Here is a 115,164-nt window from a genome sequence, read left to right as displayed (position 1 = left end):
CAGCTAGCTGAAGTTAAGTGCGGTGTGCCACAAGGCTCAGTATTAGGACCTCTGCTATTTATACTAATGACAAACGATCTACCATCCTACATAAATACTCACTCCGTTCTCTATGCAGATGATACCACTTTTTTCGATATCAGCTCAGACATTGATATGCTCCAAACTGTGGCAAACGACACAATATCACAGGCATCAGTCTGGTTCCGAGCTAATGGGTTCCTGCTTAATGAGAGTAAAACTCAAAAGATTGTATTTAGTTTGAGAGATCCACCAGCAGAAGACTTCAAGAATAGTGTTAAGTTCTTAGGTATTGTTATAGATACTAAACTGACTTGGGAGCCACATATTAAATACATTAGTGCAAGGCTGTCTAGAGTGGTGTATTTGTTAAAGAATTTAATAAATCATGTACCTGCGGCCTATGTAAGATCAGCCTACTTTGCTTTTTTTCAAAGTATTATATCTTATGGGCTTTTAATATGGGGCAATAGCTCACACCTTCAGGACATTTTGGTACTTCAGAAGAAAGTAATTCGAATTATCACAAACAGTGATAAACTGGCCCACTGCAAACCACTGTTTATCAACTTAAAAATATTAACTGTGATAAACATGTATATTTATACTGCCCTACTGCATATAAAGAGCAACTTATCAGAATACCAGTGTAGAAGAGATGTACACTCTCATGGAACCAGAAATAGTAGCAATCTTGACATACCTTACTACAGATTATCCAAGTCATTGAACAGCTACGAAGTGGTGGGTATGAAGATGTTTAATAATTTGCCACTAGAATGGGTAGAAGCTCCATTTGATTTATTTAAAGACAAATTGTTCAGTTGGTTAGCTGCAAATCCATACTACTCACTTCAGGAATTTTACGACTGTAAAATATCATAGTGGTACCGATTTGGAGAGTGCAGCATAATTTCTTTAACTGAATCAGTTATGATGCAATGCTTTCATATTATTTCATTTTAAATATTGTATTTTATGTAAAACCTATGTCACATATTGATCTTTAACCCATGTATATATGCTGTATAACTTGTATATATGTAACTTGACTTTGTCAATTGCTGTAATAGCTAAACGACAATAAAATTTCATTCATTCATTCATTCACACCTAGCAAAGTAATATTTGATCTTCTTCATTCATATATGTCTTCAAATAGATATCGTTGTACTTATATTACAAAGACACAACTCACAGTTAACCATTATTTGTTAAGTTCAATGGTCAAAATTCCGTTTAAATTTTTATGTCTTCTTTAGCTATAAATCTGGATCTGGCGCCATAGGTCTAATCAGCAGGCCAGTTCATACTATCCGTCACGTCACGGCACCGTCACGTCAAGGTGTATTCATACTGTCCGTCACGTCAAGACCCTCAAGTCCACTCAGGTCATATGATCTCAACTCACTGTCTTTAGCTGTTGTTTTCACCGGAATTGTGATCTTCGGGAGATAATATTCAACTGCTTTTATGCGGGCAGTGCACGTACAGGACGGGTTAACTTATGTGCATGGATATTGGAGTCCACATTCGTACGAAAATGAACGCATTGGCCTAACATAGATTGCAGCTTGCAGGGTTAACTTGTATATGAGTGAAGAGAGACAGAAGTGTAAAGGAGCAAAAGACAGTGTGGGGTCTGAAAAAATGTCATTTCGTGGCACAGAAGGTGAATTTCACACATTATACAAGCAACTCGAGAAGAGGATTCTCCATTTTCTATTTTGAAGAGTGGAAGCATCAGTTTTTCATTTGTTACATCGAACAACATCCAGAACTACTAAAAAGAACACAGTGCTATGAGCTGCCATCGCATCTCATGTAAATTTGGTTTTAGGTTAACTTAAAGCCCGGTCCACACACAACGATCTGTCTGCGCAGACATCGACGCAGATGTCTGTACATGCAAAAGATCGCTGCAAATATGGTGTGTTCACACGACACAAACCCTTCGACCATAGATATTGGTAGACTGGTCATGACATTCGACCATAAATATAATAGACTGGCCCTGACGTCATTTTCGTGGCTCCAACATCTCTGGGCTGAAGTCACGTGAATGTTGTCAAAACATGGTTGTTTCGTGTTGCTCTTATGTCTGTACTCAGCGTTTTGTCGGGGAAATGGCATTACATTTCACGTGTAAGTGTTTCTATGATAGTGCAGATGTGTTTATTGAAATCTGCTGAAGTGACTTTTATATGTTTTTTACACTTGAAATAGAGTATCACGTAAATTAAAGTGTTGAAAGTGATGCCTGTAAAGTCAGACTCATATTACATTTTGGAAAGTATCTGTGATAATTCGGTTACAGAAGTAAGTATAATCGTTTCTCGTTCCTACTCATAGGTTCCGTAAGGATGAAAACCGAAGGCAGCTTTGGATAGAGGCCCGGAAACGGAAAAACTTTAAGCCATTTGCACATACACGCCTTTGCTCGAAGCACTTCGCGGAGAAGTGTTTCGATAGGTTAGTTATTATTTAAAATGTATATCTATAATTTGTATTTACAGTGGCTGTCATTTTTAAACCTAGGCTCCAAAATTATTTTCTGAAACTGCAAAGTTTCACCTTTCATCTAAAATATCATTTTTTTAAAACTGATAGTTTTAACTTTTGTAAAAATAGTGGGAACTGAACCTTTGAAGTGCACCTAAAATTGATACTCTAAAATGGACCTGCTCCTAAAGTAAACAATATTGACACCTATAGTTGACATAATTCCCATAGCCCATTTTCTTTTATAAATCACTAAGAGCTCGAAACGTGGCGAATACAATGTTTAAAGTTTTGTCACGAGCCCACTCTTACTGTTTAAAAGAATTTTAACGACATTTTACTATAATTGATAGTTTATAGTAATTTCGTCCCGCTGCCCACCAGAGTGGCGTTCGATGTATTTGTTAGATTTTATAAATGGTACTTTGAACAAATCCAGGTCAAATGTAGTTCTGGCATAATTTTTCACAAATAAAAAAGTAGTTTTTGTTGGAAACGTTTGGCAGTCAATTGAGAAATGTGGGGAAAATCCGACACAAACATAGGATGGCAGACCGCTGATTTGAAATCCCGCCACGTTTTGCCAACAGTCACGTGGTTTATGTTGGAGCCACACCAGCCCCATAGCTTCTGCACGACAAGGCCAGTCTACTAGTATCTATGGTCGAAGGTCATGACGTATATTTCGTGGCACCAACATCTCTACTGCTATACCACGTGACTATTGGCAAAACAATGGTGGTGTCCTGTTGTGCTTATGGTTGTACCGAGCGTTTTGTGAAGGGAAGTAACATTAAATTTCACGTGTAAGTATTATTAGTATAATTTAGCGGCATTTCTTGAATACTGATAAACTATTGTGTGTATCATATCCTTACCCAGAACGCCACAGTTACGTAAATTGGCGGTTTGAAGTGCTGTGTGTGTTTCCAGGAGCACATTGCAGTCGTATATATTTCTTGAAATGGTAAGCTACAAAGCTGCTTTTTCTCTTTCGTATAGGTTTCCAAAGGATGAAGGGCGCAGGCAGATGTGGATACGGGCAGTGAAACGAAAAGATTTCAAGCCTAATGCGCACACACGCATCTGTTCGAAGCACTTTGAAGAATATATATATATATATATATATATATATATATATATATATATATATATATATATAAAGACGATGTGACTTACCAAACGAAAGCGCTTGCATGTCGATAGACATACAAACATACACACAAAATTCAAGCTTTCGCAACCAACGGTTGCGTCGTCACGAAAGAGGGAAAGAGAGGAAAAGACGAAAGGATGTGGGTTTTAAGGGAGAGGGTAAGGAGTCATTCCAATCCCTGGAGCGGAAAGACTTACCTTAGGGGGGAAAAAAGAACATGTATACACACACACCTATATATATATATATATATATATATATATATACACTCCTGGAAATGGAAAAAAGAACACATTGACACCGGTGTGTCAGACCCACCATACTTGCTCCGGACACCGCGAGAGGACTGTACAAGCAATGATCACACGCACGGCACAGCGGACACACCAGGAACCGCGGTGTTGGCCGTCCAATGGCGCTAGCTGCGCAGCATTTGTGCACCGCCGCCGTCAGTGTCAGCCAGTTTGCCGTGGCATACGGAGCTCCATCGCAGTCTTTAACACTGGTAGCATGCCGCGACAGCGTGGACGTGAACCGTATGTGCAGCTGACGGACTTTGAGCGAGGGCGTATAGTGGGCATGCGGGAGACCGGGTGGACGTACCGCCGAATTGCTCAACACGTGGGGTGTGAGGTCTCCACAGTACATCGATGTTGTCACCAGTGGTCGGCGGAAGGTGCACGTGCCCGTCGACCTGGGACCGGACCGCAGCGACGCACGGATGCACGCCAAGACCGTAGGATCCTACGCAGTGCCGTAGGGGACCGCACCGCCACTTCCCAGCAAATTAGGGACACTGTTGCTCCTGGGGTATCGGCGAGGACCATTCGCAACCGTCTCCATGAAGCTGGGCTACGGTCCCGCACACCGTTAGGCCGTCTTCCGCTCACGCCCCAACATCGTGCAGCCCGCCTCCAGTGGTGTCGCGACAGGCGTGAATGGAGGGACGAATGGAGACGTGTCGTCTTCAGCGATGAGAGTCGCTTCTGCCTTGGTGCCAATGATGGTCGTATGCGTGTTTGGCGCCGTGCAGGTGAGCGCCACAATCAGGACTGCATACGACCGAGGCACACAGGGCCAACACCCGGCATCATGGTGTGGGGAGCGATCTCCTACACTGGCCGTACACCACTGGTGATCGTCGAGGGGACACTGAATAGTGCACGGTACATCCAAACCGTCATCGAACCCATCGTTCTACCATTCCTAGACCGGCAAGGGAACTTGCTGTTCCAACAGGACAATGCACGTCCGCATGTATCCCGTGCCACCCAACGTGCTCTACAAGGTGTAAGTCAACTACCCTGGCCAGCAAGATCTCCGGATCTGTCCCCCATTGAGCATGTTTGGGACTGGATGAAGCGTCGTCGCACACGGTCTGCACGTCCAGCACGAACGCTGGTCCAACTGAGGCGCCAGGTGGAAATGGCATGGCAAGCCGTTCCACAGGACTACATCCAGCATCTCTACGATCGTCTCCATGGGAGAATAGCAGCCAGCATTGCTGCGAAAGGTGGATATACACTGTACTAGTGCCGACATTGTGCATGCTCTGTTGCCTGTGTCTATGTGCCTGTGGTTCTGTCAGTGTGATCATGTGATGTATCTGACCCCAGGAATGTATCAATAAAGTTTCCCCTTCCTGGGACAATGAATTCACGGTGTTCTTATTTCAATTTCCAGGAGTGTATATATATATAGTGTGTGTGAGGGGGGGGGGGGGGAGCGAGAGAGAGAGATATTTATTACCAATAACACTTCCCATTCCAAAAGCAATAGCAATGTGCATTGCTACTACATAAGAAGAAAGGTTGATTTTTACTATCCTGGATTAAATCTGACTTTGATACAAAAAGGGGTGAATTGTGCTGGTATTATTTTAATGAACAATTTGCAAAAACAAGTTAGGGGTTTGATTTCTCATCAGGGTTTAGTTTTATTTTGTACTTCCCAGTTACAGAACATATGAATATTAGAAACAAATACTGAATACCATTTGCAAAAAGGTAGTTGTATGGCCTATGTTAGTTTCCAGATAATAAGCTGTAATGTATGGGATAAATAATATGCTGCTACAAAAATCTTTGGTCATTTACCAAAAAGGATTAAAAGCCTGACAGATAGCCAACCAGCATTTAAAATCAAACTAAAAGAATCTATGAATGACAGCTCCTACCCAGTAGAAGATTTTTTAGGTATAAATAAGTGATTGGAAGAATTATCATGTAATCATAGGTCTACCTTTCATTAAACTGACACATCATTGCGAAGTGGGCGCTGATGACCTCGATGTTGAGCGCCCATAAACCCCAACACACACATTGCGAAGTATCGTATTCATGATCTGTGGAACAAGTATTCATGTAAGTAGGTACTGATTTTGTAGATATCTTATTTGATACATCTACGAAACAAACTGTTTAAACCAAAAAAGAGCTTTCAAATGAAACTGCTTTACGTTTTGTGGGTGAACGACACAATTGAGTTCGTTACATTCGATGTGAACACGTGTGTTTACGTTACAGGTTTCGTTGTTTATGCCGATTTATGAAGTCTATAACACTTTCTACAACCAAGGCACTAAAACACAGACACGCAATATTTACATTTTATGCAGCGCATAACGCGTATTGTTAGTAGAGAATGCATCTCATAATTGGTAACACTGAAATATTCGGGCGAATATATTGCCGAACATCGAAAGTGTTTCAGCAGTTCACAAAGTTCATTGTGAAGTAATGGCTGTAAAACTAAATTTGTACAGTGGTTACGCAATAATTTATCACTTCTAGCTGTGTTTACATAAGCTACATTTAATGTGGTGAAGTTAGCAGGAAATCCACTGCGAAATACTGGAAGTGAAATCAGGAATCAGAATGCTGTCTTGAACCCCCGCCGACGTTCTGCCAACAGTCACGTGATTCTATGTTGCAGCCACGCCAGATGTATAGCCGCTGCACTGCTTGCCCAGTCTATTAGTATCTATGGTCGAAGCACAAACCCCAATCTACTACTCGCCCGCCATCTGTTGGTGTAGAAAAGAAATATCAGTGGCAAGCGACTACGCGCCCCGTAAACGTCAAAGATTTAATTCAGTTATTTTGAATTATAGAAATGGAGAAAGTTCTGTTGTGGTCTGTGTTCGCAACTTGTGTCGGAAAAAACATTCAGACCAACTGCAGGAAACAGAGAAAGCGGTCAAAATGGTGTAGACAGTGGCTGCTAAAGCGATAGTAGTTTTCTCAAGTAAATTTACTGCGAGAGTTGCTGGGCGAACCTAACGACTGGCGAAATTATTTGCGGATGGACGTCGAAACTTATAATTATCTCTTAAAGCTTGTAACCCCTCATATTATGAGAAAAAATACTTTTATGAGAAGAACAATTTCTCCTCATGAACGGCTGCAAAGCAGATCAAAATACCATAACAGTGGCTGGTATACTTGATCTACTGCTACACCAGATCTTATAGATTTCTGAACTTTGGATAACTCTTTTCGGTAACCAGTTCGCAACGAATTTTTTTTATATATTACTGTTTCTCTGTTTGTCGAGGCGTCAACTGCCCGCAATTTTTCAATTAGAGCATTGTATGCTGCTGTCTGTTTGTCTCGGTCACTATCTTCCACAAACATGGTTGGTTTCTATATATTTCAATGAATTCACTTACAAGCTCCCGAGAACACTAAAGAGTATCAGCCATTTTAATGCCCTGTGCGCACAAATACAAACACTAGAATGAGCAAACAGCTGTTTCGCGCCAGATTTGCGGCGATCTCCTGTCCACACGCTCCAACTTGTCTGCGCAGATGTGGTTTGAACCCACAGATTTGAGAGGTTTCGCTCAAACCTCCAACTCCAACTTCCAGGTTTGCACCGACCTCACGTTGGTGCAAATATTCTGTCCACACGCAGCGATCTGTCTGCGCAGCAGTGATGTGTGCAGACAGATCGTTGCACGCTATTTTGTCGAAAGTCGACATGTTGAGAAACGTGGCTGTTGTACTTAAGGTTTATAATTTATATAAAAAACAGCTACCAGCCACATGTATGGTTTAAAAAGGTTTATTATCTTCAGACCACGACCGGTTTCGGATTTTTCTTTACAAATCCATCTTCAGATGGCAGTTACAAGCATTCTTAGTTGGACCTAGTTTTGTTTGTGTTATTCGTTTGCTGCAGAGCTGTGTAGTTCAGCCTGACGAAATAGTCGTGCGTTTATGTTTTCGAACGCAAGCTTAATACACTTTTCAATATGCACTATGTGAGTGCTATTCCAGTCAATGGACGTCACTGTCAACCTCATCATCTTAATTACACACGCCGCACACACGAAACCGGTCATGGTCTGAAGATAATAAACCTTTTTAAACCATACATGTGGCTGGTAGCTGTTTTTTATATAAATTATAAACCTTCAGATCGTTGCATGTGGACAGGCCTTAAGTTATTGGTACAGTGCAAATTTTTGTGAAGTACTCATATCTCCCTCAGTACGTTTCCTTTCGATTTATATAGCTTTTCTTTAAATGTTGTATTTTGTTTTTAGTAGTTCAATTGCCTTATTTGTACTGGTGTTATCTAGTGAAACCACATAAATATTGAACACTGATGCTCACAATGTAGGCCTGTGCTGTGACAGTGCCACGAAAAACAACAAGGGGTGCAAGATCCCTCCATGAAAAACACAACCACATCATATCACCACTGCCTCCGAATTTTACTGTTGGCGCTACACACACACTGGCAGAAGACGATCACTGGGCATTTCCCATTCCCACACCCAGCCATCGGATCCCCACATTGTGTACCGTGATTCGTCAGTCCACACAACGTTTTTCTACCGTTTAATCGTCAGATGTTTACGCGCCTTACACCAAGCGAGGAATTGTTTGGCATTTACTGGCGTGATGTGTGGCTTATGAGCAACCACTCGACCATAAAATACAAATTTTCTCACCTCCCACCTAACTGTCATAGTACTTGCAGTGGATCCTGATGCAGTTTAGAATTCCTGTGTGATGGTCTGGATTCCACATTATGATCCTCTACAACTGTTGGTGGTCTCTGTCAGCCAACAGATGCGGTCGTCCTGTACGCTTTTGTACCGTACGTGTACCTTCACGTTTCCACTTCACTATCACATCGGAAAAAGTCGATCTAGCGATGTTTAGGAGTGTGGAAATCTCGTGTACAGATGTATGACACAAGTGACACCCAATTACCTGACCACGTTCGAAGTCCATGAGTTCCACGAAGTGCCGCATTCTGGTCTCTCACGATGTCTAATGACTAGTGAGGTCGCTGATATGGAGTACCTGGCAGCAGGTGGCAGCACAATGCACCTAATATGAAAGACGTATGTTTTTGGGGGCGTACGGATACTTTTGATCACATAGTGTATTTACGTGGTTTCACTACCCAACTCCTGAACAAATAAGGTACTTGAACTATTGAAAGCCAAATACAAGACGGAAATGTAACCTGTAAATAATGAAGAGAAAGGAATTGAGGGAGATATGACTACTTAACATCAAACAAACCAGTTTTTCGTGGCATGTGATGGCAGCTTGTAGCACGGTGTTCCTGTTAGTAATTCTGAGTGCAATTTGATGTAACAAATAAAAAAAAACCTGATGCTGCAATTTCCTAAAATTAAAATGTAGATACCTCTTCCTCAGACTCCTTGTATAATATGTGGAATTTCACTTAATGACATTTTTCGGACCAGCACTCCTTTTTTTGCACTTCTGTCTTCCTACAAGCTGTAAATCATTTGTGTCCATAAATGTCAATTTAAGACAAATGTGGACTCTAGCATCCACATACATGAATTACCATGTTGTGTATGTGCACTTCACACGTAAAAACAGTTGAGAACCAAATTGCAAAGAAGTTTCCGCAAACAAAAAAAAGTCGAGATCATGAGACTTGAACTGACTTGACATGTCATGATGTGATAGTGTGAATACACCTTGACATGACGGTTCTGTGCCATAATGGCCAAGGCAAATTCAACTGGTCATCAGTTCACAATGTCCGTCACATCACATCATGGTCCGTCAAGTTACTTCACGACGTGTGATCTCAACTCGAATGGCTTGCCTCAACAATTTCCCCCCCCCCTCCCTAGGGAACTGCAATCTTTGCAAGATGATTTTAAACTATTTGTACACATGAAGTGCACATACAGGACGTGGTAGCTTATACATATTGATGCTGAAGTGCATATTTATACGAAACTGACAGTTATTGGATTCAAATTGTTTGCAGGCTGCAGACATACCTTTTATATTAGAGAAGGAAGGCAGAAGAGAAAAACAACGAAAAAAGAGTGTGGAGCAGAATAACGTAATTAGATTGGATAGAAGGGGAATTTCACACACTATATAAGGATTCAAAGAAGACGAATCTGGATTTTATATTTTAGAATGTCGAAGCAACAGCTTTTTCATTTATTGCATTAAATTACACCCAGAGTTACTAAAAGGAACCCAGTGTTATGAGCTGCTATGGGTTTGCTTAAGGTTAAGTTTGGTTGCTTATGCACTACAAATTTTTGTGCAGTACTCACACTTCCCTCTATACATTTCCAATCAAGATTTGTAAGTTTTCTTTAAACCTTTTATTTGGCTTTCAATAGTTCAAATGCCTTATTTGTCCTGGGGTTAGCTAGTGAAACCACATAAATATTGATAACTGATGCTTGCAAAACTGTTTCATATCCAATCCAGAGAGATACTTAACATTAAATAAGACTGTCACAAACACATTTTTAAATAAACAACTTGCTGTGTCTGAAGGTTTCATTCCATTTCTTCACGAAACACAATAAATGCATGGCAACATTAAAATAAAGTCCGCCAATTAATCAATCTGATTCTACACACAATAATTTTTTCACTCCAAGGTGCACCCATATTGCAATCCATTTCATTGTAAAATATTAAATATGGTACCAGTATGTATAAAAATCCACTTTATAAATGTAATAGACGGCAATGCCATACAATTCAGACTGTTACATCACTGTTTCAGTTAATCTTTTGTCATTCCTTATAAATTATATTGAAAGAAGTAACGAAATGTAACAATTTATAACAAGTAATGACCAACAAACAACTGATATCAACAAAGAAAGCTATGACAAAACGAAATACGAAGATTTACACGTGACTATGTATCGGGAAGAAATGAGCTTGGGGTCACATGATCAACGATGGATGAATGACATCAACCGCCAAAATCTCGAGAAACCTTGGTGGTGCCATGACGTGATATGACGGGATGGAATGGCAAGTGTGGATGCAATAATTTGAAATGCATTTCAGAATGTTTTTACTGGATGTAACTTGACATGATGTGATGGCCAGTGTGAATTGGCTTTTAGAATATTAAATAGGTAGGTAGTACAAATGGATTTCCTTCGTAGTTGCTGTGTATTTGGTATGGACGTTTCGTAGACACTACAACAATTTGCATTTGAAACCGGAAAAAAGTAAGCTCTTAGTTTTGAAGAGCAAAATGAAGGGACATTTAAGGTCACTAGCCATCACCACATCTCATGTCATGTCCATCAAAACATTCTGCAATGCATTTCAAATGGTGGCATCCACACGGGCCATCCCATCACGTCATGTCATAGCACCATCAAGGTTTCACAAGAAGGTTTTGACGGTTGATGTCATTCACCCATTGTTGATCATGTGAAGTCTTCTGCTGGCAGATCTCTCAAACTAAATACAGTCTTTTGAGTTTTACTCTCATTAAGCAGGAACCCATTAGCTCGGAACCAGACTGATGCCTGTGATATTGTGTCGTTTGCCACAGTTTGGAGCATATCAATGTCTGAGCTGATATCGAAAAAAGTGGTATCATCTGCATAGAGAATGGAGTGAGTATTTATGTAGGATGGTAGATCGTTTGTCATTAGGATAATGTCCGCCGCTCGTGGTCTCGCGGTAGCGTTCTCGCTTCCCGAGCACGGGGTCCCGGGTTCGATTCCCGGCGGGGTCAGGGATTTTCACCTGCCTCGAGATGACTGGGTGTTTGTGTTGTCCTCATCATTTCATCATCATCCAAGAAAGTGGCGAAATTGGAGTGAGCAAAGGTTGGGAACTTGTACGGGCGCTGATAACCACGCAGTTGAGCGCCCCACAAACCAAACATCATCATCATCATCATCATTAGGATAAATAGCAGCTTCAGCTAACTGTGATCCCTGTTTACCAATACAAACAATTTGTCTACGGTTGCTGAGGAAAGATTCAAAAATGTTGTCAACTTCACTGTTTGTGATTCCGTAATAAACTAGTTTGTTGAGGAGTGAAATATGCTCCACAGAATCGAAGGCTTGCTAAGATCACAAAAGGTAGCCTGAGCAAAATTTTTTCCTTCATAAGCATTAAGCAATTTTTTAATCAGGGAGTCAATGGCATGGACTGTGGATTTGCCCTTCCTAAAGCCAAATTGTACCGCAGTAATAATGTTATTACATGTCAGATAATCACACAACTGGGAGTTGATGATGGATTCCAAAACTTTAGATAAAATAGGTGTCAGGGATATTGGGCGATAGCTAGATGGTCAATTTTTGTCTCCTTTCTTGCAAATGGGCACTACCCTAGATATTTTTAATACTTCTGGGAATACTCCTTCAATTAGACATCTATTTATACATTTAGTAAGAGGATATACAATGTAGCCAATTATCTTTTTTAACATATTACAAGAAATACCATATATATCTTCACTATCAGAGGGTCTAAAGTTATTTACAAGAGTTAAAACAACATCTGGTGTGACCTCTGTTAAAAGGAATTTATCGTTCAGGGTGTAGTCTACATTATGGTATTTAATGAGATCAGCAACATTCTCTTGTAGCCTCACAAAGCTTTCCCTAATTTGGTTAACAGATTTTATATAGTAGTTATTAAATTCGTCTGCTGAAATTACTACCTCAAATTTCTGCTTGCTTTTGGCCACTGAATTTATTATAGTCCATGCTTTTCTGCATTTATTTTTTGATGACTCAATGCTGACTAGGTTATGTTGTTTTTTGGCTTCATTTAAAGCATACTTATATTCCTTTTGTGCTCTTGAGTACCTTTGTTTAGCCATATCAGTTTTCTGAAGTCTGGAAGAATCTCTATACAACAACAGCCTTCTTTTCATATTGGCTAGTTGAGCGGTATACCATGGACTCTTATCCCTATGTCTATTACTGTTACTTTTAGGGTTAACTTTACATTTGTATTGAGGGCAGTTGGTCTCGAATATATTTAATAAATAATGAAAAAATCTATCAAACAATGTACTGGCAGAGCCCTGAGCATTATTGTTAAACAGATGTGACCAGTCATAATTACTGAGTGAGACCATGAAATTAGACAATTTTTCTTGCATTGTTGGTCTTGTGCTGACTATTTTAGGCTCTTTAAACTCCTTATACTCCATGTTATGCGTGTCTGTACCTATTTTTACCCAAACTTAGTCATGGTCCGAGAAATCGAAGACAGCTACATCTGAAGTCAGTAACTCTCTATTGACATTTGTAAGTATGTTGTCGAGACAAGCGGACTGTCTTGTGGGTTTGCAGTTCGTAAAAATGAAGTTGAATTGTCGTAACAGGTTTTTAAATTCATTTACAGTGTGCACATCTTTGTTTACATCAAATGTGGCATTAATGTCACCACCAATCACAATACTGTATTTCTTCCACTGAGGACTAAGAAAGAAATTTAGTAAAGTCGCAAGTTTTTCTAAAAATGTTAATGGACTTCCATCTGGTGATCTATAAAGAGATACAATAGCAATTTTTAAATGATCCAGATATATGCCTGTGGCTTCAAAATGTATCTCACTGCACAAAAATCCTAGATCTAGTTCATTACTACAATTTATTAAAATAGGTTTTAGTTTCTATGCTACAAATGTCACTAGTAACCCACTGTCTTTGAAACTGCCCGGAAATGTGCTGAACCTTAGTGATCTACTTTTTATTTTATTTTGTTTTGCAGGTGATCGCATAATTTTGCTCACTGGACATATTTATTTACCGCATTTTATGCGCAAGCTGCCACAACATTAAAATCTTAGTAACAAGTGATACACTCAGTTAAAGTATTGGCTCCATCTTGCATTTCTGGTGGCTTATATTCGATATACATCCACAATATGCACTAAAACACTCGTCGGAGAATTGACCATTGCGCTCAAGATCTTTGATTTTGCAACCGCAGTTTGGCGTCTTCAACGTTTTCGATGCAGTGTTTACACATCAATGTTATGACGATGCCGTCACACAATATCTGTTAGTGTTAGGAGTCCACCGCCTACGAGTAGTTAGTACTGAATCGGAAACTTCAGCGAAACAGTGTTAGAAAATTATATGGTGATTATTCAAATGACGTGTATCATTAACTATAGGAAGAAATTTCTTTATTCCCAATGACAATGTGTTTGTATCACTGATAATGTCAAGTGGTGTTTTCTTGGTTTCTGTAAACGGACAAATTGAATCTGCAACTATCCCAGATGTAGATGATTTGTATTGTAAACATTGTTTTACTTTTGGACCCGATTGGGTTGTAACATCGGTGAGTGCAACAGTTTGTAACAAAATGCCTTTCTATATTATTTCTTTCTTGTATACATTTATTTCCAGCCTACGTCAAATTTTGTATTAAACTCGCCGGCGGTTCTAGACGCTTCAGTCCGGAACCGCGCGACCGCTACGGTCGCAGGTTCGAATCGTGCCTCGGGCATGGATGTGTGTGATGTCCGTAGGTTAGTTAGGTTTAAGTAGTTCTAAGTTCCAGGGGACTGATGACCTTAGATGTTAAGTCCCATAGTGCTCAGAGCCATTTGAACCATTTTCTGTGAAACTCAACTGTTAGGCTAAATGGAGGCTGGAGGGTAGAGTAGCGAGACGGGGATTAGGAATAAAAGACAAGTGATCACTTAGAGCGAAGAGAGGTGGAAGTGAATAACGAGTATGACGGGAAAACAAAAGAATTTATTCCTACTCTCTGGGTCAAGAGGGAAGTTCCCTGCCTGTAGTCAGTGACTTATTGTTAGTGGCTGCTGTCACGTCTCATTTTGGTACATAAATATTCATAGTTTTGTTGTTGGGAGGCCAACAAATCTGACACGGAAAAAAACCCTGAGTGTGGTGTATCTTGGCCCCTTTGAAAAATCAATATCATCACGTTATAATCGCCGTATTGTTTACGGAGTTTGTCGCATGTTTCTTGTGTCACTGATCAAAGCCGACGTCTCGTATTGAACATTCGTCTGTTTCCAGGTCGTCGTGCCAAACGACTTTTTTTCCGTTCCACAAAGGTCGGAGGTGGTTGAATTCATTCATTTATTCATTCCTATATTGTATTCTGTAAATCTCACAGTGAAGGAGAGATTTCAGGGATGTATAACGTGTCAAATTTACATTAGAAGGTAGAATCTGCCAACAGATTATGGATAGCACTAATCTACTCAAACTTATAATTATGTTGTTTACATAGATTTCAACCAAAATTCACACTTAATAAGATATACCATTAGGGAGTACATCTATTGGCATGTAAGTATAAGACTCCCAAAGTCCGTGAAGAAGCTTGTGCAAGGTAGGCATAATCAATTGTCAGCATTACACAATCTTCTATTGCACTTTTTCACCCTAATAACAGTGTTTCAGAAGATTATGCCATAGAACAGAATTGAGTCAACGTACACTAGCAATCCTCTCTGCAGATCAACACATGTAAGCGATTTCTGAGTGCAGATCAGGCAGAACTGAACTGTTTGCTTAACTTGTATGCATGCTTATTATCAATCTGGATGGCCAAAAACTAAACACAAGTAGCCTCATTCAGTTTTTGCCCATTGATCTCTGTCATGTACTGTAAATTATTTTATTTGTTTGTAATTGCATGAAACGAGTGTCCATGTAGGAATAAAGGTTGAGCTGTTGGCAGTGAACCAGTTGTAAAGATGTTTCATTATTCTCCTGGGTTGTTTGGTGTAGCCATTTTTGGATCTTTTATAGACATACTTGATTGGCGACTCCATGTTGTCTTGTGCACTACGACCAGATAACAGGTATACTTGAAAAAAGAGACAGCATTGGTCGTATATTTTTTACTATTGCAAAATCGATTTTCTGTCACTGAGTGACCATCTTCAGTGCTATATTGTATAACTTAAATTGGGATACACTGTTGTCACTAAGCTTACGGCAATCTATGTGATTGCCGTAAGCTTAGTGACAACAGTGTATCCCAATTTAAGTTATACAATATAGCACTGAAGATGGTCACTCAGTGACAGAAAATCGATTTTGCAATAGTAAAAAATATACGACCAATGGTGTCTCTTTTTTCAAGTATAGACATACTTGTTCAAATGGCTCTGAGCGCTATGGGACACAACTTCTGAGGCCATTAGTCCCCTAGAACTTAGAACTAGTTAAACCTAACTAACCTAAGGACATCACACACATTCATGCCCGTGGCAGGATTCGAACCTGTGACCGTATCGGTCTCGTGGTTCCAGACTGCAGCGCCTAGAACCAATGGCCACTTCGGCCAGCTAAACATACTTGTGATCATCAGCAAACGTTACAGTTTTTGAAGAGCCCTCTAGTGTCCCATGTAAGTCATGTATGTAGACCAGGAACAGGAGCAGGCCATACACTCAACCATTTGGTGCACCACAATTTAATGTTTTCTCCACTCAGAATTTATCCTGATACCTGTCATGTCATTTGCTAATGTGATGTATGCATGTTAGGGAAGACCTTTAATGCTATACCTCTTCTGTTTCTTTGGCAGAATGCTATGACCCACAAATTCATATGCATCAGGATAATTGTAGAAAATGTCAGCAGGGTAATTTTTATTGGCCAGTGATACTAGAATTGGATTTTAGAGCTTATGTGTAGTAGAGAAGCCTCTGCAGAAACTAAACTGAGGAGCGTACAATTAGAGTCCAGATTCTTATCTTCACATGTGTAGTTGTGCAACTGCTGCATACTTCGATATTTCAAGAAATACATCCTGACTCACTGACTAGTCATCAGACTAACCCAAGGATGGCTCTAACAAGAAGTCAGCACAAGACTTTAGTAGTTTGGCTGAGATACCACCATAGCCAGAAGACTTAGTGACCTAAAGATTTTTGTGACCTCTTTAACAGATTGGTTGGTAAAACTGATGTCTGGTGGTTGATATGCATTATGTTTCTAAGTAAGTTTGTTGGCTGAGCTTTTGGTGGACCATTTTTTCTTTCTTTTATGTACTGTTGGAAGAATTGGTTGAATGCTGTGGCTGGTGATTTTAATTTTTTATCATCATCCTCATTAGTTCTGTCATCTGGAAGTTCAGAATCCTTTGCCTTGCAGAGTTTAATCATTTTATGTCTAATAACACTCCATATTATTATTTCATTGTTCTCAGAATTTTTATTTTTGTGAATAGTATAATGTTTTCCTATATATGACGGTAGTATCTGTTCCCGAAAGAACAGTTACCGTGGTTGACCATGCAGCTTGCTAGAAATGAAATGATAATTAAATGGACACCCTAGCTGCAAACAAGCGTTGATGTACTTCATTGGGGACATGTTGAAAATGAGTATGATGGGCAAACATCTATTAGGCGCACTGCGAACATAGTGGTGTTGACATGTTGGGAATGTGGATCTCACGGGGAGCGTGCAAGGGATAAGTCCCTGCAGTCGCGCTATTCATCTGTGTCCTCGGTGGCTCAGATGGATAGAGCGTCTGCCATGTAAGTAGGAGATCCTGGGTTCGAGTCCCGGTCGGGGCACACATTTTTAACATGTCCCCAATGAAGTACATCAACGCTTGTTTGCAGTTAGGGTGTCCATTTAATTATCATTTCATTTGTAGCAAGCTGCATGGTCAACCACGGTAACTGTTCTTTCGGGAACAGATACTACCGTCATATATAGTTAAAATATGGCTTCCCGGCCATTGACCTTCTTGTGCGAATGCTCACGCTATGCCCGAACTCGTACGGGACTTGGTAGATTAATCTGCCACGAGTAATGAGTATGATGGGTAAACAGCTATAAGGCGCACTGCGAACGTAGTGGTGTTGACATGTTGGGAATGTGGATCTCATGGGGAGCGTGCAAGGGATAAGTCCCTGCAGTCGCGCTATTCATCTGTGTCCTCGGTGGCTCAGATGGATAGAACGTCTGCCATGTAAGCAGGAGATCCCGGGTTCGAGTCCCGGTCGGGGCACACATTTTCAACATGTCCCCAATGAAGTACATCAACGCTTGTTTGCAGCTAGGGTGTCCATTTAATTATCATTTCATAATGTTTTCCCCTTTTTTTGATGACATGCTTGTGTTGATTTGAGCCAGTCCAATGTATTAAATAAAGCTCTCTCATCGTAGTACAAGATATCTGTCTTCTCAGTGTTTACTGTAAATATCCCTCATCTGTTCTAAAGGAAAACTGATGTTCTAAGAATATTTTTAGGAAATAATTACACATCACATCTATTGTGTCTTTTTTAAACTTCTTCCCTTTAAATGCGAACATTTTAGGCTAGGCTTTACCATGACTGTTATTGACATTAAATGAAACAGCAAGTTTACTGTTACCAGTCACTGTTTATTTATCTCTACAATGCATTTCAAAGGTTTAAACTTCCATCATAAGCTGGATTTACATTTGTTAGTATGACATTTGTGTGTGTGTTGTGTTACGATTTTTTGGAGGAACTTGTGGCACCATCTCCAGTGGTCACAGTTTCCTTTTACTGTCGTAACACATAACATGTATACTGTCATATGACAGTATACATGTTATGTAGTTATGACAGTGAAAGGAACCTGAGACCACTGGAGACGGTGCCACAAGGTCCTTCAAAAATTCATAACACAATGCACACACACACACACACACACACACAAATGTAAATCCACCTAATGATGGAGGTTTAAACCTTTGAAATGCATCGTGGAGATAAACAGTGACTGGTAACAGTAAAATTGTTGTTTCATTTAAGCTTCTTCCCATTTTTCATCCTGTAAATTTTCTCTAAATATTGTAATTGAGTCAGCATTTACAATTCTGTCACATTTTCCTTTTTCTTTCTGCATTTAATGTGATTGATGTGAATGCTTTATTGCTGCCATTTGACCATCATGATCACATAAACAATTTATTGGAATTCACACCTATTTCATTAAAAATAGTTGGATTTAGAAATGTATTGTCAGTCACTGCTGCACAGTGTCCTAATCTTGATGGAAAAGTTGCTGTTGGAGTCGAAGCAAAGCTGGACATTAATAACTCTCAGTGTTCTGAGACAAAATATATACTGAACTCTCCACATACAAATACTTTCCAGTTATATGTACTCTGTAACTGCCTTATGAAATGTAAAACATTTCCTTTTGTATTCCTGTAGGCTCTCAGAACTATTAGCATGTATGCTTCCAAGTCTGTTACTCAGGAGGCTAATATCAGTATTAATGGGATTTTCAAGAACTGCCACAGACAACTGTATGGACATTGTTGTTTGCATTTTGCATTTCGGAATTAAAAGGGGAAAAAAGAACTACCACCGAAATATTCACGATGAAAAGTTTATAGTCAGTGTAACCAATAGGTTTGGGTACTAGTAGGCTACATGCCAAAAGACACCAAATTGCAGAGTATTTAATTATGCAAAATAACAGTGCTCATCTGGAAATTTTGTACCACATTGTCGTATCCATGTAATAATCTATCATCATCAAATACATTATATTGTATGTGGCATGTGGGTTGTTTATTTGAAAGTTAACTTGTGAGAAGAAGTGGTAAACTTCAGTTTTAGGAAAGCTGTTGTGAACTACCTCTCAGTTTACCTTTTGTTGGGTATACTTCACAGAGAAAACAATACAAGACTTCATAAATGAAATATTGGAAAAGCCAAACAAGAAAAAAATCCTGTTGCTTATTTTGTGACCTTGCCAAAACCTTTGATTGTGTGGATAGCAAAACACTTTTGGGTGGATTAAACTGTTATGCATTAATTGGATCACCTCTTGCATGAGTGGAGTCTATAGATAGCTTAGTAACAGAAAGCGGAGTGTGTCGTTGACAGACTACGTTACAGAGATGAAACAAAGCTTTGGATGGGGTAACAGAGCATCTGATATATGATAAAGACTTTTGTTCTTAATCAGTAGAAATAAAATCAATTTGCCTTTACTTCCCAATAATCATATATACAGCAGAGTAGGATCGATGACAGTATTATGAAAAGGATAGTAGAGTCACAGCCAAGCACAACGAAAAGACTGCCAAACATTTAAGCTCTCGGCCATAGGGCCTTCTTCAGAAATAGAAAGCGCGCACATTCATACAAGCACAATTCACACACATGTGGCTTGGCTCAGGCCACAGCGGCCAGACAGAGCAGCCGTGTGTGTGTGTGTGCATGCGTGCGCGCACACATGTGTGTTTTCTATTTGTGAAGAAGGCCTTTTGATTGTAAGCTTAAATGTTCAGTTGTCTTTTTCAGTGGGCCTGTGTGTGTTGCAACACTTACTCTGCATTGAAGTGGGATGTTGTGCAGCCAGGTTCCCAAGTTGCTTTAGTACAGCTCCACACTGTAATTGCTTGGCTGAGACATCCAACAACCTCTTGTGTGTTGCTGCCCAGCATTATTGACAGAGCATGTCATCAGCTGAGCAGTGGCACGGCACGATGCAGCTGCCTCTGTTAATCATGACTCTGGTCCCAACAGCCTCCAATCTATGGCCGTGAGAGCTGTGGCAAGGATCATGTTCCCAACTCTGTTGAGCATTTGGCAGGTAGTTGATGTAATGCCTGTGACCTACTGCCTTGTGTTGATAACCGGAAAACAACTTCCCAGGGCCAGTGCTGGCCCGATGCGGTGGTGGCTTCAGCTCCTGTGGTTTTAAGGCAGACTGCCCTGTCACAGAGTAGAATTGTGGTCCAAGAACGGCATTCCATGATAGCAGTATTGTGATAGTAACACAAGTGACTTTAGTGCAAAATGCGTAGGTATTTGTATGTTTTTGGGCTGTGCTTGCTTGGGATTTGCTGTGCCTTACACCACATATGCTAAACACTTCCATGATTGTAAGTGTCGAAGGGGCTTCTGCTTTCTTTCCCTCGCGTACAGATGAGTCAGCTGTGTCGACAACTTGCCAGGCTGGCTTGCCTTGAAATGCTGTAATGGCTGTGTTGTATATTGTAAGGCATGACGCCCATTCTTGCCTGCAGCTGTCACTGCTGCCATCTACCCCACAATCTGCACTTTTTTGACCAGATATGGGTTGTTTCACCACATTGCCCGCCTCTTTAAGATCCAATCCCTCGTGTTGCCTTAAACCAGATCATCCTTATGGAAAATTATGGTGACAATTTCTCTGGCAGCTGGCCCAGTTGGCTCTGGTCTGTTACTTATTCAAGAGTACTTTTGTCATTGCGTTCTTTTATGCACTACTTATCCTAAGCTCTGTCAGTTTCTTTTAGCTTAACTTACAGTTCCCTCTGGTGCCTTCTAGGCTCTGAGAATCCAGTCCATCAGGATTTGAACAGCAGCTGAGCCAAGGTAGGTGTAACACCTCTATAAGTTCTCATGGCGACTACGGTCAAGGCTGCAAAATGCTTAGATGATTATTCCTGAAATTGTGGTAGGTAGTTGGCCCCACTATTTCATAAAATGTCCAGTTTATTAATAATCCACTTCCATCTAGCTCCTCTGCAACTAATAACAGCCACTGCACTTTTACCCTGACAAATTCATTCAGTATCCCTCATTTCAAAGCATTACTTCCGCAAAGCCTCTGTACTGATGACAATCGATAGCTGAGGTCGGGGATACGAATTACCCTTTCTTCCCACTGAAGTCACCTGCTGCCCCGCAACAGTTTATCTTGTCCATACTATACCTTGTTGTACTACTAACAAACACAAATCATAAATCTGTACTTCTTTTCTAGGTCTTAATACATACCGGCTACGTCTCATTGGTTCATTCAAAACTTCTCACTCGCTCCTTTGTACCTTCTTTTTCACTTTTCCCTTCTGGTCCAAATCCATAATTCCTGGAATAACTCCTGGCACCCTCAAAACAGTTTCAATGTCTCTCACACGTAAAATTGTCATCTTTATTGGTAATTGAATCTTTACACTCATGGGTGACATAGTGTATAGAAGTTGATATGACCCTTGATGCTTTGCAATACTGTTTTTCATCTTCCACTTTGAAGTATAAGATGTTGATAACATTGCCCATTGGTTAACTGTGTATTGTAGTATTCTTGCTCTGTGGCTCACTGCTTCTTCTTGCCTTTGTAGGGCCCTGGTGTTAGACTTATGCACCCTGTTCCGTATTTCCTTTATTATTCTCACAAACTCTTTTAACAGATTCTCCTGTCTTACACTTCTTGTTTTTGAACATGTCAAATGGTGATGGCATTTTATGGCTATATACTACCTCATAAGTTAACAATACTGTATTTGTGTGCTACTTTGAATTGTACCCTGAGACCACATATCATAAATAAACACCGAGCGAGGTGGCGCAGTGGTCAAACACTAGACTCGCATTCGGGAGGACGACGGTTCAATCCCACATCCGGCCATCCTGATTTAGGTTTTCCGTGATTTCCCTAAATCGCTCCAGGCAAATGCCGGGATGGTTCCTTTCAAAGGGCACGGCCGACTTCCTCCCCCGTCCTTCCCTAATCCGATGAGACCGATGACCTCACTGTCTGGTCTCCTTCCCCAAAACAACCCAACCCCATAAATAAACATCCAAATTTGATGTGTGATATCGTAGCATCTTCTCTGTAGTTCTATGCACTCTTTGCGTTTTTCCTTTAGTTTGAGGATGTAAAGGACTAACCATCATTTTTTTTCACACAGAAATGGCTAAGTCACAATTCCTTGAACAAATCCTACATAAAGTTGGCTCCCTGATCCATCACTATCATCTCACATACCCCAAACTCCAGTATCCAGTTGTTTGCTAGTGCTTGTGTACTGCTGCTGCCTTCCCCTGTGGGTTCTGGGGTAAGAATAGGCCTGAGGTATTCGTGCCTGTCGTAAGAGGCGACTAAAAGGAGTCTCACATGTTTCGGCCTTTACATGATGGTACCCTGTAGGGGTAGCCAATTGGGGAAGTGTGCCTTGCATGGTGCATCGTGTCCATTGTGCATTGAGGTCTTTAGCCCACATTCTCGTCGTCACATTTCAGTCCCACTCATTCTCCTTCTCTTGGGTGAGGGCACCTTCCAGGGTGCATTTTCCACCACGCACTGTGCAGTGTCGCCTTCTGTGTCGACGAAGACCATGGACTTCTTTGCACCTGATATCCAGCACGGTAGCCGGCCCATTGTGGTGGGGCCGCCATGTACCCTGTTGGGCTGTAGCCCCCTGACCACACAGGGATCGCTCTGCTGATGCCTGCGCCGTTAACTCCCCATTTAAGCTAAGGGGTAGATGCCCATCCTCCTGGAACATCGGGACTCCCAGCAGTGGCCATCCTGCCAGGTGGCCTTTGCTGCGGTTGGGTGGCACCTGTGGGGAAGGCCCCTAGTCGGAAGGTGGCATCAGGGTGGATGGCACATGATGAAGCGTAGTCCACTATCTCTTGCTGGTGGTGAAACACCAGCAGTCTCTGAGCATTCACGAGCTCAATTCAACGCACAGAAGTACGACCCCAAATCGTTCCCCTCCCTGGCCACACGATGGGAGGAATGTCAGGCTAAGGATGGTAGTGGATCTTATTTGCCCCGGTACCTTGTATGTTCGAGATTTGATGGGTAATCTTTCATGACGATGAAGCCCCAGTTTTTGTTGAGCATTTAGAGGACAAGTTTGGGGAGGTGGGGGGATTGTCCAAAATGAGATCTGGGTCAGTCTTGACCAAAACAGCGTTCTCTGCACAGTCACGGGAGTTATTTGCTTGTGACAAGCTTGCGGATGTTTCTGTAACCACCACACCCAAAAGAGCTTAAATATGGTCCAGGGTATCATATTTCACAGGGACCTTCTTTTGCAGTCTGATGACGAGCTGTGTGCCAGTTCAGAGCGGCTAGGTGTACATTTCGTCTGGCGTGTCTACTGGGGTCCGAGGGATAATCAAGCTGCCACCGGTACCTTCATCTTGGCCTTCGAGGGTGATACTTTGGATACATTGCCTGAGAAGGTCAAGGTGATGGTCTACCGGTGTGATGTAAAGCCCTATATACCTCCCCGGATGCGGTGCTATAAGTGCTGGAAGTTCGGCCATATGTCTTCCCACTGTACTTCCAGCAGTACATGCCAAGATTGCGGACGCCCATCACATCCCAATACTCCATGTGCCCCACCTCCCATCTGTGTCAACTGTGGAGAGTACCATTTGCCTTGCTCGCCTGACTGCAGGATTCTCCAGAAAGAAAGGAAAATCATGGAGTACAAGACCCTGGACAGACTGACCTACACTAAGGCTAAGAGAAAATTTGAACTCCTATATCCTGTGCGTATGACATCGTTTTACACCCCCGCTAAAACAGTTCTGGCACCATCAGCTCCGCCAACCCAGGTCACCTCTCAGAGCCGGAAGACTACACCTGCCCCCTTGATGGTGGGGGGCATTTCCCTCCCTGTTGCTCCCACACCACCTACTTTGGGAGCAACATCCCACTAACCATAGGGGACGTCTGTCTCCACTTCTAAGCCGGAGAAGCATAAGTCTTCTTTGGCTTCTCTCGCTAGGAAGAGGTCCCTTGGGTCACTCCCTTTCCAGCTTTCTGCTAGTGGGAAAGATGACACCCGTCAGTGGCTGAAGAGCTCAAAAGCAGCTGATTGTAGGGCAACACATTCATCCTCAGTCCCGGAGACTGAGACAGTGAAGTCCTCCCAGCCACGGAATCCAAAACGAAGACCCCTAAGACCAAGGAAATTGCAGTGGCACCCGCACCACTGTTACCTACAAGCTCTGTGTCTGAGGGTGGGGTGGAGATTCTGGCATCCACTGACAACTTAGATCTTGCCAGACCCTCAGACACAGTGGATATAGACTGCTCAGGCAATAAGTCGGCAGCAGCAGGTGACTCTGAGGTGTAAACTGCCCTATTGAATGTTCCATGCCTTCCCAGTCTCACGATGATGTCAACATCCAGTGGAATTGCGGCAGTTTTCCCCACTGCCTGGCTGAGCTACAGCAACTGTTAAGCTTTACACTTGCTATCTGCATTGCCCTCCAGGAAACCTCATTCTTGGCAATGCGGACCCCTGCCTTCGGTGGCTATAAGGGATATTACAGGAACCGTAACGACTATAATTGAGTTTCAGGTGAAGTTTGCGTTTATGTCCTAAACTCAGTCTGTAGTGACACTGTGGTCCATCAAACCCCTCTTGAAGCTGTGACTGTCAGAACAAGGACAACACAGGAAATAACTGCCTACAATGTCTATCTTCCTCCAGATGGTGCAGTACCCCTGAATGTATTAGGTGCACTGATTGAACAACTCCCTAAACCTTTTCCATTTTTGGGAGATTTTAACGCCCATAACCCTTGTGGGGTGGCATCGTGCTTACTGGCCAAGGCAGGGATGTCGAAACTTTGCTGTCTCAGTTTGACCTCTGCCTCTTAAATACAGGGGCCACCACATAATTCAGTGTGGCTCATCGTAGTTACGTGGCCATTGATTTATCACCAAGGACTTCTCCCATCTATCCACTGGAGAGCACATGACGACATGTGTAATAGTGACCATTTCCCCATCTTCCTGCCACTGCCCCAGCATCAGGCCCACGGACGCCTGCCCAGATGGGCTTTAAACAATGGGGACTGGGAAACTTTCACCTCTGCTGTCACAGTTGAACTTATCCCACGTTATAACATTGATGTGATGGTTGAGCAGGTGACTACAACAATTGTTTCTGTGGCAGAAAACGCAATCCCTCGCTCTTTAGGGTGCCCCCGGTGTAAGGCAGTCCCTTGGTGGTCGCCAGAAGTCGCTGAAGCAATTATGGAGCATCAGCGAGCTCTACAGCGACATAAGCAGCACCCTTCACTGGAGCACCTCGTAGCCTTTAAATGGCTCCATGCCCGCATTTGTTGTCAGACAACGGAAGCAGGAGTGTTGGGAGAGATACATCTTGACCATTGGGTGCATACATCACCTTCCCAACTCTGGGCAAAGATCAAATGTGTTTTAGGGTACCAGATCCCAACCGGTGTTACCATAAATGGCGCGTTATTTACCGACACAAATGCAATTGCTGAGCACTTTGCTAGAGCCTCTGCATCGGAGAATTACACTCCCCCCCCCCCCCCCCCCCCCTCAGCCTTTCGCATTCTCAAACGGCAGCTTGGAAGGGAAAGTCCTCTCATTCACTACACACCACAGTGAATCCTATAATGCCCCATTTACAGAGTGGGAGCTCCTCAGTGCCCTTGCACATTGTCATCTGATCGGATCCACAGCCGGATGATTAAACATCTCTCATCTGACTACAAGTGACATATCCTTGTCATCTTCAACTGGATCTGGTGCGATGGCATCTTTCCATCGCAATGGCAGAAGAGCACCTTCATTTTGGTGCTCAAACCCAGTAAAACCCCACTTGATGTTGATAGCTGTCAGCCTCACCAACGTTCTTTGTAAGCTGCTGGAACGTACGGTGTGTCGGAAGTTGGGTGGGGTCCTGGAGTCACGTGGCCTACTGCCCCCATGTGAGGGCGGCTTCTGCCAGGGTCACTCTACCACTAATAATCTTGGGTCCCTCGAGTCTGCCATCCAAACAGGCTTTTCCAGACGCCAGCACCTGGTTGCCATCTGTTTTGACTTACGTAAAGCATATGACACGACCTAGCGGCATCATATCCTTGCCACATTGTATGAGTGGGGTCTCCGGAGTCTGTTCCCGATTTTTATCCAAAACTTCCTGTCGCTTTGTACTTTCCATGTCCAAGTTGGTGCCTTCCATAGTTCCATCCATATCCAGGAGAATGGAGTCCTGCAGGGCTCTATATTGTGTGTGTGTGTGTGTGTATTTTTAGTGGCCATTAACGGTATAGCAGCAGCTGTGGGTCCTTCTGTCTCACCATATCTGTATGCAGATGATTCTGCATTTCGTACTGCTGCTTCGTCTCTGGTGTTGCTGAGGGAGCCATCCACAAGGCACAGTCATGGGCTCTAGCCCATGGCTTCCAGTTTTCCGCCATGAAGACGTGTGTCATGCATTTCTGTCGATGTCATACTGTTCATCTGGAACCAGCACTTTACCTTAATGACAATCCACTCACTGTAGTGGAGACATATCAATTCTTAGGTCTGGTTTTCGACACTTGTTTGACTGGGCTTCCTCATCTTCGTCAGCTTAAACAGAAGTGTTGTCAGCACCTCAATGCCCTCCGCTGCCAGAGCAACACCAACTGGGATGCAGATTGCTCCACACTGCTGCAGCTCTACAGAGCCCTTGTTCAATTCTGCCTTGACTATGGGAGTGTGATTTATGGTTCGGCAGCACCCTCAGCATTGCATTTGCTCGACCCGTTGCACCATTGCGGAGTTCGAATAGCGACAGGATCTGTTAGGACGAGTCCGGTGACAAGCGTACTGGAGGAGGCTGGAGTCCCTACATTGAAGATCAGATGTGCACAACTGCTTGCCTGTTACATTGCACACATTCATAGCTCTTCTGAAATCCTAATTACCATCATCTTTTCCCAACTATGGCGGTTCACCTCCCGCGTAGGTGGCCCAGGTCAGGGCTAACGATTGCGTTTCGCATGCAATCGCGTCTGTCTGAACTGTAGTCCTTCCCTTCACCAACTCTCCTCGGGGTCCATTCACGTACACCTCCGTGGTTTAGTTGTAGGCTGAACCTTTGCCTGGACCTTTCGCATGGCCCTAAGGACTCCGTTAACCCTGCGGCTCTCAGCTGTCACTTCCTCCTGGTTTTTGAAGTGTTCTAGGGCTCTGAAGTGGTTTACACCGATGGCTCTATGGCTGATGGTAATGTTGGCTTTGCCTTTGTCCACAGAGGCCATATTGAACAGCATTCCTTGCCTGATGGCTGCAATGTATTCACTGCAGAGCTGGTGGCCATATCTTGTGCACTTCAGTGTATCCGTTCATGCCCCAGGGAATCGTTTTTTCTGTGTACTGACTCCTTGAGCAGTCTGCAAGCTATCGACCAGTGCTACCCTCACCATCCTTTGGTGGCATCCATCCAGGAGTCCATCTAGACCCTGGACCGGTCCCGTCATTCAGTGGTGTTTTTGTGGACACCAGGCAATGAACTTGCTGACAGGCTGGACAAACAAGCTACGCAGAAACTGCTTCTGGAGATGGGCATCTTTGAACTTGACCTGTGTTCTGACTTATGCCTCAAGGTTTTTCGGCTTTGGGAGATGGAATGGCATAACAGTACGCACAACAAACTGCATGTCATTAAGCAGACTACGAATGTGTGGAAGTCTTCCATGCAGGCCTCTCACAGGGAATCAGTTGTCCTCTGCTGGCTCCACATTGGCCATGCTTCGGTGACCCATGGTTACCTCTTGCGGCGTGAAGACCCGCCTCAGTGTCGGTGCGGCGCCCGGTTGACAGTGGCCCATATTCTGGTGCACTGTCCCACTTTGACTGCCCAGCAATGAAATCTTGGGTTACCAGACTCGTTGCTGCTCATTCTATCTGACAACACCTCATTGGCTGATTTAGTTTTATGCTTTATTTGTGAGGGTGAGTTTTATCATTTGATCTAAGTTTTAGTGTGTGTCCTTTGTCCCTCTGCGTCCTCCACCTTAGTTCTTTTAGGATGGAGGTTTTCATGTGTTGCAGAGTGGCTGGCTTTTCCTTTTTATTCTCGTGGTTGGCCAGCAACTGTAACCTGCTTTCTTGTTTTACTCTCTTCTGTTTCTAGCGTCTCTCTGTTGTTTTCTTGTCCTCTTTTGTTCCTTTTAGTGCTCTTTGCCTTTCCTTCGTTCTTGCGGTTTTTCCTTTCTTTCAGTTTTGTGTTATATGTCATGCCTGTTTTATTCTCACATTTGTGGCATTGTTTTATTAGGAACAAGGAACCGATGACCTCGTAGTTTGGTCCCTTCCCGCCCCTCTTTTAAACCAACCAGCTGCTGCTGCCTGTTGGTTGGGCATTGTGGCCATCTCCACATATATCGAAAAATGGTCAGTAAATGTGAATTTAGATTTATTCCCTGTAGATGTTGCAGTAGCCACCACAAAGATCGCGGTAGGCGCACATCGGCACGGCGTGTCAAGGACAGTAGTTGCCGCAAGTAAAGTCCCGTCCACCAGAGGGTACGCGAGAATTCGGCCGCGCCCTCTGCCGGCGGAACAACAACAACTCAGACAGCACGGGCCGTGCCCAGTCAGTTTTTACATCGGGCATGCCTAGCAGACAGTTCCCGGTGTACACTATGTGAAGTGCGATGGACAACATGAATCGTGTTATTACAGATGTTTTGTTGGAAGTACCTAATACATCAGTCTTGAGCAGCTGAAATGGTGCTAATGTTTCAGGCAACCTCTCCATTGTTACTCTTGTCTGACACAGATCCGCTCTCTGTGCACACTTTATCAGCGTACCTACAGATTTTCAGAGGATCAAATTCACGATTTTTTCATTGCCTTATAGAATGGGAAAAACACATTTTTTATGAAACTGAAAGCTGATTGAAATTGTTGTAACATGATTCACATTTTCCGTCGCACTTTACATAGTGTAGACCTGGAACTGTCTGGTAGGCATGCCCAATGTGAACTGACTGCGCACGGCCCATGCTGCCTGAGTTGTCCTTCGGGGGGTGAAGCCACTGTGATCCACTGCGTTGGAAGGTGGAGCGTCGTGCAGTAGTGATGACCTCCACGTCCATAGGAAGGCTGGAGTCGGGGGGGATCTGCCAACCCTCGAGCCGGAACCTTCGAATATGGTTGGATGTGACTCACACGAAGAGGCTCCCGTCGTCCCACCACTGGAGCCCGGGACAGAACGGGCGACAAGCCGTCGAAATCCGGATCCCGATCCACCTCGGGAGGGGCAAGACCCAGTGGCGGGGACGATGGGGGAAGGGACAACCACAGGTGAACCAGCCTCCTGAGAAACCGGGCCTGCGAGGGGGGCCGGCTCTCGCTGGGGCATCTCTAACGATGGCGATGCCGGTGCTGGAGCTACTGGAGGCTGCCAAGGCTGAGAACCATCACAGTGTGGCAGAGTCACAGGTGGGAGGGGTGGTAGCGTCTCCTGAGAAAACAACATAGGTGCCAGCAATGGGGAAGACGGCGCCCGAGGGGTCGGAGGGTGGGTGCCCAAACGTGGACATAGCTGATTTTGGTGACGACGTACCTCTCAGTCCTCCGCCTGCAAGGTATAGAGCCGGCGGCCATTGCGGCGCAGGACCACTGCCGGTATCCAATGTGGAATGTGACCAAACCCATGTGCTCAGACCGACATAACTGGTGGAAAGCCGGGTACCTCGTTTTGCGAAGACTGGCGAGAACCAGGCCTGAGGAGGTGCAGCAGAGTCCTAGGTTGGCGCCCGTGGAGGAGCTCTGTGGGGCTGCATTCTCCCATCGGTGTGGTCCGGTATGCCGTCAGGAAAAATTCAACTCCTCCTCCGCAGGAAATTCGTGCACATACTTTTTCATGTGCGTCTTAAATGTGCGCACCATGCACTCGGCTTCCCCATTCGATTGTGGATGAAAGGAGGGAGAGCAAATGTGCCGAATACCGAAGCTCCTACAAAAATCCTGGAAGGTCTGCGAAATAAACTGAGGTCCATTGTCCGATACTAGGGTGACTGGCAGACCTTTCACAGAAAAGATTTTTGTAGTGCCTGGATTGCAACTTCTGAAGTGGTTGAGGAGAAGCGAACCACATATGGGAATGGGGAATAGGCATCAATGACAATGAGCCAAAAGCCATTGAGAAAGGGGCCCGCAAAATCTATGTGAACACGTTCCCATGCCTGGGTTGCAGGCGGCCATGAAGGAACGCTGACCTGGGAGATGCCTGTTGGCTCGCACACTGGGAACAGGCGGCTACCAAGTGCTCAATTTCTCTGTCAATACCGGGCCAGTACACATGTCTGCGAGCCAAGGTTTTAGTATGGGAAACACCCCAGTGCCCCTCATGTAATAACGTGAGGACCCCCCTTCGCAAACTGGCAGGAACAACCATGCGAGAAGCTCTATCATTGGTATCCAGAAGGAGAACTCCTTCCAAGACTGAGAGGCGGTCTCGTAGAACAAAATAATTACGAAGAGGGTCCGAGGTCCAGCCAGGAGGTCGGAACGACAACCCCAGCTGAACGAGGCGAACTACTTGCAGGAGAACCGGGTCAGTTGCCGTTTCCCTGGCGGCTCTAGAACTAGTGATTGGGTAGCCACCAACTGCTTGGCGGGACGCCACATCCAAATGAAAACACATAATCTCCTCCCAATAGAACTTAGGATCCGGGCCCACCGGAACACGGGAAAGAGCGTCGGCGTTGGCATGCTGTCCGGTAGAATGAAAATGAATGTCATAATGGTACTTACAGAGAAACAAGGCCCAGCGCTGCAGTCTGTGGGCCGCCCTATCCGGTAGTTGAGAGTCGGGGCCAAATAACGGTATTAATGGCTTATGGTCAGTGATTAACTGAAACTTCGTGCCATACAAGAAAGGGTGAAACTTGGTAACAGCATAGACAATGGCCAAAGCCTCTTTTTCCACCTGGGAGTAATGGGCCTGTGCGGGACTAAGAGTTTTAGTCGCAAACGCCAGTGGCTGCTCGGAGCCATCGGCTTTGTGATGGGCCAGGACCGCCCCCACCCCATACTGCGAAGCATCTGTGGCCAGGACCAACGGATTATTGGGGTCAAAAGTAGCCAAACAAGGCGCTGATGTGAGGAGGCCCTTCAATGAGGTGAACGCTCACTCGCATGCAGGCGACCTATCAAAAGGAACCCTTGCGCAGAAGGCAGTACAGGGAGCAGGCTATGGTGGAAGCCCTGGGAATGAACTGGTGGTAATAGGAAATCTTGCCTAAAAAAGCTTGTAACTCCTTCAGTGAAGTGGGCCGCGGAAGGTCGACGATACCTTGGACTAAACTTCCTAGCGGCTGGATGCCGTGCCAAGAGATGGTGTAGCCCACATACTCAATGGACGGTTGGAAGAAGTTCGACTTATGCTGGTTGCAACGCAGGCCCACGGACCTGAATTTGAGAAAGAGGGTTCGAAGGTTGTGCAAGTGTTTCTTCGTGCTGTGGCCTGTGACAATTATGTCGTCCAGGTAATTAATATAATGAGGGATTGTCGACGTGACGTGCTCAAGATAATCCTGAAATATGGCCGGGGTACTGGATATTCCGAAGGCCAACCGCTGGTATTGGTAAAGGCCAAACGGGGTGTTGACGACTGCCAGCCATTTGGAGTCCTCATCAAGTGGTATCTGATGATAAGCCTCCGAAAGATCAATTTTCGAAAAATATTGGCACTTGGGACTAAGACCGTGCAGGGTAGCGGCCCACACCCGATAAGACTGAAGGGGCTGTTTCTTGCATTGATAGAACTCGACCCTAGCTGCCACAACATGCGTGCGGTGGCGATAATATGAAGACATCAATGAACACAATGCGTCAAAAGACATGGACGAGGGTTCCTGCAACGGCACTAGCTGCCGCAAAACTTGATACAGTGAGGGAGATATCCAAACAAGAAAAGAGCACGACATGCCTCTGCATCAGCAACATGAAACACCTGAAAATGCTGCCGAAGGCGATTTTCATATGCGTCCCAATCCTTCGCCGTCTCATCATACGGGGGAAATGGAGGAGGGAACGGCACTGGAGCAGACTGCGTGGAGAGCAATGGCGGAAGCACTTGTTTCATGGTTGCTATGAGCTCCGTCTGCTGCTCAACCAAAACCCGCACTAAATCCTCCATGCCGTGGAAAAGCTGCGAAACCGGAACGACGACGCAACACGTGAAACGTGAACACGTGTTCTGAGGAAGGGACCTGGGGAAGGATGGTGAGGCTAAGTTGGAGGTAAGGAATTCCTGGAAGGTGACCAGTGGGTGTTTAGGTGGGAGGGGGGCAAGATCACGGTTGGATGGTGGTATGAACTGGGAGAGGCAGGGTTCAGTGTTGGAATAAAGTTGCCCTACTTGTCGCCAATTGTCTTGTATCACGATTCACGTTTTCTGTCGCACTTCACATAGCGTAGACCGGGAACTGTCTGCTAGGCATGCCCGATGTGAACTGACTCGGCACGACCCGTGCTGTCTGAGTTGTTGTTGTTCCGCTGGCAGAGGGCGTGGCCAAATTCTCGCGTGCCCTCTGGTGGACTGGACTTTACTTGTGGCAACTACTGTCCGTGATGCGCCGTGCCAATGTGCGCCTCCCGCAATCTTTCTGGTGGCTACTACAAGAAATGAAACCTGAATGTAATAATTCTTATATCACTTAAACTGTATGTCAGCATGAATAATGTAACTACTTTATCTATAACTTTTGTGCCATACCATTCATCAAATGTTATAAAAACATGCAACTCTCACATAGGAAGGGATATGACTATTTTCAGATATATTTATCATAACATCAATTAAAATACAAATTGTATTAACACAGCAGTGTATTGAAAACTTAACAATTTTGCTTAAAATAATAACAATTTTGAAGATACAGAATTTATGTCAAATGTTAAACTTCACAGTAAAAGATTCAGTGTTTACATTTTTTTTAGCTAAACTTGAAATTTCAACATCTGAAACTTTAGCTTCTTCTTTTGTCTCTTCCATAATCACTCTCTTTTTATGTTTGAACTGTTCTTCTTTTATGCATTTTCATCAAATTTCTTCTTCTTTAAGGCTTCTATTCTTTTTAATGAAGCATTCTTCACAGCTAGTACCACTGATTTTGTGATGTCCACATCAGTTGTTTCTCGCTGTTAAGTGAACCACGTAACAGTTGCATTGCATTGTAAACATGCGTTTCTGCAGTAATTTTCTCTACTACTTAGTTTTCAACTGAAACTTCTTTCAACTGCAGAACTTCCATGGAACATGCAGAACACCTTCTACACGAACCTGACGAAATCATGGTTCACATTTTGCAGTGAATTCATTGAAAGTAATCATGTTTGTCCTTCTTGGAATTGAATTGTTTCAGTTATTTTTCAGAATATTCACAAAATTTAAACTATAAACTACTTTCTCTGCACTATGTCAGCTATTGATGGAGTCATGTTTCTTCCCCACCCCTCCACACACACACACACACACACACACACACACACACAAATCTTCCAATGCAATTGTCACTCAAGAACTTCTCAAAATGGAGCTCTGCATATCTTCAGGTAATAAATGTGAGTCACCTTCGACTATATTTCATTTGAAAAGATTCTTTTCAGCAACTAAACAGTGGAAACTCCAGGTAAGAATATCAGTAATGTAGGAAAAGACAGATTGCTGCTTACCATAAATAAGACAAGTTAAGTTACAGACAGGCAAAATTAAATGACACCTACATATGGCTTTCAGCCACAGCCTTCATCAGTAAAAGAGAGAGAAACACTATTTATTCACTCACGCAACTACACCTCATGCACACTTGACCGCCAACTCCAGCATTTCGCTCTGGTGTGCAACTATCAGTATCACTTCTCAGCAGTTTTTAGATACAGACTTATGAAAATCCCCGTGCTCTCATTTCTGAAAATAAAGATATCTTTTTCTGTGTAGTTTTTGGTAGCAGCAGTGGCACTGAATCCAGTATCTACATAAGACTTGTTTTATGATTACAATATTATGAAAAGAAAAGTTGCTACTCATCATATAGCGAAGATGCTGAGTCACAGATAGGCACAACAAAATGACTGTCACAAATAACGCTTTTGGCCAGTAAGGCCTTCGTCAAAAATTGACCCCCCCCCCACACACACACACAACTGCAGTCTCTGGTGACTGTAGCCACAATGTGAGCTGCAGCACCAGTGCATGATGAGAGTGGCGACTTGGTTGGGGTAAGGAGGAGGCTGGGGTGGGGAGGGGGAGGAATAGTAGGGTAGGGGTGGAGGACAGTCAACTGCTGCAGGTTAGACAGAGGGCAGAGGAGAGGTGGGGAAGTGGGGGGACTGTTCCCATTCCAGCACTACACAGCCCTCATTCCACCATTGCACCCAGTCTTATTACTTCTTTCCTTTTCCGCTACCCCCAACTCCCCACCTCTCCCCTACCCTCTGTATAACCTGCAGCACTTCACTGTCTGCCACCCCTACCTTACTATCCCCCCCCCCCCCCTCCCTGCTCCAGCCTATCGTCACCAAGTTTGGCGGTGGCATTCGTCCTGACAGACAGCTTGTTGGCAGTCATACGAATGTAAAAAGCTGTACAATGATTGCAACAGAGCTGATAAGTGACGTGGCTGCTTTCACAGGTGCCCCCACCCCAAATTAGGTAGGATAAACCTGTGACAGGACTTGAATAGTAAGTGCTGGGTAGGCGGATTGGACAGGGATTGGGAGTGGTATAGGGATGAACTAGGATGATGTGCAGGTTGGATGGGTGACGGACCACCACTTTAGGAGGGATGGGAAGGATCTGGGGTAAGATGTCCCTCATTTCAGGGCCCTATGATAGATAATCAAAGAATGTGGTTCAGTTCCAGTCCGGGGTGATATTGGGTGGCTAAGGGGGGGACTCCTTTTTCACTATTTTTTGGGGGTCTTGGGAGGATTGGGGGTATGAGGGGACTTGACATGGGAGATCTGTTTGTGGACTAGGGCTGGCGATGGTGCCAGTCTGTGAAGGCTTTGTTGAGATCCTCAGCATACTGGGCAAGGGAGTTGTTGTCACTGCAGATACTCTGTCCCCAGGTAGCCAGGAAGTTAGTAAGATGTATGAGGAACGAAGTAGTAGGTTAAGATTCAGAAGGATGTCGGTAAAGTAGTGTTCAATAGCTGAATAGTTGGTGTTCTGAGGAAGGGACCTGGGGAAGGATGGTGAGGTTAAGTTGGAGGTAAGGAATTCCTGGAAGGTGACCAGTGGGTGTTTAGGTGGGAGGGGGGCAAGATCACGGTTGGATGGTGGTATGAACTGGGAGAGGCAGGGTTCAGTGTTGGAATAAAGTTGCCTTTGGTTGGAGGGCTAGGCAGCAAAGAAGGATTTCCACTGCAGGGATCAGGAGAAGGAGAGTAGATCTTTGACAAGTCCATTGTGGTTAAATTTGGGTGTGGGACTAAAGGTGTGGCCTTTGGAGAGGACTAAAACTTCTGTGGAGCTGAGGGTTGTGGTGGAAAGGTTACCAACTGTGTTACTGGAATGTTTCCTTTCTGGATTTGAGGGAGTGTTGATAGGGAGTTTTGGGGGATCGGCAAGTTGAAAAGAAGATGAGCTAGGCAGCGTTTAGGTGCTATAATCGGTGGATGAGTGGGAACACTGTGGGTAGGATAGGGGTTGAAGAGTTGTCCCCCGAGGCGGCAATAGGATGCCAATAGGTTGGATAACTTATGGAAGTGGTGTCTGGAATGCTTGTCCAGGTGCTGGAGAGCAAGGGATTAAATGTCAGAGATGTGTTGTATTGCAGGGATTGCACAGTAGCAGTATCTTGCGGAGGGAACAGAGATAGTTCTGGAATGCCTGTGCCATGGAGACATGTTATTGCAGTACCATGGCAGTGAGGGCCAAGGCTTGATGGAGGGAAAAAAAAGAAAGAAAGAGAGAGAGAGAGAGAGAGAGAGAGAGAGAGAGAGGGAGGGGGGGCTTTGTGAAAGGAGGGGTGGGATCCAGGGAAAGGAAATTTTATGGTTAGGCTATTTGTGGGGATTCCACGACTTAAGCAGTATTTAGGAAATAGGGTGTGGGATTGGATTTCAGCCAGAGAAAGGGGTACTTTTCTTAAGTGGTGCAGAAAGATGGAGCAGGGGTTCATTGTGGCAGGAATGATACGGAAATGGGCAAAATAGTTGATGGTTGTGGGAGGAGCTGGATAAAGAAAAGACATATAAAAATATGTATAGACAGGCAAAAACATGCACCGGTACATAAAAATATGCATGAAACTACATAAAAATGTGGACAAATATATTAAAAACGTACAGAAACATGGGAGAAAAGGAATGGATGAGATATGGGTGTGTGTGTGTGTGTGTGTGTGTGTGTGTGTGTGTGTGTTGTGATAAGGAAAGAGAGGTTGAGGAGGATGGGTTAAGTCGAGGATCCAAGTTCATTTGGCATGAGCAGGTGGGGGAAATAAATGCTGAAGTACGTCAGGACGGGGATGGGGCATCAAATGCTGCATCAACAATCCAGGCAGTCATGAAGTCTGTGTTGTATGCAGATGATAATTGATATGGTGTGGTTGTGGTTTAGCAGTAGGTGTGGTTTGGAGGTTGGTGGGGACAGGAAAGGAAAGAAAGAATGGGCAGTGATAAGACTAATTTTGTAGAGAACAGTAACAAAGAACGTCATCCCAGGGTAGTAGGATGGGGGGAAAATCAAACAACAGAAACTCCAGGTAGGAATATCAACAGTGTAGGAAAAGATAGATTTCTACTTACTGTAAAGAAAAGTTGCAGACTGGTACAATTAAAAAGAGAGTTACATATAAGTGTATGGCCATGGCCTTCATTGGAATGGCCTTCATTGGAAAACACATAAACAGAGAAAAGCACACACTTCATTTACACTAGCAAGCACACCACACGCACACATGACCACCAACTCAGGCAATTCAGACCATAGTGCAGCTATCACATGGGATGGTAGCAGCAATCTGCCACTATCTGGAGAGGGCAGGGAAGAGGAAGGGATACCAGTGTATAGGTGATAGAAGAGGAGCACTGTCTGGTGGAGTGTGCAAGGCCTATAATGCCAACAGGCACAGTAATCAGGAGGTTGTGAGGCAAGGAGGTAAGGAAAACAGAGTGAAAAAGGAGAGGAACAAGGAAAGATGGGCGGGTGTGTTGGCAAATGGTGACAAAGAGTGTAGAGGATGGGAATGGGGAGGAGGTGATAGAACAGTGGGGGTGGAAACTGTTGGGTGGAGGGTGTGGGGACAGTATGTTACCGTAGCTTGACACTAGGATAATTATTCCTACATGTTGACCACCTCCTCTGAAGACTCCATCCATATCTCTGTCCACATTAAATCCACGAAACACCAACAGTACCTGCATTTTGACAGCTGTCATTCCTTTCACACCAAAAAATCCCTCCCAAATGGCCTGGCTACCCGGGGACAGCTGATCTGCAGTTACAAGAACTCCCTTGCCCAGTATGCTGAGTGTCTCACCAAGGCCTTTATAGAAAGGCACTATCCCCAGGCCTAGTCTTCAAACAGGTCTCCCATGCCATTTCCCCTCACACCACCAATCCTCCCACCACCACCACCACCACCACTAACAACCAATCACAAAGAAGTACCCTCTTCATCACCTCATACCATCCCAAACTGGAACAACTGAACCACATCTAGTCCATTCCTGTACCACTCCCAATCTCACCTTGCCACAAGGATCATATCCTTGTGGAAGACCTAGGTGCAAGACCTGCCAAATCCACCCACCCAGCACACTGGACTCGCATTCGGGAGGACGATGGTTCAATCCCGTGGTGATTTCCCTAAATCGCTTCAGGCAAATGCCGGGATGGTTCCTTTGAAAGGGCACGGCTGACTTCCTTCCCCATCCTTCCCTAATCTGATGAGACCGATGACCTCGCAGTTTGGTCTCCTCTCCCCCCCCCCCCCAATCAACCAATCATCCACCCAGCTCTTTCTATTTCAGTCCTGTCACAGGTTTATCCTACCCCATCAGGTGCTGGGCCACCTGTGAGAGCTGCCATGTTATTTACCAGCTTTGCTGCAATCATTGCACAGCTTTTTATATTGGTATGACCACCTACCAGATGTCTACCATAATAAACGGCTACAGCCAAACTGTAGCCAAGAGCAAAGTAGATCATCCTGTGGCACAACATGTAGCTGAACATAACACCCTTGATTTCAATGGCTGCTTCACTGCCCAAGCCATCTGGATACTTCCCTCCACCAGCAGATTTTCTGAGCTGTGCAGATGGAAATTATTCTTACAACACATTCTCTGCTCCTGTAATTATCCCAATCTCGTCCTATGGGAACATACTGTCCCCAAATCCTCTACCCAACAGTTTCCACCTTCTTTGTCCTATCACCTCTTTCCCATTCCTGTCTCCTACAGTCTTCGTTTGCCACCCTCTGCCAATGCACCCGCCCATCTTTCCTTGCTCTTCTCCTTTTTCACTCCACTTTCTCCACTTTCCATCCCCTCAACTTCTGCCGCTGCATCTGTTGGCATTCTAGTCTCGGCACACTCCACCGGACAGTGCACCTCTTCCCCCACCTGTACACTGCTATTACTTCTTCCCCCTCCCCCCCCCCCCCCTCCAGATGGGTGCTACCACCCCATGTGATAGTTGCATTGTGGCCCGAGCTGCCAGAATTGGCAGTTGTGTGCTTGAGGTCTGTGTGCTTATGTGAATGAATGGTGTTTGTTTCTCTGTTTCTGTTTTTCCAACGAAGGCTGTGGCTGAAAGATTGTCTGTAAGTGCCTTTTAATTGTGCCTGTCTGCAACTTGACATGTTATCTTTATGGTAAGTAACATCTATCTTTTCCTACATTGTAGACCTCCCTAAGAAATTCATGGACAGTCCAGTACTTCTATTATGAACTGTTTTTAAAGCTCCATTCAATGCATGAAGTGAGCAAGTGTCGCAATGAAACATTTGTGGTTGATTATTTTCTTCATTATTTAGACCTGCTGGCAAATCATACAATATTTTTGAGTTCACATTTGGCCCACCCTTTGAAATGTGAGTTATATTCGTAGCTGACAAATTCAAACTATTCAGACCCTCCAGGAAACTTGACTGTATATCAGAGGATGTGACAATTAAAAAACATAGTGTTAAATATCTTGTAGATACAGACTGAGTTTGTTCATCCCAGAAACAAACCCTCAAATCCATCTGCCCCTTTTGGACAATTTTGTTCCAACTCTCATCATATAACACACACAACAATCCAACTCCTTTGACTTTGTTAGCTGGGAGATTCTGAAAATGAGAGCCAAGTCCATAACTAATTACATGTGACAACTTATCCTTGGGTAACTGGTTTATAATTTAGAATATCTGTGTCATATTTCCAGAACTTCTTACTGAAGATGAGGCATGACTTTATTCATAGCCTACATAATTTTAGATTTTACTATTCATCAGTAACTAAAAAAATTTTCAATGAGTTTGTTTTGGAATTCTCTTCAACTGAAGTTCTGTCATTTGTGTGAGGAGCAAGTGATGGCAGTTCTTTACTGTCATTCAAATTCTTTTCAGAAGAAACTTGTGACTTTGCTGGCACTGCTTTTACTACAGCAAAAGGTAATTTGTTTTGTCACTTTGAAACTAATGAATGAACCAATGCTGTATGTCTCTTTTTTCTTTCATATGTTTTACACGTGAAATGCTACTGGCACTAATGTCAAAGTCACAGTCGCACAAAATAAACCTTGTTTTATAGTTATTACTTTCTGCTGGTTGAAGCCATACTTTCCAGTATTTTGAGTTGGTTAGTCTTCCAAGCATTTATTTTCCACTTGCTCATATAATGTCCGACAGGAAAGTGCTTATGAATCAAACGACTTATATCATTCATTTTAACAGAAGTCGACGTGGACAGAATTAAAGAAACAGCTGAAACTCCTCCAGCAACACTTGGTATGGCAGCACTGTCATGAGTGGAGCTATAATTATATGTCATTTTCACTAGGTGAGTCCTCTACATATAACAAAGACTTTGGAGAGTTCTAGACCATGTGTACGCAATCCCTACATATTGGTCCATGTCCGAATTTCTATTCTTCCACCAGTATCACTCTGCCACTCTCTTTTTGGTGGATGTACATCCCCCATGACCTGGTAACATGTGATCATGCATCTCCTGTAGTACTTTATCTGTCAGCTTTGCTGGCACCATCACTCATGGTCCCAACTTAGTTTCTCTGCACCGCAACCCATTGTGTATACAAAACTGAGACCGCTTACTGAACTGCTTGCATTCGCCATCCTTCTTTTGTACGCTCTGCCATTCTTTAAGCTCATTACCACTTATTCATAACACTACTGCTTTCCTACATACATTTTTTTCCCAGGTTCATGTATGCCCTCAAAAATCAAACTCACTCAATAGCTAGTACTGGCATTCGTGTCAGCCTACTAGATGGGTCCTTCAACTCCATCAACCATTTCAGTGCTGCTTGATCCATTATCACTCAAAACTTTTTTTCCATGGAGACAGCACTTGAAATAGGCGATTCCGCAGATAAAGCTCAACAATCTTTTTCCATCGTGGAGTAACTCCTTGGAAATACCAAGTTCAGACTCGCTGTTAAAGCTAACTTCAGTTTCTCAAAAGCATGTTGACAATCCTCGGATGAAACAAAAATGTCTGAACCTTTCTTTTGTAATTGTGTCAGTGGTCTGGCAACATCTGCGAATCCTTTTTTGAATCTGCAGTAACAGTTCACAACTTTAAGGAATGATTGTAGTTCCTTCACTGATTCAGGTATGGAAAATTCAAATATGGCATTAACCAACCTCAGGTCGGACCTAACCTTGTTATTACTAATTATATGACCAAAATATGCCACCTCTTTCAACAAAAAATTGCACCTCTCTGTACACAATGTGAACCTGACGGCTCTCAATCTCAGGCATACTTTACTTACAAGGGAACCTCCCCATCGCACCCCCCACAGATTTAGTTATAAGTTGGCACAGTGGATAGGCCTTGAAAAACTGAACACAGATCAATCTAGAAAACAGGAAGAAGTTGTGTGGAACTATGAAAAAATAAGCAAAATATACAAACTGAGTAGTCCATGTGCAACATAAGCAACATCAAGGACAACTCGTGCAGGAGAGCCATGGTCTCGTGGTTAGCGTGAGCAACTGCAGAACAAAAGGTCCTTGGTTCAAATCCTCCCTCGAATGAATATTTTAATTTTTATTTTCAGACAATTATGTGACGCACATGCCGCCACCAGTGTCGTATAGAATATATCAGACGTGTTTTCCTGTGGAGGAATCGGTTGACTTATGACCTTGCTATCAAATGTTATCGGTTCCCATTGGAGAGGCACATCCTTTCGTCTACTAATCGCACAGTTTTGCGGTGCGGTCGCAAAACACAGACACTAAACTTATTACAGTGAACAGAGACGTCAATGACCGAACGGACAGATCATAACTTTGCGAAAAAAAAGAAGTAAATTTTTCACTTGAAGGAAGACTTGAACCAAGGACCTCTCGTTCCGAGCTGCTCACGCTAACCACGGGACCACGGCGCTCCTGAGTCTACGCTGTACATGAAGTTGCTTATCTTGCGCATGGACTACTCAGTTTGTATATTTTGCTTATTTTTTTTCATAGTTCCACACAACTTCTTCCTGTTTTCTCGATTGATCTGTGTCAAGTTTTTCAAGGCCTATCCACTGTGCCAACTTATAACTAAATCTGAGGGAGGTGCGATGGGGAGGTTCCCTTGTTAGGCATTTTATGTGCTGCTCCGTATCACTTGCAAAGATGATCGTATCATGAAGATACACCATGAATGGATGTGGTTTCAGTCCCCTGAGAACTCTGCCCAACAATCTCTCAAATGTTGCAGCTGTGTTCTTCAAGCCAAAAGGCATCCTCCTGAATGGCGAAGAAAATGCTGTATTTGGTTGGTCCTCTGAAGTGACTTCTAACTGATGATCCATCCTTGAAAAATAATTGCACTGGCCTAAATAGTCTATGGTTTCCGGAATGTTTGGCAAAGGGTAGTCATTCGTTATAGCCTTGGCATTCAGGTGTCAACAGTCACAACAAAGCGTATATCTTTTTAATCCATCCAATGATTCCTTGGGCGCAATGAAAATTCTGCCCCCCCCCCCTCCTCCCCTCCCTCCCCCATGGGGTATTTCTTTTCTCAGTGATCCCATTGTTCAGCTGGTGATTGATTAGTTCCTCCAGAATTGGATGCAAGGACCTCAGAACTCTGTATGGTTTACGGGAAATCGGTGATTCATTCCCTGTTGGTGTGAGGTTGGTTAGTTGATTCGAGAGAGGGAACCAAACAGTGCGGCCATTAGTCCCATTGGAGCAGGGAAGGGTGGGGAACAAAGTCGTCCATGCCCTTTCAGATGAACCGTTCCAGCATTTATCCAGAATGATTTAGGGAAATCACGAAAACCTAAATCAGGATAGCCGGACGTGGGTTTGAAGACACGGGTTTGAACCGTTGGCCTCCCGAATGCGAGTCCATTGTGCTAACCACTGTGCCACCTCGCTCAGTGGTATTTGGTGCTGCATAATATGCATCACTGGCAATGGCCCTTTTGGAAAAAACAAATCCCTAAATTCCAGTGGTAATTGTCCTATGTGTTCTTTATCACTCTACTTAAATGCTTCACATTCCCTTGTAATGCAGTTTCATTGACATTTGGTGATTTTTCCATGGCTGACACTCCGTCGTGTCTCACTGTTCCTCCTCCTGGATATCCATGTTAGCGATCAACAACCCTTTAGTTAACGTCATATCCTCGGCACTGAAGTCATCCATTAATCTACATCTACATCTACATCTATACTCCGCGAGCCACCTTACGGTGTGTGGCGGAGGGTACTTATTGTACCACTATCTGATCCCCCCTTCCCTGTTCCATTCACGAATTGTGCGTGGGAAGAACGACTGCTTGTAAGTCTCCGTATTTGCTCTAATTTCTCGGATCTTTTCGTTGTGATCATTACGCGAGATATATGTGGGCGGTAGTAATATGTTGCCCATCTCTTCCCGGAATGTGCTCTCTCGTAATTTCGATAATAAACCTCTCCGTATTGCGTAACGCCTTTCTTGAAGTGTCCGCCACTGGAGCTTGTTCAGCATCTCCGTAACGCTCTCGCGCTGACTAAATGTCCCCATGACGAATCGCGCTGCTTTTCGCTGGATCATGTCTATCTCTACTATTAATCCAACCTGGTAAGGGTCCCATACTGATGAGCAATACTCAAGAATCGGACAAACAAGCGTTTTGTAAGCTACTTCTTTCGTCGATGAGTCACATTTTCTTAGAATTCTTCCTATGAATCTCAACCTGGCGCCTGCTTTTCCCACTATTTGTTTTATGTGATCATTCCACTTCAGATCGCTCCGGATAGTAACTCCTAAGTATTTTACGGTCATTACCGCTTCCAATGATTTACCACCTATGGCATAATCGTACTGGAATGGATTTCTGCCCCTATGTATGCGCATTATATTACATTTATCTACGTTTAGGGAAAGCTGCCAGCTGTCGCACCATTCATTAATCCTCTGCAGGTCTTCCTGGAGTACGTACGAGTCTTCTGATGTTGCTACTTTCTTGTAGACAACCGTGTCATCTGCAAATAGCCTCACGGAGCTACCGATGTTGTCAACTAAGTCATTTATGTATATTGTAAACAATAAAGGTCCTATCACGCTTCCTTGCGGTACTCCCAAAATTACCTCTACATCTGCAGATTTTGAACCGTTAAGAATGACATGTTGTGTTCTTTCTTCTAGGAAATCCTGAATCCAATCACAAACCTGGTCCGATATTCCGTAAGCTCGTATTTTTTTCACTAAACGTAAGTGCGGAACCGTATCAAATGCCTTCCTGAAGTCCAGGAATACGGCATCAATCTGCTCGCCAGTGTCTACGGCACTGTGAATTTCTTGGACAAATAGGGCGAGCTGAGTTTCACATGATCTCTGTTTGCGGAATCCATGTTGGTTATGATGAAGGAGATTTGTATTATCTAAGAACGTCATAATACGATAACATAAAACATGTTCCATTATTCTACAACAGATTGACGTAAGCGAAATAGGCCTATAATTATTCGCATCTGATTTATGACCCTTCTTGAAAATGGGAACGACCTGCGCTTTCTTCCAGTCGCTAGGTACTTTACGTTCTTCCAGAGATCTACGATAAATTGCTGATAGAAAGGGGGCAAGTTCTTTAGCATAATCACTGTAGAATCTTACGGGTATCTCGTCTGGTCCGGATGCTTTTCCGCTACTAAGTGATAGCAGTTGTTTTTCAATTCCGATATCGTTTATTTCAATATTTTCCATTTTGGCGTCCGTGCGACGGCTGAAGTCAGGGACCGTGTTACGATTTTCCGCAGTGAAACAGTTTCGGAACACTGAATTCAGTATTTCTGCCTTTCTTCGGTCGTCCTCTGTTTCGGTGCCATCGTGGTCAACGAGTGACTGAATAGGGGATTTAGATCCGCTTACCGATTTTACATATGACCAAAACTTTTTAGGGTTCTTGTTTAGATTGTTTGCCAATGTTTTATGTTCGAATTCGTTGAATGCTTCTCTCATTGCTCTCTTTACGCTCTTTTTCGCTTCGTTCAGCTTTTCCTTATCAGCTATGATTCGACTACTCTTAAACCTATGATGAAGCTTTCTTTGTTTCCGTAGTACCTTTCGTACATGATTGTTATACCACGGTGGATCTTTCCCCTCGTTTTGGACCTTAGTCGGTACGAACTTATCTAAGGCGTACTGGACGATGTTTCTGAATTTTTTCCATTTTTGTTCCACATCCTCTTCCTCAGAAATGAACGTTTGATGGTGGTCACTCAGATATTCTGCGATTTGTGCCCTATCACTCTTGTTAAGCAAATATATTTTCCTTCCTTTCTTGGCATTTCTTATTACACTTGTAGTCATTGATGCAACCACTGACTTATGATCAAGCCGGCCGGTGTGGCCGTGCGGTTAAAGGCGCTTCAGTCTGGAACCGCGTGGCCGCTGCGGTCGCAGGTTCGAATCCTGCCTCGGGCATGGATGTGTGTGATGTCCTTAGGTTAGTTAGGTTTAATTAGTTCTAAGTTCTAGGCGACTGATGACCTCAGAAGTTAAGTCGCATAGTGCTCAGAGCCATTTGAACCATTTTGAACTTATGATCACTGATACCCTCTTCTACATTCACGGAGTCGAAAAGTTCCGGTCTATTTGTTGCTATGAGGTCTAAAACGTTAGCTTCACGAGTTGGTTCTCTAACTATCTGCTCGAAGTAATTCTCGGACAAGGCAGTCAGGATAATGTCACAAGAGTCTCTGTCCCTGGCTCCAGTTCTGATTGTGTGACTATCCCATTCTATACCTGGTAGATTGAAGTCTCCCCCTATTACAATAGTATGATCACGAAACTTCTTCACGGCGTTCTGCAGGTTCTCTCTGAGGCGCTCAACTACTACGGTTGCTGATGCAGGTTGTCTATAGAAGCATCCGACTATCATATCTGACCCACCTTTGATACTTAACTTAACCCAGATTATTTCACATTCGCATTCGCTAATAACTTCACTGGATATTATTGAATTCTTTACTGCTATAAATACTCCTCCACCATTGGCGTTTATCCTATCCTTGCGGTATATATTCCATTCTGTGTCTAGGATTTCGTTACTGTTCACTTCCGGTTTTAACCAACTTTCCGTTCCTAATACTATATGCGCACTATTTCCTTCAATAAGCGATACTAATTCAGGAACCTTGCCCTGGATACTCCTGCAGTTTACCAATATTACATTAACTTTTCCTGTTTTTGGTCTCTGAGGACGGACGTTCTTTATCAACGATGCTGATGTTCTCTCTGGTAAGCCGTCAGGTATTTTATCGTTTCGCCCAAGGGGGGGGGGGGTCCCTCTAACCTAAAAAAACCCCGTGTGCACGCCACACGTACTCTGCTACCCTAGTAGCTGCTTCCAGTGTGTAGTGCACGCCTGACCTGTCTAGGGGGGCCCTACAGTTCTCCACCCAATAACGGAGGTCGATGAATTTGCAACCATTGTAGTCGCAGAGTCGTCTGAGCCTCTGGTTTAGACCCTCCACACGGCTCCAAACCAGAGGACCGCGATCGACTCTGGGCACTATGCTGCAGATATTAAGCTCAGCTTGCACTCCGCGTGCGATGCTGGTTGTCTTCACCAAATCAGCCAGCCGCCGGAAGGAACCAAGGATGGCCTCAGAACCCACGGCAGGTGTCATTCGTTCCGACATGTGCTACTATCTGCAGCCGGTCACACCCAGTGCGTTCAATAGCTGCCGGAAGGGCCTCCTCCACATTACGGACGAGACCCCCCGGCAAGCACACCGAGTGCACACTGGCATTCTTCCCCGACCTACCCGCTATTTTCCTGAGGGGCTCCATAACCCGCCTAACGTTGGAGCTCCCTATAACTAATAGGCCCGCCCTCTGTGACTGTCGGGACCTTGCCGGAGAATCGGCCACTGGCCCAACAGGCGAGGCATCCTGTGGTGGCTCGGAAACGATGTCATCACCACTAGGAAGCACCCCGTACCTGTTGGAAAGGGGTAAGGCAGCTGCCAAGCGGCCAGATCCCACCTTCGCCTTTCGGCCAGGCACGCGCGAGCCCACCACTGTCCGCCATTCACCCTGGAGTGATGGCTGACCGGTAAGATGCTCACTGCCGGAAGACGCGGCGACATCAGAGGTTCCATGTGATTCCAAGGCCACCGAAGTAGGCATAGGTCTCACCACAGTTGCCCCAACGCCACTACGAGCCGACGCCTGCGCCTCGAGCTCGATGAGCCTAACAGACAAAGCCTCCACCTGCCCCCGAAGAGTGGCCAATTCTCCTTGCGTCCGCTCACAACAACCACAGTCCCTACACATGACTATGTTTACCCTACTCTATACGGTGACAAATTCCCAAGATAATCTTCTGATGAGCTACTCTGATAATCAAGAAACACTCACTGAAATACGAGACGCGAAAACTACGCTAGGTTTTCCCAGAAAAACTATTTAAAAGCTAAGCGCAGCAAATAAGTACAAAATAAATTTCTCTCCTAACGATCAAGAACTGTTAGTTTCTATGCAGAGCAGATAAACACAAATAGAATCCCTTCCTTAGTGGAAGGTCGTAAACAAAATGCAAAATAAACGCTTTATACAAACAGTACTCGCTGCTGCTGGTGCTCTCGCTCTGGCTGTCACAAGACAATCCAGGTACCATTTTTTCACCATTTACCTTCTGTACACCTACAACACTACTTTCCCATAAGTAACACTCCTCAGGCAATACTTCATCCCTACCGGGAGGTTTAGACTTAATATTAACCAAAAGCGATTTCTCGGTATCCATTTGTGTGAATCAAGTTTTAGCGTGAATTTTTGCAGTTAAAGTATTTCATAATACTCAATAGAATCACCTTGCAACATTGCTACAGCAGCAGTGGTTTCACCCAAGTTAAACATTTTTTCATTAAGCTCTACCATATGTTGATGAATATTGATTTTGGCACAGTGCTGATGCAAGGAATCCAAACCAAGAGTCCATGTCCTAGCCCTAACTCACATTTGGCACAATCTCTACACCTTGTCTGAAATGGACAGTACCCAAACAAAGATCTGTGTCGACCGATCCCAGTGATGTGACGTCTCTATCCCCTGCTTCATGCAATCTATACCATGGTGGTTCCATTGCTTATGTTCCAATAGATCCCCCACTTGCAGCTGATACATTCACTCTGTGTCCAACAACATCTTGCAGTTCTTTTTCCCTACCATTCCTCTAACCACACAGTCCAATCTTACTTTGCTGGAAATCCCATAAGTGAGCCTGGTCCCCGTTGGCACTTAATGTCTGCCTCTTTCCTGGTCCCCTACCTCTGAAACTACCATTATCATTATGCTAACCTCTGCCTCTACTTCCACTGTCCCATGGTTGGCGACGTTGCTTCCGCACATGCCCCATCTGTCCACATGTATAACATTTTCTATTGGCTTAAAAAATTGTTCGACCAGCTTGCAGTCTGGCTGACATGTCAGTTTCCTCGCATTCTACTGTTGATCTGACAGCTGTGTGTAAATCAATTGGAACCCCTGCCTGACGGTTCTGAAGGCAACCCTCTTGAAAATGTGTCCAATGCACTCTGCTCAACCTCTCGTAAAATTACTTGATTCATCATAACACTCTGCCCCAAATTGTATGTACAGCCATTGGTCTTCCTTATTCTGTGTGCAAATTCTTTTAGTGATTCTACATGCCTCTTTGTCACCGTGTCCCACTGTTCCCTAAAATGTAACACTGTTTTACATTGTATACTTTTGAACCAACCCCGTTCTAAATTCCTCAAATGTTCTAGCTCCCGCGAGAGCCTCTGTATAATCCACATAAGCTCCCATTGATCTCAGTTTTGCTACTGTCAAAAGTTCTGCATCAGGCCACCCTTCCATGTTTGCCAAATTCCTAAGGTCCACCACAAATACGTACACATCCTCAATTGATTTAACAGAGAAAGGAGCAACTGAACTTGCATCTGCCAAATCTGTATATCACTGTGGCAACTGCGCTTTTACCAGACTACATAACTCGGTATTAGCTACTGTCTGTTGTGCTACTGCCACCACGTACCCACTGTTCGCCTAAAGGGATCGGCGACCCCTCAGACACTGAAGCATGATGGGGTTGCACATGTACAAAGCGTTGCCTCTCCGGACTGTGTCAATCACAACATGGACGACAGACAGCAGGACAAACGCCACTGGAAGTCCTCTGTGTGAGGAACTGGATTCGCACAAATTTCTCTGCACCCCTGCTGTGTAGGGCAATGCAAGCCAACATGTCAGCAGTTCACTCCACCAAAGCTCTAGGCCTATTCGTGTGCTGGCTCTTATCAGCCCATCAGTCAGAGCTCGGTTGGAAGCCACCACAGCAGGACCTACGACTTTCCAGCGATATTCCGAGAAGTGCATGGCAGCCAACTGTACCAAATGCTCAACCTCCATTGTTAGGGATTGTCAGTGGCATAATCTTCGTGTCCTGTTATGTTTATTCCCTGAGCGTTTCAGGTATTTGCCTGTTAGTGTCTGAGATACTGTGTCTGCTTCTGATACTCCTTGCATTCTTGACTCTGCCAAAGCCTTGCCCAGCTTGACACTTGTTTTGAAACACAAACAATTACTAAATACACACAAAAAAATACCTAAGCATAATTTGTATGTCTTAATTATGAGCTGTTTGATTCTTGCCACTGTATAGTCATATGCCCGTAACAATTACACGTGAAAGACACTACTGATACTGGTTCTGCACACAGTGCTGAATAATCCTTCCAAGTTACATTTCATACATCTGACAGCTGCTAGACAGTTGTGACCCATATTACCTGTGAAGTGTATCAGTTTGACTGGCTCCTTACTTTTAACAAAATTCACCTTATAAAGAGCATGGTAGTCAAGCTTATTTTCCATGACCAAGATACTCTGACAACAACAATTAAGTTTCTTGACTCACTGCATCATGGGCTGTAGGTTCAGACGTTGTACTGAAAAGGCAACTTCAATACTCTGACACCAGTGAAGTGATCTGGAGTTGATAGGGTGCAGGGGACACAATGCGGTGCCAGTCAAACAGCAGAAAGTCCCCAAATTGCTTTACTACAGTTACCCGCCATGGTTTTATGCAGGAAGCAGTGGCATGGCTGAGACATTCAGTGGCCTCCAGTGTATTGTCATCCAGCAGTGCTGATAGACAGAGTGTTGGCTGAGTGGTGGCACCTGATGCAACTGTCTCTGACTTTGACAACTCTTGTCCTGGCAGCCTCCATGCTACGTTCTCAAGTGCCGTGGCACAGCTTGTGCTCCCAGTGCTGTCCAGCATGTGGCAAGCAGGTGATGTAATACATGTGACCCACTGCCCCATGTTGATGGCCAGCAAACTGCTTTCCCGGGCTGGTGCTGGCTCAATGTGGTGGCAGCTCCAGTTCGCATAGTTTCAGATCGGATTGCTCTGTCACACGGTCAAACTGCAGTCTACGAACAGCATTCTGGATGGCAGTCAGGGTGTCACAGCCCTTTGATAGGAGAGCTGTGATAAAAGCACAAGTGACTTCGCATAGTAAAGTTCTATGTACTGACTTGGCAGAAAATCCTAAGAAATTTTGGTCTTATGTCAAAGCAGTAGGTGGATCAAAACAAAATGTCCAGACACTCTGTGACCAAAATGGTACTGAAACAGAGGATGACAGACTAAAGGCCGAAATACTAAATGTCTTTTTCCAAAGCTGTTTCACAGAGGAAGACTGCACTGTAGTTCCTTCTCTAGATTGTCGCACAGATGACAAAATGGTAGATATCGAAATAGATGACAGAGGGATAGAGAAACAATTAAAATCGCTCAAAAGAGGAAAGGTCGCTGGACCTGATGGGATACCAGTTCGATTTTACACAGAGTACGCAAAGGAACTTGCCCCCCTTCTTGCAGCGGTGTACCGTAGGTCTCTAGAAGAGCGTAGCGTTCCAAAGGATTGGAAAAGGGCACAGGTCATCCCCGCTTTCAAGAAGGGACGTCGAACAGATGTGCAGAACTATAGACCTATATCTCTAACGTTGATCAGTTGTAGAATTTTGGAACACGTATTATGTTCGAGTATAATGACTTTTCTGGAGACTAGAAATCTACTCTGTAGGAATCAGCATGGGTTTCGAAAAAGACGATCGTGTGAAACCCAGCTCGCGCCATTCGTCCACGAGACTCAGAGGGCCATAGACACGGGTTCACAGGTAGATGCCGTGTTTCTTGACTTCCGCAAGACGTTCAATACAGTTCCCCACAGTCGTTTAATGGACAAAGTGAGAGCATATGGGCTGTCGGACCAATTGTGTGATTGGATTGAAGAGTTCCTAGATAACAGAACGCAGCATGTCATTCTCAATGGAGAGAAGTCTTCCGAAGTAAGAGTGATTTCAGGTGTGCCGCAGGGGAGTGTCATAGGACCGTTGCTGTTCACAATATACATAAATGACCTGGTGGATGACATCGGAAGTTCACTGAGGCTTTTTGCAGATGATGCTGTGGTGTATCGAGAGGTTGTAACAATGGAAAATTGTACTGAAATGCAGGAGGATCTGCAGCAAATTGACAGTGTAGACAAGTGTAATGTGCTGCGAATACATAGAAAGATAGATCCCTTATCATTTAGCTACAAAATAGCAGGTCAGCAACTGGAAGCAGTTAATTCCATAAATTATCTGGGAGTACGCATTAGGAGTGATTTAAAATGGAATGATCATATAAAGTTGGTCATCGGTAAAGCAGATGCCAGACTGAGATTCATTGGAAGAATCCTAAGGAAATGCAATCCAAAAACAAAGGAAGTAGGTTACAGTATGCTTGTTCGCCCACTGCTTGAATACTGCTCAGCAGTGTGGGATCCGTACCAGATAGGGTCGATAGAAGAGATAGAGAAGATCCAACTGAGAGCAGTGCGCTTCGTTACAGGATCATTTAGTAATCGCGAAAGCGTTACGGAGGTGATAGATAAACTCCAGTGGAAGACTCTGCAGGAGAGACGCTCAGTAGCTCGGTACGGGCTTTTGTTAAAGTTTCGAGAACATACCTTCACCGAAGAGTCAAGCAGTATATTGCTCCCTCCTACGTATATCTCGCGAAGAGACCATGAGGATAAAATCAGAGAGAGTAGAGCCCACACAGAAGCATACCGACAATCCTTCTTTCCACGAACAATACGAGACTGGAATAGAAGGGAGAACCAATAGAGGTACTCAGGGTACCCTCGCCATACACCGTCAGGTGGCTTGCGGAGTATGGATGTGGATGTAGATGTAGATGTAGACTTTAGTACAAAATGGCTATAGTCAGATTAAAATTACTTGATAGTTGGCACTTCACGTTTTGGAGCTGATTTCCTCCAATTCGAGCACTCAGCATCACACTCAAACTGTTCGCCATTGCCAAACTGACACAATAATTGGCTAGATCATTTCCAATTCCTTGTCCGGCATTCCTTCTTGAAGTGTTTGGATCCCGAATCGTGCCTCCGGCACCTTTATTTTGTATTTCATCACACATGATAACCACAACAAAAACAACACACATAATGATGCTAATGAAATACACATCAGCATTAACCAAACACTACTGGATGCTTTCACACAAGACACGATTCAGTGTCACACATACAGTTATCATAATCATAGAGATCGGCTAACGTTAGACAAGCTTTGCACGACATTGCGTGAAACCAAATTTTTTAAGGCCTCAATTCGTATTTGTGATTGGGTCACCAGTCACCACAGTCATAAATATAACTACTTAATGTAGTGTTGTGACTTAGTGCAATCGTTAGCGTATAAACCTGCTGTGTTGAACTCTGTATGTTTGTCAAATCAAACACCTTTTAGCAGTCTAATTTTCAAGCCATTATTTTCGTGGGCTATCAGTTTCAGCAATTTATTACACCATCTTGTTTTGATGTGTAGAAGGTCGTAAGTTCGAATCACGCTCAAATGTAGCAAATCTTTTTTTTTTTTTTTGTAAATATAATCGAAAGAGTTAGATTATTATTTTTATTGAATTAATTGGTCTAAATATATATATTTTATATTTCTGCTTAGCTGTCTCATGTTCATCATTGTATTGACTTTTTTATTTGCTCTTATATTTCATCTTATCCTTTTTTTCCATTTGAAATCTCCCTGTATCACCTATAATCCGCAACCAACTACCAACAATAACTGCTCTTCATGTGGTATTGTGGCAGTTCTTGGTAACCAGTGATGGCGAGAAATTGCAGTTTGCTTTTAGTGCTGAAACTGAATTTCTTCCTGTATTGAGTTTGCTCGTAAGGTTAGCTTTAATCGCTGTGAACAAAGCAATCATGATTTTAGTTCTGCTGTTCTCTCAGATACATTGCACATCACGAGGTTGTGGTTAAGTTAAAACATGAGTTTACATTCAGGGCTACAAGATGGGTTTCTGCTACATTAGAGTCATTGGTCACTTAAAATCACCTCTCGACAGAGCATCTCACAATGCCCACTTCCACATTGCTCCGCGTTATGCATTAACAGCAGTTACGAAGTGACCTGCAGTGTTCGTGTGTCACCAGTAACAGAGCAGTAGCCAGCAGCCGATGGGGCAACGCTGTAGCAGCAAGCGACAGACGTCGACTACCGAGTAATTTTAATCAGACTATATGCTTTCAGGCTGCACTTGCTCAGGCTTAGTTGTGCCTTGCAGCACATATGCTAAACTCTTCCGTGGCTGCCTGTGTAGGTACTGTTGTATCAGCTGTCTCCATACCTTGCCAGACTGGCTCGGTTCACAGCATTGCGATGGCTGTGTTGTGTTTTGTAAGGCATAACTCCTGTAGCTGCCTGTGGCTGGCGCTGAAACAATCCACGTCTTACCCTGCACATTTTTGATCGAATATGGTTGGTGCACTACAGTGTGGTGAGTAGCAATCTATCGTTTTCGTTATATTGTTGCTATTTCATCCTGGACTTTAAATTTTAGGGTAGGATTCATCTCGTACATAAATACAGTCATATGTAGTTACTGACCTACTTAATTACAAATGTATATAATTACAGGCATTTAAACATGCGTTTTGAATGTTAAGGCTGGATGTAACAGAAAATGTAAACATTTGTTTAAAAAATCATTACAGACATATTTATTAATGTGCAAATCTAAAATTTTGCATGTGTAAAGCAAAAAGAGCTATGTCCTGAGAAGGTTATAAGACCACTGAACTACAGTTGTTGGTACAAATTGTATCATTAACAGAGTTTTTAATTTCCACATCCAAAATTAACCTTTTTTTTTTCTACATACAACCACCTAAAAATCAGAATGTAATTGCAGGATCTCGTATTTTTTTAGTTCCAAGGAAAGAGCTACACATTGCAAACAGTTAGATTTTCTTCTCATACTTCTACATGTAATAATCTTACCTCAATTTTAAAATCCTCCATACTAATACTCCTCATCCTCCAGGTCACTCTTCTCTCCTCTTCGAATCTCCCTGGCTTGTATTTGCAGATGAGACACTGACCTGTTAGCTGTCTTGACCCTACTCTCGTCAATGGTGTGAAATGCTTTTGTTGTAAACACACCAGGATCTATATCAGCTCTCTTGAGCACTTCAATTCTGCCATTATTGTAACATAAAACTGCATCATAGACACCTATTTGAGTACTTAAAGTCCACAGGATGTCCTTTTGAGCATCAGATCCAAATTCAATTACTGAGGCTTTCATTTGCATTTTGTGTCTTTCCATGAAGACACTTCCTCAATAAATCAGGGTTTGCAAGAAACCTGAATGTGAGGTTAGTTGCATTTATAACAGGTTTTGGTAATGAGTGTTTATGTGTGTAGTGTTAGCAGTTAGCCAACACTACGCACACTACTTGGTTGAGGAGGCCGAATGCACGCGTTAAACTCATGCAGGCTAGAGATAGGTCTGAAACAGGATACGTAATGAATGCTATAAAGAAAAGTACGTAGCTTCTGGAATACTTAACTTTAATCCATCATTTGTATACATCGTTCTTGATGAGACATGCTTCATACGATAACTATCAATTGCTATGGCGCCTTGCTAGGCCGTAGCCATTGACTTAGCTGAAGGCTATTCTAACTATCTGCTCTGCAAATGAGCGAGGCTTCGTCAGTGTGCATCGCTAGCTAAGTCGTCCGTACAACTGGGCGAGTGCTCGTAAGTCTCTCGAGACCTGCCGTGTGGTGGCGCTCAGTCTGCAATCACTGACAGTGGCGACACGCGGGTCCGACATGTACTAATGGACCGCGGCCGATTTAAAGCTACCACCTAGCAAGTGTGGTGTCTGGCGGTGACACCACATTCCTCCCCCGCAAATCGGCGAACGGGCGTTTCCGCCCGCCGTGGGGAGGACCCCATGTTGACGTATGCGATGAGGTGGGGAGCCTAAGAACAGGCGAGGCTGTGCCACCCGCATCCTGCCATTCGGTCCGAGGGGAGCTAGGAAACGCCTGAAAACCTAGTCCAGGGTGCACGTCAACATGCGGTGTATGCGCCCATAGAGATACAGGAGGGGCCGAAGGGTCGACCTCCATCGCGTCGGGGTACCCGACGCGCGAAGACGCCATGTGGTCCGGAGCGGGCAAGAGTTCCATGGCGGAGGACGGCTAGTCACAGGAAGCGATCGGCGGCGCGTGACCCAGGGAGGCGCCAGGCGGTTGCAGCGACGCGTCCACTGTGGGCGGCGCCGGCGGAAGAACAGGCGGCGGCGCGTCGCCATGAGGCAAAATGGAAGGCAGCGTCGGTAACACCTGGGGATGAGGTGAGCCAGTAGATGGGTCCCCAGTGCGCTGACCGGACGGCACCGTCACTGAAAGCAGACGGGGAGCGGCAGAACCCGTGCGACGACAGAGGCGCAGCTGATTGAGATGCCGACGCACCTCACCAGAGGCCCCCAAAACCAAATACATCGCGCGGCCGAGGCAGCGAAGAATGCGCCCTGCGAGCCAACGCCGTGAACCGCGATAGTTGCGATAATAGACAACGTCGCCTGGAGCAAACGCAGGCGTCTGCCACTGCACAGGAACCTGATGCAGCGGATGCAGCAAAGACATCAAGGTTCGATGAGGATGACTGTGGAGCAACTCAGCCGGCGAGTGACCATCTCGGGGCTGAGAGCGATATGAAGACAAAAAGAGCAACAACGCGTCCTCCCGAGAATGCGACTCTTTCAACTTCAACATCTGTGACTTGAAAGTCCGGACCAATCGTTCAGCGGCACCGTTTGACTGAGGCGAAAACGGCGCGGATGTCAAATGTTGAATACCATTAGCCTTGCAGAATGACTGAAATTCTGCGGACATAAATTGTGGGCCATTGTCGGAAACAATAGTCTGTGGAAGACCTTCAATGCAAAAGATAGCGGATAACGCTTGGATGGTGGCAGATGACGCCGTGGAAGACATCCGGACAACAAAAGGGAAATTACTGAAAGAATCGACCACAACCAACCATCGAGCATTCCAGAATGGACCAGCAAAATCTATGTGCAAGCGTTGCCAAGGGGAAGTGGCGTTTGGCCATGCAAAGAATTTCCGCGGTGGGGCGGATTGTTGTTCGGCACACGCCATGCAAGAAGAGCACATTTTCGTAATCGCAGCATCGATTCTGAACAAAGTACAGTGCTGACGAGCAAGTTGTTTCGTGCGCACTATACCCCAATGTCCTTGGTGGAGAAGCCGTAAGACAGAGGACTGTAATGAACATGGGACCATGACTCTGGACTGATCATTATCAGAACGCAACAGCAAAACACCACGTCAAACAAAAAGTCTCTCCTTGTGAGCAAAAAATCTGCGAACCAACGGATCCTCGATCCGTGACCTGGACAAGGGCCATTGCGTAGCAACAAAACGCAAAACGGTAGCAAGGACAGGGTCAGCAGCTGTGGCGGTAGCCACACGACGAAAATCAATCGGAAACGATTCGACCACGTCATCGGTTTCCGAATCAATGAACATGCAAGCAAGTTCGGAAGAATCGAATGCTTTATCCTCAGCAACAGGCAAATGGGACAACGCATCGGCGTTTCCGTGCTTAGCAGTGGACCGATACAAGATATCGTAGCGGTACTGCGAGAGGAAAATAGACCAGCGAATGAAGTTCTGCGCTGTACGTGGAGGTACATGCTTGTTCGGATGAAAAAGCGATGACAACGGTTTGTGGTCAGTGATGATGGTAAAGTGACGACCATACAAGAAATCATGAAACTTTGTAACACCATACACGAGAGCCAAAGCTTCTTTCTCGATCTGTGAATAATTTCTTTGCGCAGATGAGAGCAATTTTGACGCAAAGGCGATAGGGCGATCTTGCGATCCATCTTTGTGCGCAAGCACAGCACCGATCCCGAAATCCGATGCATCTACCATCAACAAAAGGGATTTCTGGGGATCGAATGGCGTAAGGCAAATATTTGAAAGCAACGCCGATTTCAACTGGCGAAAGGCGCATTCGCATTCCGTTGTCCAGACAAACGGAACACCTTTACGGCGTAAACGATGAAGCGGAGCTGAAATGGAAGAAGCGCGTGGCACAAATTTATTGTAATAGTTAATTTTTCCCAACACACTCTGTAGCTGCTTCAAATTCTGCGGCGAAGGCAAGTCTTGTATGGCACGGAGGTGCTCTGGACTCGGATGTATGCCTTGGGCATTGATTTCATGTCCCAAATATGGTAAGTCACGAGCAAAAAACACACATTTGTCCTTCTGCAAGCGAAGACCATTTTGTCGCAAGACCTGAAATAATGTCCGGAGGTTTGCTAAATGTTCGTCTGCAGTCTTTCCGGAGATCACAATATCGTCCAGATAGTTTGCTGCAGTAGGGACCGACGCACAAACAGTTTGTAGATACTGCTGAAACAATGCAGGGGCGGATGCACACCCGAATGGTAGTCTTTTGAATCGGTACAAACCAAGATGCGTGTTAACCACCAAGACGCGCTGGGATTCTTTGTCCACTGGTATTTGCAAGTACGCATCTGCTAGGTCCAACTTCGAAAAGTATTTACCCGGGCACAGTTTGTCAAAAGATCTTCCGGGCGGGGTAAAGGAAAAGTTGCAATCACTAGTTGTGGATTCACTGTTGCCTTGAAGTCCACACAAAGTCTCAGTTTTCCGGAAGGTTTCGGCAAAATGACTAAGGGTGATGCCCAGAGAGAAGCCTGCACACGTTCAATTACACCTTGTGATTCTAAATCGTGTAATGTTCTTGCGACCTCATCATGCAATGCGTGGGGAACATTGCGCGCTCTGAAAAATTTTGGTTGCGCGTTTACTTTCAGTTCCAAATGTGCTTCATAGTTCTTAGCCCAACCAAGGCCCGGTGCAAAAATGTCTGCAAATTCTTCACATAGACGAGAAACACTGGTGGAAGGCACAGTCTGGTTCACTGATAGGACCTGATTGACTATAGACATGTTAAACAACTGAAATAAATCTAAACCAAACAAGTTCACAGCAGAAGAAGAACGAAGAACGTAAAATGACACAAGTTTTGTTTGTCCCTTGTATGTCGCAAGAAGAATGCACTGTCCTAACACAGGGATATTCTGTCCTGAATAACTATTTAACTTAACATTTGCGGCACGCAACGGAAGTTTGCCCAGTTGTTTGTATGTGTCGTGATTGATCAAGGAAACTGCAGCTCCGGTATCGAGCTGGAATGGTATCACTTTGCCTTCAAGGTCCAAGTCTACAAAAAGTTTATTGTCCTGCTGACGACAAGAGCGACTTCCTCGCGCAATTTGAACTGATACAGGTACAGAAGCACTTGCGACCGGACGAGATTTCCGTCGACGTCGACGCGCACTATTTGTGGGACGAACACAGTCATTGTTAGAGAAAGTGGCACTGGGCGGAGTGGAATTAACGACATGAATGTCCATGGGCGAAGGTTCACGAGCCTGAGTATTCTTGGTTCGATTCCGGCGCGAAGCAAAGGGCCGGGAATGGTTGTGATTGTCCGATCTGAGCTTTTTCTGGCAAACACTCTGAACATGTCCTTTTTTAGTACAGAAAAAGCAAATAGCTTGGCGTGACGGGCAATTCTCACGCGAATGTCTAGTAGCACACCGCGGGCATGATTTTAGAACTGCATGTGCTCGCTTACGCGGCACACTTGGTGTAGAGCGTGGCGGCAGCTGCGCGGACGGGCGCGAGGGCTGTTCATCATTCCGTGCAGCGCGCCCGGCGGGCCGGTTAATGTGACACACTGCTGGCGAATGTTCAAATGATTCCTGAGCAAAGTCAAGTGTGTCTTGCCTATCCAATATGTCCATCACTTGTTGAAGGGAGGGATTAACTAGTTTCAAAATCTGTTCCCATATACGAACATCAGAAACATTCTGTGCAATTGCATCACGCACCATAGTATCTGAATAAGGGAGTCCACATTCACACTCAAAAGCACAATCCCTAGTAAGGCCTTGCAATGTTGCAACCCACTCCCTATTAGTCTGACCGGCCGTACGTTTCGTACGAAAGAACGTATACCTTTTTGCAACGACATTGGCTGTTTCTTTGAAATAGGCATCTAACGCCGACAAAATTTCTTCGTAGGACAGAGTTGCTACGTCGCGTCGGGGAAACAATTTCACTATCACACGGTACGTCTGCACCCCTACACACGACAATAAGTGAGGCTGCCGCTCATTACCTTGAATTCTGTAGGCGGCGAGATGAAATCCAAATTGGCGTGACCACTCCGTCCATGTTTCCATTGCCGCATCGTATGGACGAAACTGGGGTGCAACTGCGTGTTGTGGCTGCGGTAGCGGTGAAGCGGCGGCTGCCGCATCGGTGTGAATTGCACGCTGACCCTGGACGAGGTGTCCAAGGGCATCCAATAACGCCTGCGTCTGCTGATTCTGCAAGCGATAAAATTCGGACAGTACATCTGGAGAATGTGGCGAAGCCATGACACAATGAAATGTAAGCAAGTATAAAGAACAAGACCCGTTTTTGACTCGTCGCCAATATGATGTGTCGACAGAAGTGCCGACACAGTGTGGTTTGAGAGCTAGGCCGCATGCACGCGTTAAACTCACGCAGGCTAGAGATAGGTCTGAAACAGGATACGTAATGAATGCTATAAAGAAAAGTACGTAGCTTCTGGAATACTTAACTTTAATCCATCATTTGTATACATCGTTCTTGATGAGACATGCTTCATACGATAACTATCAATTGCTATGGCGCCTTGCTAGGTCGTAGCCATTGACTTAGCTGAAGGCTATTCTAACTATCTGCTCTGCAAATGAACGAGGCTTCGTCAGTGTGCATCGCTAGCTAAGTCGTCCGTACAACTGGGCGAGTGCTCGTAAGTCTCTCGAGACCTGCCGTGTGGTGGCGCTCGGTCTGCGATCACTGACAGTGGCGACACGCGGGTCCGACATGTACTAATGGACCGCGGCCGATTTAAAGCTACCACCTAGCAAGTGTGGTGTCTGGCAGTGACACCACAATGTGAATGTGTCTTATTTCTGTTGTCGAACTTACACAAACTGTCTTTTGGACACAGATTGTGCATTGGTGTTTGAGCAGTGGATAGTTTGTGGAAAAAGATTACCCACACAGCACACTTCATTGCCTCTAAATTATGTGTGTTTTCCTGATAGCCCTCCCATAAAATAACTGAAGAGAATCAGTTTCTTTCAGAGTAAGCCTGCCTTTTCCTCCTAGTGGTTTTCCATCGTCAAGTACTTCACCTTTCTTCTCTCTCAGCAAACAACGAAACCTACCACCAAGCTTCTTTTGGATGTGGCCAACACCTTCCAACTTTTCTATTGTATTGTACAGATTTTTATCTGTTACAGCTTTGAATGAAGAGGAGTCCCCATCGCCAAGGTATGTAGTATATCTGACACCATACTGGTCCTCAGACCGGAGAACATCTGCACAACTGCAGCAGCCTCCATGCCCCCACTTGAACCACTATAATTTTTAGAGCATGCTACTGCATGATTTTCTTGCAGCATTTTTTCACTGCCCTCATTCTGTGACATTTTCCTTGTTGCACACTGGTGGCAGTGTTTAGACATAATTTCTACATCTAAAACTTTACCCGAGTCAATACCAATAAGAGATGCAACTCCATACAGATATGTGTGACCCCTTTTCATCCATGTCCCATCTTCAGACACACGCAGGTCAGTAACATTTGTAGGAGATTCACAGTCATGAATATCTACCCCAGAATCTATTTCTTTTTGGTTTATTTCCACCTACTAGTTTCTTCTTAGAAACTTTGGCAGTATCACATACAGCATCAGACATTTCTTTATTTATTTTTTCAAACCTTGCATGGGATGGAGGCATGTTCAGAAAACCACACAATAAATTACCTCCTTTCCTGTCCTGTCCACAGCATCTCAGAGCATATGCTAATTTAAAATTGCTTTCCTAGGTACCAGTGTCAGTGTTTTGTGGAGGAAGAAAATTAAAATTCATAGCCACACGAATTACAAAATAATTTAAAATCCCAACCTATTCCCACTCTTCTTTCTTCAACAACAATCATGCATTCTGTATTTTTACAACTAACACATGAACATGAAAACTTTATAGCCTGGCAGAGAATCTCTAAATCAGTAGGTCTGAATCCAGTGTAATCCATATCACATCATTCACGCACCTGTACAATTCTCCTGTCCCAAGTTTCAATGCTGAAGCTGAAAGCTTATGTTCTTCATTACGAGCTGCTTTCTCTTTTTTGTTGTTAAACCGATTTCCATAAAACCTCTGTTTCCTAAATGGTTTTTCCACGACCCATTATTCATAAATCTTGACTTCCACCTAGTAATGTGTGTTAGTGTTGTCAAAACGTAAATAAAACCACATGCAAGGAGGTTTTCAGCCAGAGATATAGATGTCAGGCAAAGATATCTAAAGAAAGCCTTCACACTGACAAAAATTCCGCTGAAGCAAGCAGTTTCCAAAATGTTGGAAAAAGTGGGGGTGGCTGCCAGAGTGGAGTCAATCAGTTTAACAATTTAAAAGCATTTCTGAAGCTGTTATCATGATAAAATTCTCACACAACATAGATTAAACTATGTAGATTAAGAAAATAATATTTTTGAAAATTGATTATTTGGGCCAAAATTCATTACATCCCACCTGAACATATGTTCACAGTGCTTACATCAGAGAATTCTGTTATATTATAAAATAGATTTTCAGCCAACTAGCTATAGAATTTTCTTTTAAATAATTTCCAAGACATGGACCATGCTAAGGGTGATAATTTATTAAAGATTTTTAGGAAGCTCACTCTGGGTGAGTGGGCTGTTTTTACCAATCTGTGTCTTGGAATATGGATTTTAGTTTTGTCTCTAATGTAGTGTTGGTGACTGATATCTTCTCTTCTAAACAGAAGTTGACAGTGATCTCTTGGCCAACCACACACATTTATCATGTTCTTTTTTTATTCTTCCCCAAATAATTAATATGTGAAGAGTGACCCCGTACTGTCAGTCTCTAAGAAATGTGAGACTGGACAGTCCAAAATTGCCAGTCTTGGATATTCAGAACTGACTAATTTCCAAATTAGGTATGTTACCTTTGATATTCTTTGGCAAATGTGATTGATATGTTCTCTGATGTCAACTTTGGGTCCACATGAAATTCTAAAAGTTTGTCTGATTAATTCTCTATAACATTATATAGCCATAACATGAGCTGATGATCTAATGTGGTTTACACAGAAGGTTTTTGAAGGAGAACCATTTCACAATAGCATCTAGTGATTCCAGTGGCATCTGTTTTACCGGTAATACCAATGTGTCTTGATGGTGGTAATTATCTTTCTGTCGTTTGCATAGCAGAATACAAAATAGGGAACATGACGTGGGAGATCATTGACTGCAGTTATAAAAAAGAATGTTCCAAGAACTAATAACAATCTCGACTATTGCCATCAGAGAATGTTTGTTACTCAATAAGACATATTGTTCTCTGTTTCTTAAGTATGAATCAATTACTTTATTGGTGTGTTTTGTGCCCCATAAAATTTAAGTTTCTCGAGCAATATTTCATTAGGTATACAATGAAAAGGTTTTTTCCTTAGATCATGTAAAACAGGTGATCCTTATTCTTATTTTGAAAAACTGTGATTGTCTGGTGTATAACATTAAAAACTAGTGAAGTATTTTTTTTTTCCCTCATCTGTGACTGCTATAAATTTGCTTCTTCACCAACACAGGTTTTACTAAACACAAATTACAACTGAATCACAAAAAGTAACAGTACTTGACTCTTCTGGAAATACACAAAACAAAAGACTTAATGGCACAGATACCTCATGATCAATACATTCTCTGAATGTTTGTTGAATAACTGACATGTCAGTACTAGAGAAAACTGTTTGTATGTAAGTTCAAATTGGGAAAAATCAGACATGAACAGTGATCTTGGTGCATCCATATGCTACCATTTGTTCACTGGAAACACAAAGGTCAGTTGAACAGTGAGCGAAGACACTCCCTAGTTAGGCACGCAGATCCATACATTAACCAAACATTGTCGGTAGGTGACAATAAAATCCAAATCACAGTCCCGGGGGGGAACAAAAAAAAAAAAAACCAACAGTGTTGTCATTAGTAGGTACACAGCAGAGCTTGCTCTAAACATGTGAGACCATGGCAGTTTGCAGCTGCTGCTAAGTGACCCAGCACCAGCAGCTGTATCCTTTCATGCCTCACCTAGTGACCTCACTGGATGTAAGCATAATTATGATGACTGATTCATTTATACATCTAATGGGATTACAAGATTTCCCTTCTTGAATCAAGCCATAGGGTCAGAACCATCTTATCTGGTGTGGAGGGATGATGAAGTAGGTGTGGCCTGCTACAATGGGTGGTGTGTGACTTCGGCTTCCTTGGACTTGGCACCAGAGAGGTAGGAGGCAACAGAGGTGCAGACTCCCAAATTGCTGCTGGTTAGGAGGCGGGTGTGGTCCGATATGTGACCTGGCACAGACTGTGGGGCCTCCTGCATATTGTCTGGGTTCAGATCTGACAGTTGGAGAAGCCTGAAAGCTGTTGCTGGAGTTGTTGTCTTATAAATAAGCCCCACATAAGCTGTTAATAGCCTTGAAGGTGGGTGAGGCAGGCTGCCCATGCCAGTGTGACAGATCCAGTTGCAGAGCTTGCCGCGGATCAGTGCAAACAGAGCTGATTCTGATGCTGACGAAGGATCCCTTGAGATGTGGCTACCGGGACCAGTTGGTGCCCCTACTGGGCAGTAATGGAGCCATTTATCCAGCCAGGCATATGTCTGAAAATGCATGCCCAGACAAGGTTGCCCTCTCTAATAGGTGTAACTACATCCTGCAGTTGTAGTGGCAGCAATAGATCTAGCAAGGAATGATGATAGCAGGGCATCCATGCAATAGTTCTGCTTGGCTTCAGTTGTGGATCACTGTTTACTGTAAAAGGATAAAAAGGAAAGCAGTGCAGAATCATTGGATTTGGATGTCAATAGTTTTTCCATCTGTTCAGAGGGAGGGTGAAATGGAGGTGCAGTAATATGTTTGATTGCATTTTGGGTGCAAAACTGTTGAAAACCAGTGGAAACAACTGCAGTTAGTTATCAGTGAGCAGAGTTCATTGGTCCCCCTCAGAAGAAAAAACACTGGGCATGGTCTTTAGTGGCATTCTCTACCATAGTCTGTTGAATTTTGATGATATATAGCAAATGAGAGTATGTGTTTATTAAACTCAACTACATGCCCACATGAAATGGACCTGTGTAGTCCGCATACACTTGACCCCATAGCTAGGTAGGTGTAGCCCACAGCTGGTAGGGTTGGGGGCAGTGCAACTCACTGCAACTGCCAAGCTTGGTACTGTTAAGATGCATACAATATCCTCACTGACCTGTGGCCAGTACACATGTCACCAGGTCAGAGTCTGCTTTCTGGAAATGCCCTTGTGGGACTGATGCAGATTTCGCAATATAGTGGAGCTTAGAACTTCTGAAATCACCACATGACACTGGCAGTAATCTTCATTCAATAGTAGGACACCTTTACAAAGGTAGACATCTTGTCATGAAAAGAAACAACGGAATTCTGTGTAGGTTCTCAAAAGAAGGGCCTTCAGTGTCCCAGATCAGATCAGACACACACACACACACACACACACCACACACCACCACCACCACCACCACCACCACCACAACACTTGTCTTCTCCCGAGTGTAGAGCAAAAATTCATGGTGAGTGGCTGTGGAACATGAAATGCCTTTTGTAGATACCAGTGCTTAGCTAAAAGCAAACATCATGTGTGCCAATCCTTGCAATGGGTTCCAAATCATTGTGTTTACTACTAAAGTCTGAAAGCTTTTGTGGTTTTCTTGAATCTGACTTTCTGTTGCTGGACAGTATCTGCAGATATTGTACTGAGTCATGAGGCGTACTTTATAAGTTGACGTGTCACCTATCTTGATAACAAAGCACCTTGTCTAAGGAGTAAGTTCACCAAGTGGTTTACTACTTTCTTTTATGTTTGTGAGAGCATTGTTCAGAACATCATTCTTATGAATGGCTTTTTGTGTCATGTTATGTCTTTTGCAGCTACTGTTAATGTTTTTAATGTTGCTGGATGTTACACCACTTGCATTACACCAAAGTTAAAATATTTATGAAATAAGGTATTCATCACTGTGTAATATGGACATTGTTCTTCATCAACATTACCACAGAAAATCATGTTACAAACAAACAGAATTGTGGGGCACTTACAGGTTTTGTATTAATGCTTTATCATCATCTTTCTCCTGTCTCTAGATTTTTATATTGAACATATTTTCTATCTTAACAGTCCCTATCATGCTCATCACTTAAATGGCAGTAACATTAGCATACTTTGTGAAATCATTATATATTTTCAAATTTGTTCAATTCCTGATGTAGCTGCTTGGGACATCATCTAAAATCACCCCTTCTGATGTTACAATTTATTTCCTATAGCATATCTTTGGTAGCAGCTATTATATTTGGTTATTTCATTAGTTTTGCATTATATTAACTGCTTAAGTCTAGCATTAGCTGAAGCGCTGTTAAATTTTAAATGCAATGTTATGTTGTTGCAATGGTGTACTTTTTTTTGTTTTTACCCCAGGGAACTGAAGAAGGTATTTCACAGTTATCAAAACGAAGCAACGATGAAAGACAAACATGTATCTGGAATTTTCCTCTAGAAATTACTTTTAAAAGCACGAATCCATTTGGCTGTGGGTAACTAATTACTTTTTTATGCTTGGTTGCTACAGAATTTCCATTGCCAAATGCTGTGTAATTGCATATTTTTTTGCAGGGCCACAATTAGTTATTAGTGTTTATGGACTTGACCTGTTTGGAAATGATATTGTGAGAGGGTATGGTCTTTGCCATCTACCTATAGCTCCAGGACATTACAAGAAAGTGTATGTATTCACATTCAAATTTCTCCCAGGATTATATTATTTTATATCTTTATTATACAGTTTTGACAAATTATGACCTTTGTGAGAAACAGTACTGCAAAGAAGCCCTGACTCAGAACCTAAAATTGAGTATCAAATTTTGGCTTTTACTAAAAGGAGGCACCAACAACAAAAACTGATGGCAAGTCATGAAGTATGAAAAATGAGGGATTGCATTGTAATAAAATTATATATTTGCCAGTTGTTGAAGTATTAGATCATATTTTTGATTACAGAATTTTCTGGCAGAACATAAATAATTTAGGAGTAAAGGTGACAACTCGCAGATTAGTAGAGGTGTTCAATACACTGCGCCGGGATTGCAGTTCTGCGTCTTGACTGTGGCTAGGGGTTGTGCCTGGTGGAGAGAACGAGGGAAGAAAGGAGGCAAGAGGAAGGGTTGGGGAAGGGTGGTTGACAGCAGTGATGGGTGGGAGGGTTAAAATTCTATGCAGAAATTATAGCAGTATGACGAGACTCTTATTAAGGTGGTCCTGCCTCTGATGGGATAGGATGAGTCTGTAATGGGATAGGAGTAGGTTGTGCTGCGTGAGTGTATCGGACAGGTCTTGCACCTGGGTCTTCCACAGGTGTATGATCTATGTGGCAAAGCATTGGGAGTGGTTGTGGCATAAGGATAGACAATGGTACTACATAGATTAGGTGTTGGTGGAATACTAATTTAGAAAAGGTGGGAAGTATTGTGGATAGGATGTTCCTCATTTCTGGGCACAATGATAAATAGTTGAAAGTCTGGCAAGGGATTTGATTCAATTGGTCCGGTCCAGGATGATACTAGGTGATGAGTCCTTTGCATCTGGTTGTTGGGGGATTAGGGGTTTACAAGGAAATGGCATGGGAAGTCTGTGGTCTAGGTGTGGAGGTAGTGCCTGTCTGTGGAGGCCTTAGTGAGACTGTCAGCACACTGGACAAGGGAATTCTAGTCACTGCAGATGCACTGCCTACACATTGCCAGACTTTAATCATCACTCTATTATTCTCAACTTCTAATTTAATCATTGTCTTTGTATCTTATCAGCAAGTGGAGTCATACCATGTAATATAAGTATAAACCTTTATGCAAAGTTTGCAGAATTGTGCACAATCTCGTGCACAAAGATCACTGTTGTTGATTGGCTTGTTTAACAAAGATAGTTGAGTTTGTATTTTGTAAACTTTTGCTAGCTGACTGCGCAACATTGGATACTTCCCACATGATATTATGAAATTTGTGTAGGAGCAAATTGATGTTTCCGATGAGTGAACATCATTTAATTTTCACAGTTTGTCCGAAATATCTTTACCAGTTAGGCATTCACCTATGCATAGCAGAAGCTTCACGTTGAGCAACAAAATAAACCTTTAGTTTTAAGCATCAAAAGTATACCAATAAATGAAAGGACATCAGACATCCATTACACACCAACATCAAAGTATGACAATAAATGAAAGCACATCAGACATTAATTACACACCAACATCAATCAACAAATTAAGAGTTTCTATTGAGTTACAATCTTCAAAGAATATTAACATTTATAATAGTATAGTATAGGTACTTGTACACAATTTAATTTCTTTTTAAAAGGAACACACCCCATATGACTGTTTTATTGTTTATTTAAGTACAACCCAAGTTTTGGCCTTTTGTGCTATTTTCAAGTATTTGATTTTACGTCTTTAACATATCATGATCTGATCATGTAAGTGTAGAAAATTTGTGGAATGTTTTCAAAGAGATAGTATCGACAGCAATTGAGATATATATACCACATAAATTAATAAGTGATGGTACTGATCGCCCATGGTACACAAAACGGGTCAGATCGTTTTTGCAGAAGCAACGAAAAAAGCATGCCAAATTTAAAAAAACCGCAAAATCCCCAAGATTGGCAAAGTTTTACACAAGTTCGAAATATGGCGCGTACTTCAGTGCAAGATGCTTTTAATAATTTCCACAACGAAATTCTGTCTCAAAATCTGGCAGAAAACCCAACGAGATTCTGGTCATACATAAAGCACACCCGTGGCAAGACGCAATCAACACCTTCACTGCGTGATAACAATGGTGAAATCACTGATGACAGTGCCACTAAAGAATAGTTATTAAACATGGTTTTCCGAAATTCCTTCATCAAAGAAGACGAAGTAAATATTCCTGAATTCCAATCAAGAACAACTGCCAAGATGAGAAAAATAGAAGTTGATATCCTCGGTGCAATAAAGCAGCTTAAATCACTTAATAAAGGCAAGGCCCTCAGTCCAGATTTTATACCAGTCTGGTTTCTGTCAGAGTATGCTGATAAAATAGCTCCATATTTAGCAACTTTATACGACCACTCGATCACAGAAAGATCCACACCTAAAGACTGGAAAATTGCTCAAGTCACACCAATACCCAAAAAGGGAAGTAGGAGTAATCCGTTGAATTACAGGCCAATATTACTGACGTTGATTTGCAGTAGGGTTTTGGAACATATACTGTATTCAAACATTATGAAGTACCTCGAAGAAAATGATTTATTGACACATAGTCAGCACGGTTTCAGAAAATATCATTCCTGTGAAACACAACTAGCTCTTTATACTCATGATTCCATATTTTAGATTTACAGAAGGCTTTCAACACTGTTCATCACAAGTGTCTTCTAACCAAACTGCGTGCCTACAGAGTATCACCTCAGATGTGCCTGGATTCGTGATTTCCTGTCAGAAAGGTCACAGTTCGTAGTAATAGACAGAAAGTCATCGAGTAAACCAGAAGTAATATCTGGCGTTCCCCAAGGAAGTGTTTTAGGCCCTTTGCTGTTCCTGATCTATATTAACGACATAGGAGACAATCTGAGTAGCTGTCTTAGATTGTTTGAGATGATGCTGTCATTTACCATCTGTAAAGACATCAGATGATCAAAACGACTAGCAAAATGATTTAGATAAGATATCTGTATGGTGTGAAAAGTGCCAATTGACCCTGAATAAACAAAAGTGTGAAGCTATTCACATGAGTACCAAAAGAAATCAGCTAAATTTCGATTACACGATAAGTCACACAAATCTGAAGGCTGTAAATTCAGGTAAATACTTAGGGATTACAATTACAAATAACCTGAGTTGGAACAATCACATAGATAATATTGTGGGTAGGGCAAACCAAAGACTGTGATTCATTGGCAGGACATTTAGAAGGTGCAACAGGTCTACTAAAGAGACTGCTTACACAACGCTTGTCCGCCCTATTCTGGAGTAGACATCGAAAAAGTACAAAGAAGGCAGCTCATTTTATATTATCGCGAAATAGGGGAGATACTGTCACAGACATGATACGTGAATTGGAGTGGTGATCATTAAAACAAAGGCATTTTTCATTGCAACGGGATCTTCTCATGAAATTTCATTCACCAGTTTTCTCCTCCGATTGCGAAAACATTCTGTTGCCACCCACCTACGTAGGGAGAAATGATCATCACGATAAAATAAGAGAAATCAGGGCTCGCACAGAAAAATTTAAGTGCTTGTTTTTCCTGCGTGCCGTTCAAGAGTGGAACGGTAGAGATACAGCATGAAGGTGGTCCATTGAACCATCTGCCAGGCACTTTATTGTGGATAGCAGAGTAATCATGTAGACGTATATTGCAGGACACTTATCATGTTGTCAAGCTCAAAATTGGCCATAAATTAAGAAAAATATTGGTTCCCCATGAAATAAACAATAGAACAGTCAAATGGTGGTGTGTTCCTTTAAAAAATTCTGTATAACTGTTCTCAACAACATCAAAAACAATTTAAGTTGTTTATAATTGTAATCCATAGGTGTTTAGTTTAATCACAACCTACTAGTTTGTATTGTTTATTATGTATCTGAAATTTTATGGATTTTTCATAGTACTCTTGTGGAAGACCTCACACTTTCTATTGTTTACAGTCAACTGCCACTTTTTACATCATGCAGATCTCTTATCTAAATCATTTTACAGTTTGTTTTGATCTTATGATGACAGTACTAGATGTTAAGAGATGGATCATCTGCAAACAATTTAAGAGGACTGCTCAGATATCACCTAATTTTTATGTAGATTAAGAACAGTATGGAGTCTATAACACTTACTTTTAGAACTGCATGTATCACTTCGGTTTTACTATATGACTTCCTGTCAGTTACTACAAGCTGTGTCCTTTCTGATAGGAAATCACAAATCCAGTCACGCAACTCTGATGATACTCCGCAGACATACAAGTTGATAGAAGCCGCTTGTGAAGAACATGGTCAAAAACCTACTGAAAATACAGATATAAGGAATTAACTGGAGATCCACCGTTGATAGCACTCATTACATTTGTGAATAAAAAGCCAGTTGTGTTTCTCAAGAATGATATTTTATGAATTGCTGCTTGTTATTTATTAATAGATAATTTCTATGATTCAACACATACATCTATTACTCTTTTAGTTCACTGATTTGACCTGTGGAACTTTCATGTCTTTAGGTATGGATCTGTTGAAGAGGGAGCAGTTGTATGTAATTGCAGCAAGTGTTTTTTAAGCAATGCAGTGGGCTTTCTAATGTGACATGTAGCATGTTCTGTAAATACAGTGAACAGCAGTTTCCCATAAAAATATTTTGTCTAATTTAGGTGATCTGAATTTTTTGATTACCTGTGTATTGCACTAAGTTTCATGCATCTGAAAATCATTACCAATTTCAGAGATTTTGTGTTTTTTAAAATCGGCACGCATAATTTTTTTCCAACAGTATCCTGACCTGCTTTGTGTACCATGGGGGATCTGTTCTGTTTCATATTAATTTACTTGGTATAAAAGTTTTCATTGCTGTCAACACAAAGTCTTTGAATTTAAACCACATTTGGTTGATGCCTACATAGTTAATATGGAAGGAATGGAGACTATCTTTTAGGAAGTTACCAAGTGAATTTTCATCTATTTTGTAATGTCTGATGAAGAACTGATGGAAATACTGGAAATGGTTATATTTGACTGCTTGGAGACAATTTGCTGCCCTTCATGGACTTCATGTTCCCAAGCAACAATGTAATTTTTCAGGATGACGAAGCACCATGTCACTGGGCCATAACTGTTTGTGATTGGTTTGAAGAATGTTCTGGATAATTAGAGCGAATGATTTGGCCACCTGGATTGCCTAACATAAATCCTGTCAAACACTTTTGGGACATAATCGAGAGGTCAGTTAATGAACAAAATCCTGCACTGTCAACACTTTCGCTGTCATGAACGGCTATAGCAGCAGGAGGGATCAGTATATTTGCAGGGAACGTCTAACAATTTGTTGAGTCCATGCAACATTGAATTGCTGAACTACGTTGGGCAAAAGGAGGTCCGAGTGATATTAGGAGATGTCCTATAGCTTTTGTCATCTCAGTGTAATAACAATAACAATAATAATAATAGTGATAATTTTGAGTGTACAAAAGTGATATTTTTGACATAGCAAGCTCAGAGGGAGAGAAATGTAGACATAGTGCACAAGCTAAGGCTTTGGGGAATAATGAAGGTCTAGTGGGAAATAACGGTATTTAGTTGTAATTGGGTAAGTGGTGCATACAGGACAAAGTAGACAGTATTGTTTTTGTAAGTATGTGTTACAACCTTTAATCACCAATAACTGCGTGGATATTCAAACACACTCACTTAGAAACAATAGCTGGTTACATGATAACAACTCAGTATCTCTCATTCGACTGCCGTGCCATGACATGCGGCCGGCACCGTTCGTATCTAGGTGGCGCTCCCGCGCTCAGCCGAGTTGCGGAGCGCCTCTATCGCCGTTTGCGCGTACTGTTGTGGCGGCACTGTTAAATGTCGTGGCACTGTCACAACAGTATGTCATTAACTGTCTTTTGAAACTGGAGATGTTATTCAGTTCTGTTAATGTTAAGAGAGAGAATTTCAGTGTCGTATCCGTGCTAGTAACAAGGACTAAGAGGAGGCAGCTGGTATAATTTGATTCTCCTGTACTAGAATGTACGCCAGGAATACATATTATCTTTATTATCTTTTGTAGAACTTTTTAACATATTGACTTCGCTCTCATTCTGGTAAAAATCTATTGTTCATTTGTCTTCTATCATTGTACTAGATATCTCTATAATATGTAGAAGATAGTGTCCAAATGTTACATTGACACTGAAATCTCATTGCTTTAAGAAATAAGTTCATATTGTGCATTCATGTATGAGCAGATTAATTGCCTTTTAGTGTTCCATTGTTCATTCCAGAATCAGCATCACTTCTGCAGAAATTTACATGTTGGCTGACTGGAAGGCGACCTGAGTATGTTGACCCCAGAGTGCTTGCCCAAGGTGAAGGTCGAGAAGGTAACTTTCACATTCTGTGTTGTAGCCATAAAGCTAAACAACAAATTTAAAAGTAAAATAAAGCAGAAACCACCAAAACACAGACTACAACACAACAGAACCAAACTCAAACACAAACATGCAGTACCATAACAGTTACATAGAATAATCAGAAAAAGATGAAAGAAAACACAAGATGGGACACAATGTCATACAAACACAGACTCACGCAGAAAATCGCCAACATTTTCAAAATACACAACATACAATTCAGTACAAAAATACATCCCAAAACTGACGAAAAACAGACACATACACCAGAAACCAGGTATATATCAACTACAGTGTAACACTTGTGAAGGCAGATACATAGGACAAACAGGTAGAACATTTGATGTCAAATACAAAGAACACATGAGAGCATGGAAGTGTGGGACAAACCACTCCACATTTGCAGAACACCTAAGAGAACATAACCACAAACCAACCACTAGAGAAAAAGACATGAAAATAATTAGAATCAACAATAAAAAAACACCACCTAACCCTGCAAAAAAAATTACCAAATACAGAAAAACAAAGCAGAAAGGAAAACCTGTTGAATGATATAGTACACATGTCAAATAATAATAATAATAATAATAATAATAATAATACCACCACCCAATATAATAAGAATACCACCCAACATCTTTTCGCTCACTTATCCATCAACACCTCCACAGAACATTGAAACCAAAAGTCAAATCAGCTGTCACCAAAGCTTTCAACCACTCTCTAACAACTATTACATTGATATTCAACACACTACATCTCAACCCCCCCACACACACACACTACAAAAAAAAAAAACGACTTATATACAAACTCTTCAGCTCTCTCTCTCTCTCTCTCTCTCTCTCTCTCTCTCTCTCTCTCTCTCTCTCTCACTCACACACACACACACACACACAGGGATACAAACACCATGAATAGAAGTTCGTTTTGAACATATACTTTGTTAGGTTGGCAGTATGTAGATGCAGATAAACAAACCAAAGAGGAGGAAACACATAATGAAGTTACAATATTTACGTTATCAAAAGCACAGTGTTCGAACAAATAGCTGTATCTAGTGGCAAAATAGTAATAGTACACCAAATCACTGTATCTAGTGGCAAAAGAATATTAGTATAGCACAAAAAAGAGGAGAAACATGATGAACAGTGTGAAAAAGTTTGGAATACAAAACTGTGCTTATATTTTGGAAATAAACTGGTAGTGCACCCCTTCTAAAGTGGTGTTCTGTTGTCCACCCAACCTCCATGACATCATAGTCCATCCCTAAGCCACCCCCAGCTTTTTATATTAGTATGACTACCAGCCAGCTGTCAGCCAGGATAAATGGCCATTGCCAAAGTGTGGCCAAGAGCAAAGTGGACCATCCTGTCACACATCATGAAGCTGAACATAACATGCTCGATTTCAATGGCTGTTTCACAAGCCGAGCCATCTGGATCCTACACTCCACCATCAGCTTCTCTGAAAATCAGAGATGGAAGAACAAACAGTTTTTTCATCATGCCTGTCTGCAACTCAGAGTGTTGTCTTTATAGTGATAGCAATCTATCCTTTTCATAATTGTTTATGTTCCAACTTGGACTTTCTGTTGGTAGATATTGAATTTAATTGATGAATGCAAATAATGTAAAAATACAGGCAGAAGGAAATACATATGCCTAAAAATGAGATTGACAGTAAATGCGAAGTGGCAAAACTGGAATGGCTAGAAGAAAATAGCAGAGCTGTAGTAGAAACTCACTTTTCCCTCTTCTCACATGGAATCCTTCGATCCATGAATGAAGGGAAACAGGCGGAGCACATATTCTTAGATTTCCGTGAAGCCTTTGACACGGTGCCACACAGCAAACTATTACAAAGGTACAAACATACGGAATGGATTCCCAGGTATGTGAGTGGCTTGAAGACTGCTTAAGTAATGGAATCCAGTATGTTGTACTTGATGTAAGTCTTCATCAGAGACAAGGTTATCGTCAGGAGTGCCCAAGGGAACTGCAGTAGGAGAGCAGTTATTTGCTGTATACATAAATGATCTGGTGGACATCAGCAGTTCTGTGGCTGATTGCTGATGATGCTGTGGTGTATGGGAAGGGGCATCATTGAGTGACTGTGGGAGGTTACCAGGTATGTAGGCGCAACATTGCAAAGCAATATAAAATGGAATGAGCATATGAGGATTGTAATAAGGAAGACGAATGGTGGACTTGGATTTATTGGAAGAATTTTAGGAAAGATTGGTGTATCTGTAAATGAGACCAAATTTAGGACACCAGTGCAACCCATTGTTAAGTACTGTTCGAGTGGTTGGGATCTGTACCAGATGGGATTGAAGGAAGACATTGAAGCAATTCAGAGGTAGGCTGCTGCTAGATTTGTTACTGATAGGTTTGAGCAACACGTAAGTATTACAGAGATGCTTTGGTAATTATTGGACAGAAGGCGACATTGTTTTCGAGGAGATCCATTGAGAAAATTTAGAGAACAGGCATTTGAGGCTGATTGCAGAATAGTGATCCTGCCGCCAACATATATTTTACATAAGGACAATGAAGATCAGATGAGAAATTAGGGATTGTATTGAAGCATATAGAAAGTTGTTTTTCTCTTGCTCAATTTGCGAGTGGAATGGGGAAGGAAATGACTTGGAGTGCTGTATACTCTCTGCCATATGGCAGTTTGCAGAGTATGTATGTAGGTGTAGAACTATATGAATATTAAGAAATGAGTATGAAGGAAGGTAGGGAAGACTGAAAGGAGGAAAGAATAATTGAAAGGGCTATGCAAAGGAAATGAACTTGAAGACAGTATTACAGAAAAGGAATATGAAGTAGATGAGGTCCATATGAGAGATATTGTGCTCCAAGAAGAATTTGACAGTGTACTGAAATACTTAATCCGAAACAAAGTATCTGGAGCAGATAACAGGCACTCTTTGGGGTTAGCTAATCATGATAAAGCAATTTCACCTGGTATGTGGGACGTGAAACAGAAAAAATAGTTTTGGACTTCAAAAAGAATGTAATAATCCCATGGTCAAAGAAGACAGGTGCTGACAAGGCACATCTTATTGAATTGCAAGGGTAAAAAATCATAGTTTTAAAATAGTAATATGAATTATGTACAGAAGAATGGGATGAGTGGTAGAACCTGACCTGAGGGCTGATCACTTCCATTTTTGTAGAAATGTAGGACCATGTGAGGCACTACTGACTATATAACAGAAGATAAGAGTGAAGAAACGAAACTTACATTTGCAGGTTCAGTATATTTAGAACAAGATTTTGGTGCTGTAGACAGGCGAGCAGTCTTTGAATTTTCTAGGTAGCAGGGATAAAATACACGAAGAGAATAGTTATCTGCAACTTCTACAGACACCATGTTGCATTTATAAGAACCAAGGAATATGTAGGAAGGGCCATGGAAAAGAAATACAGAGTTTGGGGTTGGCCAATGATATTGTGAGTTTATCAGAAGCAGCAAAGGACATGGATGATCATTTGAGCAGAATAGATAATTTCTTAAAAATTGGTTGTAAGAACAAAGGCGAAACAAGGATAATGAAGGGTAGTTGAATTAAATCAAGTAACACTGAGGGAACTAGTTTGGGAAATGAGACACTAAAAGTAATGGATGAGTTTTGCCATTTGGGCAGCAAAGTAATTGACAATGGCAGAACTGAGGATAATATAAAATGTAGACTGGCAGTAATAAGAAAAATCTTTTATGAGAAAGATAAATCTGTTAACTTGTAATTAAGTGTTAGGAAGACTTTTCCGAAAGTATTTGGAGTGTAGCATTGTACGGAAGCAAAATGTGGGAGATAAACAAAATGACAAGAATAAAGTAGAAATCTTTGAAACATGGTGCTACAGAAATCAAATTGTGGAGAATAGAAATTTGTGACACAAAATGACAAAAAGAAAGGGTAAAATGGTGGGACGTATCCTGATAAATAGTTACTTTGGTAATGTCCTATGTGTATGCTTGCGTGCATGTACACAGGGTGTATGCGTGTGTGTATGTGTATGTGCATGGGGGGGGGGGGGGGGTAATAATTGAAGTGGGAGACTTAATTTCAAGTGTATGTAGATTGCAATAGTTAAGTGGAGATGAAGAGACTTGCATAGGATCGGCGAGCTGTATCAAACCTGTCTTCAGGCTGAAGGCAATAACAACAAAATCATCAAAACATAAAATTCTAAAATCCAATAATACAGAGTAGCAAGAAAAAAATAATTTATGAAATAAAATTCTTGCAGTTCATTAATTAATTGAGATGTTCTGCTTTCGTCAAAACAGGTTACTAAAATGTTAGTTTTCATGTGTGGCTTACGCAGAAACTTCTTCGTTATATAAAGGACATTTTGCTAACATCTTTTTTTTCGTTTGTTGCATTGATGTGTGTGTTTTACTGTGGTATGAGGTGATATCCAAAAGCTACCAAAATATACTGGTTGAAATTCTGTCATCAGTCACTTTCAATCACTCCTTGAGCGTGAGTTCACTGATCCCAGTGTTTCTGCTACTTTTGAAATGCACACAGGAAGTCTTCCTTTGTTAGGGTGTTTAGCACACACTGCAGTTCCACTAAAATCTTCTACACCTATCAAACCTGCACCATTTTAAGTTTATATTCATCTCGGAGGAGGAGGAGGAGGAGAAGCAGGAGGAGGAGATCATCACCTTATACTGTAATATTGTATTATTCTTTTGCTTTCTTCTGCTACTTTTCTTCCCTCTGGTATTTTATTATTGTTTCCATCTTTTCAGTGACCCATGTTCAGTCTCGAGGGACTGTCCAGATCGAGTTTAGTGTGATGATGCACAACTTTTCTGCATCTGGGTACTCAAATCATGTAAATGTACACCAATAGAAGAAATTAAATTTATTATTGTAAATATGTAATTTTGTTTTTTAATAAACAGACTTGAGAAAAAGTAAATTATATGAATAGGCAGTTCACAAGAAACCTACAGAATCCCTACGTATGCATTAGAAGATAGTGGCAATAAGGTAAATAACATGTTTCTTTTCATTATTTCAGATATTTCTTATTATTATTGCAATTTTTGCCCAAAATATACACATTTTGTCAAAACTTGGTATCCTATAAATGTCATCGTTCTGCGTGCAATATTCATTAAAAGTTACAATGAACAGTATATCTCAGAGCAAAGAAAATTTTGGAGTTATTAGTTGATTTGTACCTTTGGGGCTTCCGTCATGCCATGAGGAATTAGTAATATCAGCAAATGTAAGCACAACAAAGTTATTTATTTTCTACAGTGTACAACTATGTAGCTACAGAAAAAAATAAATGGACACCACCACACAAAGCCACTAGTGTGCTTTGGTTAGTTAGCTTGTCAAGAGGGCTCCGTATGCATTGCGTAACTTACTGGATCACTGTAAATACATACGAAAACCATCTCTGAGAGTAAGAGAGAGAGAGAGAAAGCACAGAACAACTACTGGCTTGGTGAGAAGAATGTGCATGACAGGAATGTGTGAGTGAGTCTACTGTGCATTGTCATGTACTCTAGAGAATGCACTGTTTTAAAGACATTTTGCAAGTACATAAACACTATAACTATGACTGATGTGATGAGGATCAAATTATGTAAATATGTATAATTGTCTCTCCTCTTTAGTGCAGTGACACTTTTGGAACAATACTAGTCAAATTGTCCTCTTGTGTGTGTGTGTGTGTGTGTGTGTGTGTGTGTGTGTGTGTGTGTGTGTGTGTGTGTGTGTGATCAGTAGCTGCTGTATCAATAGTTTATTGCTTATTAATTGTAGGTGTGCAAGTATTGAAATGTACTTTTCATCACAATACAGATTTCATGTGATTCAGTTAAAAAAACTGTCATTGATAGGATTTTATCGTCTGTCTTACAACACGGACGTAACTTCTGTATCCTTGTTTCAATACCAAGTATTAGGTAGTATAGTAGCCATGCTTCTGAATCAGCAAGATTTAAATGAAAGAAGGTTGTAGATTTTTCTCCTGCAAGGTTATGCAACTATTTTCATCGCATATCTGTTCACACTAAAACACTGCAGGTCTTAGCTATGTGATGCACTCGCCAGTAATCTTAAATCTTATAATTTACATTAATGTGTTTTAGTTATGTTTGGTGCACACCATTGAGCTTCTTTTGTAAGCCACCAGTTAGTCTGCTGATTTTCATCTCTCCATTCAGAAGGAAGCGTATAAAAATATTGCTTATAGAAGTGGGTATGATCCACCTATAGACAATGACATCTATAAACAAGTGAAAAATAAGAAAGACAGGAATGAAACTGCTACGAGGGTAATCCCAAAAGTAGGGTCTCCTATTTTTTATAAGTACATAGACCTGTTTATTTCTACGATGGTTTAAATCAGTTCACAGCTTGAACATTTAGCTACTATTTTTCAACGTAATCACCATTTCTGTCGATGCATTTTTGTAGACACTGTGGCAGTGACACCAACTCGCCGCCATGTTGTTCAGAAGAACCTCGTCTTTCACCTCGTTGTCGGAACTGAAACACTTTCTGGACAAATGTTCTTTTAACCTAGGGAACTGGGTGCCAAGTCAGGACTATAGGGTGGGTGGGTGATTATGTTCCACTGAAAATGTTGCAGGAGAACAATGGTTTGCCGATCGAGGTGTGGGCGAGTGTTGTCATGGAGAATGTGTACGCCCTTGCTCAACATTCTCTTCCGGTTCTGAATTGCCCGTTTGAGTTTTTTCAGAGTCTCACACTACCTGTCAGCGTTAATTGTGGTCCCACCAATTCAGCTCAAACGACGAGGTGAAAGAAGAGGTTCATAACTTTCTGAACAGCTTGGCAGCGAGCTAGTATGACATGCGCATACAAAAACTGCCACAGCGTCTACAAAAATGCATCGACAGAAACGATCATGTTGAAAAATAGCTAAATGTTCAAGCTGTAAACTGATGTAAACCATTGTAGAAATAAAAAGGTCTATGTACTTAAAATAGGAGACCTTACTTTTGGGATTACCCTCGTACTAAGATAAAGGAGAAAAAGTACGTTCTGTGGCCTACAATGGCCCCTCTCTGACAAAACTCGGCAACAATTTCGTATTCTAATACAGCCCTTGCCTTTAATACAATTAATACTTTACGCTCTAAACTGAATAGGAAATCAGTACGATAGGTACAGAAGTGCTGGTGTGTACAAACTGCACAGTGACGAGTGCGAAGGCTTCTATGTTGGCCAGACAGGGAAATCATTTTTCACCCGCTTCAAAGAACACATAAGCGTACATATCATAACTACCTTTGGGTTCAAAATGGTTCAAATGGCTCTGAGCACTATGGGAGTTGAAAGCTACAGATACTTACGGCCAAGCTAAAAATTTTAGCTTGCTGCTGAAACAGGCACAAGGAAATCTATCGCTTTTTCTGTTGATGAATATTAACAGGACGAAAACTTAAGTTTGTCCTAATCACAAAGTATATTTCTTGGACCAATTATGCTTCCAGTTTTTGTTGCTGAAAATTCGAGACTTTCAGTTTAAAACTTGTACTCTACCATAGCAATGCGTGAGGTCCCTGAGATCTCTTCTTTAACATAAGTAACTAAATAGGCTGTAGCAGCCAACATGTAAACAGCAGCGCGCTAGTAAGCTCATTGTGGCCGCCGATGGCTACCTGGTCGTACTTTCCCTATACATAGCTCTTTTTTGTCGCCTAGCATTGCATCAACTCTGGGAAAACGTATGTATGGGGTCTTATTTGACACCAAAGCATTTCTACTAACTCTATGGCGACAAAATGTAAAATATTTCTACAAAAATAATAATGACTTATTGTGAGCCCATGCGCATTATTGACACTAAAACTCCATTGTTGCAAGCCATAATTGAGTTTCAACCTATCAGTGGAAATGTTCCTACCACTTCCCCTCAGGTGACCAACCATATAATGTGCCACTTGTTTCCCCAGCTCTATTTCCCTTCATTCGGCAGATTTCCCTGTACGTAGTTGTGTGTTTATGAGGTAATTGGTCTCAAAATCTACAACAGCGCACACTTTTATCCTCTGATGTCCAGGTTTTGAGGGAATGTGCATCTTGAGTGGACATCATCCCCAGAAAGTACGTACGTGCTCATCAGCTGTAATATAATGCCCAGGGAGATAAGACGAAATGCATGTATCAATGAAATTTTCAAACACAGCACGTATAGGTTCAGCTATTGATCCAGAAACCGTTTTTCTTTCTTTTGTAAGTTTTATCATCGAACCGGAGGTGCATCAGAAAATCAGGAAGTCATGAAAAGCTCATCGTGACTCGAAAAATGGGCAAGCCGTACTCATCTGATCGAAATCTGCTCTGAGGTTTCCGCCCTGCCTTATGTAAACCAGCTATTATTAGGAGACCAAAGAATGTCTGTGGTTCTGTAGAATCAATCCAGTACTCAAGATATGGGTGTAGAATTTTAATGTCTGCTGCATGATTATTGGTATGCATTACTAGTATACTTTGCATGTGACTGGTGATTAAAAGTCTGGGATAGTCTGCCGTTGTCTGCATTTGTGGTCTAAGGTGATGTGGAATATGTGCAGTTCCATGTATTATATAGGGTGTTTAAAAATGAACATACCGGTTTTAAGGCGTTGTAGCATTTACTACGTTCAACTTACAGTTTTGTTTGTATACCTGTGCGTAGTGGGAAGAGTATGGAATGACAAAGAGTGACTGAAAAACGTGTTGAATGAGTGCGAGTCTTTCACGTTTAGCCCAAGCAATATCTCCGCGGAAAGTTTATGGGCCTTTCTTTTTTGGCGAATCAACTGTAACTGATGTTTCTTATCGTGATGTGCTACAGCTATGGCCTGTGCCTCAATGGGAAGAAGCTGAACAACACATATTTATTTGGGAGCAAGACGGTGCGCCACCTCACTGGCATAACTCAGTACGCGACTAGTTAAACGACATTGTATCTGCCCAGTGGATTGGGCGCAAGGGACCGGTTGACATGGCATTTTATGCATGACCTCCACGTTCACACACAATCTCTGTACCTCCGATACCAGGTGATGTATCCAACTTTAGAAACAGGTTATTGCAACATTTACTCCTGACACATTGATCAAGGTTTCAGAACGACTCGCCTATCGACTAGATGTGTGATCGGTGTTCACACTGAATAATTGTAAGAAAAACTGCTTGTGTTTCTCTTTCATTTGGTGTACTTTTTATAATTGTAAGGTGAATGTAATATATGCTACAAAGCCTTAAAACCCGTATATTCATTTTGAAACACCCTGTACTCCTGGAGGGCTGCTTGCACACATTTGTTGGTTCTATGTCTTACGCTATCTGTCCACTTCTAGATACAAGAGTAGGCGCACTAGTTTCTTGAATACCTTTATCATCTTCACATTTATTTACATTCACCTTATCTTTGACCTGTATATCCTCCTGTCACGTCTACGTTAGCATCTCTCTCATCCTTATTTCCAAAAATTGACTCATTATCATTATCACTCTTACGTATATCTGCTAAAATCTGCTTGAGCTCGTTACACTTTCAAATCATATATCGCGATCCATAATGAATAAAATGTGATACCACGCATTACTTCAACAAACGCAATTCTTAACTGTGAATTTGTTCCAACAGTGCACATGTATGTATTTTCTACAAATTGGTTACAGCAGTGGATACATAAATGCTGGTTGATAAGGTGCAGTGTTGCTAAGTTTTTATTTTCGTAATAAAGTTTTAATATAGCATTGAAAATCACATACTCTATACCTGGAGTATTACCTACATCTACATTTATACTCCGCAAGCCACCCAACGGTGTGTGACGGAGGGCACTTTATGTGCCACTGTCATTACCTCCCTTTCCTGTTCCAGTCGGGTATGGTTTGCGGGAAGAACGACTGCCGGAAAGCCTCCGTCCACGCTCAAATCTCTCCAATTTTACATTCGTGATCTCCTCGGAAGGTATAAGTAGGGGGAAGCAATATATTCGATACCTCATCCAGAAACGCACCCTCTCGAAACCTGGACAGCAAGCTACACAGCGATGCACAGCGTCTCTCTTGCAGAGTCTGCCACTTGAGTTTGCTAAACATCTCCGTAACGCTATCACGCTTACCAAATAACCCTATGAAAAAATGCGCCGCTCTTCTTTGGATCTTCTTTATCTCTGTCAACCCGACCTGGTACGGATCCCACACTAATGAGCAATACTCTGACGCCACTGGATAAATTTCAAATTATTGTATTGCTAACATGATATGACCATAAATATTTTGCCCAGTCATAATAAAAAGACCACAAAAAGCTTATCTGGAGCATGAGAACTCTGTATCCATATTAAAACCGTTTGTAGTTAAGAGCTTTTGGGTGGAGGAGGACACCAGACACTAAGCAAGGTATAAGCAGCAGAGGGATAGCAGGCCCAATATGGCCGCCGCCAGCTAGTTGATATTTCTTTCCATATACAAAGCTCTAGGTTATCCCAGCCTAGTTATGTCCCTGCCTAAGGCTCTGTAAAGTATTAGTCCACATGGATTCTCCCCCTCTTACACAGTGGTGGGGGTTGATCATTGCAAAGCTTACCAATTTATAATACATGGTCGTTCGATTGAACACTGCTTAGAAATTCCAACCGGATGAGTTCTAGATGGTGACAAAACCATTTGAAGCAACAAATCGAACAAGCTGCATTAGTTCTCTGTACTAAACTTGCCAGCCCCACTTATTCTATGACTGCATGCTGGGCGAGGTAGACGCTGCTATCCCTACAACAAAAAGACCCAACCAACTACACATTCAATTTACAGATTATACACTATTTTTCGCCAAAGATAATCTTAACCCCGCATCACGCTGCTGCAGCAAAGAAAGTAGTGGGCAGACGATCATTTTGCCCAGGATCAGAGGGGGAGAGAATTACTACACTGCAGTCATCGAGCGACGCAGGGGAATCTGCGCGAGAGAAATACTGTATATTCGGCCCTGTTCTGCTCGTGTTCTGCTGGTTATTGGTCTTTCCGCGAGCCATCAAAGGAAGTTCACGTTCTGTCCGCTTCGGTGTTAACGGTACAGAAAGCTTACTAGTCTGCTGTCTTATATTCTGTTGTTGGCATGCGCTGCACGATCAGGGTGTGGTGTCCGAAGATGAGCCTTTCGCCGAAGCCACAGCTGGAGATAGCGGTAATGTGTGCGGTAAATGTGCCTACTTTGTGTGTGTGTGTGTGTGTGTGTGGAAAGCTAAGAGTGTAACAGTCTTTTAGTTGTGCCTGTCTCTATTAGGTGTGTCATCTCTACGGTGAGTAGCAATCTATCCTTTTCAAAATATTGTTGATATTCAACTGGATTTTTCATTGTTTGAATATAACTACCGTACGTTGACATGTTTCCTAGCGTTAAAGGAGAATCAAAAATGTAAATTAGCATTCCAAATTAATGAAGGACGAGGAAAGTGGCATTAGACGGCGGTCGCGCGCCTATTGTCGCCCGCAACACGAACGGCGCAGCGCGATGAAACTGCAACGCTCCGGCGTGAAGCGGATAGTATAAATTAAAAAATAAAACATGGAACGCCATCAATAATTTGAATGAAGCGGAGCCTGTGTCCGACTGGTGTAGGTCGCACAACGACGTCACTGTTAGTGGACGGCGGACCAAATCATTCTTTGCGTCACTCGCGTGAAAACTGCGGCAAGATGCAAATGAAATGAGCGGTGCACCGATCTTGGGGACGTAGAGCGATATATGCGGTTTGAAATTAATGACAACACGAGAAGCGTTCGGCCATATACGTCCACTAACAATGGGTCGTCGGCGCCTCTTTTTCCAGCCGTGATCGTCTGAAAAACATAAATCATAAAATATTAATAACAAAGTGACATGGAGGGTTGAAATTTAAAAATGAAAATCATAGTAAAGTTAACTTTGACTATATTATAAGCACTTACTGTACATTTTAACATAGATTCATACAGAGTGTCGTGACAATGCGTCCGTACCTAGTCAGAGCGGGAACAGAACGGAAGAGAAACCAGCGGACGCTAGACAAAAGAATTAGACATAAAAATGACTAACGAAATTAAACAGAGGTTGTACGTCAGCAGATACATCGATAAGTACACACAGATGAAACTATAAGATAAGATAGGATGTAATATGGAATCTGTGACTCCGTAAATGTTGGAAATAATTTTAAAAGAAAAATAAATACTACTAATTAAAAAGTAATACTACATCGTGGCTCTGATATCTAAGAGATACACAACACAAAAGCCAAAGGGAAAGAAATATGACTGGATTAAAATTAAAAATATACGAAAAACCCGATAATTTTCATTTCTTAAGTTCACAGTAGTTGAAATTACATGGCTAATGTGTCACAGTTGTATTAGAGTTTCTTTTACTGATAAATAAAGATGATTTACCCGGGATGTGCTATCTGTCCGTGAACAAACTATACAGGTGAACATTAATAGAACCGACAGACCGCAGGGACGGTTTCATGACTGGATGTAGTGTACAACGAACATTTGTCCGGAAATGCATCGTTGCCACAGTAGATCGCGCCGATGGATAACCGTTGTTTCTCTGGCAATGCACCGTGTGTTCGTGTTGCAGGCTGTGAGATTGACGCAGCGTACTGAAGCAGCAGAATTATCGGTATTCATGTCGAGAACAAAAATAACGCTGTGAGATTGACGCAGCGTACTGAAGCAGCAGAATTATCGGTATTCATGTCGAGAACAAAAATAACGAGGGCAGTAAGGCAAGGATGCCTATTATCACCATATTTGTTCAACTTATTTATTGAAAAAACCATTGAAAAATTGAAAAGAATAACCAAAGGAATTAAAATTAACGGGGAACGAATACACTGTATCCGTTTTGCAGATGATTTAGTAGTACTTGCTGATTCAGTAAAGGAAATGGAGTTTATGTTGCTAGAATTTGCCGAAATCTTAAGAAAATTTTATCTAAAAAACACGAAGAAAACAAAAACTATGGTAGTAGGGAAGCCAAAAGAAAATGGTAAAGTTAACATTAAACTAGAAGATGATGATCTAGAGCAGGTTGAGAACTTCTGTTATTTGGGGAGCGCAATCACTGACGACAATACATGTATCACAGATATAAAGAGAATAGCCTTGGCAAAACAAGCTTTCCAAAATAAAAGGAATTTACTAACAGGCAATCATATAAGCCTAGAAAGTAGGAAAAAGTTCGCCAAAACTTTTGTCTGAAGTGTCTTAACATACGGATGTGAAGCGTGGACTCTGGTAAACGCAGAGAAAAAGAGACTGGAAGCAATGCAAATGTGGATATGGAGGAGAATGACGAAAACAAGCTGGGTAGATAGAAAAAGTAATGAACAGGTCTTACGAAAAGTGAATGAGAACAGAACACTGCTAAATTATATGTTGTTGTTGTTGTCTTCAGTCCTGAGACTGGTTTGATGCAACTCTCCATGCTACTCTATCCTGTGCAAGCTTCTTCATCTCCCAGTACTTACTGCAACCTACATCCTTCTGAATCTGCTTGGTGTATTCATCTATTGGTCTCCCTCTACGATTTTTACCCTCCACGCTGCCCTCCAACACTAAATTTGTGATCCCTTGATGCCTCAGAACATGTCCTACTAACCGGTCCCTTCTTCTTGTCAAGTTGTGCCACAAACTCCTCTTCTCTCCAATTCTATTCAATACCTCCTCATTAGTTATGTGATCCACCCATCTAATCTTCAGCATTCTTCTGTAGCACCACATTTCGAAAGCTTCTATTCTCTTCTTGTCAAAACTATTTATCGTCCATGTTTCATTTCCATACATGGCTACACTCCATACAAATACTTTCAGAAACGACTTCCTGACACTTAAATCTATACTCGATGTTAACAAATTTCTCTTCTTCAGAAACGCTTTCCTTGCCATTGCCAGTCTACATTTTATATCCTCTCCACTTCGTCCATCATCAGTTATTTTGCTCCCCAAATAGCAAAACTCCTTTACTACTTTAAGTGTCTCATTTCCTAATCTAATTCCTTCAGCATCACCCGACTTAATTCGACTACATTCCATTATCCTCGTTTTGCTTTTGTTGACGTTCATCTTATATCCTCCTTTCAAGACACTGTCCATTCCGTTCAACTGCTCTTCCAAGTCCTTTGCTGTCTCTGACAGAATTACCATATCATCGGCGAACCTCAACGTTTTTATTTCTTCTCCATGGACTTTAATACCTACTCCGAATTTTTCTTTTGTTTCCTTTACTGCTTGCTCAATATACATATTGAATAACATTGGGGACAGGCTACAACCCTGTCTCACTCCCTTCCCAACCACTGCTTCCCTTTCTCGCCCCTCAACTCTTATAACTGCCATCAGGTTTCTAGGAAGAAGAAAATCAAAAATGATAGTGCACATAGTGAGACACAACCAGTTCCTAAAGAATGTATTTGAAGGAAAAGTTTTAGGGAAAAAAAAACCAAGAGGCAGGCCAAGAGCAACGTATTTAAATAACATCAAAGAAGATGTGGGGATAAAATCGTATGAAGAATTGAAGAGGATGACAATGGAGAGAGGGACGTGGCTAAATCGACAAGGCATAGCCTTTAGGTTATGATGACGATGATGTCGGATACAAGCTGAGATGGTGTTTGTGTACGGCCAAACAGACGGAAGTGGTTGAGAGGTAGCACGGCTATACCGGAACAAGTACCCTCACATACAACAACCACATCACACAACATTTCAAGCTTTTTTTGCTAGTCTGTATGAGCACGGTCCTTTCAGACAGACGAACGTGCAGGGGGTTGGCGGATTGCCCTTACAGCAGTGTTGGAGCTTGTACTAGGGTTTGTCTCAATATCGGGTAGAACCCGGTCCTCCAAATGTGGTGTACGCACAGTCCGCCGCCTCCCTACACGTTCGTCTGTCTGAAAGGACCCATGATCACAGAAACGCCCAAAAATGGCTTAAAATGTTGTATAACGTGGTTGGTGTCTGTGAATGTGCTTGTTCTGGTCGAGCCGTGCTGCCTGTCGGCCCTTTCCGTCTGCTTCGGCGTATACAAACACCACGTTCCCGACGTGAATACCAGACCATTCTGCTGCCTACAGCACGCTGCGTCAATCACAAAGCCTGCAACACACAAGGGACGCACGGCACGTGGTCAGAGGAACTGTCATTCGTCAGCGCGATCTCCTGTGGTAACGATGCATTTCCGGACATTTGTTCATTGGACCTTATGAATCCGTCCCTGCAATTTGTCGCTTCTGTTAATGCTCACCCTGCACAGTTTGTTAACGGGCAGACAGCTCATTCCAAGTAAATCATTTTTATTTATCATTGAAAACGCTAACATAATAGTGACACATTAGCCTCGTAATTACAGCTACTAACTTAAGAAACGGTCAGGTCTTTCATATATCTTAATCAAAGTAACAGACATATATCCGCACTTGTTTACGTTTAAGGAAATTTGTGCTTTTGATTTTCAATTTAAAAAAAAGTTTGTTCCCATTCAGTCCGTTGCCGCCTGATGTAAGCATCTAATGAATTTATCGTCTTTCTCACATCCGCTGTTGGACCTTTGAGTGATTCATCAATATTCTACCAGTCATATTTCTTTTCCCTTGGCATTTGTGTTGTAAGTCTCTTAGACCTCGGAGCCATGTACGATGGCTATATCCAAAGAATAGAAGTCCAGACTGGAATATCAACAATATTATGAAAAGGATGGATTACTACTTACCATAAAGATGGCACGTCGAGCACAACTAAAAGATTGTTACGCTCTTAGCTTTCAAATGGCTCTGAGCACTATGGGACTTAACATCTATGGTCATCAGTCCCCTAGAACTTAGAACTACTTAAACCTAACTAACCTAAGGACATCACACAACACCCAGCCATCACGAGGCAGAGAAAATCCCTGACCCCGCCGGGAATCGAACCCGGGAACCCGGGCGTGGGAAGTGAGAACGCTACCGCACGACCACGAGATGCGGGCTCTTAGCTTTCGGCCGAAGTCTTCTTCAGAAATGTAAATGAAGGAAAACACACACACACATGTGGTGTCACCGCCAGACACCACACTTGCTAGGTGGTAGCCTTTAAATCGGCCGCGGTCTGCTAGTATACGTCGGACCCGCGTGTCGCCACTATCAGTGATTGCAGACCGAGCGCCGCCACACGGCAGGTCTAGAGAGATGTCCTAGCACTCGCCCCAGTTGTAAAGCCGACTTTGCTAGCGATGGTTCACTGACAAATTACGCTCTCAATTGCCGAGACGATAGTATAGCCTTGAGCTACGTCATTTGCTACGACCTAGCAAGGCGCCATTACCAGTCAATATTGATGCCGTAAAACATGTACCGTCAAGAGCGATGTTCACCAATTATGGATTAAAGTTAAGTATTCCAGAAGCTACGTACCTTTTTTGCTAGTCTCAAGACCTTGGCCTGTTCCAGACCTCACGCCAACCTGCGTGAGCTTAAACGCGTGCCTTTCGGCTTCCTGTCATAGTGGATTGGCTGTCTTGCCAGGCCACAACGCACACATACACAAAGTAGGCACACTTACCGCACACATTACCGCTATCTCCAGCCGTGGCCTTGGCGAAAGGTTCATCTTCGGACCAATCCCCTGCCTGTACAGTGCATGCCAACAACAGAAGTAGACAAGACAGCAGACTACTAAGCTTTCTGTACCGTTAACATCCAAGCTCACAGAACGGGAACTGTTTTATTGGCATTATCTTTGTTACACATACTTTAATAAAATCCTTAAAGTGCTTCGCTTATGTCACTGGATACATCAGAAAGTATCTGAGATGTAGCAGCTATTGAAATGCGAAGCAATGACTGCAGCAATGTAAATGTCTCCAGTTGCTAATAACAGCAAAGTGTAAATACTACCCTTTCTTCAGGTTACGTTGGTAGTCGGTGATTAGTGTTGCGTTTCTCAATTGTAATGAGAAACCAGTGAAAAGCGTCATGCGACATGTGCAAAGTTCAGTAATAATACCAAGGAAAGCTGAAATTCTGTGTTTTTTAAGTGTAATACCTCCACGCAGTTGACGTTCACGTACAATCGAGATATCTAAAGTCTTCCTTTTCGTACGCCGTTTTGCTTACTTCGTCAAAAACAGTGCGCTCGCTGTTCAAAATAAATCTCTCTGAATATCAAAATTTTGCATCGTATCTCTAACTAAATAGCGTTCATAACAAAATATTTGTAGAAAGATTGGCAGCTTCTCAAATCCAGAGATGATATGATCGAATATCAAAATTTTGTATCGTATCTCTAACTAAATAGCGTTCATAACAAAATATTTGTAGAAAGATTGGTAGTTTCTCAACTCCAGAGATGATATGATCGAATGTCTATGTAGTTTAAAATTATTCTGAGATGGAAATGATCGTATGGCATTGTTGGCCGGGAGGCCCCATTCGGGGGAGTTTGGCCGCTGTATTGCAATAGCGTTTCAGTAGTATTTTCCTTAAGAGTAAATGCTGGGGCGGCAGGATCTGCTATCGTCTTTCTTCTCTTAGCGCTCCTCTCGACTGCAAGCTGGGCAGAAGGTACTTTCATTCTTGTGTATGGAACTGGGGACCTAGAAACGACGGAGAGGCTCCGTCCACGCCGTAGCCGCCAGTGCTTCACAACCCCATAACAGGCTACAGCAGTCCACCCACCTCACCGCCGCCCCACACTGAACCCAGGGTTATCGTGCAGTTCGGCCCCCTGGGAACGTCTCATACCAGACGAGCGTAACCCCAGATGTTTGCGTGGTAGAGTAATGGTGGTGTACGCGTACGTGGAGACAGTGTTTGCGCAGCAATCGCCTGAGGCGGAATAAGGGGAACCAGCCCGCATTCGTTGAGGCAGATGGAGAACCGCGTTAAAAAACCGTCCACAGACTGGCCGGCACACCGGACCTCGACGCTAATCCGCCGGGCGGATCCGTGCCAGGGTCCGGCACACCTTCCCGCTCGGGAAGCAGCGCGTTAGACAGCGCGGCTAGCAGGTCGGGCTAGTTTCATTGTTTGTTGTACACTCCTGGAAATTGAAATAAGAACACCGTGAATTCATTGTCCCAGGAAGGGGAAACTTTATTGACACATTCCTGGGGTCAGATACATCACATGATCACACTGACAGAACCACAGGCACATAGACACAGGCAACAGAGCATGCACAATGTCGGCACTAGTACAGTGTATATCCACCTTTCGCAGCAATGCAGGCTGCTATTCTCCCATGGAGACGATCGTAGAGATGCTGGATGTAGTCCTGTGGAACGGCTTGCCATGCCATTTCCACCTGGCGCCTCAGTTGGACCAGCGTTCGTGCTGGACGTGCAGACCGCGTGAGACGACGCTTCATCCAGTCCCAAACATGCTCAATGGGGGACAGATCCGGAGATCTTGCTGGCCAGGGTAGTTGACTTACACCTTGTAGAGCACGTTGGGTGGCACGGGATACATGCGGACGTGCATTGTCCTGTTGGAACAGCAAGTTCCCTTGCCGGTCTAGGAATGGTAGAACGATGGGTTCGATGACGGTTTGGATGTACCGTGCACTATTCAGTGTCCCCTCGACGATCACCAGTGGTGTACGGCCAGTGTAGGAGATCGCTCCCCACACCATGATGCCGGGTGTTGGCCCTGTGTGCCTCGGTCGTATGCAGTCCTGATTGTGGCGCTCACCTGCACGGCGCCAAACACGCATACGACCATCATTGGCACCAAGGCAGAAGCGACTCTCATCGCTGAAGACGACACGTCTCCATTCGTCCCTCCATTCACGCCTGTCGCGACACCACTGGAGGCGGGCTGCACGATGTTGGGGCGTGAGCGGAAGACGGCCTAACGGTGTGCGGGACCGTAGCCCAGCTTCATGGAGACGGTTGCGAATGGTCCTCGCCGATACCCCAGGAGCAACAGTGTCCCTAATTTGCTGGGAAGTGGCGGTGCGGTCCCCTACGGCACTGCGTAGGATCCTACGGTCTTGGCGTGCATCCGTGCGTCGCTGCGGTCCGGTCCCAGGTCGACGGGCACGTGCACCTTCCGCCGACCACTGGCGACAACATCGATGTACTGTGGCGACCTCACGCCCCACGTGTTGAGCAATTCGGCGGTACGTCCACCCGGCCTCCCGCATGCCCACTATACGCCCTCGCTCAAAGTCCGTCAACTGCACATACGGTTCACGTCCACGCTGTCGCGGCATGCTACCAGTGTTAAAGACTGCGATGTAGCTCCGTATGCCCCGGCAAACTGGCTGACACTGACGGCGGCGGTGCACAAATGCTGCGCAGCTAGCGCCATTCGACGGCCAACACCGCGGTTCCTGGTGTGTCCGCTGTGCCGTGCGTGTGATCATTGCTTGTACAGCCCTCTCGCAGTGTCCGGAGCAAGTATGGTGGGTCTGACACACCGGTGTCAATGTGTTCTTTTTTCCATTTCCAGGAGTGTATATTTTATGCTGATTACAAATTTGGTGAGATGCATATAGCTCTTATGTATTAGTTTAAACATTTTCTAGTCCTGACTATTTTTTCTAAATATTTTCCAGCAACTAATGTTGTAGAGCGTGAATCAGGTCGGACGTGTTAATACATTGATGCCACTGATCAGCCGCCATAATCGCAAGATAGGTGTCAGAACCGGGCATGAGTTAGATATTTATCTACGAAGTCCGATATTATTCTTAAGAGTCATTTCTCTACAAAATCAATACAGACATCGAAATTGTTAATTGTCTTTTCACGGTCCCGCATCACTTTATTAACACTTTCGCTGCCGCTGACGCTTATAAGCGTCAAAACAAGCCACGAGCCAGTGCGACTGACGCTTATAAGCGTCCTCGCTCACTGTCGGATTACTCAGTTTAGTTGCAGCGTCTAAGCTAGCATCAAAGCGTGTAAACGTTTGTTTTGTGTGGTCAGTTATCGAACGTACATTGTTGGTAATGGCGGCTAATGAACAAACACCTGGACCTTCCAATGTGAAAAGGAGCACGAAAAGTGCCAAATTGACAGAGGAACAGTTAGTTACTTAGTGTACTAGACGACAGTGATTTTCTGTGTAGTGAGGACGAGGCATACCACGGAGATCGTCATTTAGAGGCTGCAAAAGAATTGCAGACTGATGATAGCGTGACAGTTCCGAATCTGATGATACGAATCACGACGATTGTGTGGAAATCGATGACGAAAAAGAGCCCGACCTGTCACACGGAGATAATCCAGGTGAGTCCTGGCATAAAGAACCACATAATGTGCAGTATCACCCATTTACGAAGGAAGAAGCTCTGCAAATTCATCCTTCTGGCAATTTCCTATGGATTTCTTCAGATTATTGGTAACAGACGAATTGTTGCAACTTGTAGGCGACGAAACGAACGATAACGCAGTCAACATATTGCTGAGCGAAAATACAAAAGAGGGATCTAGGATCTGTAAATGGAAACCTCTAAGTGTATGCGTCATCATTAAGTCATTATAGAACGCGATCCTACAGATCTTACAAGGTCTTGACGTCGGCCTGTAGCTCAGGTGTGCTTAGGAGCCTCGGCTGCTTCAGTGTTACCGGCCCCCACTCGACCGTTGCCAGGCCGCACTGGAGAGTTGCGCGCCTGCACCGATGCCGCAGCGAAAGTGTTAACGACGGAATAACCACCACAAGTTTCGCTGGTTTTTTCCACTGTGATCTGTCAGTCAGGTTGCCCTTTCTCAGTTTATTTTCTTTACTTATTATGAACAACAATTCAAAATGGCTCTGAGCACTATGGGACTTAACTTCTGAGGTCATCAGTCCCCTAGAACTTAGAACTACTTAAACCTAACTAACCTAAGGACATCACACACACCCATGCCCGAGGCAGGATTCGAACCTGCGACCGTAGCGGTCGCGCGGTTCCAGACTGAAGCGCCTCTAACCGCTCGGCCACTACGGCCGGCTTGAACAACAGTAAAAAATGGTTCAATGGAAAGGGTGGACCACAAGTTGTATCCTGCGTGCCGATTATGAGCGTCAAAAAACAATAACGCAGCGTTCGTAGGCTATATTCGTTATCTCGCGTTCTCTTCCGTTCTCTAATGTGTGAGGTTTTTTTTACAAAGCTTAGTGAGACTGCTGGACACGGTGAATATGATCAGATGAAGAGGGGGCTGACGGCTTTACGAGGTGTAACAGGAAGTCGAGCGCGGCCCTCAGCGTCTGTGTGGTGTGGTCTTCGAAGTGTAGCCGCTGCCCTCAGCGGCCATCCTCTGCGCTTTGAGGTACTGGTCGGTGAAGTGCTGTAACTGTTCCGCAACATCTATACTGTGTTCATCATAAGAATAAACCTGATGTAAACTTTGTACCATGTATTCTTACGGATTTGCTTGAATCTCATTGGATTTCGTTTCACGTGGAGCAGAAGCCAAGCCAAGCTGTGTCCAGCACAATCGAGTACGATCATAAGGATACATTTTAAGATGTGTTACACGCACATACACTGAGCGATAATGCGGAATAACAGCTTTACGGCGCATTTAACTTGGACAGCACTGGCCAGCCGCGGTCCAACTAACCTGCAATGATGTGAGCAGTTACAGTTCCGACGTAAAAAGAGGACACACAAACAATATAGCTTCGAGAGAATGAAACAGTATTCGGCAAAACTTCAGCACTACCGTACGATGACCAGACAGAAAGCATAAAATGCTCTCGTTCTTTCCTAACATAGTATTCTAATTACAAACAAGAGTGATGAAAATTCCTAACTTAAACACAACGTAATTTTTCTGAGAGAGCTGTGTGTGACGCAAAAGCGTGCTGCAGGGATCCACCGTGTTCTTGAATAGGGAAGCCACTGAAGGTATTAATTATAGTCAGTTGTCTTGTAATCTCTTACCTCCTTCCTTATCCGAATCCGAGAAATACATTTCAGTTCTAGAACTGTCATCTGCTACGTTGATAACGAGTCGATCAACAACAGAATCCACGAGGCAACCCATGCGCCGCATTTTCTCCTCTTCTTTTATGACCTGCCAGTCCATATACCGCCAGCGTTCGGCAGGGGCATGTGAAAAAGCTGTGTTAAGTTCCAGTACGTCTTCCAGATTAACTGTCTTGTTATTTCTCGCAAAACCTCCCTTAACTTGGCCCCATATCAATTCTGTTGGGTTCACATTATAATGGTACAATGGCAACTGTAAAAACATAGCATTTGTATGGCGATCGAAGTTGTGAGAATGATTGTTTTTGATGTTTCTACGACACGTATGACTCTGGTTCTTGAGATACTACATCTGTGGTATAAAACAATAAGAACTATTTGGTTTTTCAATTTTGTTATGTTTTCTTAATTCAAGCAACCTTTCTTAACAACCTTTCATAAAATATTGGTAATTAAGAATTTATATTTGAAATGAAACCAGGAATTTCGCGTGTAATATGTAATTAGGAACAAGAAGACGTGCATTATTCACTAAAAATGGTGCTGAATTTTACAATTATTAGATGTAGGTATTTAAAATTGAACCGAAACAGGGAAGATCAAGGCGAGACTTACACCAGCTATCCATGAACAACGCCAGACTATGAACCCGCTACTCTACCGATTCCACTATACATTCGGTTTATGTGACTATCTCAGCTGTATCAAATACAGTCCTTCAGAATAGTTCAGAGCCAATTTTTCAGTTAATTTACGAAAAACATTAAGAACAACTCATTTCTCGGCACGTTTTAACTGCGTTCGACACGCGTGTTTCACTACGAAGGGGAAGCAGCATCAGCAATGTTCGTACTGCGTATTAACAGCACGACAATCAGAGCACAACAGTACAGAGACTGTGACTGTACATGATTTTGTAAATAAAAACTACACAGCTAAAGCTTGATTAAGAAAAGAACGTTGAAGGTTGTTGATACATTAGAATATCTTAACGTTTCAGTTGACGTAACTTAGTAATAATATATCTAGTACATCAGTAGGATCTACTTCCAACAGCGTAACAACACAAGTGTACGTATGCTAAGGCTTCTGACCAATCATCGCGTTTGTGTTTGTTTACGCCAAGTTTATTTTCATGATTACCAGAGTATACGAGGTAGTGACACAGTACTGAAAGTATTTAATGGCAGTTCGCCAGAATGGATATCCAAATGGCAAATTCATCCCAACCCAATTAAAACACTTGCTTCAGGGCCTTCGTACTGTTCCCCTATCAACCCAAGCGTTTGATCGTCAATATAAAGTAATACAATGTATCGCGTTTTCAAATGGTTATGACTTGGACTTCTTGCACAAAAAAAAAAAAAAATGCTTTAATAGTGAACAAGAAGAACGCATTTTCCATTCGTCAACATTTTTCGGCTTCGTTAACACCAATACAACATGACAAAAATAACAAGAATTTTAATTTTTTCCGTATTACGGCTCCTCCCCTCAAAAGATGGATAAACAATTGAAAAAGAACAACATAACTACTGCTTTCTCTAGTCCACAGAACGTAGGAACGGGATATAGACACCACAAACACTCAACCAGTGATCCAAATAAAAACACATGAATTGACTACGACTGGCCAAAACAAAAGACAGGACGAACGGCTAGAGCGTTTTATATAAGACTGAAAGAAAATCTTAAAGAAAATAGCTGCCAGATCTGCTTTAACTATACACCTACGGGACAACCAACATTCTATTACAAGCCCCCAGAATGACTTAAAAGTACTACATGAAGAGGGCAAGGTGAACGATTTAATTGCACTGGAAGAAATATACACTGGTGTCCAAAATTAAAGCAACAAACCGCTATTTCTCCAACCAGTGTCTAATTCACGATATAATCATACAAGCTGTCACCCAAATGTTCGTACGATCTTGTTCTGCACGGACGATGGTGTTCCGGTCAACGGACAATCGTGCCCGCGAAGACGTCAGGGCATCTATGAAAAGAGGTAGTGTTTCCCGGCTAGTCCCAACGTCCACAATCGCTGTGCACACAGATGCAGACGGTGCAGTATGGAACAGAGAAGATGCCTACCGGACACTCAACGATAGAGGGCCATAGGAAGAATGGAAGCAGAACATCGCAAACTGATGTGGCCCGATTTCTCAGATGTGATGAAAGTTTATAGACTCTGAAACTGTATGCCGAAGACCAGGGCAGGGCCTACCACGTTTGACTTCAGAAGAGTGGACCGTCATTAGGTTGTAAGGGCATGACAGTACCGCCTTAGTGCTGCACTAGACGTGTTGCAGAAGGCTTCGGCAGAGTGTCCTTTATTGTCGGAGACCCTGCTGTATGTCTACCTCTCACGTGTCTTCACAGAAAGGAACGTCTAGAGCGGAGTCATCAACATGCCACCTGAACAGTCGAACAGTGCGCCAATGTTGTTTTCACAGATAAGTCCCGATTTAGTGTAGAGAGTGATTCTCGGTGGATTCTCATGTGGAGGGAACGTGAAACACGATTTCGGGACCCAAACATCGTGAAATGGTGTGCGCAGGGATTATGTTTACCACTCGAACCCCTATTCATGAGGTTGTAGGGTGAATCGACAAGGTTTAACCGCTGTCAGGTATCGAGATCTTGGGAACTCATCTGCAGTTGTAGCGATGTGCTGTGGGACTAGACTTCGTAGAGATGGACGATAATACTCGACATTATAGAGCACGTGTATTTGATGTTTTCCTGGAAACGGAAGATACTGACCACATGGCGTGGCCTGCTCGCTCTCCCGATCGATTCGAATCCCCTAGAGAATATCTGGGATGCACTAGGGAAATCCATTACGCCAGCTTCCACCAACCATTCTCCAAGACTGCGAGGAGCTCTGCTGGAAGAATGGGCCTTATTGCCTCAAAATGAGACTGATGACAGCATCCACAGCATGCTGCGTCGTTGTCAGGCCTGTATTGCTGCCAGAGGGGCTACACCACATACTAAGCCCATTAATCGGTTGTTGTAATCTACGAGGGGCGTTTGAGAAGTCCGTGCAAAGTCCGAGAGATGGCACCACTGGCGCGTATCGAGGCCATGTTTAGTTAGTAGCATCTTTGGAAAGAATGCACACCAAGTTTCAGCCATATTGGTCTATTTCTTTGTGTTTGGCATTCGTGTGAACCAAGGAAGTCGAGTGACAGTCAAAAAATGGACGAAAAAGAATGTCGTGTGGTGATTAAACATTACTCTATGAAAGGCAAAACGCCTCAACAGAGTAAAGAGAAGCTTGATAAACATTACGGCGACTCTGCAACTTCGATTTGAACAGTTTATAAGTGGTTTCAAAATTTTCGGAGTGGCCATATGAACACACGTGATGCTGAAAGTTATGGGTGCCCTGTGGAGGTTACGACACCAGAGATCATTGATAAAATCCATGATATGGTGAAGGATGACAGAACAGTTAAGGTGCGTGAGATTGCTAGTGCTGTGGGCATCTCGAATGAATGGGTACATAATATTTTGCATAAACATGTGGACATGAGAAAGCTATCCGCAAGATGGGTTCCGCGTATGCTCACACTTGACCAAAAACGGAATCGTGTGAAGTGTTGCAAAGGTTTGTTTGCAGCTGTTCAGGAAGAATCCGCAGGACTTAAAGCGTCGTTTCGTCACTGTGATGAAACATGGATACATTACTATACTCCTGAGACCAAACAACAGTCTAAACAATGGGTTACCAAGGGAGAATCCGCACCAAAAAAGGCGAAGACCATTCCTTCGGCCGGAAAGGTTATGGCGCCTGTCTTTTGAGATTCGTAATGGATAATCCTTATCGACTATCTGGAAAAGGGTAGAACTATTACAGGCCCATATTATTCATCGTTATTGGACCGTTTGAAAACCGAGCTGCAATAAAAACCCCGGCAATTGGACTTGAAAAAGGTGCTTTTCCATCACGACAATGCTCTAATTATAGTATGACGCGTGTTTTTTTAAATAAGTCCCGTTTTGAAATTAAAAAAAGACGTGCTAAGATATCTCAATAATTTTATTTTTAAATGAAAGCCTGTACCTTAATCTACTTTTCTACATAATTTCCGTCAATATTGAGGCACTTGTCATAACGTTGTACCAGTTTTTGAATACCCTCCTCATAGAAGTCTGCCGCCTGACTTGTTAACCACTGCATTACCACTGTTTTGACTTCTTCATCGTCTTGAAGACGCTGACCGCCCAGGTGTTTCTTCAAGTGCAGGAACAGATGGTAGTCACTGGGCGCAAGATCGGGGCTGTACGGAGGATGATTTAGAGTTTCCCATTGAAAAGATGTGATGAGATGTTTTGTCTGACTTGCAGCAAAACGATGCCCCTGCTCAACATCCATGGACTGTTGCTTTGATTCTGGTGTGATGTAGCCCACTCATGTTTCATCGCCCGTAACAATTCGGCTTAAGAAATCATCACCGTCGCTGTGGTACCGCTCAAGGAAAGTCAATGCACTGTCTAAACGTTTGGTTTTGTGCACATCCGTCGACATTTTCGGTACCCAACGTGCGTACCATTTTCGGTAATTCAAGTGCGCGGTCACAATGCCATACAAAACACTACGAGAAACATTAGGAAAGTCATCCCGCAAGGAGGAAGTCGTAAAGCGTCTGTTTTCTCTTACCTTATTGTCGACTTCCTGCACCAAACTTTCACTAACGACCGAAGGACGCCCATTCCGTTGTTCATTATGCACATTTGTGCGGCCATCTTTAAATGCTCTCACCCACTTTCTTACCATTCCATAACTCATAACGTTTTCTCCGTAAACTGCACTGATCTCACGATGAATATCGATCGCTTTTAGGCCTTTAGCACTAAGAAATCTTATAACAGCCCGTACTTCACAGTCGGCGGGACTCACGATTATCGGAGGCATCTTAAACACTCAGTACACAACGTAAACAAGGAAGAATCAGACTGTAATGGCGTCAGTGCGTAGATTAAGGTACAGGCTCTCATGTAAAAATAAAATTATTGAGATATCTTAGCACATCTTTTTTTATTTTCAAAACGGTACTTACTTAAAAAACACGCCTCGTATATTTAGTTCACTTACTCAATTGAACGTGTAATACGGGAAACTGGGTTTACTGGTTGGCGTCGCCACCGGTACACTCCAGCACGCCGCGCGTGGCGCCTTCCCGTGCCGCTGGTTGGTCTGATGGACGCTCGGGACTGGTACACGACGCAGCGCTCACGACAGGTCAGTCGGAACCGTTTCAATCAATTAAGGAGGTTACCACAGCACCGGCAATTAAAATTTGTAATTTCAGTTCTGTATGTTTATGCTGGTTGCGATATTAATACTTTTCCAACTCTTGAATAGCACATTACCCGCTATAGTTACCATCTCAGAGTGGAAGTTTTACTATAGAGCCACTCACGTTATCCAGACTAAACATTTACACATTACACCAGCAATGCTCTTGTTTGCACAGGGTATCTGCACACTCGATATTCAATGGGTTTGGTTTTAAGGTTAGTTTAACTAATTTTCGGGTGAATAAGCCGTACGTTTTTACCTCAGTTTAAGGCAGTTTTATCTTTCGTATGCATTCCTGCGATACGATACACAGGAAAGTTAGTCACTCAAGTTTTAATTTTCACAATTACTCTCAGCAATTGCGGCTCAGCGTCGACCATTACACATAATCAGCCGTAAACTGCAACAGCTACATGTAACAGCAATGTAGGTTAAGTCCGCAACAGGCCAATATACGTTAAAAACCAATAGGCGAAAATAGCCCGTATAAAGGGGTTCATAATGCAACAACTTTACATTTAACATTAAGCAGATTGGTACACTTGTCCATGTCTAGTTTCGTATGTTTTTTTTTTTTTAAATTAGTCAATCCATAAATAATTTGTTCTGGCTATGTAATTACTTATTCGCTGTTACAATAGTAGTGGTAATTTTTGTAGAGAGATTCGCCAGAAGATGAAACTAAAAATGGTGCATAACTGGTAGTATGACTCTACAAGGACTTGAATAAATGCAGCTATAGTGTATTAACGAGCTTTCATTACGCTACATGTTTACCAGTTTTAGCCATTTTAACGTCTCGATTTTACTGCTTGAAAGTTCTGTAAACTATGTACAAATATTTTAGCTATTGTTGCCGTTGGTTTTAAATTACCTTCACAGACAATTCTTTTCCGTCACAGGAATTTTCTAAATAGCACCACCAGGATGAAAGAAACATAGACCTAACTCTCTGGAATGCGCCCTCAGGCTAAAGAACACCGTAAACTACTATGGAGTGTACTGGATTTATACACCATATGATCAAAAGTATCTGGACACTCCTATGTAATGCGGGTTCCTCCACTAGATGTCTCTTGAGGCGGACCCGCCAGTATAAAAGGAGGTGGAGAGTACAGCGTTGTTAACAGAGACGCAGTAACAGTAGAATGGGTCAGTCAGGATAGCACAATCACTTTTAACGTGGGCTAGTCACTGGATGTCACCTGAGTAACGAACGCATCGGGGGCATTGTACCCCTCTAAAGCTGTCCAAGTCGACTTTTGGTGGTCTGATTGTGAAATGAAAACTCGCAGGAACAATCACAGCTGAACTAAGACCAGGCAGATACCCGTCCGGCTAGCCGCGCGGTCTAACGCGCTGCTTCCCGAGTGGGAAGGCGTGCCGGTCCCCGGCTACTGCCCAGCGGATTAGTGTCGAGGTCCAGTGGGCCTGCCAGCCTGTGGATGGTTTTTTAACGCGGTTTTCCGTCTGCCTCGGCGAATGCGGGCTGGTTCCCCTCATTCCACCTCAGTTACACTATGTCGGCGATTGCTGTGCAAACACTGTCTCCATGTATGAATACACCATAATTACTCTACCATGTAAACATTTGGGGTTACACACGTCTGGTATGACATGTTCCCGGGAGGGGGGGGGGTGTCCACTGGGGGCCTAACTGCACGATAACACTGGGTTTAGTGTGGGGCGGCGGCGGGGCGGGTGGACTACTGTGGCCTGTTGTGTGGTTGTGAACCACTGAGGGCTACAGCGGGATGAAGCCTCTTCGTCGTTTCTATGTCCCCAGTTCAATACACAATGCAGGACTAGGCAGACCTAATGTGCTGACAGAAAGGGCCAGCTAACACCATGGCTATGTGCAAGGAGTAAAAAATAATGGCGTACAATTGTTGGGCAGCTTCTCATGAGCCAGAGCTAAATGGCTCTTGAGGTGGCGTAAAGAGTGACATCACTGGATAGTAGATGACTGGCCAAGAGTGATGACTCACGTTATACCCTGTGGCTATGTGGTGGACGCATTTGGGTTTGGTGAATGCCTAGAGAACATTACCTGCCATCATATGCAATGTCGACTGTGAAGTACAGATGAGGTGGTACTATGGAGGTGCTTTTCGTGGTTAGGGTTTGGTCCCCTTACTACACCTAAGAAAATACTAAATCTTTAAAGATGTGAACAACACATTCTACAACACTGTTCTATGTACAGTACAGCAACAGTTTAGGGATGAATATTGTTGGTATCAGCAGGACAATACATCCCGTCGTAAAGCAGCGTCTGTGAGACAACGGTCTGTGCACAATGTCATACATGAAGTGGATTGGCCTGTCCTGAGTCACGACCTGAACCCTGTGGGACACCTTTTGGATGAGTTAGAATGTCAGTGACACTCCAGATTGCAGGCTCCAACATCACTACCTTCACTGGTTTCGGCTCTTGCGGAAGAATGGGCAGCCATTCCACTAAAGAGTTTAAACACCTCACTGGAAGTGTTCCTAGCAGAATTTAAGTTGTCATAAAGGTGAAGGGCGGACAACCCATATTAGTGTACTAATACGTGTCTGGATACTTTTGATCAGATAGTGTGCATGGACTGGTGCACCCACTTGCTATACATTCTCAATGAAGCCAGCTTCCTATGCTAAACTTAACCGTCTTTGTCCCCACTACAAGTCCTCGAAGTCTGTTAAGGGAATTTAGTTACACACTGTATAATGTTGTATCCTGTGTGCCGACTATTAGTGCCAGAAAACAACAGCGCAGCATTCATGTACTACCATCGTTATCTTGTCTTCTCTTCTGTATCCTCTAGTGTAAACACTTGTTCATATATACAAGTACAGCGGTAAAACTACCGTAGGCTACCATAGCCTATCAGAAGTAAGCGTAGACTATGGTAGTCTTCCTAACAGCTTTGGTCAGTTAATGTCATATGTGCGTTACCTCTACGTTAGGTGTGTTCCATATCTATCAGGTGTTTCCTAATCACAATCCCCTACTTTACGTATGCGAACCGTGTCTTATTAGATTCCCCCAACAATCAGAAGTGGTGAACCATTTAGAAACTGAGTGAGGATATATAAAGTGCCAGGTAACCTTCACAACAGTTTTGTTCTCCATATTTATCTTCCTGTGTGTTATTTAAAAGTAAACAGTATTTATGGCAAAATTGAAGTTGTCAATCTTTAATTAATGTTTTATTCGAAAATTGTTGATTTATAATGTGAAAAAGAGGGTTGCTGTAGTGAAAATAAATAAAACCAAGGGATTTATCATATAGTGCTAGAAAACGCAATTTCTCCAACAAAAAGGTAAAATAAAAAAAAGGCAAAAGGTACAATATATCAAACATCATTTAAATACTTCCTCAAAGTTATATAAAACGCGTTTCTGCTACTCATATGCAACTTTCGCATTTATCAGTAATAGGAAATTCTTGGCTTTGATCATGATGAACAATATGGACTACAAAATATCAACAATTATATATATATATATATATATATATATATATATATATAGTTTGTGCATGTAAACTGTACTTGTTTCGAAAGTAATTGCTTTGGTTACATGAAAGTGCAGAAATTACACGATCAACTAATTTTTATTACCTTTAAAATACAATTTATATTTATTTATACACACTAGACTAACACTGAAAGATGTGCAGTTCTAATTCTGTGCAAGAACAAACAAATAACCAAAGAGAGGTCGTCGACTCCCAGTTTCTGTTACACATTTATGTATGTTTATTTCCCTATCAATACTATTGGTAGTCCTAACATTTACTATGTCGTTTATCTAGTGTACCAAAACTATCAAACCATAGTTTTGAAAGAGCGAAAGTCTAGATACAAGCAAATGGTAGTGAATACCGGCAAACTGTCTCCGAATGCACATTCACTTTTGTTCGCTTTCGTTTGCTCTGTTGTAATCCAGGCTTTGCAAACTTTGCAAGCAGGAAGTCATGCTGTTCACTTCTGCATTCAGCACTACCGCAATGTAAGCATTTCTCGTATCATTGGGTACCTTCGATAGAGACATTATGGTAAGGCACACACTTGCGTTAAACTGGCTGCATGTAGGAGATCTAGAATCAGAGGCCGGCCGGAGTGGCCGAGCGGTTCTAGACGCTACAGTCCGGAACCGCGCGACCGCTACGGACGCAGGTTCGAATCCTGCCTCGGGCATGGATGTGTGTGATGTCCTTAGGTTAGTTAGTTCTAGGGGACTGATGACCTCAGAAGATAAGTCCCATAGTGCTCAGAGTCATTTGAACCATCTGAACCCTCTAGAATCAGAGAAGAAGACAGTTACCAATGAGAGGAAAATCAGGAAACCTACTAGATCAGTGGTTCCCATTCTTTCAGAGACCATTACCTCTTAGTGTAGTCAGATAATTAGATGGTAATTAGTATATGCTGCCACCTCTGGTATGGGTTCAAGCGGAATTTTATGCAGGCATGTGTGTGTCAACAGCATAAGATGGCATATTTTAGGACCACATTGAATCGCTTACATAAAATTCCACCTGAACCATCTGAACAATATCATCACAACCACAGTTTCAGACAGTGGATATACCCCTCACATGATTGATAAACTATCACAAAAAATCCAAAAAACATCAGACAACAAAGTATCACATCAGACATATATCCAATTAACACAAAATCTACTCAAAGTTATAATATATATAAGTGAATTACCACATCATCTCCCCAATAAACAGAGAGATATAGCCAATGCAGGCTTTTTACAAAATTTGAACCACCTACTTTCCAATTTAAAACATAAACACCACTCCTTTTGACAACAACATACAGTCAGTAATTCAATACAAACGGACTTGAGCAATTCCAGCTGGACAATGCGACACCCCATTCGTCCAGAATTGCTACGGAGTGGCTCCAGGAACACTTTCGAGTTTAAACACTTCAAATGGCTCTGAGCACTATGAGACTTAATTTGTCATCAGTCCCCTAGAACTTAGAACTACTTAAACCTAACTAACCTAAGGACATCACACACATCCATGCCCGAGGCAGAATTCGAACCTGCGACCGTAGCGGTCGCGCGGTTCCAGACTGAAGCGCGTAGAACCGCTCGGCCAACCCGGCCGGCGTAGTCCAATACAAACAGTATAATAAAATATAGCTGCCTTTTCAGTCACACATTAATACAATTTAAACCTTCAACTAACCATTACATGTTATTTCTTACCAGTTATTTTGTTCCCTGTGTATATCATTATTTACATATTATTATTTAAAAAACACTTCCTGAAAAAATGGTTGCTACACCTGCTGACTTTATTTGTAACTAATGCTCATTGAGTGTTAAATGCATGTTATGTAACGTTTATTCTTCGCAAATTTTGTGCTGTTAAATCATTGTATATATTGTAAAATCTGTGTGAGTAAATTTCTTTGGCACAGTTGCGTTTGTGATACCTCTACCTTTGTGTATATTTTCCATGTGTCAAAAACTTCTTTTTTGGTGTGTGTGTGTTTGCGCGCGCGCGCGCGCGTGTGTGTGTGTATGTGTGGTGCTTTAGTCTATGTGGTTAAATAAAATAGTTCTGCATAAACTTAAAAGTACGTCGTGAATACAAGCCAACAACATTCCAACAAAATTATGTGGGATTTTTGGTGGCACCACCATCCCAAGAATCTTTCGCCACAAAGGGAAATAAAGAGCCAAAAACTTACGTAAACTTCAACAGATGTGTATCTTGATGTCAACAGCCGTCTGAAGCTGAACATGCCAGTTCGAACAGGTTACGGCGCTATTTACGTAAGTAAATAGCATTATCAATCATGGCTGGTTGCTGTCTTTTTCTTGAAAAGAAACGATGTATACTAACCAACATCCGATATAAAGTATCGCTACTAGGCCTATACCAAATCTGAAATGAAATGTTCCAGAAAGTGTCTGATTGTACCGGTTGCAAGAGTAAACCGTCGAACTTAATAGAAAAACTATACATGCGGCGTCTCAAGACAAAACAGAGTGTTGGTAGAATCTACGTCGTTCATATGCCAGACGCCACCTGCTGGCAGTTACCTTGCGGACTCAGGTTCGTGCTGGAACATTTGATTTCAGGTTTAGTATAACAGCAGTGTTGCATATCGTAGACTGTATGTCGATAAGTTATTTTGTTTCAGGCCTACAGATCTGAGAACAGTTTAGGTGAAGTGAAATCCGTTCATTTAATTAAAAAAAAATATTCAAATGTGTGTGAAGTCTTATGGGACTTAACTGCTAAGGTCATCAGTCCCTAAGCTTACACACTCCTTAACCTAATTATCCTAAGGACAAACACACACACCCATGCCCGAGGGAGGACTCGAACCTCCGCCGGGACCAGCCGCACAGTCCATGACTGCAGCGCCTGAGACAGCTCGGCTAATCCCGCGCGGCATTTAAAAAAAATCGAAGCATTCTAGACGGACAACGAAATCTTTTTTATAGATAGCTGTAAGACAAGTGCTCGTGTATGTCGCTGCCTCGATAATTGCCTCCCTGCCGCTCCCCTCCCCACACACACACATCTGTGAAGCGAGCTAATGAAACCAAATGTATGACTTTGCCTTAGGGTGGAATGACCGCAAGCGGTGACCGCAGCTAGCTGATAGCATGCTGTGTAAAAGCGGATTTACCGTGCGGTAATTACTTGCTGAAATACGACGTTTATTACGGAGCGTCGTGAAGTGGGTGCTTTAGGACTGTGCCTGGCAGCATGCACAAGTGATGCGGACTTCTACAAGCGGGGTACATAGACTCACTACTCTCGACCTCGTGATCAATTCTGAGAATTCTCTTCAGATCGGCTAGCGGAATTTACGATTTTCTAATGAGGTCAGAATACACCGATGAGCCGAAACATTATGACCGCTGATCACCGCGAGATAGAAAGCCACCTCGTGGCGTTGTGGCTGCATTACGTGGTAAGGAAAGTATAGAGGAGGAGCAGAGGAAGATGAGAAATCATTCTAGCGGCCATATGGGCCGCAAAAAGGGAAATATGTTAACATAAACGACTTTTTGACAAAGGGCAGATTGTCATAGTACGGCGCCTGGGAACGATGATCTGGAAAACGGCGAAGGGGTCGGCCGTTCGCGTGTTACAATTGCGATTATATGTGGAAAGTATTTTAAGGACCGTGAAACCAAGCGTAGGCCAATGCTGAGCATTTGTTTTGCTTCTTAGGTCACTATGTGGAAGCGGAGATTAGCGGACGGCCGCACGATTTAAAATGATTGCATTTATTAGTTAACTTCGCATTTGAGAAAAGGTATAAACTGTACCATAGAAATAATAAATATAAATAAAATAATGATGGTTTTATTTAATTAATTTATACACGGTCGTTTTGCCTTCAGTAACAATTTTTCTGTGTTTTATTAAATTACACGATGCATTTCAGAACTTGTAGACCCATCTTCAGATAAAAATCGTCATAATATGTAATTTAGATTTGCTCTTGACTGAGGTGAAATGCGTTTTTCTGTTAAGAGAAAGTTAGATATTAGATTTCGAATTTCGTGTGCTGAATTGTACGAGAAACAGTGAAAAAAAAAAGAAAACAGTGAATAATGTATCCAACAAACAAGGAAGACCATTTTTTAACCTTTTGAGATGACGGCTGTATAAATAAACCAAAGTGTGCTGACATCAAAAGGTTAAAAATGTTCTTCCTTGTTTGTTCGGTAAGTTTCCCACCGTTTTTCCACTGTTTCTCACATATTTCCGCATTCGATTCACAAAATACGACACTTAAAATTTAACTTTCTCATAACAGGCAAATTCATTTCAACTCAGGTAAGACCAAATATAAATTATGTATCAGAAGATTTGCACCTGAAGGTTGTAGGAAGGAAGCTCATGAGTCGAGGGGATGAAAGGGTAGCAGTGGTTGAGAAGGGACAGCCTATCCCCGATGTTATTCAATCTGCAATTGAACAAGAAGTACGGAAAACCAAAGGAAAATTTGGAGTAGGAATTCAAGTTTAGAGAAAAGAAATATAAACTTTGTGGTTTGCCGATGATGTTGTTAACTCTTGGCAGAGACAGCAAAGGATTTGCAAGAGCAGTTGAACGGAATGGTCATGGTTTTGAAGGTAAGACGTAAGACGGACATCAACAAAAGCAAAACAAGCTTAGTGAAACACGATCGAATTAAATCAGATGATGCTAAGGAAAGTATATTACGAAACGAGACACTTAAAGCAGTAGCAGTAGATGAGTTTTGCTATTTGAATAGTCATGATGGCCAAAGTAGAGAGGGTATAAAATGTAGACTGATTATGGCAAGAAAAGCATTTCTGAAGAGGAGAAATTTGTTAACATCGAATATAGATTTAAGTGTCAGTATTTTCTGAAAGTATTTGTCTGGAGCGTAGCCATGTATGGAAGTGAAACGTGGGCAATACAGTAACCAGATTCAGAAGAATTTAGGCAGTTGTCGTCAAACTTTTTTGTTTAAGAGTCAATATTGACATTGTAGTGCTACACCTCGGGCCGTGCAGGAAAAAAAAAAGGGGGGGGGGGAAGGGCCTGGCGGAAAGTCACCACTCAAAGAAATCCAGTTTTCACCACCCATTGCAATTACAAGGGCTGTTCAATACGGAATAATCGTAATTTTTTTTTTGACAACATACCTTTACTCATCGTCATAATTTTGATGGTCCTTCTGAAAGTAGTCTCCCATGAATGCGATGCACTTGTCCCAGGGTTTCTGCCAGTCTTCAAATACATGCTGGAAACCATGTTTTGAGAGGTCCTTCAAAATTGCCTCCGCGTCCTTCACCATTGCTTTTGATGGTTGATAATGCCTCCCACGAAGGCGTTTCTTCATGCTAGGGAATAGAAAAAAGACACACGGGGCTAAATCCGGACCAAAGGGAGGGTGAGGGATGCACTTCACGTTGATTTTTGCAAGATATTCAGCAACAACATTGGCAATATGCGGCCGTGCATTATCGTGGTGCAGAATCCAGCCTGCTTCACGGAAATGTGGTCTTTTGCGTCTGATATGGACTTGCAATGTTTTCAGGACATCCCTGTAGTATTGTCCAGTTACTGATGTGTGTGCAGGTACAACATGCTAATAAACCATTCCATGAATATCAAAGAAGGAGATGACCATAACTTTCCTAGCAGAAGCAACCACTTTTGCTTTCTTGGGGATTGGTGATGAAGGAGATTTCCGCGCCGAGCTTTGCTGTTTGCTCTCAGGATCAAAATGATGTGGTCAAGTTTCATCAGCAGTGATTACATTTGAAAGAAACTCCGAATCTTCCTCTTACATCAACTTAACAGCATGCACCCTGCACAGGAATGTCCTTTTGTTCGGGAATAAATAGTCTTGGAACCCATCGCACAAACAAGTGTTATGTGTAATTTTTCTGTCTCCAATGGGTGGGTGGCACCCAATGAAATGTTCATTATTTCAGAAAGTGATCTTAAGGCAATTCGTCGATCCTCTGTCACAATGACAGTAGCAGTGTTGATGTTTTCTTCCGTAAGAGCAGTAATTGGAGCACCGGGTCCACCTTCCTTTGAAATCGATTCTCTCTCCTCCTTAAAAATTTTAAACCACCTTTGAGCTGGTCTCCTGTAACATTGTGTAAGCCTCAACTGTAGATTTGCTGAGACGAAAGCAGAATTTCCAAGCCACATATTGTTCCTCGCGTGTTACCTCCATATACTGAACATGTCTGACCTTGCCTGCCTATCACAGGCGGGAACCAGGAGTCCCAATAATGAAACTACTACGGCGTGTTTGTTGCACATTAAGCTAACAAAATATCATAAGATTAAATTTTAACGCGAGAAATTATGACCATAAAAATTTATGATCATTCTTTATTGAACAGCCCTCGTAATAGGCGCTTACTACTTTACACACATTGAATCTACATATTATAAGGTAGCACACCAAATATTTTAAAAGAAACAGATAGCAATACATTGCTACTACACGAATTTATTGAAGGCTTACGTAGCGACCAGTTTTTCGTATCTATGAGGGTACTGTCGCCATGCCATCGCAACAGAATCCCTTGTTTGTTTTTCTGATTTTCGAGCACATTTTCTATGCGTCTTCACACCCTAGTATCTGAGACAAGACCAGGCGGCTGCAATAGAACGTTTCCATCGGACTTTTGTATTAGGCCAAATATAAAAGAACAGAGAAGGTTTTAAATAATGTAAATTAATTCAAAATTGCCACAAAGGGATAAAATGCGGATGATAGCTTTGAATGTGAAAGAGTTTAAAGTCAGCTTTATCCGTTACATTATGCGTGTTTTTTGGTAGTAACTAAGTCTTGTTGGGGTGACGTGTAGTGTGGGCATTTTTCCCGATCGGACGCCATGTCGGCGTTAGTGATCCACAGGAGAAACTATCAAACTGAAATAAATAACAAGGAACTACGTTTGTTGGCCAAAACACACTGACACTGTAAAAAAAATTAATACTTTCCAAACAAGTGAGGTAAAAACAAAAGGGTTCTACTAAAAAAATAACGAAACAGGCTACTCCTGGCAGTCTCTCTGACAACAATGGGGCTGTATATTAGAACTAGTTTTACCACTTTCGCCGAACAGCGGACCTGGCCGTTTTACCGCACATTCCCCTGCCGATGTTATTGGGTACTCGTACAGTGCAAGCTGGGATGCTAGCTGCGATGGGAGCTTGATGCTCGCACAATGGCAGCAGAGAGGCGAACCGCGGTAGTCGGTGAGAGCAGAGCTGTTAGGAATAAATAAACGTGATTGTTTCGCATGGCGGCATAGCGAGGGTCAATTCGTTCCCGCCACGTGACGCCTTTTGACAAGCGTTGTATCATGGAAGACTTGAGTGAACTATTAATTTCTGAAGTTTTTATGCAAACACCATTTGGGGTCTAAGGGACAAGCGGCATTACAATCCATACGTTTTTGATAAATGCTGGGCAATCGTGGAAAAATCTGTGGAGATTTCAAGTAAGTAGACATAGAACAACTATAAGTACATGTGAAAAATACATGTTGTACAAAGTTTCTATAGTTATTTATTTTGTTATAGAGGTTTGTTGATCTTTCTGCTCCACTTGTATTTCCAATAAAGGTGTTTCGTGCTAGATACGTATTACAATAATTTTCCTAAAAGTTATGAAAAATGTGTTTCTGATTTGTTTCATTAAACACAGCGAAATTCATTGCGAGAGGCTCGTGTTATATTGTGGCCTTGTGCCAGATGTTAAGAAACGATAGAGCCAGAAGTTTATACTTGCATCATATATGGTGACAATTATTGAACTAAGGGGAAAAAAACGTAAATTAGTTGCAAACTACGGCGTGCACACATTTTATTCAACATGTAAACGTCGCTACTGCTGAAACTTCCTGGCAGATTAAAACTGTATGTCGGACCGAGACGCGAACTCGGGACCTTTGCCTTTCGCGGGCAAGTGGTCTACCGTCTGATCTACTCAAACACGACTCACGCACCGTCCTCACAGCTTCACTTCTGCCAGTACTTCGTCTTCTGTGTCACACAGTTTTAATCTGCCAGGAAATTTCATATCAGCACACACTCCGCTGCAGAGTGACAATCTCATTCTGGTCATTACTGTTATTCGGATTTCGGTCATGACATGCTCGATATGCATGCCGTCATTGACGATGATGCGCAGACGAACAGCGAAATTCTGCATGACCCGCTGAAGTGTCGGAACATCGATGCTGCCAATGACCTCCTGAATGGCTGTTTCCAGCTCAGCAATGCTATTGGGGTTATTGCTATACACCTTTTCTGTAATATAGTCCCACAAAAAGGAGTCGCATGTGTTCAGATCTGGAGAATTGGCGGCCAATCGAGGCCCGTGCCAGTGGCCTCTGGGTACCCCAGAGTAAAAATGCGGTCCCCAAAATGCTCCTCCAGGACATCAAACATACTCCTGCGTCGATAGGGTCGAGCTCCGTCTTGCATGAACCACATCTTGTCGAAATCAGGGTCATTTTGGATAATGGTGATGAAATCATCTTCCAAAGCCTTCACGTACCGTTCTGTAGTCACTGTGGCATCAAGGAATATTATTCTGTGACTGGTCATTGCACACCACACAATCATCCATTGAGGGTGGAGTTACTTCTCGATCGCGAAATGGGGATTCTCAGTTCCCCAAATGCGCCAATTTCGCTTACTGACGAACCCATCCAAATGAAAGTGGGCTTTATCGCTAAACCAATCCATATTCACATCAAAGCCCTGTTCGTCAATTCTGTGGACAACAGAGTAGGCGAAAGCAAATGAAATTCCATTGTCCTGGGGCTTATTGGCTGATGGGTTTGAATTCTGTGGCATCAAGGAATATTATTCTGTGACTGATCATTGCACACCACACAATCATCCATTCTCCTGCTTGATTTAACACCTGACACCTGTTGTGCAGCTCGTATGATCGATTTCCTGGAGCTGGTTTGACACACAGCGCGTGTCTTCTCGATGTTTTCAGGCGTTTTTTTACCGTTTTTGGTCGACCGACATTGCCAACACTGTCATTACGAACACTACCCGTTCTCTCAAACTTGCGAATCAAATTCTTAATTGTTAGCGGACTTGGGCCGTTTGTCTTCAGCTTGAACTTGGTCGCAAACTTCCTTTGAGCCGCAGTTGGCCTGTTACTGCTCGCATACTACGCCTTCACACGCAAATGACCAACAGCGACAAGACACATACTAATTTCCATCATGCCCCGCGGCTAACCGTGCAGTTTGAACGTCGTAACGCAAACTGTTCAGAAGCTACGACGATTTTATTTCATATAGTTCAATAATTGTCACCCTGTAGATCCGTACCTAATGTTTTCGTTAATTTTCAAGTGCTAAGTTATCATCAATGGAACACACGCCGGCTGCGTGTGGTGCAAAATTACATACATTTGTGTTTTAATTGTATCCGAACAATGGTCTATAATGTAGCTGCCACATAGTAAATTAATATAAAATAAAAAAAGATTATATGATTATTTTATTTCATTTAATGAGCGCAAAATATTGCAAAATTTCCATTACAACGAATGAAAGATTTTCTGTTTACGTTTTCGCATACATGTTTATGCGTATGTTAAAATACGGTGCAAGTAATTAATGTTAATGGATAGACGTATATGAACCTGCAACAGTACACAAAATGGTACAAATGGCTCTGAGCACTATGGGACTTAACTGCTGAGGTCATCAGTCCCCTAGAACTTAGAACTACTTAAACCTAACTAACCTAAGGACATCACACACATCCATGCCCGAGGCAGGATTCGAACCTGCGACCGTAGCGGTCGCGCGGTTCCAGACTGTAGAGCCTAGAACCGCTCGGCCTCGTTGGGCGGCAACAGTACACAGATAAACGTATTTAAGCAACAATGTTACATGAATATGTATTTAAAAGGTTGCAGCATTTCATGTAGTAGCATCAAACAACGCCTACGCAACACACCTGCATCTGCGATGCAACGTCTGGGATGCAATCTGAAATAGTCTTTCAATGTCTGTCTGATCGATATTGCTGTTCGAGTAACTTGCTTGTTAATTCTGTCTCTCTGCCCACTGGAACATCCGTGTTTCGTCAGCTTGTCGAATGCTGCTAAATTTGGACAACCTTCTCCGTCTATAACTGTATTGGAAAGCACACATACCGATTTGACTATCACATCGGCTTCATGTGCTTCGATCTCAGTAGCTTTTCCAAGTATTCTACACTTTGAAGAAGCAATGCCAAAGCTGCATTCAACGATTTTTCGTGCTCTCGGCAATTTTCTGTTGAATGTTTCCTTGTTCTCATCGAGCCCTCTTCGTGAATAAGATATTAATAAATTAGGTAAAATGGAAATTTCGTGTGGCTAGGGCCTCCCATCGTGTAGACCGTTCGCTTGGTGCAGGTCTTTCGATTTGACGCCACTTCGGCGACCTGCGCGTCGATGGGGATGAAATGATGATGATTAGGACAACACAACACCCAGTCCCTGAGCGGAGAAAATTTCCGACCCAGCCGGGAATCGAACCCGGGCCCTTAGGATTGACAGTCTGTCACGCTGACCACTCAGCTACCGGGGCGGACAATAAATAAGGTAAGAGAGGATAAGCCTCAACAGCAACAAAAACAAATGGTGCGACAATTTCACAATTTGGAAGTTTGCTGTCTTCTGGGATCGGAAAGTTTTGCTCTTCCATACATTTCCTCATCTGTGAATAACGGAAAATTGCTGCATCACTCTGTTTTCCATACGTAGCTACTTCAACTGATATAAATCTTTAATCTGCGCCTGTGAGGGCTTGAAATATAGTAGAAAAAAATTGTAGCTACGGAACATAGTGTCCGATTTACATGGACTGTTCACCCTTTTTTGCTTGCTATCCAAGCTCGCCATACAATTTGGAAAGTCCCACTTTCCACAATATTTCTTTGAAATCTCAATTGAGTTTTCAGTTTTAGGTACTGGAGCACGCAGAGGCTGCAAAATCAGCCTTAAACATGCCGTAACGTCTTTGAGTATGCATCCGATAGCTGAATCTCCATCCGAAAAGAAAAAGACAGACTTCTAAATGAATTTCCAGTTGCAAGATACCTGTAAAGAAAACGGCGATAAATTAATTTTAAAACGCATGTCCTGTATTAATGGTTTTGAAATATTATAACATTTGTTGCAAGTAAAGATGCCAAAAACAAACGGAAGAATCTTCGTGCAGAATTCAAGGAAAGATACATAGAGCTGATGTCAAGAAGAAGTGTCTCTGTAGCAGTAGATGACACAGAATGTGACTGGCCTTACTTCAACAACATCCTTTTTCTAGCAGATCAATGCACACCAAGAAATATGGAAACAAATTTATCAGCTGAGAAAACAGATTCGCAGGACTAT

General features: G+C 42.8%; 1 protein-coding gene across 2 annotated transcripts; it reads left to right on the top strand.

Moving 5' to 3' along the window:
* Positions 1-13,798: 13,798 nt before the first annotated feature.
* LOC126262778 (B9 domain-containing protein 1) lies at positions 13,799-77,934 on the top strand. Of its 2 annotated transcripts, XM_049959592.1 has the most exons (5): positions 13,812-14,277; positions 66,259-66,370; positions 66,454-66,562; positions 72,834-72,952; positions 77,762-77,934. In XM_049959592.1, the coding sequence occupies exons 1-5, from the start codon at positions 14,155-14,157 to the stop codon at positions 77,863-77,865; spliced, it is 567 nt and encodes a 188-aa protein (XP_049815549.1). In that variant the 5' UTR covers positions 13,812-14,154; the 3' UTR covers positions 77,866-77,934. The 2 variants fall into 2 exon arrangements, with proteins under 2 accessions (XP_049815551.1, XP_049815549.1); XM_049959594.1 differs by lacking the exons at positions 72,834-72,952; positions 77,762-77,934 and adding an exon at positions 70,785-71,189 and having other exon boundaries at positions 13,799-14,277.
* The last annotated feature ends 37,230 nt before the right edge of the window (positions 77,935-115,164 follow it).

Source organism: Schistocerca nitens, chromosome 6 (genome assembly GCF_023898315.1).
Source record: "Schistocerca nitens isolate TAMUIC-IGC-003100 chromosome 6, iqSchNite1.1, whole genome shotgun sequence".
NCBI classification, from domain to species: domain Eukaryota; kingdom Metazoa; phylum Arthropoda; class Insecta; order Orthoptera; family Acrididae; genus Schistocerca; species Schistocerca nitens.
Note: the sequence above shows the minus strand (reverse complement) of the source record. Positions and strands in the feature narration are given on the sequence as shown.

Bases quoted from the DNA above. Each gene is read 5' to 3' on its own strand.
- LOC126262778 (XM_049959592.1), top strand. From the start codon at position 14,155: ATGTCAAGTGGTGTTTTCTTGGTTTCTGTAAACGGACAAATTGAATCT. The intron at 14,278-66,258 runs GTGAGTGCAACA...TTTTTACCCCAG, and splicing joins CCGATTGGGTTGTAACATCG to GGAACTGAAGAAGGTATTTC. The intron at 72,953-77,761 runs GTAACTTTCACA...CCATCTTTTCAG, and splicing joins CCAAGGTGAAGGTCGAGAAG to TGACCCATGTTCAGTCTCGA.